General features: G+C 45.7%; 1 protein-coding gene across 1 annotated transcript; it reads left to right on the top strand.

Moving 5' to 3' along the window:
- Positions 1-30,757: 30,757 nt before the first annotated feature.
- On the top strand, positions 30,758-121,642 carry WNT3A (Wnt family member 3A). The gene is made up of 4 exons (XM_009684169.2): positions 30,758-31,210; positions 81,432-81,673; positions 114,678-114,943; positions 118,237-121,642. The coding sequence occupies exons 1-4, from the start codon at positions 31,140-31,142 to the stop codon at positions 118,714-118,716; spliced, it is 1,059 nt and encodes a 352-aa protein (XP_009682464.1). The 5' UTR covers positions 30,758-31,139; the 3' UTR covers positions 118,717-121,642.
- Positions 121,643-142,358: the final 20,716 nt, after the last annotated feature.

Genomic DNA, 142,358 nt, shown 5'->3' on the forward strand with positions numbered 1-142,358 from the left:
GGGCCCACTCAAAGATCACAGTCACTGGGCTGGTCAGCCACGATACTTCCAAATGGGTATTTGGCAAAACACAAAAGCCCTTAGCAGGATACAGCTCATGGACCCAGATTTAGAGGTTTCCCATGAAGGTGCCCCGTGTCAGCTGGGCACCTAAGCCCCTATTACGGTCTGAATGCAGGTGTCTGGTGCCACTGAGCTGGACCCAGGACATCCTCGTGGGACTGGTGGATACGACACGGGAGCTAAGGGAGACCTGTGTTTTCTGGAGCAGCAGCTGAAGGCCAGCAGGACACCCTAGGACATCCCAAATGTCACCTGAGGGCTATGCTTGGAAGAATGAATCCAACCCCATTAACTGCACAGCGTATCTCCATTGGCTGTAAAGGGAGCTCAGACACTGCAGTTACCTGTAAACACGTTCATGTTCCTGGGGTTAGGATTGACCAAGTGAAAGAGTACAGAATCATGCCTGCTATGCTACCTTTCAGCCGCCAGTCCTGGTTCCTGTCTGCTTGCTCAATGTTTAAGGCCTCCCTACACAGCCGGGATGATGAAATAATCGTTTTGCAATCTGCCAGCTACTACTGAGGCTCTCGCAAACCTTATTCCAGCCCACCACATCTCTGAAATTCTTTACCACTTCTTTCCATCTAAGCAACAGAGAGAATAAAAGTGCCAAATCTCAGAAGGAAACTCTCTCCTGAAGAAATTCCAAATCTCAGTTTTGAGCTAGCTGATGATGCAGCTGAGGTGGTCTCTAAGTGAGGCTGTTGCAATGACACAGAGCTGATCTGTGTGGCAACTTCATATTTAGGTATTCAGATACCATCATGATGACCAAGGATGACAATACCATGGACTGATTGATCCAGTGTAAGCCCTTACAAACGCACCATCGTTCTGAGCAATGCTATCTTATTGTTTCCTTCTCTTGCCTTCTCTCTCTGCAGCCCGTTGTCTTCTGTCTTAGATTGCAAGCTCTTTACCTGATGTAGCCAGCTCAAGGGACAGCCTGAAGCCCCGTTGTCTCTCAGTACCCAGTTCTGCGTGTCCACAGTGCTCTTGCAGCCAGGCCAGAACCTGGCCAGATCTCAAATCATAGGAAGAGCCCCAGGGTTGACTGGTTGATGCCTGTCATGTGACATTAGTGCATGGGCAGACTGGGTAGTTGGTAAGCAGAGCACTAAAGAGCTGGGGCTGCCCATACTGATAAGTTGTCATTTAAGTGCCACCTATAGGGCAGGGTACTCATCCTAGACATACCAAGTGGGTCACTCCAGAGCTGGACCTAAATCCAACAGCTAACATATAATATTTGATTAATCTATCTCCTATCCAACCCTTAAGTAGGATTCATTGGATTACCTGTAGAGGTCTACAGTGTAGATACCTCCATCTGAGCTAGACACTCTCTGCAGGCTCCCTGTATAGTTATTGGAGATCTAGCCAACATGTGCAGCAGGATCTACAGGGGAATTTTTCTCCCCTTAGGCATCTCAGCTTTTATCCTTGTCAGTGGAGACCTAATCAGTACAATCCATATGTGGGGATCAGCTGTTTTAACACGGGCATCTTGCACCATTTGAGAGGACCTAGCACATCCAAGGTACCAACATATGACTGGCAATATGACCCAGGTCCTACTGGATCGACAGCCATAGCCACACAGGACTGACTGAGATAACACCTCCAGAGCCAGAGTCCTGAAGGCCAGAGCGTGAGAGCCAAAAGACACTTAGTTTCTTACAGAGTAACTTTGGCAGAATATTTGCAAGGAGACGCAGGAACACGGTAGAGAACAAATAATTGCCTGACCTAAAGTATCTCACAAAATGCTCCTTTAGCATCTGAAGCTGCAATACTGTGTAAGTGCAGAGCATCCACTGCCTGAGCTCGAGCTGAGTGTGTGCTTAACTCTAGCTGTCCATGTCTTTGAAGGACAAGCACGTGTCAGGCTGACATGGAGCCAGGCCAAATTTCTCACCTAAAAGAAAGGGGGAGGGGGAAATTGCTGCAAACGCTTCAGCCAGTCTGCAGTTTGAGGGGAAAGTATAGGTGAAGTTCAGTACATAGAAATGTTTACCCTCATTTGTTTCAAATAGATGTTTTGTTAAGTTTCAATTCAAAAGTTGAACTTTCACGGTTTTGACACTCTTGTCCTTCCCAGGCTCAAAATAAATCTCTTGTCTTCCGTTTTCATCTTTAGAATACTAAATATGTTTGGCAATCTGGCTTTCGGGTACCTTTCAGCATCCCAGCCTCCATTCTGGCTTTAGGGAACTTCCCATATCAGTACTCCCTGAAACATTGTCATGTACTAAGGAGTATCCCACATACCCAACTATTTACCAGTCCGAAGAAAAAAGAAAAAAAGGTATCTTCCCACTCCAATATCTAGACTTTGTGTCACACTGTGTCATTGATGGCCTCCTGATGGAAGGGATTCCCCTCATATCATCACATTACAAGTTTTTTCTTATCTTTTGAAACTGGAGAGGCAGCAAATTCAGTTCTCCTGATTTCCAGCACTAGCTCCAAGGAGAATGACAAGTAAAAAGTACTGGACAACTGAACATGCATACAGCAAAAAAACAAGAGTGATGGTTTGGCTGGGAACGCATCTAACAGACAAGGCAATGATGGTATGCGATGCAGGGATTAGCTAGTAATGATAAGCCAGAAAAGAATAGTTGATCCTGCCCCTTGCAAGGACTGATGAGTGTTTAGCCAATGCCTCCTGATGAGCAAATCTGTGTACTTCAAAGACTACTGATTTCAGACATAGCATTCTGCATCCCCCACAAAGCAACGTTGGGGACATGTCACGTGCCAACAGACACCCCCTCTACACGTGGTCAGCTAATGTGGGGGTGAAAAATGAATGGCAGCTATTAAGCCTTCTGGAGCTTGATTCACCGTACAGATTCTGGCAAGATTTGTGTCCAAAGTCAACAGAGAGCACATGAAAATGTGGGGAGCACTGGTCTCGGGCAAGCGATTGGTGGAGCGAGAGCCCCAACTGAGTCATTACATAACAATAAGCACAGAGGTCTGTCGGCAGCGGCGCTGACAGGATGGACAAGTTGGGGTGATTTCTGTATGGGACCCATTGTTCAGCAAATGAGAGGTCCTTCCTATTTGGTTAATGGGTCAGCAAACTCTGTTGCTTTAATGGTTAATCATCTACTTACATTGTTCAACAAGTAAACCCACTCAGATAATGCTTCTTACCTACAGTTCATGTGACAGGCCGACTTCCCAGCTGGGAGCAGGGAAAGTATTTGACACTGGGAGAATAAGAGAGAAAAAAGATATCAGGCTCTGAGGCTCTGACTTTGAATTTGTGGAAACATATGGAGCAATAACATATACATGCGCACAGTCATAGATGCGTGCACATGCAAAAATGTTTGTGTGTATGAACAGGCACACACACAGAGAGATCTACAAAAAATAAGTGTTTCAACCCCAACCATTGTCCAACAATTAAACTGATCACAAACTATCAAATAACACACAAATGACTGCAAGTTGACGTGCAAAAGTCACTCCAGCCTCTTCTAAGCAGCAAGACAAGCAGAGGACTGTGATCATCCCAGAATTCAGAGTCTCCAGTAGTATCTCTTATTACGGTTGTTTAAACAACTCCAGAGTTTTGGATCCCAAACTGGTATTTCTCACCCTTGTACCCTGCGCTGTATGAACAGATCCTGCAGAGATGTTGTAGACCTCAGAGTCAGGTGGCAAAGACCCAATCCCAAGTGTCCTTGATTTGCTGGTGTCAGTTTGGAGGTGTCACTTGCTTGGACATTTTTAGTACAATGAATAGACAGGTGCTTTGAGTCTCGGAAGCTTCTGGAGTAGTCCAGATGAGATACCAGAGGTTGTCAGGGTCAAGGTAGGCATCACCAAATATAATTTTCTGATTTACTATGTTCAGGCTCTCAAACTGCATAAGCACTTCTTGACCTTTAAAATTTCTATCTCTATTTGACCTTTAAAATTTCTGTCTCTATTTTCTATCTCTATTTGATGGACCTTAGCTGGTTGCGGATAATCGTGATTCCTGCCCCTTTACCCTAATTTGTCAGGGGGTTAATTCTACATGCAATCTAAACAGGGCATCGAGCCCCACTCTCTCGACATGCTCACTTCCAGAGCACAGTCCAGAGCACTCCTTCCTGAAATAGGAGTCTAAGAGTCACCAACCTGCAGTATGCCTGGGAGACACCCTTTAGAACTGTCCTCAATGTATTTGCCCTCAGTGACTTTCCTATCTGCTAAAGCACGCAGCCTGTCAACCTACCACCAGGAAAACCTAGCCACTAGATGAAAAGAGACACATCTCAGACAAAAAAGGCTAGCAACCCAGACAAAGAACTCCAAAAGGTGGTCTTGAAATGCTTGTGACTCAGTACAGTCAATACACTTCAAGTCCACTTAGGAACAATAGCCTTGACTTCATGTCATCGTCTCTAGGATGGTAAGAGGTAATAGCAGAAGGATCTACAAACACTTGGAGTGTTTGTTCCTGCCCTGCGGATACTTGTCACTTGGGAAGTACTTCCAGCCTTTCAGGGCATGGATAGGTAACCTTTGAAGTAAAGGTCCCCTTCACATCTGGAGAGACGCGCCAACACCTCAGCATCGCCGCTTTCTTTGTCATCAAGCAGTGAACGTTGCACCGGATGACAGGGCGAGGTCACAGCGGCAGGGCTGGGGCAGGGGATCAGCGGTAGAAGTTAGTCCTCATCGCCAGGAGGAAAATGCATTTAACTTTCATCCTAATGATGGGAGGCATGGGACAGTCTGTCGTTTCCCAAGGGGGAAGTAGGTTGAGATAATCACCGAGGGAGCTGACGGCCCGAGCTAGCATGATATTTCCACCCTGGGTTCAGACATGAGTCCTTGCGCCAGGCCCCGACACGTGCTGCATGATGGGCTCAGAAAGGGGAACCCAGTTACTCCAGGTAACTAAGGGATTGGAGGGTAACCTTATGCCTTCCTCCTCCTAATTCATCCTCCCTCTTCCTCCCTAGCCATGAGGCAGAGCCATAACCCCCGCACTCCTGAATTTGGCCTGTTTGACCTCAGAACCTTCTCCTCGTCCCGAGGCAAGATCACCCATGTCCTTCCTGGTGAAAACAACCCTCAGGCTTTCAGCTGCTTCAAGGACGGAGGTGACCCCACTAGAGAGCACAGTACTGCAACCAAGATGAAAAGAGGTCTCAAAAAAGGACCCACGAGGGGCAACGGAGGAATAGGCTTGCTTGGTGCAGGGAAGGCTGAGAGGAGAGGGGGGTCAGCATATCCGCTGCTGGAAAAGAGAGGGAATAACCTACTGCTCTAGAGGAAAAGAAACAGCTGACTGAGAATGCACTAACACAGGCTGAAGTTAAACATTAGTGCGACCTGTCTACAGGGCCAGACTGGCAGCCGCATGGACCAGGCTCAAACGTGAAGGAGTCACTCATAAAACACCAGTCTGCGCCTCTGACCCCAGATACCTGAGGACATCCAGCTAAATGTTCTGGTGCCCCATGAGCTACAACTTCCCCGCTCACAAAGATGAATAAATTAGTTCAACAAACAATATTTTATTCAAGGGGAGAAAAGACAAAGCTGGAAAGATAGAAAAGCAGAGGAACACACAAAATGCCTCCAAAACACACAAAAAAAACCCCTGATGTAAAGCAAGCATGGCTCAGGCCTGCCTATTGCTCCCCCTCCCCATTTTAGCACTGCTCCTCTCCATCTGATATAAGCACAGCCTTTTAGACCTTCCCCCTCAGGAGGACACCTGCAATGAGTGAGTTTCTTTTAAGCTTTGGTGACCAGGCTTACATTAGGAAATGATTTTTAACTGGAAAGTCAGTGAAAGCCTGGAAACAATCTGCCTCTAGAGGTATTTAAGAGCAAGATGGGCACATTGCTGCCAAAGGTGTTTTAGGTAGATGTGGTCCTGTCTTGGGGCAGGGTGATAGGCTGGGTGAAATCCCCAGGGCCCTTTTCCAGCCTGGCCAGGTTACAGCTTTGTACGAGCCACCCTCGCCTTTTCGCAGAGACGCTAACTCACAAAGTTCAGTTCAAATTCAAATCTCACATCATTTCCCGGTGATGAGGTCTGAAAGGTAACACAAAAAATGTGAACTCGAGCCATGTGTCAGTCACTGGGTGAAGCTGCCTGGATATTTCCCTTCCGAAGGCCCGCTACTTGCCCGTAGCAAAAGGTCGTATTTGCTAGCTTCCTACGCACTTGCTTGGCAAATGCCACTTGCACTCTGGGACGGGGGCGACTCTGCTCACCTCCAGCCAGCTGAAGAAGCTGCACTGTTAAAACCCTACAACACCTCTGGGAGGGTCCAGCTCGCAGGGCATCCTAGTAATTTACTCCTACCCCTGCAGTCACACGTGCACCACATGGTAAAGGGCAAGACCAGGATGGCAGCAAACTTGCAAGTAGGGTGTTTTTCACACCAGTGGCTGGCTGTTACTTTGCCAGTGACTCAGGTGTGATATGTCTGCTTGATGTTTTGCAGCTTGGCTAGTTTGCAAATTGCTTGGCCACGCTTCCGCCTGAGCCATACAGGCAGGTCCCACAATGCTCACACTTGGCCTTTTACCATCTGTAGCATGGTAAAGCTCATACCCAAGAAAATGATGCAGAGGTGGAGATCCAGCTCCAGGCCCCAGTTATCAGATACCTGCCTGCTTGGCTGCTTTCTTCTCCTCTTAAGACCATCCTGTTGCTGTGCAAAGCCAAGCTTTGCTTTGACATGCCCTGAGAAATGCCACAGAAGAAAGTGAAAAACACAATATTCTGGAGATGAAAAGCGCTCGCACGGTTCAGGGCCTTAGTGAGGGCATAGAAAGTTTGGGTTCAAATTCTGTTTGTGCCACGGGCTTTCTGCATGACTTTGGGTGAGCTGGTAATTTCCTTGGCAGATGATTCATTTCACTTATTGTGAGGGAGCGAGAGTCAGCTTGCATATTACAGCACCTAGATTTAGGTGTCTACATGCAGAGGCACAACTCAGTCTCAACACCTAGTACCATCTGTAATACTCTACAAGATCCCCCACTGGCCTCCAGCTGCCGTCCCCTGTGAGTGCAGGTCTCCCCAGGCTCACACGGGTGTCTTGAATGGCCTAGGGGTGTCTCAGATAGCACTTGAGACCTACACTTAGGCAACTGAGTTGAGCCTCAGAGTCTCCATGTAAGTGGACATCTGGGCTCCCATTATAATCAGTGGAGATTTGGTCCGTGGTGACTGCAAAGCTGTTCAGCCAGACACGGGCAGGTGTCTATAAGTCAGCTGAACTGTAGATTTCTCCATGAGTTGTTGCACACCAGCCAAGCTGCGGGTATCATCCGTGACTGTCTCCTGCTCTCACCGGCTGTGCGGTAGAGCAAACCGAACTGAAGTTGTTAAATGAGGCTTGGCTACCATGGTGTTTGCAGCAGTTACGGAGCACATGGGCAGGTCCATAAGTGCCAGGCTAACTTACACGTCCTTGTCGGATGCCCTGAGTTTTGACCTAGAATGGAGAAGCCAGTTTTGACTTTGGAAGGAGCCACAAAACGGACTCGCTGTGTGTTCTGCCTTGGCATCCTTCCCTGCCTGCCAGGGAGGTTATGGGAGTCCTGATCACTAATTTCCAGTTTCCTTTCAGGCCTGTCCTTCGTCTTCTGGCTTGGGTGGCTCAGTGCCGGGTTTCTGAGGGCGAGCTGTCAGGAACACGTTCTGGCATGTGCACTGCAGACGCTGGACACTAGGGCCTGTTTCTTTGCGTTGCTCAGAAACAGTCATACCACAACAGCAGACCGTGTGCAGAGTCACAGGCCGGATAGTTTGCCTGGGAGCATTTGTCCAAGCTTCTTATTTTTGCATGGAACTAGCTCTGTGAGTGTGTGTGCGCGCGTGCGCCTGGAGAAAGGGATCAGTGTATATATATGTGTGTATATATGCCTACACATACGTTAAGTATGTAATTATTTGCCAGGGACTGTTCTCTTCCAAACCAGTTCTGAGGAAATCATAATTATTTTTGTCTTTGATTATCAGTAACACCTGACTTGCCATATGGGCACCTCTGAATGTTTCACAAAGGTCACAGTGCTTTTCCCCATTTTACAAACACGGAAAATGAGTCACACCTTACTGGACTGTATGTTGCCTCACTGCTTGATCCGTGCTCGTAGCATTAGGATGCATTGCTCTCAGCCGTGCAAAGCCATCAGTGCTTGGGAAGATCCTGCCATGGATGCAGTAGCTGCATCTGCGAGAGCAGCCCTGACAGCTGCCCTGGTTTTGCCCCTTGCAGCAGCCCTCAAGCAGACCTGGGCAGCAACAGGAGACAAAGAAGATCAAGAAATGCACCTGCAGCTATATAATCTCCTACTCGCACTCTCTGCTGTGCTCAGAAGCATATTCGGCTTCAGGAGATAGACATCAAACTGCAGACCTGCCCCAGATCCTCAACAGTGTTGGGGCTGGCCAGCAATGGCCAAGCCCCCTTTATCTTTCAGTTCTGGTAGCCATTGTGCTCTCAAAATGTGGACAATCCAGGACGTGCAGGTGTTGGCATGAATCAGGAATACCTTTCCTGAAGGCAAGATCTCTGGGGCAAGGAGAGATCTTCAGCTGCATGTGTACAGCTACAATACATGTAAACTCCACCTATGTTAGGAAATAAAATAGAGCTAGAGGTCGGGATCCAGTGCTACCTCACAACCATCCATATTTTCATCGTTAGTACCTTCCCCAGACAGTTTCAGCCTGTGCTGGAAGACCATGTCAACACACAGTCCAAGAGACTGCCTGGGCCAGGAGCCAGTTTGGGGCAGCCACCCTGTTTAGAATGGGGAGACCAGGTATATGGACGTGCTTTGTGCCGCACTGCTTATCTCAGATGAAGATAACATGCTCCAGTTTGTTTTATTTAGTAGCACAGATATTGCCACGAGGTCCCAGCTCAAACTCAGGTTGTTGGGCCTGTCGCAAATGGGGGCAGCATCGTGGCCAACCTGGCATACATAAATTCAAAATGAGGCATGACATTTTTCAGGCACTGCAGGAGTTTTCGTGTGACGTGGCGGCTCCGCGGTGGAGATGAATTTTCTCAGACCCTCTCAAACCTCCTGGGTGCAAGGTTCACCCCAGATTCCTCCTGCATTTCATTCTCCATCGCCCCACTCCTTTCTTCTGCTCTGTTTCAGTTGTTGCTCCAGCCAAATGCCGAGCGGACAGGAAGCGATCTGCTTCTTCACCCTTGCCTTGCAGAGCCTGCCTGCCTGGTGTCAGGGCACCCCGTTGGGACCCTGCATGGGTGCCTGGCGGGTGGAGGAGAAGGCATAGCTGCCAGCATTCAAGGGCATTTCGGCACCTGTAAGTGTGCGTGTGTGTGTGTGTGTGTGCGAGCATGCAAACCACTCCTGGCCTGTAAATTATTGTCAGCACTCACACATATTAGGCCATAGTTCAGGGTCTAACTAATGAAGCATCCACTCTCCAACATACCATTGCACCCCTGATTTACAAGCAGTCGCAGCACAATGCTCCCAGGACCATTCCTCCTGCAGGCTGAGAGCTGCATCAGGTTATGGGGGACCAGACATCTTCAGGCGTCCCTGTGGGAGTGAGGAAATGCAGCTTTGTCACATTTGGATGCCTCGCACAGGGAAGATGCTGGTGCTGCTGGTGCTGCAGCTCCACCAACAGCTGCGTATGTGGGGTTAAGAGCAGCTTCATGTCCCTTGGGAGTGGGGAAAAGTGTCCACTTCCCTCTGGGGACTTGGCCCTCAAGACCTTCATAGACAGTATGAGAGGAAGTATAAGGGAAATGACCATGGTTAGGTAACGGGCCGTTGTCGGAATAAGACCTATCTGCTGCGAGGCCTGTTGTCTCCATACCTTTTCCTCGTCAGGTTTTGTCATCTTAGCCATGTTCTGGTATCACTGTGGACCCATGGGGCAGAGGAGAGCCGGGTGTGACTTCCCCAGCTATCTGGAGTCACTGTGATGGCATGACCATCAAAGAAGTTATAGCGTGCACCTGCGGTGTCTGCCAAGACCGAGTCCAAAATATTTCTCAGCACCTGCTTGACCAAGACTACGTGACTGTGCTCACGTTGTTGTGATTAGTGTGTGTAAGCCATGGGCAAAACACAGTGCGCCATGGTCCATCAGCCGTATGCTGAGAGTCTTGTCTGTGTTATCTGCCGAGAGACTTTGCGTTTCTTAAGCACAGTGTTGATTCTTTAATGAGAGCTGGAGCAAGACAAACAGCAATGTGGGTGGAAAACACAAAGATCACCATGTTCACCTTGCATAAGCCTCTCTTAATCCCCTTCTTAACCTTTTTATCAGCCTAGGTCTTGCCTCTGCTCTATCCCTGCATTCTTTCTGCATCCCACTTCCAGGCCAAAAAGCATCTTCCATCCATCTCCCCGTATCTGTTCTCATCCTTGTACTCAACTATAGACCTCCTGAGATCCCTCCCAGCCTGAATTTTTCTGTGATTAGCAGACGGGTTTATGACAGTGTTTCCACAACACCATGGTGGTAGAAGAAAAGGACTAGACTGGATGTCTTGCTAGGTCTGTGCCTTCCCATGTTCCCAGGATCAGTGCAGCAGTTAGGCTTGCTGCAGAGGGGAGACTGTGCACCCTTCGTTCTCTTCGCTGTGGCATGACAACAAGCAAAAGGCATTTGCAGCCTCCAAGGGCATGTTTCTGCTGGCCTATGTTGTCAGGCAGGTAAAAGCAATTCTCATCTATCTTACCCACTTGCTTTAAATCCTTAGAAGTATGTATGGCTTGGCAAAGGTTTTCTGGCACTTTTAGTACAGGCTGGACCTAGTCCATCCTTCCTTCAGGTCTCAGCTTCAAGCAAAGCCATTCTGAAATTGGGGAGGGCTCATGCAATTGCAAGTTGCAGCAGAGTCTGGGACTGGCAGGCCAAGCTGAAAAGCACTGAAATAGGCCCGCAAGGGTAGATGCGGTTATAAGGAATGAAGGTTTAGCTGCTGAAGGGAGTCTTGATGCTGAAAGCGTCTGGCCTCACAGTCTTGGCCAGAAGCAACAGTAGGAACCTGTGAAGAGGCTGAGGGGGGAACTGGTAGGCCTTTAGTCAGGAAGCAGGAGATGGGGAGTGATGAAGAACTGAGATAATACAGTATTCACTGTGGTGCAAAGTTTGGTTGTTTTCTCCCTGAGAAGCCCTAGATTTGGACTTCCAGAGAAAGAGTGGGAATAGAGTTCTTCTTATTTTTGGCAGCCAGGAAGACTCTTTTCTGCAAATGGTGGATGAGATTCATTGAAACTTCAGCTTTCCCCATCTGAAGGAGCGAAAGCAGTTTGCTCCTGCAGGAAGGGAGGGTTTCCTCAGCTGAACGTCTAACTAAATCTCTGGTGTGCTGAAGTTCGCAGAGACTTATGGCGCTGATACAGTGCCTGGTCTAGTAGGGACCCATTCCTGCATGCATATAAAAATGGTACTTGTCTTTTCTCCTCTTGTCTATGTGTGTTTGGGTGCTCTTGGGTAGGACTTGTGTCTCTGAATGCGTCTGTGCAGGACCCCATAAAGGTCTGAGCGATGCCAGCCTGCCAATGCTACTAGTGAGAGTTAAATCGCATGAGCTGAGTAATTTAAAGTCATCCCTGCACTTAAGGATTGGCTTTCTGACAACACCTGGTGTTAGCCCTGAGGCAATACCATTCCTTCACTCTGTAGGCCATGGAGAGGTTTCCCAGATCATCTTGTCCATCTGAACTCTCTTTTCTGATGGACACTGTGTGTAAACGATCTTCCTTGGTGACACTGTACTCCTCTGTCTTCCTGTGATTTCCGAATAACACAGGTGAGCATGAGGTCTAGGCCATGAGCGGTTTCGAGGCTGGAAATAAAAACACTTTTGCAAGCGTGACTGGCAGTATCCTTGTAAAAATATAGGACTAATACTCACCTGTGCTGCCAGATTACGGAAGGGTGACTCAGACATACCCTAGACTAAAACTGAAACTGACTGGGCTATTCTTTGATGTTTTTTTACAAGACGTAAGCAACAAATTGAAGGTCCAGACAACAAAATCCACCCACCCATTGGCAGCTAGCAGGTCAGAGCAAGTCAGAGCACTACTCTATTCCACTCAGCCATCACATCATGTCTAAGGGCAATTCATCAGCAGGAAAATTCTGCTGTGGGTGTCTTTATTTCTGATTTTTACATGATTTATCTTGAGGTCTTTGTGCCCATGGGAGGGAAAAATGTCTGTTGAAGGTGGAATAAAAGGGAAGCTCATATCTTCCTCTCTAGGCAGTGCTTCTCCATTTTCCTCACTTCTCCAGATGTGAGAGAAGTGGATTTTTCTGCCATAGGGATGGATCACTACTGGTCCTAGATGCCAGCTGTGGAGTCCTGTGATTCCTTGTTGCATTGAGAAAGGGCATCTGACCACTTCAAAGTACCTTCAGTCACTAAATGATTAATAAGTTAAGTTTCCAAGGGCATAGATAACTACATCATCTCATAATTCGTTTCAGAACTGCATACTTTTCATAACTACATACTCTTCATAACTGCATACACAGGAAACCTTCATCCTAGGCACACAGGAACCACCTCCCTGTAGGCCCTGGGAAAACTTGCTCTGGTAGACTTGAAGATAAACAAGTAGATGTGGAAATGGCCCCATCTATTGGCCACAGAACTGATCCTGAGCACAGTGACTTTCGAATCATGCTGAAATGGAAAACTGCTCATCTACCACTGGATAACAGTCCTTAGTCTCCTGCTTCTCCCATGACCTCTGTGGGCTTCTGCAAGCATGGCATCCAGCATCTGCTGGAATAAGCACACCTGTACTGTACATCTCTAGTAGTTAACTGCAAGTGCAAAGATAAACAGCAATCAACCCTAGAATTGGCCTTATTATGCCTTGCTGAGTACGCTTATGTCAGACACGTTTCTCCTTAAGAAAGCAACCCTTTGTGATGAGGGAGTATGGGGAGAAAAAAAGAGGTGACTTTTTAATATAGCCACAAGCAAGGAATCCAGCCTGCAGCATCTGTGTGGACTCCACAAGCTGGAGGGAAGAGGACGGGGTTAAATACATCCCAGCCATAACAGCAGTGCTACTGATCCCTGTAGGGCCTGGAATTAGCACACTGCCGACAAGACGTAGCACCGGAAAGGCCTGGAGAGGATCTGTTTGGCAAGAGCTGAGGAAAGGGGAACGGAGCAGCAGGGAGTGTCTGAAACAGCTGAAAGCTTGCAAGCGCGTGGAAATCAGTAGGAATGCCTCGCGCCTGGGGGCCGGGGAGCCGAGTGCCGGCTGAAGGGCTGGTCCGTTCCCGTCCGCCGCTCTCGCCAGCCACCCTAGAAGTTGGCACGCAGGTTCTGTTTTGTCAGTGCAGCTTGGGAGGCTGCCAGAGATCAGCCAGGCCAGGAAAGCCCCCCATCTCCTCCCTCTCTGCCTAGCTGAAGCCTTTGGCATAACCCGGGCAACGCAGTCCCTCTCCCCAGCATTCAATGTCCTTTAGTCCATCTAGACCTGGATGCTGTCTGTAAGGAGGGTATCTGGGCTGCAAGGCATTCCTTACATAGGAAGAGATGTGGGTCTCCAGAACCTGGGCTCTGGCCAGCAGGGTATAAAGATACACCTGTGTTTTCAGTAAGTTAGCAACCCATAAGGCCCCTGGGAGCGTCTTCAGGAGCAGCTTTATCCCAGGCTTAGGAGTCTGGAAGCTCCACAGGACGTGTTGGGATGCACCTGTTCCCATAGAGCGCTCTCATGGAGAACCAGTGCCATCTTCTGGCAAAGAAGGACTTTCTCAAGCCTGAGCACAGGCTTAGATAAGGAACGCTCCTGCCTCATCCAGCAAAGCAGCAGCACAGGGCCTGCAGGTCTCCAACTGATCCATGTGTGATAGTACTTTTGAGGTTGCTTCCGGCAAAGAGGAGGCAAGAGCCTCCAGAAGATGCATCAACATTGTTTGCTACACCTAGCCCTGAACTGCGACTGCATTTTGCTAGGCTCTGTGCAAATATAGAACAAAAGACTGTCCCTACATGGAAGGGCTGGAAATCCACCCCTTTTCCAAGTCCTTGCCATATTATATGATATATGTGCCATATTGTTGTAGGTCAGTTTTTGGCTTCTCAGGGACAATGTGATGCAGAACAATGACACAGACTCACTTCAATTTTCATCCTTGCTGGATGAATTATCCAGATATGACAGGGTATAATAGTAACTTCAGTCCCGTTTTGCTAACCCACTTCCCCACAGGGTTTTGAGAGTGAGGCGGAAATATGGGGACTGAGAAGTGACTTGGGACCATCCTGAAGTAACTAATCAATCTCATGGGATCCTGAGGTTGAATACCTGGTCAACAGATCTCTTAAATCTCAGCCCCTCCTAGCAGTGGTCCCCTCTTCAACTCCAGAAGGCAGCACTTTGAATGCATTTAAGGACTTGAAAGGTCTGATAGATGAAACCTTTGGATGCACCTATGAGGCTCAGCTCTAACATGATCCAAAGGGATGACTGTAGGAGTGGAAAAAGTCCTTGGTACATACAGCCTTTAATTCACCCTCTCCGTGGGGTAGGACACCTCCAGTTGGGTGCAGATAGCTACTTTGTAAACATCTACAATTAAATCTGAGCATCAGTAGCAAGTAAGCCCATACTACGATTGCAGTCCAGGGCATGGTTCGCTCATCTTGTAGGCCTCATCATGTAGGCAGACAACTACAATCAGTGAGATGAATCTCACCTCAGAAATGCTCATTTCTCTCTACAGAAAGAAATGAGCATTTCTCTCTACAGAGGGAGTCGAGGGGGGCATTCAGATGTATGCACCTGCGCTGTCACGCCTGAAATTAGAGGAGATGAATCTCAGTCCAGCTTTCGTTGGGGTATGAGCAGCTAGTCCAAGCCCCCTTAGATGGTAGCTACTGAAGGATGTTCAGTGAAGCCCATGTTCCCTTCCCATCTGCCCAAGAAATGGCAAATCGGTGCACAATTGAGCATTTCTCCAGATGCAGCCTGAAATGAGCTTCACGTGAACCTACACACAGGCTTAGGGACCGTTCCCATGACCCCTTGCAATCTCCTCTGAGGAAAGTTTTCCCAGAGCTGCGAGCTGCTTCATGGTCACTAGATGGCAGTGACTGTTTACATTTGGCAGCTCTCAGCAGGGGAGTGGCATCCAGTGGCGAAAAGAAATCAGTGCAACTTGAAGCAAAGATCACCGAGTGAAGACATTTAGGTGGGCTTTGGGACAGACGCTGACTAGTGACACATCTGGATAAGATACCTAGTGAGAGGAAAACGCTCCTTCTTTGATGGTTAAGAGCAAGGCTGGATCAACGCATCAGTGCAAGTCAGAGCTGGAGGCTTTGTGCTCCTTCCCCACCTCTGACCACGGATACCACCAATGGAAGCAATAGCACTGGACTGCTGGCCCACTTAGTGCTTGTGTTAGGAGTCACTAGAGTCTAGATGGACTTCACTTTGCTTCGGCACAAGACGTTGTGATCCTGTCAGTAGTTTAGACCTTGAATGTGGACCTTTAGACCTCCCTGTCTGACCCAGAAGCTCTGACGGTGGATGAAATGGAGTGGCCCAAGCTCGTTCAGTCTTTCTGTGGCACAGGAGACACAAGCTTGGCAATACTGTTTCCTTGAGGGTCACAGGTTCAAATCCCCAACACGGAGGTCTAACCTCTGGGCTGCTCTCTGTCCACTGCAGGAATCATATCCAGAGCCACAGATGTGTAAAACCTATCCAGGAAATCACCCATCTGTTCTCTTGCATTAACAACAAGGGAGGTAGCAGCTCCCGGATTATTTTGCTGACGATCCTTTTTCCTCTATAAATCTCACATGTTTAGTCATTTTCTGGACAGGCTTCTGGCTAATAGTTTGGGAACCACTGACTAAACTATTGCAATACTGTTGTAGACCCTAAGGGTAAGATGCCCTCGAAGCCCAAGGGCAAGGTTTGCAATGCACCATTCGCCAGCGGAACTCACTGCTGCAAAATACTGAGGCAAGACAACTGGCAGTAATTTAATTCAATACCAAAATGAGTTACACATTCTCTTCATATCAAGAGCACAGGAAGTGTAACAGCAAATGCCAAAAAAAAAGGGAAAAAAAGCATTTTGACAAGGAGAAAAGCCCTCTCATTCCAGGGCAGAAAGCAACCTGTGAGGAATCCTGCAACAATCTCCCACAAAATCGTTCCCTAGGAGAGCCCTTAATTGAGCACAGTTTGCACTTGGCTATGAAATCAGATGATAGGCAACTAATCTGATCAGTTATGGTTAGCCCAATGGTTACATTCTCGCCACTTATGTTTATCTCTTGAGGTATAAAAGCCTCAGGTGACACAAGAAAACCTTTGAGAATCTGGGTCTTGGGACATGGAGGCACCTACCTCTCCTTGGTTAACCACCACTTTGACGTCTTTGAAGAGCTGGGTCTCAGACACTAAAGCAACATCAGATCACGGGGCTTTGCCTTTCTATTTGAATACGAAGCATCGGTGAAGACTGTGCATGTCACCTCCTGGGTTTGTCCTTGGCCCTGTGGCTATCATAGCTCCTTCCAGCTCTACAAGGAGTGGCTTTCCTCAGCAACCACAAATGGGCATCACAGCGCCTGTTAAAGTGCAAAGGGCTGGAAGAAGAGATGTTGTCCACAATGTTGTCCAAAGAGTCCTGAGGGGTGGAGGGGAGGTGGGGAAGGAAGGGGGCTGCTCTCAATGGGCAGCACTGCCCTCTCCTCTTCCGGGGGAGTGCTGTAAGCCCAGTGATCCCGTGGTAGTGGCCAATGCCATGTGGAGAACACTCAGGGAACGAAAAGAGTATCTTCAAAATATTCTTTTTTTGGACATTAACAAAACATTTATTCCATTGTCTATTTTGTTGTTGAAAACCCTAAGATAGCTGGAATTTTTGAAAAATCATCAAAATCCAAATTGTGGTTACAAAAACACTCTTATGTTGTTTCACAGAGCAAGGCCTTAATGGTGGCCTGAACCGGAGATACTCTGTCACTGGAGATATTCAAAGCCATCTGGACACAGTCCTGGGCAGGTGAGCTAGGTGACCCTGCTTGAGCAGAGGGGGTTGGACTAGACAATATCTAAAAGGCCCCTTCCAACCTCAACCATTCTGTGACTTTTAGGGCCTGCCCTAATGACAAAGAGAAAAATTGCTTTTTCACAAGATGTGTCTCAAGGTGATTTTTCAAGATAATGCTACATTTTCCTGTCCAAAACTGAGCAAATAATAAAATTCTTAAAAACAAAGTAGCTTCACAATTTCTGGAAACCAGGTGCAATGGAAGCCAAGGTTTAAAAACCTCAAGAGAGCTCTAGGGAGGCACCAAAACAGAGACTCCAAGCCACGTTGAAGGTATTGTGACAGCATTTCTCCAGCGCTTAATCTGGAATCATTGACTTATCAGTACATAAAACTGCTTCTTCATTTGTGCTGGGAATCCTGCTAGATGCCAATGAGTTCCTCAGCTTAATCATTAGCTATATGTATATAAGTGTCTGCTTTTACCATTTTTAATTTTGCTGCTTTTAATTCCATTGGGCTGGTATCATGAGTCAGAACAAATTATCGCTTCTTGACTGATTCCTGTCTTGTTCATTTTGTTGTGCATCTCTTACTCACCACCTCTTCACAATGAAACCCTGATATTTGTAATTTGCTCCTCCTCCTCCCTTTTTTTTTTCTTTTTTTTTTTTCTTGACAGAGGGTGACTAGAACTGAACACAGTTTTAATTTTCAGGTGATGGTACTCCCAGCGCTATTTTCCCTTTCTTCCTAAATATACTCTGACCCCCTTTCTCTTTTTTTTTAGATCATTCCTGCACAGGCAGCTCTGCAGTGAGGACAACAGCTTTTTTTGAGGTGGTTGCAGTCGATGGAGAGCCTCTGCATTTTGTGATGAGCAACCTCGGTTCTGCAGAAGCAATGTCACCTGCTACTTGCACGGGGAGGCATCAGCCAATCTGCTACCTAATTGCCTAATTTGCTCGATGCTAATCAAAGCCCTAATTAGCCTGAACTGTCACTAGATTTGTACTGTTTAGTTACCACCTTGTGTGAGTTATGTTTCAACTGATACATTCAATGTTTGACGTGGATGGTTCCTTCTTTCTCCATCTCCTTTACCAGGAACAGGCTTTTTTATTTGCTGCCTAGACATTTTGACCTTTCTTCTTCCACATTTTTCCAATCTCTTAATTTTTCTGTCTCCCTTAGCAGAGATCAGCATTTCCTTTTTGATTTTGCTAGCCTTTTCTCCTGGGCTGAGCTGCTCCTCTGCAACAGGGGTCCAACGCATTTTCTATGAACTGTGCTTCTTATGGGCCCCACATTCCTTGGTCCAAAGAGTTGCAGTAACTCTGAAACGAAGGGAGATGGCAGGCTGTTGCCTCACATCTCAGATGACACAGAAACTCTAGAAATGTTTGAGGAGCCTTTTCTAGTCTTTGTTGGCTGAAATTATACCGCGGTCTCAGGGAGGAGATGTGGTGTTGCATCTGTTCAAGCATCCCATCAGTGACTAACGGCAGGGGCTGAGCAATGCAGGCCCCACTCTACAGGCCCCTGACACATCCATGATGGACAAGAGCATTGTAAAGGGTTGGCAGGAGAACCCAAAAGGTCGTGTTTAAAGTAGGTTCGCATGAATTGCTGTGATGTTTGAATGACGTTGCAAAGCTCATGTGAGCATGTTTCCTCCAACCATCGAAGCTAACGCTACATTTCAGACCCCACACAGGTCCAAGACACCTCTCATTTCTTGCAAACCCCATAGTGGAATAGGAGAAATTATCATCTATCTCTCCCTTACTTAAATAATTACCTGCCCTTTCCTCAGCTGTAAACTTACACTGGAAAATGTCCGTTCTAGCTTTAAATAAGATCATTATGGCCATTGCTGGGCATTTTCCAACTGTTAGTACCTGAGAGGAGAGCTTCCTGGGGTCAAAAATCCCAAAATTCAGGCCCCTTTTATCTAAGGGAGCTTCAGAGTTTGTTATGCTTGAAGATTGTGCAGAAAGTATCAGGCAGATTTTGGCCACAGAGGTGTGGTGAAAAGGCAGGCTAGATAATGTGGTTGTTCATCCCATCTCACCAGCAGCTCTCTCCTCACTTTCACGTAACTGGCCGCACAGACCTACCGAGGCCTTATTCCAATTGCTACCCAGCTCTCATTCTGTACAAGAGCTTCAAGAAGATATTAGGATTGCAAAGAAATGATGGAAGCTGCAGCTAACAGTGGAACAGCATGAGGCTTCACCTGCACTCCAGAGCGTTTCATGTGAAAATAAATTTGTATTTAAAATAAAGATGTTAATACACAACATTTTGTTTTCTTTCTGACCAATCTTGCCTACTGTTTCTGAATATAGCTGCAGCTTTCTGCATTTCATGCACTACTTCTGAATGTTTCCCTGACTTAAGTTAGCAAATACCTCAATATTTGAGGGAGATTTGTTTTTTTTTTCTTCTTAACACACCACCTTCTGCAGTCATGCTATTTTGTGGAAACATATAGCAAATTCCATGGTGTACAAAATATTTTGAAACCATCTTCCCAGACTTTTTTAAGGTTCAGAAGCTAGAAAGCAACTCATGACTCCAAATATGTTTGCTTTCTTAAAACCTGAGAGTTCTGGGAGGAAGAAACAGAGGCAGAAAGATCCAGCTCCTGACGTCTAGAGTGCCGGTAGTTTATTGCTTGACGTCTTCTGAATTTACGGGTTCAGACTTGCATGGCTTTAGCCCCAAGGAGTCCACAGAGGGAAAGAGCAGAGTGAGGAGAGGATGAGGAGGCATCTCAAGAGAGCACTCAGCAGGCTGCTGGCCGTGAGCTGTCTGCAGGATTTTCGGGGCTGGCTACCTGAGGAGCTCACTCCTCCCCCTTGCCTCTCCAGGCAGGCAGGATTGCAGCCGTGTCCCAGGCTTGTAAGCACAGCACCCCCTTTTCTCTGGGAATTGCAGGTTTCGGGATGATGGGCCAGATCCTTCCTCCATGAGAGCCAGGACTTTTGAACATATCCAAATATCTCCCAAGCAGAGCCCTCTCCCACCACAGGGCCATGACCACGGGGTACCTCTCCCCTCTGGTCCACCGGTCCCTGGGAAGTCCTGCCTGAGGCCAATATGTTAGGGCCATGAGGAACTGCTGAAAGCTCAGTGTCTCCCATAAGCGAGAAATAATCTGTTTAGTGGGGACCACCACAGGTCCCAGATTTTGCCTTTGGAAGGTAGAGTCATTATTTTGAGACACTATGCCAGCTCATCTCTGGTGGGACACCAATAGGACAATAGCATATGAGTGACCCGTTGCTCTGTGGAGACTTCAGCGCTTTTTCTCCCTTATGTGGCTGCAGAGAGAGATTATAACCCCTTTTTCTTTCAAAGAAAAAAAAAGTCTCACAGCTGCCAGTGGGGCCAAGCCCTGCAGTTGCTACTCCCTTCTTACTCCACCGAAGCCAATGGGATTTCTGGGAGGATCGAAGCCAAGTAGGGCTGTTTGGATGCAAAACTCTTCAAGTCCTGTGATTTCCTTGCCATTCCCATGAACAAACCAACTCCAGCAGGGTCAGGCTCTGCGCTCTTGCTGCATCCAGCCAAATACAACCCACATTAAGGGAGTTGCTCTACATTCATATTGAAAAGCTGGTGCTTGCCAACGTTATGCGCCTTAAACTTCTTGTATTAAACTCCTGAGCACTGGCCTGGGGAAAGGATTGTGTTGAGGAATATGTTCATGCAGTGCCTGGCACTGGGGGGTTCTGGCTCATGCCTGGGGTTTGTAAGCCCTCCTACAAGACTTATAAAGGGCTGTAATGCATTTGAAGTCTGATTTTCTTGGGAAACTTGGTTTAGCTGATTATGGTGTGTGTCTCTATCCGCTCATTTCCTCCCCTCCAACTTCTGAACCCCTTGGCCAATCCCAGTCAAATTTGGCAGACAGATAAAAGTTTTGAAGAGATTAAGTTATATGAAAATAAACGTACAGGTAGGCAAGAAAGACGTCATTACTGCATTTCCCCTCCTTTCCCCCAGGAGAGAAGGGCTGCAACGTGAGCTCAGCGTTTATTAGACACTAGAGAACCCACATAGGACGGGAGAAGACACGGGGGGCACCAAGCACTGTTGACTCCAATTTCCCACTGAACTATTTGCCACTTAAGCCACTTTGCTTGACGCCCAGGTCTTGGGAACAACCTTTCAAATCAGTATGAAGAGTGGGAGGGATTTTGGTCCTGCGGATATGAGGATATCGGCAAGCCAAAGCGATGCAGCTGTCCAGTCTCTGGTGTCACCATGCTCCAAAGCCATTGGGAGAAAACCCTCCCAAGGATGTCTGCAGCGCACTTAACACAACGCAGCCCTGGCCTGCAGCACAGCCTTTCCTTGCCTGAAGCATCCCACGTGTTTTACAGGAGCATCTGCAGACCCGTGCTCTCATTTTCTGCCTCTGCGAGGACTTTGCCATTGCTTACACTGGAGCAAAATGGGTGCAGAGAACCCACCGCTGCTCAGCTGTGCAGCATTTTGCACGATTTTGACCTGCTTTGATGCAGGGCCAGAAACAATCTGCAGGTGTCACTCCTGCACACGGAGTAAATGCGCTCGAAGAAGGTCCGGGACAGGTGGCCACCCGGAAACTGCATTGAGACATCATAAGTTTGACTAATTTGTAAACAGTCTGAAAGAACATCCACCCTCCCTCGAAGGGGGAGAACTATCTCTGTAGACCCTGGGGATATGACCTCTTGTCCTCTCTGTTTATGAGAGGGAAAAGGGGAAGAAAAAAAAAAAAAAAGAACGGAGGGAGAAAGAGAGAGAAAGTCAGACTTGCAGCCTTGTTAAAATCTCCCCCCCACCACCAGCTTTTGTGATGAAAATGGCAAGGAACAGCCACTGCTGCTCCTCCAGTGTCCGGTTTTCTCTCTTTGTCATTCAGGCTTTGCAAGGGAGAGCTCCCTTCTGTTTATTCATCAGCTTGCATCCCTTGTCAACACCTTGCTTGGCTGAGGTTTTTGCACCTTAGTGGAGTTTTGTTTGGTTTCCCCCTTGCTATTATTTTTTTTAACTTTCTCGGCCAAATCCGCCTGTTCTTTTTTCCTTGCTTGAGAGTCAGCAGATCTTTTCTTCCCATCGCTTTTGGGAGAATACATTTTTCTCCCTTTGAAGGCATGCTTTTTCTCCTTTCGGTAAAAATGCATTTTCTCCGGTATCAGCGTCTCACACAGCAAAAATACCAAACAGTCGCCCAGCCCTCTCCACCCTTTCTCCAGTGAGAGTGATTTCTGGTGTGTGTGAGAGATAGCACTGCCTTATTTCATTATCATCCACTGCATGGCAAAGCTCTGAGCCAGCTCATCAAGCCCAAGCGCTGGTACCCAAAGCTAATAAAATGCATGGCGACTTTGCCACTGTGATATATAATATTAAACATATAAATAATTCACGTCAAATAAACAGCTAATCTAAAAATCTTGCTCTTCTGCACTTTTAAAGCAGCTAAAAAATGAATTTAGGGATCTCAACTAGGGCACTGTTGCAATACTAGGCAGTTACAGGAGTGCCAGTCTGGAAGATGCTCTTGTGTTTTCAAATTGTACCCTACGTTCCCAGTTACTGTTTTGAATGTATCTTAATTATCCTTGCTCTGTACTTGAAGAGAAGATACTCCAATATGGGTGGGTTTTCAGTCCAGAGCTTGTCAGCAGTGTAGAGAAATCCGTGTTTAAAATGCATATTGATTGCAAGCATAAGATTGAATCTCAACATTCCTCTAGAGCGAAAGCATCACTTGGTTTTCAAAGAGTGATATTATGACTGAATTCGCGAAGGGATACAACTCTCTATCGGTTTTCAATTTTAATTTTTTCTTTTATTTTCACCTGCAGCAGGAGTGTGACTAACCCGTTGAAACGGGGTGATTTGAATTGTATTTTAGAATGAGATTAGGAAATTCCAAAATTACTCTTGGGAGTCTTCCCAAACAGCTTGATTTTTGATACCTTGCTTGACTTTAACTTTCTGGATTTGGACACCTAGCTGAAGGTAGCTGTCTAGGCTCTCCCTGCAGTTAATGAAAAGGAGGTGGAAAACAAGGACCTCCAAAGGACATTTCATTTCTCCAGTCAAAGGCATATCACTTCCAAGGATATGATTTCTCTTTCACTGTGCAACATATACAATTTGCAGACATGTAGTCTCACTTTTAGATGCTGAAACTTAGGGAGATGTGGATGTCTCCAGAGAGGGATGCAGGATTTGGCCCTGCCTGCGGAAATACCAGACCCTGAAATGTTCCTCTCAAAGATAATGGCAGATATTTATTACTCACCTCGACAAGTATCAGCGTACTCAGTTATTAGCATCTAAGTCTGCAATGTCCTATAAATAGTTATTTATATAGATAATAGCAGGTTTGGGTCCTTAGAGATTATTGGCTTCCGCTGCTGATTAATAGGGTTTTATCTGAGCCTGGCCTAGGGAAATTCCACACAAGGAAACACGCATTACACACATAGGGCTCAGGTTATGTATACATTTATTGAATTGGAGTCAGAGTCCTTAGGGGCAAATTTACACTGATCAGGTCCTTCAGTTCTCATTTGGGGTTATTTCCTCTATGAACCTGTAGTACTCAGCCTGCCTGGAAAAGCAGAACTGGTCGTTATGTGCGCAAGATGTAAGTTTGCCTTGAAACAGTCAGGCCTAATTGCAAAATCTTTTTGATTGCCTTGTCAAGTACAACACCACAGAGCCCAATCGCTCTTGGACAGCCCCTTGCATCACCGTTCTCAGAGCTACCACGTATATCCTGGACCTACCTGACTGTCAAAAGAAGCAGAATTGAGTTGATGTCATTGATGTGCACACTTTCCGGAAAAACAATTTGGTTTTCCCCAAGCCTCTTCTAGTGAGGAAGAACCCAAATTGTCCTTTACAGTAGCCGTCTGTCAGAGGATGGTGTCCACCAAGTAACTTTGCAACGGGTAGGCAAATGCTAACGATGGCCATCTGAAAAAGTCTTCCTTGCTGTCAGTAAAAGGACCTACTAAATAAAGCGCTGATACCTCTTGCCGGAGGGGTTGTGAGAGGCTCTGGAGCAGGTGACAAACTCAGTGGGGCTGAGGACGAAGTGACATTAAAAAAATGAAACGTAATGTTTACCTGAAAGTAGACAGGTAATAGCTTCCTCCCCAGCACAGATGAATTTGGTGCTCACTTCTTGGCTGCTACTGCTATTCAACAAATAAAGTGGGTATTGATGGAAACCTGGATAGGCATGTACAGTTCCCTTCTGTCGCCATTTACAAAGAGGAGAGATCTGGGTGAAGCTCCTGTTATTTCTAAGTGCTACCTTCACTCTCAGAAGAGATTGTTTCTACCTAGGTACCTACCCTTCCGAGGGAGGGTTTAGCAGGACAAGAAGGCAGGGGACAAAAGGTGCTGGAGTCTCCACTTATCCATTCCCGTTGAGTGTGCAGATGACAAGAAAATAGCTGCACAGCTGCACAGCCCCAGAGCATTGACCCCTCCTGAGTGTCTTATGGAGAAGGCAGGAAAAGATGTAGTACCCACAGTTCATCCCCTCCACCTTCTCAGGCAAGACTGTGCTGTCCTTCTGTCCACCAGGCCTCCCTGATACCCAGTCTTGGATATAGAGACAAGCCTCGTCCCCACTTTGGGCTCTGCTGACTAACCTCAGGCAGGGAGAGGAGACCACAGCCCTGGCACTGCAGACCCTTGTGCAGTGGCTGAATTTCCGGGCCGTGGCTTATCACAGCGCTGACACTGCAGACCTCTGTGCACTGGCTGAACTACTGGTCCGTGGCTTTTTTCTCTCCAGATTTGTTCTCCTGCTGTACCACTAGGTGGGCCAAAGTTACACCGGTGAGAGTCCTACCTCAGTTGCAGGAGAGAGGCAAGGCAGGTGCCTGGCTGATCCCTGCCAGCCAGGGGACAGCCAGCTGAGGACCAGAAGATGGAGGGAGGAAGCAGAGAGAGATGTCAGAGAGAGACAATTTTCACCCCGAATCTTGCTGTCATTCAAGTCCTGGCAGGAGAAATCTCCTGTCCTAAAGTGACCACCTCAGGGAGACCAACTCGGCTGGGAAGTGACATATGCCAGTGAAGCGGCATACACAAAGTCACGTCACAGCTCTGTGGCAAAGCCAAGACCAGATCCCCAGTCACCAGTTGAAGGCCTGGCCTTACCACTTGCTGCCTTTCTAAACTAGCTTGTTGTTGGCCGGAGCACACTCCTCAAAACCTAGCGTGGAAGAAACCTGGTCAGCACAGAACCAGCAGGTATAGCTGGAGGCAAACGCAACGTGAGAGAGGAGCCCTCCTCGCAAGAACCCCGTATAAGAAGACAGAAGCTCCTCTGTGTAAAAATCCAGAGAAAAGGAGCATCACCCATGACTGTGACACTGGTCTATGTCTGCAGAAGGTCTGGCACACTGCATTACAGCTCTTTGGATGCTCGGCCTCTTTTTGCAGCACAGCTGTGCTCTGTACCCAATCCTTTTCATCCCCTTGGGGAGATACCAATTCTGGACCCTGTGCACTCACTACTTTTTGCAGAAACGCTTTGATGAGAAGCCAGGAGCAGTCAAAATCTCAGTCTGCCATTGGCATAGAGTAACCTGGCCAGATGTCAGCCATTTCCAAAGATGTTTTAGCCAGTGTCAAATATGTTCTGCCTCTTTGCAGGTGGAACATAGAGAACATTAGAGATATCTCCACCTACATGGTTGAGACTCCTGCCCTGAATGTGCTCTTGGTTTAATCATTGCTCTCAGTGCCTCCTTAGAGCCCAGAGAACAGGCAGTGGCCTGTAGGCATCCCACCTAACTTCAACCACCTGAAGATTAGCCTCCAAGTCTAAACTAGACACCTAATAGAGACAAATGCAACTCCAGGAGCAGTTCACCCCACCTACCATAGACAACCATCTTCAGGTGGGCTGAGTTGCTCACGTCTCCATTGCTCCATTGACCACAGAGGCAGCTGAGGTTTCATAACTAGGATTTAGGCAGCTGTAGTCAGGGCAGGTGAAACCCATGCTGTTAGTATATTAGGTACATTTCTAAAACCCTCTCCACCTCAAATATTACCTGGACCAGCCTCTACTTCACGATGGTAGTGACCTTGAATTTCTACAGTAAAAACAGTGGATCACAGAGAAGAGAAGACACCACTCCATCAGTATGATCCAGCCTTTCCCCAGTTCTGCTGCAGAATCACATCATGAGCCAGTTGTTACCCACCTTCTGCTTCGTTCTCCACATCTATAAATCACAGAGAGCAATATTTACCTATCTAGTCACTATTTATACTGCTGTAACACCCAGTCAGGATGCATGGATGACATGGATAATGGAAGAACTCAGTCCTCAGGGACCTTAAAAGCCAGAGAGGCAAAATGAAAGAGGGAGGCAGAATGACATGCTACAAGTCAACTGGCCCACAGCAAAGCCAGGGATGTGCATCCAGGCCTCCAGGATGCCACCAGTAATGTGAGCCTTTCTGACCATCAGTGAGGAGGGGAGGTTCAGTCCTCACAATGTGTTTTGGAATCAGAGCTGGGAAGTGCAAGGGAAGGAAGCGGTTTTAAGGGTTAGTTCCCTATCACAGTGAGCAATATTCATTTGAGACAAAGCAACTCCTAAATGCTATTGGGGTTCCTAGCAGGGATGGATTTAGGGTAGGTGGAATACACAGCTGCCTCGTGGGCATTTACTGGTCCTCCCATTAGCACAAAGTGCTGGACTGGGGGTTTCTTGTCGTGGAACGAAAAATAGGCCGTGGCTTCCTCATGCTGCAGTGCTGTCTGTATGCAACCATAGAGACCGCTATGTCCGGAGAAGCATGTTCAAGGCAGCTAGCGAGCAAATTTTCAAACAAGGAAGGTTCATCATCTTCTAGCAATAACTGTTCCCAGGGGCCATTGGCAAAAGCAGATAATGAAATACATTTCCCTAGGGGAATTTCAAATATTAAAGAGGGAAGAGGAAGAACTGCACTTTTACCCTCCCCGCAGAAATAAGCAAAGGCTTCTGCCCTGATGGGAGCTCTCCTTGGCTCTGTGTTTTATTGTCAGCGAGGACGGTCTTTCCCACCCTGCAGTCATGTCAAATGTCTTCCATGTAGGGAAGAAGGGGAAGATGAGCGAGAGAAGTGACACACAGAGTATTTGAGATGCATGATAGACTCTGCTGCACATGCCTGCCTGCCTTCCTGTCTGCCTGGATCCCTCTAAGCCTTCTCTCCTTACCCCTAATTTCTTTACATAGAGTTCTCTGGGGTGGAAGCGCTCTGGACATGTAATTTTTTGAATATGGAAGAGCACAGCTGTTCCCTCTTGTGACTAACTGCACAGTGAAGCAGTCCTGTTTCTAAATCCAGCTCTGTTCACGCACTCAAGTGGGTCCTGAAGATGCCAGCGGGGCTATCCCCACGAGTAAGCAAGACAGGGCCAGCGTGCAATGCCTTCATAAGATACTCTGACCCCATGACTATGAGGCCTGCTTCTTGTCCTCTCTGTCCCCTTTCCCCACGCCAGCTTGACAGCTGAAGCCACCCATGTCCTTCCGCAGCAGGCGCACAGGGCTGAGGAGTCCGCCCCCACGGCTGCCAGTGTGGGCAAGAGTTTACTTTCCCCTTTGACAGTCAGAAGACGGACCTTCAGCTCCGAATGAGGTGATGAACCAAAACCGGCAGTTGCTTTGCTAGCATAAAGCTGGGCACGGTGGAAGGCCTGCGCGAGACAGCCAGTGGGTCCCCCAGAACTGAAATTTGCTTTCTACCAGCCAAGGATCCACAGCTCTGGAAGCTAGACTTTTTGCAAAACTACTAGCTGGATGCTGTTTAAAAAAAAAAAAAAAAAAAAAAAAAAAAGGAAGCAGTGCCAAGAGCAAAGAAGCCAAGGAGATGTTGAGCTCAGCCCACGAAGGGCTGGATGCTGCCCATTGCAAAGGGTATATCTGAATGCATGCGTGCACGCATGAAAGTTTGGGCCCCCTGTGGAAACCAATGGACCGGCGTGGACGAACTTAGCCAGGTTTTGATATTAGGCCCTAAACCCAACTCTCAGGAGAAAACACTGCTGATTTGACTAGCTGAATACAAACCGTCCCACATCCGTAAATCCCATGGAAGCCTTTTTATTGACTCTAACAGACTGCAAAATCTGGCCCTTAAAAGGCTGTGGTTCAAAGGCAACGTTTCTAATAGACAAAGCAATGTGCAGTGGTGTCCCTAACTCTGCGAATGGCTATTATACGCCCAACTACCTTTTGGTCAGCGTAATTAAAAGCAGTCAGCATCAGAAGAAGCAGCAATGCTGCCTGCTGGAGAAATCAATACGATCCCGCCTGTGCGTGCCTGTGTGTGCGCCTCTGACAAAGTGGATTATCTCCGTCCTCCCCAAATAGCAGCTGCAGAGCTAAGAGGAAAAGGGAGAGTGGCTGCATTCGTACCTCCAGGTGAAGTTGCCTGGTGCTTCCTGCTGGGAGGGGCAGAGGCTCTGGGGGATGTTTAAACCTCTGCCCCGAGACAAAAGGATGGAAGATGAGCCGGACCCCGGGGAGGGATGTGTGTTCAGCCCCTTCCTCCCACTCCGCCTCCGGTCGGCGCGGCCCCGGGATCCCCGCGCTGGTGTGTCGGGGACAGCGTGCGCGCGCGCCTGTGTGTTCCCGTCTGCCGTGTGAGCAATTGCACTTGAAAAGACAGAAGAAATCCCCTCCTTTGAAAGTCTCGGCGTTTGGTTCTTTCCAGTAATGCTATAATTGGATGGGATTTTCTCTAATGCGGAGGGAAAGTCCTGCAGATGATTTTTCACACACCACCACCACCCTCCTCTTTACTCCCCTCGTCCTACCTTACGCGATCAAACTCTCCGGCCCCTTTGGCTCCCCTGGGGAAGGGAGCCGGTGGCGTTAACGCGCTCGATGCCACTGTAGCACCGACACCGGCGGGGATTCGCTTGGAGAGCCGGCGGGAGCATCGGTCCTTGCTCTGGAAGCAGCGAGCAGCCGCTGGGATCGACTCGAGTTTGGCTCCGCGGGGCGATTACATCTCGGAGCCCTTGCCAGCACTCACATTTGCAATCACTTGTCATCCAACCCTAAAGAAAATAATCAGGGCCCGACCCCTGCCAAATGCCCAATGATTTAAGTATCCCCGAATGAACCGTGCTGCTAGTATAATTTCACTAGAATGAGTATATCTCTCCATCTAGCCAAGCACAAACATCTCTTACATACGGATACGCATATAAAGCTCTGTGGGGATGTGTAAATAGAAATTTTCCCTGCTCAGGGAGAATAGACAGGCAATTCCTGATGAGAAAGAAAACGCATTTTGATTTGCGTTAACGCGAAGGTTACGAGCTTGCCTCCAACCAAGTCATTAAAAATTGTAGCTCTCTTTGTTCCACGGGAGCCACGGAAAATTTCCCATTCAAAGACAAAATCAAAGAAAGCAAAATAAATAAAACAAATTGCATCCAGTTCTCTCCTTCTACTTAAAAAAAAAAAAAAAAAAGGCGATCGAAAAGCAGCAAAAATCCACCGGGCAGCAGCCGCAACACCACCAACAAAAAAACACACGGCAAAGAGAGTCAGCGTTATTATTCCAGGGAGAAAATATCTCTTAGCTAGTCCGGTGCCTCCGACCCCTCGTTTTCTCCCCTCCAGACCCCTTGCAAGCTACCTAAGGCAAGGGGAAAAAGCCTGTCAAGCGGGTGACACTTGCCCACGGATATAGCAAGCTTTAAACAATATGTTGCAGAGGAGCACCAAATCCGACTGTTCCCCCAGTCCCAAGGAGCTACATCTTTATAATAATTCCAATTATGATTGCTTTTAGGACTTCCGCCCCACAGAAAAGCTGCAGTTTTTTGGAAACGCGCGATCCCACCCCGGCTCACCCCCCACCTCCGCCGCTGAAAGGAGAGAAATTGTTACAATATGTAGAGAGAGAAATTAAAAAAGAGATCAATTACTAGTGCCCTGTGGGGTGGATCTGGTGGATGAAGTCGTTTGCAGCGGTGCGGTCGCAAACGCCGGGCTGTGACTCCTGCAAATTGTGATGGGCTGGATGAGCCTTACTGAAATTTGCCTGGAAGAGGTTGATTTCTTCGCAGATGTCTTCACTGGAGCTCTTGGATATCTGGCTGGTTGGGCTGGTGGGGAAGGGCTGTGCGTGGCCGTGTGTGTGCGTTTGCGGGGCTGTGTTGTCTGCGTGTGTGTGTGTGTGTGTGTGTGTGTGTGTAAATCCTCTTTTTTTTTTTTTTTTTAAATGAAAAAGCGGTGGGGGGGGGGGGGGGAGAGCTAACAGAAAGTTTCTAGAAAGTTAGTTCAAACGCATCCCAGCCGTCACCGTGAGGAAAAGCGGATTTTCGAAGAAGACAGAATGGCGAAAAGGAGCAGATTGACAAAGTAATAATGAAAAAAAAAAAAAACCTTCACACTTTTTTTTTTTTTTTTGCATTTTAGTAGCTTCGACCCAGGGAGTGAAATCCGGGCAGGTTGTTATAGCTACCCAAATCCACAGGGGTCCCCCCTGTCTATTTAAACCCCCTAAATCTTCCTTCCCCTTTTTAAAACTACATTTTATCCCTTGGCTTGTGGGCCAACGTGCCCCCTAATGAGTATTAAAACACTATCTCCTTGCAATTAGCTCATTCCTGACTTCGCGCTCCTGATTGACAGAACAAGCCAAAGCATCAGAATTCTCCCTTTGGCAATAAGTGCTGATTGGGTCCTTTTTAAGAGAGCTACTTCAAACTTTTTTTTTTTTTTTTTTTTTTTTAATATTTGCCTTCAGTGTCTTGGCTGAGAGAAGAGTTTTTTACCTCTCTGAGATTTTTTTTTTCCTTGAGAGTAGTAGAGGAAGCAAGAGAGGATTTACCTGGTCGAGTTGAGTTCACTTCATCTGACTTTTTTTTTTTTTTAAATTATTGTTATTATTATTATTATTAAAATAATCATCCTGCCTCAGAAGAAAGGAAGGTTTTGGCAACTCTGGTTAAAAAAAAAAAAAAAAGAAAGACAACTTTTCATCAATGGCCTCTTTTGGATATTTCCTGTTTCTTTGTGGGTTGAGTCAGGCTCTGTCAAGTTACCCAATCTGGTGGTAAGTTTTATTCTTCTTCGTGTTTTTTTTTTTTTCCCTTCTCTCATTTTCATTTATTTTTCCCCTCCTCTGTTTTCTTTGCAACCCCTGCGCTTAAGATGACTTGAAATTCTCCTTTCGTTGCCACTCAGCTAAAGAGGTGGGATTGTTCCAGCGCCAGCAAGTTCTTAGAACCTGCATTTCACCTCTTTTATTTATGCATTCACTTTGTTTATTTTGACTGGGTTATACCTGAGCTCTCCTTCTCCTACTGTAAGGGAGAGAGCGCGAGCGAGAGCGATCGGAAAGTTATTTATTTATTTATTTATTTATTTTTAAGTGCTTTGATCCTCTCCTGTGAAGAACAAAAGGCACTGCCTGAATTAAAGAGATAATGATACAAGTTGACATGAGCATTTCAAGGTGATTTCGAGCTAGTCAGGTGGAAGGAAGCGGCGGGGCGGAGGAGGAGGTGGTGGTGGAGGGGGGAGTCGGAGAAGGATGAAAACATTTTTTTCTTCGCTTTAAGGGATATTATTAAAAAAAAAAAAAAAGGGGGGGAAAAAGGAGGTGAGACGAAACGGAGCAAGCCGGGCGGGTTATGTAAAGGCAGGCGGGAGCCGCGCAGGGCAGCGCGCAGCGCAGGGGCCGTGGGAGCGCGGCGCTGCGCGGAGCGGCCGCGCAGGGCGAGGGGACCCGCGCTCCCCCTTCTCCCTCCCACCCCCTCCAGGTTTGGGCCAGGGCACTTTTTGCCGGGGCCGAAGCTCCTTTCCGCGCTGCACCCTACGCCTTTAAGAGCCTTTTTCGCTCTCCCCCACACACACCAAAAAAAAAAAAAAAGAGGCAAACGGTGCTGGGGAAGGCATGTAACTGCAAGATCTGCTGTAATTACCGCGGGGCGGTAATTGGGCTGAGGGAAGCCCTCCGCCAGCAGCTCCTCGGCGCGGGCGAAGGGCGCAGGAACCGCGGGGCAGCGCAGCTTGGCCCCAGCCCGGCGGCTGCCCCCCGCGCACCCTCCGCGGCCAGGCAGGGGACAGCGGGGTGGCAGCCGGAGAGCGGCGGGGTTAGGTCCAGCCTGACCCCGCACGGGGTTTTGGGCGCAGCCGGGTTGCAGCGCTGTTAATCCCTGAGAAGCGCGGGAATAATCCCGAGTAATAAGCAAAAAGGCGCAGCGAGGATCGGCTTTCGCCCCGTCTATACGAGTAGAAATGAGGGCGGACGGCCGGCGGTGGGTTGCAGGTGATTTGACTTGCCGTGCGCAGCCGGGCCGGGTGGGTTAGGAGCGAGCGGACGCGGGAAGGGGCCCGCTGGCGTGCGCCCGCGCTGCCCCGGCGGTGCAGAGGTGAGGGTGTTGAAGGCAGGCTCTTCAGCTATGTCAGGTATGTCTGAAAGCAGGGAACTCGTCGGGATGGGAGAAAGGTAATAAAATGCAAATGTGTTCTTGGGAAGACAGGCAGAAAGAGCACCTGGACTGGGAGTCGTTAAAAAGCAATCTTTTATTCACAGCCCCGATCTAACTTATAATTAGAAACTCCGGTTGCATTCCTGATTGGAGAAGGAAACGCATTCCACCGATACCGACATAAATATTCCCTTGTCACCGGGCGGAGGGACGAGGAAAGCGAAGGCGAGCGGGGCTGCCGGCAGCTCCGCTGGCCGGCTGGAGGAGAAGCCCGGCCAAAAGCCGGCCGGTACCTTGAGACCCCTCGTCCCGCTTGGCCGGGTGCCGGGAGGTGGAGGAGAGGTGACATGCCGGGAGGAGAGGAGTTGGTGGAGGGGGACCCGAGCGGTGGCAGGAGCTCTCCTGCCGGTCTCGGGCATCAGGTGTGCGCAGGGGGACTGCAGAGCGACTCTTGCTTTTCTCCGTCTTTTCCCCCAGCTCTGTGCCAAGCAGTGGTTTAGACATTTCTCTTGCAAAGCCCCCTTAGGCCATGGAAATGCAAAGGAGGTTTTGACTGGGGTGGGGGAGACACCGGGTGTCGTTATACTGGCTGCTTGAATCCCCTCCCCCCCCCCGCACACACCCCTTTCCCTCTTTATTTATCCTTCAGCAAGATATAAACCCATTGCCGCCCCCCACGGCAGAAGACACCCGAGACTGGGGTGCTAGCCCAGCCCAGGGACCAGCAAGCCGGCCAGCCGCAATGACCGCGAGCCTGGGGCTAGCGCAGGGGTCCCGCGGCCCCGCCGTGTGCACGACACAAAATCCAAAAAGCCAGGAGCGTGTTTTCTTTTTTCCTTGGTGAAGACCGTGCTCTGGAAGGAGAGCCTGCTTGCAAACTAACTGATTTAGCAAATAGATTGCACTGCTTTATTTCATATTGGTTGCTTCTTGGGCCAGAAATTTATTTAGTCTGCTAGTGCAGGCAAGAAACAACATTTCAACCATCGCTGTTTAAACCCCCCTCACCACACACACACACATTGGCTGGTAGCTACTTGACCGCTTACAGCAGAAAATCTATAATTTACCTTCCCTAAACTGTGTCGTCTTCCCCCCCACCAATAATAGTTCCTAATTAAAATGTAAGCCCACCCTAATGCATGCAGAGCTACAGATGCTTGCATTGCTTTCAGTTTCGAGACAGTTTGATCAACCAGAAGAAGCAGGGACTGAGAGAAGTTAGAGCTTGGTTAATTTTTCTCCGGTAAGAATGAAATAGGGGGAAACATGCACTGTATATCTGGGGAAGGGGCAAGCAGGCATGCATCTGTTACTGTAATTTCTACCTGCCTCTAAATAGAGCACTTTTCTGGTCCGAGAGCGCGATTTCGGTTGTTATTCCCACCAGAGCGTAGGGGCACCTGCTTAAAACCGGGACGCGCGTTCACACTGCAGCAGTGCCGGCTGGCCTCGGCACAGACGCAGATGCGTGGCTGGTTAGTAAAAAGTTCAGGGAAGAAAAAGGGAAAAGATCCCATGGGGCAGCTACGCTGTCGCGCGGTGTCTGAATACTTTCCGCTGATCAGTGACGATGGGGAGGGGAGAAAAAAGTTCTTAAAAACGTCTTAAAAGAAAGGAAATCCCTAGGTAATGTATCTATAGAAAGGGAGAAAATGGGTTTTAAAAATAGCTGTTTAAAAATGATAAGTGGAGAGGGCACTGATAGCCATTGGGACTGAGGTGACAAGTTTCTAAGAACAAGCCGGTGTGATTTATTGTGGTTTAACAACCCCGCGGGACCTTCCCCAGCGCAGCGCAGCGCAGCGCAGCGTTGTGCTGTTTGACCTAAAGGAGCCGCTGGTAGCAGCAGTAGGCTGTTCTACACCCGGGGCTTCAGCTGCTAAAGGCTAACAGCAAAACATCTGATTTTGTTGTTTGGCTGGGTTTTTTTAGTATCAGTGACTTATTTATTTATTTATTTTTAAACGAAAGGAGGCTGTGTGAGGGAAGAGTTGAGAAACTTTGGAAGGAAGACTGACAATTTTGTGAGCGGAAAGGGTTAGGTTTAACCAGCCCCCGTCACGTTGGGGTTTTTGGCCCACGTGGCATCATAGTTGTAGTACGAGCAGAAATAAAACTTTCTAGTTTCCTCGTGCTGCCTTGGCTGGGGGAGTGCCTGGCTGCACACGCAACGGAAAACCCATTTTATTTTATTTTCTCATCAGTGGTTTGAGGCCTGACTTGGTCTGAGGATAGGTAGAGAGTTCAGAAATGACTCAGAAGGTTTGATTTAGGAGGAAAAATCAGCAGTGAGAGTGAACACAGAGCTCGAGTCCTGCAAGCCTGAATACGCAGAAGCCCAGTAGGCTGGTGCTAGGAGAGATGGCCCACGTGGGAGGAGGTCGCTGAGCCAAATCCCAAAATGTTGGATTGCAGAGGGGCTGTAGGAGACTCACAGCAGGGAAGGTCCTTGTACGACGGCATGTGCCCAGCTGGTCCCCTTTGGTACCAAGGGGATCCTTGCGATCAACCCCGGCTGCACGTGGCGTATGTAGAAGTACGCAGCATGGGCCACCTTGCGCCGAACCCACGTCGGGAGGCTTGGTTGGATGCAGAAAGCGTGGGCTGGTCTGGCTGTGGGCAGCTGAAGGTGTTGCTGGGTGCCCCGTGCAAGAAATGGGACCAAAACAACGTATATAGCGCGAGGGACTGGTGCGTGAGATGCTGCTCTTGTGCCACAAGGCACAGATCGTGGCATCTCCTCACAAGGGGCAATTCCTCCTGTCACATCTGCTGTAACAGATATGTCACATCCCGAGTGGGTTGGGGCAGGAACAGCCCCATAATGCACGGGGTAAAGAGATGGGCGATAACGGATAGCGGCAGAAAGGAAGGAGTGCAACTGGAGATGCCAGGCTGGCATTTGGGAAATGGACATGAAAGTTGTGTTTTAGGAATATTTTCCTAGCAGTGGCCTGTGTCAGGCTGCAAGAGATTTTAACTTTTTATTGTTTTTTTTTTCCCCGAGACTAGTCACAAAGGCTCTATGGATTGAATAATCCCTGTAGGACGAGGCCTTGATGTCCTGCAGTAGGCAGTGCAAAGGCCTTGCAAAGCCCTTGATGTCCTGCAGTAGGCAGTGACAGCCCCCACGGACTGGCCAGTTTGATCTAGTAGACCTTTCCATCCCTATTTCTTGTGATTCGGGAAATACAAGTACGTGGAGTGGGATGGGAGGGCAATCCTGCCAACAGAAAGCGAAGGGAGCCCATGGCATTGCTCCAGGTATCCACAGGTGCAATGCCTGCGCGTAGCCCGTATCACCGAGAGGAGCGGCATGCCGGTGAAGCGCTGGCTCGTGCCCTGATTGAGGTCTCCCCTGGATCCGACTCCTCAGGGCCGCTGGAATGGCTCCCAATTTGCACTGGCAGGGGTGAAAGCCAAGATGGGCTCTTGATCTCGTGAGAAACACGATGCTCCTCTGTTACGACTCCTAGAGAACAGAGTTGAGTCTTGGCAGGCTCCTCGCTTGAAAAACCTCCGTTTAGGTTTGGCAGAGAGTGAGCGTGTTAAGTGAGAGATGATCATCCCTTGTTAGCCAGGAGGGAGGCAGAGCTGTGTAAGGTCACCCAAGGGACAGCGTGAGCTGTGCCTGTTGGCATCAGAGCTCCCAAAGCAATCCCAAAGCTCTCTAGAGCTCTGAAATACGTATTGCATCTACCCACTCCTCTGCTCCGTTAGCCAGAGCCGAGGATTTTGACGTGTCAGAGACAGTGGTGTTCATCTACGTTTCCTCTACTGCTGCAGCGGGTTGTGGTGTGACGTTAAACAGCTGTGGTGCTCCTCTGTAGAGACGGCAGCATTTCAGCCTGACACGGTGCAATTCCTCTACATGCACCATTCTCCCACCCTTGCCCCAAAGGTTACAAATTGCTTTTATATACATTATATACATATATACATATATACAAGTGGTATCTTACATGGCCCTGTTTTGCCAGGCACTGCGTAAACACAGAATGGGATATCTGCCTGTGAGAGAAGCTGATGTTTTAGCCTATTTTCAGATACCACGTCCTCTACCAGACTAGATTTTGTGGAGCACAGCATGGATGATTTATACGCAAGCAGCAATGGGGATAGAGGGCAATGGGGTCAAGGCCATCTTGCTGCGTAGATGTAAACTGTAAGAAACAGCCATAGTCTTGTCCATGCTTAGGGTGCAACGTGCAGAGGGTAAAGGAAATATTTTCCCATCCCCGTTTCTCATGGTGAGATGGGAGAAGCAGGCCCTAATGGTATTTAAGTTGCTCCTAGCGTAGTCCAGGTATGGAGAAACTGTGCCAGTGAGATTATGTGACTGGACCAAAGTCACACAAGAAGCCTCTGTCATGGCAGGCCTTGACAATTTTCCAAGCCATTAGCAAGAGCACAACCCTTGTTTCAAGCGTGAGGAGGACTGGGACTTTCCCACAGAAAATAGCGTGTGCTAAACAAAAGTCATCTACCCCCTTAGTTTTTAGCCTGCTAACTATGTTGCATCACTGCTTATTCATGGATTTTTTCCTTTCAGTTTCATTAGATGAACTAATCTGAAAGCTAACAACGTGGTATTCAGAGCATTGAGCAAAGGCACAAAACAAGCATTTTCTAACCAAGGTTTTTAGAAGTGAACTATTTTGCTCCCCAAGGCAACCCTTTTTCAGATAGACCCAGAGGCAAAACATGTCCCTTACAGATGCTTGAACACCTCTTAAGTGTTCAGTTTTTCAGGTGGGATGTCTTACTAATATGGCTTAAGCTCTGATATGTGCCCAGGGAGGAAGAGGATGTTTTTTATTCCCATTTTACAGATAGGTAAGCAGAGAGAGAAGAATTCAAAGGCCCTGCCTAGGGCCTTGTGATGAGCCTGTGGCAGGTATGGATGTAGCATCAAGATGCTTGAACATCAGGTTCACAGAGGGGATGCAGTTTCTCCTGCTTTCTAAAGACCTCTCCACATCAGTCCCATGCCCCAGACTTGATTTCCTGAGTTCTAGTGCAATGTACAGTACCAGGGCAGGGTAAAGAGGCGACTGCTTCAGGGGCAGGAGATGTTAACGAAATAGGTGGGTCCTGTTCTCTTCTCTGAACTCTTGCATCTCCTTGATCAGCCATTTTGCTTCATCTTTTTCAGAGACTCGGTTCTACAGCTAGGCCTGCCCCAGGTAGTATCGCTCGCATAGGAAGGTAGCCACAGCCCTGCTTCCTATTTGCCACAAAAGCCATTGTAGCGGTACCCTCTAAAGGGTCAGGCTGGAGGAGCCTTGGCTTCTGCTGTGGGTCTGTGGCCTCTCCTATCTAAGCAAAGCCAAGGAGTTGCTATCTCCTCTTCCTGTTGGCACAGAAGGAACAAGCCCGACTTGCTGCTCTCTCAAACCCAGATCTAGGGCGTACCCTTTCCCCTTGCATTCCTGCTTTGAGTGGGCCAACTCCACTCCAGCGGAGGCCAGCACTGCTGGGACCAACACCGCTGCAACGCTTCTGCTCTTCTAGATAGAGACTGCCAGTCTCACCTCCGTATTGCATCTCCAGAGCTTAGCACCAATATAATGCAGGCCGTTCTGAGCTGTGCCCTGAGCTGCTCTTTGGTTTCTGCGTCCTGCCCAAGACCTTCTGAGGAGCAGATGTTTTTGCTTCGTGTTTACAGGAGTGCAAGAAAAGCCGAGCGGGACAAGCAGGTGTCAATATGCCTGCTTCCCCCTCGTTTAGCATCAGCGTTCATCCGTGAAAGGTGCCCACACTCGTATTCCTCGAGTATATGATTCAAATAACTCAGCCGCATTTCAAAGGACTTTACTGGGCATAATGACAGCACTTAACAAACATTGCACAAGTGTGTCACAGCGGGAATCCTCTGGGCTCTGAGTCACGGGCACTCCGTTTGAACAGCTGAGTTTTACACAGTGCATTTAATGTGCTGAGCCCACAGTCTCATCCCCAGGGCCTCCTGCAAGCACGGACAGACTGGTCCTAACCCCACCAAAGCTCATGCCAAAACGCTCTTGCTGGAGTAGGGCTGGGCTCATGTCCTTTCTCAGGTTCCCGAACGAAACTCCGCAGGGCCAAAGAGCACAGGCTGGAAGAGGGAGGTGAAGCTCCAAAAGGTCTGGAGATCATTGCTGCAGGAAAGGAGAAGGGCCTTTAGGCCTCAAATAGGCACTCAGTGAGGTCCATGAGAGCTAAGGTGGTTTAGTGGGTCTAAATACTGAAGGGAGATGACTACTCAGGAAAGTCTGTAAGAGTAGAAACCTTCTGTGATGTTCATAACTTCCAGGGCTTTGCTAGATCAGGCCCAGGGTTAGTCTTGCAGAAAAGTCACTAGTGACACTGTCTGTGGAAAAACTTTTTCATACGGCCTGGGTCATTTGTAATATTTTTTGTCCCTTCTATCCCTTTCAAAGTGGCAAGATTTGCTTCAAGTCCTGCTATAATCCTAGCACAACATGTAAAAATTCAGCTGATCATCAATTCACTCCAAATTCTACTAGTACTTGAAAAAAAAAAAAAAAAAGGAGAGGGGGAGGAAGAACATTAACTACCTTGTTTTGAACTCCTAACATAGGGCACTGCTTTTAAAAACAGCCTTTAAACCAAGGGAGAGCATTATGCATCACAAAGATGTCATTTGTCTCTTTTCCTTGTTTGTCACCTGCATATTCAAAGTCCCCTACCCGCTCGGATGTTGCTGATACCCAGAGAGCGTTTTGCATTTGTAGAGCCTGTGCCATCAAAGGGGTTCAAGGTGTCTTTAGTCTCCTCCTCACAGTTTCTGTCCTGGTGTAAATAATAGTCAGTGATGCTTTATACTGGTATAGTGGTAATTCTTAGCAGAGATGCTGCTGCTCTTCTCCAACATACTTATTCCCCTCCCCATACTGCACTGGTGTGAGGCGCTTTAACCGTATTGCATCTTTGACTACAGTCAACAAGGTCATGTCATAGCATGTGAACTGGTTCCCCTCGACATCCCAGGCCTATATTTTACAAGGGATAGCAAAGCCGTTTGACTTTCCACGGAGGAAGTCTCTGTAGTGTCCAGGTCTGGAGGAGGTGTGTTGGAGGAGGTTGCCTTGGATGCTCAGAAAGTGCCTGAAGGCTACCTCGAGCTCCAAGCATAGGAGACCCTCACATTTCTAGCTTGGCCTTGTGTCTGTCACAGGTTATGGGAGCTCTCCTCATCCCCATGCATCGATCCTAGTGTTCGGTTTAAGTGTGTCTTCCAGAAAGGCATGTAGTCCTGAAATGAAGACACCCAAGTTTCTAGTCAGATGTCCACACATAGGTGTCTACTCCCATTTAATATGCCCACTGGCATCCTAGTTATCCTCACAGGGCTGGCAGATATGACACAGGATCTGCTGATGACATGTTCCTTTCAGGAGAGGCTGCTGGAGGCCAAACAAGAAAACCCCACAGCGTCTCAGTGGCTCTAGATGCCTATCTGCAGGCAACTGGGTGAAGCCTCGCGGTGGAATTCATTTTACCCATTACATCTGCAGTTCAGATGTCTCCATCCAAGGCAGTTGCACTTGGCTCCTTTTGTAGTCAATGGAGAGAAATGGGCACTTTCACACAGTGTGATTCATGTGTACTATTTTAGATGTCTACGTTTAGATGAAGCAGGACCCTTCACTCCTTTGACTGAGCTTGGCTGGTTAAACCCTCTGCAAGTATGGAGGAGTTGAGGCAACTTGCTCAGACAGAGCTATCACCACTGTAGGCATCCAGGTTTAGGCAGAGTATTCCCAAGACAGAGATTCGCCTTTGAAAATTTGTTCTTTTGCTTAATAACTAATTGTTAAAATGTGAGCTTAATTTCTAATTCCCATTGCCCAGCATGATTTCACATGGTTAAAATCAAGACACGGACTTTTGCTCTGCCCTCTTCCTGCATTTTAAAGAGCTCTTTAGTGCTCCGTGCTCGTTTGCGTACTGGAGTGGGCGCAGCTGTGGTATGAATGATACTGTGGTATTGCAGGACACACGTGCCATCCAGCTTGGTACTAAAAAGTTAGCTGTAGCCTCCAGACCATCTCTCTACTCAGCAAATCCCTACCAGTTTATATTTTGTCACATCTCAGCATACTTGCAGAAAGCCTAAGGAACTTGAATATTTTGCATCTTTCTCTGTAAGGTATTTAGTCCTGCCTCTAAGCCAGCGCGCTCTGGAGCGCAAGCGCGTCTTCCTCATGCTTGCCACCCTCAGCTGCCAAGCACAGCCACAGTCTCCCACCATCCTCCAACCACATCCGCCTGTCATGACTCAAGTTTGTAATAAGGCTTCACCTCTAAACTTACACTTATAAAATGGCTTTCTTGCTTCCCTGTAGCCACAAAGATATCTCAGCGGAGGAGGATGCTGTCAACACTGTTGGTGCAAGAGCCGTCTCTCCATTTCAGAGAGTTTCTCTGACTTCGCTTTGCTTTCAGTTCTCTGAAAACAAACCCTTTCTCTTTTCCCAGTTTGTGTCTCTTAATTTCTCTTTTCCACGTTTGTATTTCCCCTACAGCTCTGCTGGGGGATGCAGTTTTTACAGCAGAGGTTACACACCATTTGGGTTTCCAAGGAAGTCACTGTTATTCAACAGAATTCATATTATAGGTTAGAAAAGTGCAAAAAAGCAGAGACCGTCTTTGCTATAGCTAGGGCCGTGAAATGAAACTACGCAGCACTGATCAGAGCAGGAGTTTCTCCAGCTTCTAAAAGGGTGCACCTTATCTAATAGAGATATTTACTAAGGGGTGGGAAGGCAGGAATAAAACTCCTTGAACAGTTGCCAAGCCTACCATTCAGTTTGTCCCTCTGCCCCCAGAATAACAACAATAGCGTCTGTTGCTAGACAGTGTTGTGTGGCGTGACCGAACGCAACTCTAAATCCTTGCAGCCTGAGGGACACGCTTAAGGGAACATTTCAATTTTTTCCCAAGATTGCAGTTAACTTGGATGAAACGGGGCAGTCTAAGCTCTTGCCGGACAGGTAAGGCCCCCTCCGAAGCTGACTGAAGGCTGGGAAGACACCACTGGGCATCAGATAAGGTTTGTAGAATTTACTGGGAGACCAATGTTTCATTAGAGGCAGAAAAATCTGGCTCATGCTGGGATTTGGGAGATCTAGGTGTAACTTCTGTCCCTTCTGGAGGGAGAATTATCTCTTAACTTTAGCAGTCTCTATCTAGTTTCCCTTTATAGTTATTGGACAGAAAAAGGATGCGACTCAACTGATCTGTCTTAGATATTTACTTTTGGATGAGGTGAATCAAGCACCAGCCGTTCCAGTTTTCTCACCATTGCCTGTAATAGTATCCTGTGTAACTAGATCACATAAAGATGTCTCCATTTAAATAGACGAACCCAGCTCCTTTTCTCACTTTGAATAAGGTCCCAAAGGCTAGGTGCATCTAGGCATTTAATGATCTACCTAGACGTGTAGAATACTAAAATAGGAGGCTTCCACTGGAAAACCCTTTTGAAATCCCAGTGGGCATTGCTCTACATCTTTAGGCACTGAATTGTGTTTAAAAATCTGTCACTCAGGTTCCTGGTGTTGTATTCCACATTTGTATAAAGGAGCTGAGCGAAAATCCCATATCTCAGAAGGGAGGTTGAAGGGATTCCTTACAGCTTTCTGCACACTCTTCCATGGGAAGAGCAGACCCCATGCATTTGCCGCAAAACAATTTGCCTTACCAGGAGAGCTGGATAACTCACCTGATTCTGCATACCATGGGGTTGCTCCCACTCCTTGCGGGTTTGCTTTCCGATGCTAGTGGAGAGCTGTTCTGGAGGCCCTGGGGAACAGTAGCTGAAGGGTGGCTCTTCTGAAAGTAGACAGATGCTGCGAATTTGGGCTAAGGATGTTACAAAGTGTATGTTGACATATTATATTTTTTTCCAGCAGTGAGGGATCCTACCTTCTGAGGGAGTGTTTGAGTGGAAGGTTCAGTCCAGCCTAGCCCATTCACAGAAATGGGCTTGTACAAAGAGTGCGCTGATTTTTTTGAAGGCCTTGATCCGCTCTCGTCCACAAATGATGTGAATCTACGGAGAAGGAAAGTGCCACCCTTATCTCCAGGGCTTGAGAGCAGTTTTGATGCAATGTTAGCAGAAGCGTGGTTTGGCTGCCATCTGGAGAGATTTGTTGGTGGAAGTGCTCAAACAAAAATATGATAAGAGGCTAAGTGGAAAAGGACAGAGAAGAAAAGTGCAAGGGTATTTAGACTTATAACTCTCACTTATATGCCTCAGACTCATTAATTGAGTGCATTGCTGCAATCTGATCAATTTACTGATTTCCAGTAACTGGTCCATGAATGCACTTAGCTCATTCTGAACAGGAGGGGAAGCAAATTCGCTTTGTTGCCTTTATTGAAGTGCTTGTTTCTCTTCACATGCTGTAAAGAGAGCATAAAGCGAGCAGCACAGATTTAGCTGTCTGACTATTAGGCATCTCAGGTTAGCTGAGGTGAATTCCACCGTGGGTTTGCAATAATAGGCATGGCAACTTCTACTATCATTAAATCATTCAATCCAGAGATCATCTCATCCATCCTCATGTACCTCAGGCTGGATTAAATATACCTAAATCCAAGTTATGAAGAAGTAATGGGTATGCAAGGTACTTAGCACAGGGTCATTGCTAACAGTAACAGCAACTGGCAATGGAAGGAGTTTATTGGATCCCCGTTCTTTTCTAACAGGATGCGTCAGGGATATTCGTGGGATGACTGCAAAACCTAAAAGCCACTAACAACAGAAGACCAAGGGCACAGTGGGAACAAGTTGTTGCCTAAAAGAGTATACAGCCCAGACAGATGTGGCAAACAACTGAGTTGAAAGAGAATAGATAAGAGACATTAGCAGAAGATTGGGAATCAGACAGGGAAATGTTAATTCAGTGGCCACTGAAGTCCTTGGTGCAACTTGCCCACAGGCATATGAGAAGTCTGTGATAGAAACAGACACACTGAGTCCTGCTGACGCAATGTGTGGTCTCGGTTCACTCCTGAAGGAAAGCTCAGTCGTAACATAAGGCAGTGTGTTGTCAGCACAGCTTTCTTACAGCTCTAATATAATTATAAGTTAGCTGTAATGTCTACCAGAAGAGTTTCCAAACTGTCGTATAGAAACTACTTCAGGGGTTATACAGTCTGGCATATATTTATAGCCACCAACGGTGGTATCTGCCACCAGCACTGTTGGTGGTGGTGGTACTTATTGCCTCTACTATTGATACTCAGCCAGAAAAATTTGAGAACTACTGGCCTACAAACAAGCTCTGGAAATAGGGTGATCTGGGCTCTCGTATGGATCCTTGCATGGAAGAGTCCAATCTTGCCCATTTTTAGTTTAAGAAGAGTAGGATAGCATGCAAGATCTTGACTATCCAATGAGTTCTAGATTCCTTGATAAACCAGGGAAAAAAAGATAACCCAGTGGCTAAAGCACACACTTAAGACATGGGACCTCCAGCTCATATCCCTTCTTTGCCCTCCACTATTTGCATGACCTTCAGCAGAGGTTCCTCTCTGTGCTTCTATTTCTGATCTGTAAAACTGAGCTAGAAGAATTGCCCTGCATCACATAAGGGCTGTAATTTCAAAAAGGCTATGAAGAATTTAAATACAGCTAGCCAGTAAGGCTAAAAAGCACCTTGGTCATCTGCACAAATGGGAATCAGACAGCTGGAAAACCAGGAAAGGCAGTCTGCTACAGTCCATGGCACAAGCAGGCTGCTCACATACTATTTCAATGTGCAGCACGGGGTCACTGAGCAGAGCCTGCGGTATAGTAGGAAAGGCTTACCTTTGACTCACTGTTTCTAAAAACACTGGGGATGAGCTTATCAGCCAGGGCAGCTGGACACTCGTGAGTCAGTATGACGGAGAGCGTGAACAACGAGTTTTGGTTCGTTCACTCTGTTGCAGAGATGTACATAATGCTTACACTGCAGTCGTGCTGAGTGCTGAGGATTCGTCATAGTCCATCTCAGAGTTGGACCTCTCATCCGAGCTAGTCATCTAAGTGCACTTTCTAGTCAATGAATGAAGACTGACACTTCCTCACCGTGATTCGTCAGACCTATCTTTGATGCCAATCTTAAGATGCAATGACTCTCTCTCTCTGTAGGAGCTGCTCTCCCTGTATTGGTGATCAGGAGAACCTAGATGATTATTTAGATGCCTGACTTCTAGATGAATCAGGTTAGGTGAAATGCTCAAACTCCATCAAGCCCAAAGCCCTAGGCTAATCCTGAACAGAGCTATGGGACTCCATGGGCAATGAATTTATATTTCTGGTGAAGTCTGGGCATTCCACTTTTCTATGGTGCTAGCCTACAACACAAAGGCTGATTCAAGAAAAGAGCTCCTGGAGAAACATTATCGGTTAACGTAACAGTCATTTGGACTGATATTTGGAACCAGTAAAGAACTGCCAAGTGGAGGTACAGTGACGAGAGTCCGCCTTGAAGGCCAATCACAGTTTTGAAATCGCCGTGTCAAGAGTCACTGTATTGTCTTCTCCTGAGCATGTTAGTCGCTGGTGATTAGAAAGTAGCTTTCATTTTTTTCATCTTTTTTCTTTTAACTAAATAAATGAGTGTCGTGTTTGTGAGTAAGAACTTAAATACATAATCCTCTTTTCTGAGAAGATGGAAAGCAAATAAGAAGGTTTTATTTTTCAGAAAAAAAGATACCATTTGCCTTTTAAGCCAGTCTTGGCATTTTTAGGGTTCTACTGACCTTGTTGTTACAAAAAAGATCTATAACAATTTCTTCACACACTTACGTTGTCTAGTTCTCAAATTCCTGGACTATAGCTGTTACTGTCAGTTATGCAGAGTTTGGCCTCTCTTAAATTTCCTTCATCCTAAAGAGGTCAGGAAAGATTTTCTAAACTGCCTACAATTCAGGTCTGTAAGCAGTTCTTTGCTATTAAAACTATCTGGGTACTGAGTTAGGCAGGAACTTAGCCTTAGGCACAACTATACTAACTTGGACATTATTATTAATATTAGCATGTTGATAGTTGAATGTTAGATGGAGACACTTTAGGTGTACTTTTCAGTCAGTGTTGGACCCTTTCCCTGTGAAATTCAGGCCTTTCCAAAGTGTGCTTAAAACGTAGATGTGTAGTTGTGCAGAGAGAGCTTATGCTAAGGGACTGATGTCCTTCAGGGCATGCGCTTGGTGGGGATTAGGCAGGAGAGCACCAAAGGGTTTGCTAGACTGGAGGCAGGGAGGGACGCATGGAAGGGCTCTCAGACACACTGCTCCTCTGCTCTAACTCTTACAGACGGGCGTTTGCAGGGACCAAGGCTTAAGCAATCCCGCCGGCTGTTTGTCCCTCTAGTGATGTTTGAACTCGTTGACCAAGTGAGCAAATGTTGGGCAGAGGTTCTCAGGGATATTTGATACCCACAAGCCTCACAAAAATTGGACAGCTAAGTAGAGGGGAGATGTTACTGGTGCCCTTGCAGAGGGAGAGGCTGCAGTGTGAGTATGCATGTATGTGCATGCATGTGTGTGTGTGTGTTTGTGCACATGTGTGTGTGTGTGATGTTCTATGGACATCAGAGAATCCGCGCAGGAGGATGATGGGGAAGCCAACGCTCGCTACTTTCACAGCCCACAGAACAATTCATTGTTCTGTATTTTTTTCCTCACTTCATCTTCTACTTCTTCCGTCTTCTTTTTCATTTGGATCTGCCCCTTTCCCGCTTCTCTCCCTGGATCTCCGTATCTCTCCAGCGTGGCAGTGTTATTGTCTCCATTGGGTTTCTTCTGTTATGAAATCGGTACTTACAGAAACAGAGATCGGGACAGGGTTTCGAGACAAAGGCTTTCGTGTGGGACTTTTGACTATTTCCTGACTCTGTGCGTTTCAGTGCATCAGGCTCCATGCACTGGGACATGCAATTTGTGAGAGGAAGGAGGACAAGAGTGGGACATACCACAGATCTCGTGATAGACATATTGCATCATTGGACTGAGGAGGAGATAAAGTGAATGAACCGTCTCATAAGACTTAAAGAGGGTGGAGAGTTCCACTTTCTGGAAGACTCTTGCCTTCCAGACACAGCTTTTCTCCCACACCAGGACAACACTTACCACATGTGTCCCTCGCGTGGGAGACACCCAACAGCACAGCTCTGCATTTCAGGCATTTCAGTAGAGGGTCGTGAGATAGACTGAGTAAGGTTCACCAAGACTGTGCTAGAGGCAACAAGCCATTCTGTGTTTTGTGAGTGCACGAGTAGGACGGTTATAGAAGTGTACCCGTCTCTCTGGTGGACCAGTATTAGCTCCCAGTGGCGCCTGCCAGAAAAGTCCAATTAACTACTTTGAGGGTTCTTTGGAGTGAAGAAATATTTATTATGCTGGAAAACAATTGTAAGCATATGTAATCCATACGTGTATATATATGTATATATGTGTATAGATAGCTACATGCATATATGTTTACATGCATATGCACCCCTCTCGTTAGCCTTGGCTTCTAATGCAAAGGCAGGTTGAAATCTTCCCTTGACTCTAACAGACTTTGGAGCAATCTCTTTGTCTCATGTCTTAGACTCTGAGCGACTTTAGGTCTTGATCCTGCAAGTTGCTTCATACTTTGGTTCTGGGACAGGGAGGTGCTGCTTAGCCTTGTGTTTATCCTTAAATATCTGTGCCATTCTGCTCGTTTTGCATGCATAGGCACCAAGTTGGGTCACACAGTGTGAGATCAAGCCCGAGAGCAGGGAGAGTCTTTCCTGTATTGGGCTGCTACATAACACATTATTATACATGCTGTCAGGGACATTCAGTAATAACGTATGTAAATTACAGACATATCTCTCAATCCCATCTCCTATCCCATTGCAGGAGAGAGAGAGAACCCAGTTAAGGCTTGTATATATCTGGCAACATGTAGCAAAACTTGGCAAGGAGTGGGATGGGGATTGGGGGCATGTAAAGGCAGCATTGCAGGACTTTTGCGTACATCCTAATGGGCTTCACAATTAGCAAAATCCATCTGTATCCTATGGATACCACCTATCCTGATCTGCATCCAGGTCTATGGGTGTTAAGTTGAGAGCTTCTGCTCTGAGCACCAGAGGTTTCTGGCTGAGTCCCCAGTGTTGGCGAAGACTCAATTAATGTGAAAAATCGATTTGGTAGTTCTGTGGAACAGAATAATCTGTTGGTTAGGGTGTGCTACTCAGATTTAAGAAACTTGGGTTCAAACCCCTGCTTCAAATCAAGCAGAGGAAACTTATGAAGCTCATTTTCCCATACAATGGGTGAGTGCCCTAAACCACTAAGCTGCTGACTATGAGTATAAAGGGGACATTGCATCCTCTAACTTCATTTTGGGAATGGTACCTGAAGGGATGGGCACATGAACAAATTACCACGAGGTAAGTTAGGGTGTGAACTAATAAGATGCCAGTTTTTCTGTGGTAACTGCCCGTGTGAATGCTCCTACCCTGCAATAAATACAGGATAGTTCATATATACCAGGGGGTAAGAACGTTCACATGGGTGTTCACATGGCTCACACCCTGGTTTAACTCCCAGCAACTTGGATCTGTGCCTCTAACCTCAGTACCCTGGAGAATCCATCCTGAGAAAAAAAAAAAAAAAAAAATCAAACTCTTCTATTTTAGAAAAGCCTCAAATCTGCCATTTCCACATTTCCAATTATAATTACTTTAATGCATTTTCAGCTTGCCAAAAATGATTTGCCAGCTTTGACTCAACTGCACTGGTTTTTTTGCAGGGAACAGCTCCATCTGAGAGCCTTGCGGCCAGCTTTAGCCAACATGGGCAGATAGTCTAACTGACACTTCATAAGCCTTGCCTGCCTCATAGTCAGAGACCTTCTGGGCATTGCCGTAATGTTAATATCCCCATTTCTCACAGCCAGCCTCTGAGCCTTGATGAGGTCTAAACGTGTGGAGGTGTGAAGTTAGGCACATGAAGCAATATTTAGCCATGGGGAGAAAAGGTGGTCTGGATGGGAGATGAGCAGTGCTTGAGCGTTGCCTTGAGGTCGGCCAGTGCCTGGCACTCTTTCACGCACATCCCACAGGTCTGGGAGATGGCTATAAAGGATGGCAGCAGCTCCGAAAGAGAAGACCTTGATTTTGCTACTTGGCACACTTGGTCTGGGAGACTTCCAGGGTTACAAAGGTAGACAACTGTGTCTGGAAGCAGACTGGGTGTAACTGTACATGGACCCGAGTGACTGAATGAGGAAAAAACGTCTTTAACACATTCCAGGAACTGGCTTCAACATTCCAATCAAAAAGCACTTGCTTTTGGGGTGGAGCCTTTTCTCATGATCCCAAAGGTTGGCTGACGCATGCTATCTGGTTTAGGCATCTCCTTGGAAGTTAAATTGGGAAGACTCAACTCATCCATGAGGTAGCATTCCACCAACTTGGGACACCCCTGTTTGAAAACAGGGCTTGCTCAGAAAGTATGAGGAAATCTTCTGTTTCCAAGCATACAAACGGTTGTATCCTTAATTTCTGTTGGGTGACAGCATACTCCCCTACAGACCTTTGCGGATGGAATTCATCTAACTTAATTTTAGCCATATAATGCTTCAATATCTAGGCTAATCATCTTACCTCCCCCTAGAAAGAGATGGGCATCTTCCGTAGGCGACTCATCCTTCCTGAGACAGGAATCTTTGGTTCATGTGATGAATCACTGTCTGGAGTTGCTTATCTTTCTCCATCCACTCTAGAAACAGCCTTAACACCCAGCCTTTAGACAGCTAAAGTTGAGAGTTATGACCGAGTGCTTAAACACCCAACAGATGTCATTGATGTGATGCCAGTTGGTGTCTGGAAAGTTGTTATCCCTATTTTAAGAGTGGCTGATCCATAACTTCTCCCAGAGTCCTTAGGTGTCTGTCAGGTTCTTGACCTTCCTTGGTGATATTGCTGGGAGACAAGAAGTAAAAGACCCAAATCCTCTCTGGTGCAAACAGCACAACTCTTCCAATTTGGGCATATGCAGAAGCTGAGGCTGATATTGCTTTGTGGAGTTATTTCACAAAAAGAAAAATTGAAAACTGAATGGGAAGGCAGGTCTACTCCAAATGCCAAATAGTTCTCAGAAAGACCTCTCCTCCCAAGGGACTTGAGCTTTATCTTCTGTCTTGAGGTAGAAAGAGAATTTGACAGGCTTTAGCTTGGGGTTGAACAACAGGATGTTAATCAGGCCAAGAACTTAACAAGATTCAAGATAATTTTTCAAGAGAGTTTTTCAAGAGAATATTTACAGAGATTACAAATATTCTGGGCTGTCTTAATTAATAGCAATAACTATTTCAGGAGCATACTAAAACCTTTTATTTCAGGGCTTAAGGCAATTTCTGGCTATCGGAGACCAAAATGAGATACATGCAAGGAAACAATATTTCACTTGTGTCTTGCGCAGGGCACTTGCATTGTCTTCCGGAGCAGCTAGTTCTGGTCACTCTAGGAAAGTGGTACTCACCTGAAGTCCAGTCATTGCCCTTTTTCTGTAGAGCTGGAAGACTGTTACCAGCCCAGTGTGTAAAGTGCTGTTCATTTATGGTTGCATGGGGGCAGTAAGTTTGTTGGAGTGGAAAGAGAAGTGATATTCATCATTGCACCCTTCAGAAGATCAATGATGGTCTGTGACTAGCAAATGGCCCAGCATAACTTTGACTTTGGGCTGAATTGCCACCAGTAAGTGCTACTCAAGCTGAAAGGTGATTTTTAATCCTCTCCCTGCCAACTTTCTGAGGTTTTTGTGGCTCACAAGAGCTGTAGGATTCATCTCGTCAAACTTTTACCATCTAAAAATTAGATATCTATCTTGTTTGTGACTATCATGTAGGCTCCCTTTGTAGGGACAACAAACTCCTCCAGATGGCAATTCAGCCCACCTATCTTAGACACCTATTTTACGGCAAAACAGCTAGCCCTCCTGAGATGCTGATATCTCTGTAATGATGACAGAGGGGGCCTAGACCGTAGCCTTAACTATATGAATAACTTTTTGATGACTAAAGAGAGATGAGATGAGCCCCACTGTAGGAGACCAGCTTTGGTTTAAGCATTGGCTTTTGCCGTGAGAATGCAGGAGACCTCAGTTCTGGTAAATCTAGAGGTTTTGGCAAATCCAATTAAGTCCTGCAGCCTTGAGAACGTGTTCAAAGCTGAAATGGTGTGAACTGGCATGGCTTTGTAGCCTAGAGGATGGGGACCACAGCTAACAATATACCACAGCAGTGGTATTACAGTGCAGAGATGAAACATGAGGTCATCGTGGCTGAGGAAGCTACGGAAGCTGCTTGCACAGTGTTATGGCTTGAGAAGTTTACTAGTATCTACACGTCTTTTCAAAGTCTAATTGTGCTAGCACTATAGCAACCCTGACTCCAGGGAAGTTTTTAACCAAGCCATGAATCTCTGGAAGTTTCCTTCTTGCTTTGCTTCAAACCTCCACAGTGAGAAACTCTCTGTCTCCAGACTGATTTCATAAGCATAAACCTTGGCATTTCATTAGGCTTTTGTGGCTGCACATTCAGATGAAGCAACCTGGAAACTGGGACATTTCCTCAGAACATCCTGAGTAAATGAGAGATGTCATTGCAACTCACATGGCTTTGCAGAGTATGGACCTTCACTGACCTTTACAGAACCACAGCGTTTTTTTTTATAACAACTGTCCTTTTCTTCCTGTTATCACAAAAGTGATATCACAAAAGATAATATTTGCATTTCTAAGCAAATTAAAAAATTCCACCTTACAAAACTTAAACAGAATGGACCTCATTTTTCCCTAGTTGAAATATTCGTCTACTTTTCAGTAACGCCATGATGTCCAAACACTTTTCCCTTCATTTATTTCCTGCCCTTTACATTGTGTTTCACCTAGCTTTCAAGAAACTCTCTCATTGGTTGGTACAGTACAATCCACATGAGTGCTTCTCTTAGAAAGTCCAAGGGACCAGTGATGGTAGGCAGCTCAGCCTTTTAGCATAACACGGGTCTAGCATTTCCAAGGTTTTCTTAAGAATGCTGGAGAGTTTGGTTGCAGAGGTGGCTGGGGACCCCTGCAGTCATGGATAGACAAGGTGTACTTGCAAAATACTTTGTGTGCAGTGGGTTTAGTAAAGCCAGAATTAGATTTATTAGACACGTCATTTGTGTTTGCTTGAAAAGCAGCCAGTTTGCTGAAAAAGTGACTTAATTGGTACAAAAATATGTATCATGCTCTTCAGAAGGGATATGGGCTCTATTGTATGTAATAATTCCCATATTGCAGTGAACACTGGGGAAGGCTTCAGCTCACAGACTGAGGCTGATAACGCTTGATTAAGTTTCCCCGTATGTATGCATACAGAGCTATTTGAGATGCCCTGAGATGTTCAAGACCTCACCACAAGTCTGGCAGACGTGATACGAGACCTACAAGAGACCCACGCCTAACCGACCGGGATTCCCTAAGGGATCTCAAATGGCACTAGACACGTATGTTTAGGCAGCAGAATTGCGTTATAGGATTTAGACACCTCCTTTATATGTAGACACCTACATCTCAGTCTGTGAATTGGGTCCCCTCCTGGGAAACTTTTACATTAGCTGACTGATATTTGAATGCATTTGAAAGCAATAGAAACTTGCTACAGAGCAAATCCCCTGGTGATATTTTCCTTACACCTGTTTTGACATCTTTGGTACTAAGAAAGTTAGTAACCTGTTAGGACTGTCTAGAAAATAAACATATGGGTCTTGAAGATCTTAACAGTTAGATGTGCAGCTATTTGACACAGGGTATCTGTTAATGTTTTAATTTGGAGAAGCATTCAGGAGTTTAGGTTTTTGATTGTTGTCACTGTCAGGTACTTAAGTTTGTGCAAAATAGAACTAGTCAGACAAATACAGACTGATGCCCACCACGTCGTAGTACCTCCCAGCACAGAGGGGTATCTATGTGACTGCTCCCTCTCCTTAATCCAACTTTTAGTCATTTCTGTACTGCCTGAGGCTTTAGTAGAAATTAGAATCCAGGTCTAAGTTTGCCTGTGCGTGGAAGTTATAGCAAATTAAACTTGTGATCAAGTTTCTGCTGTGTAACAAGTTACCACACATCAGCTGACCCTTGGTAACCGTTTGTGTGTTCACTCTTAGCCTGCAGCAAGTGAGGTAATTAGACTTTGCTTACCCACAATAAAAAAGGGTTAATTTAAATCACATTCACTAGCGTTTGCTGTAGGCTAGGAATCCATGTATGTAGGATTGCTGTGGGTCAGCTAGCACAGAGTAGTTTAAGCTTCACTAAGTTGACCATGACATTGAACCCTAGGTGGAGATTTGAATTTTTCGTGCAGTGATGTCTGTGTGCAAACTCCTTCAGCAGACACTCTAGGATGTCCACGTTTAGACATCTGTAAGAGACATCCACTTTGGACTCCTTCATAGTCAATGAAGAGGAGAAACGGATGTTTCTAGGGAGCCATTTGTCTCATCCTAAAGATATTTTTTTTAAAAAGGGACACATGAACTGTGCCCTAGAAGGGCCTATTTCCTTTCATTGCCTGGAAAGGAAATCTGGATGACTTGCTCGGATGTAGACCTCTACATTCCAGATGTGACCAGCTGGACAAATGAATCCCACCTCCCAGTGAGCACTGAGAGAGCGATTTTGTTATAGGCACGTAAGCATTTAGTGCCATCTGAGTGGCCTCCACCTGCCTCTCAAAAAGGTCTCGGGTCTCCCAAAATCCTGTATCATATCTGCTGATCTCAGAAGAGCATCTCAGAAACTGTATCATCTCAGATGAATTGAACCCTAAGTGTTAAGCGACTTATCCCCTTTCAGAGAAGAGTAAGTTACTTTTCACAAAGACAGTCTTAAGAGTAGTTGGCTATCTGTATTCAGAGTTAGTGAGGAATAGATAGCACTCAGTATATTTACAGTCCAGGTTGTTATGCAATGACATCTCATGTAGGTAAATCATTAGTGAACTATTACACGTTCCATAGTGTATAGGATGACTCAGAGAGACTGCATCATGCAGAGAATCCTATCTTCGCTCAAGCCAAAATCATAGGAGAATTGGTCAAATTCCAAGGTAGCTGAGTGCATGAGTCAACTAGAGATGGACAGAGAGCATGAGTGTAATGCAAATAATGAACTGACCAAGCGTTTTTTTTAAAATCGGTATCTTTCAAAGGCTTGTACAGTGCTGCAAGTTGCCTTCCCTTAACAGCCCTTTCCGTAATCTTATTTCTGGTACTATCTTGAGCAAAATAAAAAGGAGGACTTTAATCCTATGCTGAATGTAGGGAATTTTGGAACTGAACTGGATTAATAATCCTCACTAAGAGTTTGATACTGTTGACTAAACATGGGTGTCTAGTGCTATTTGAGATCTCCGTGGAGTGCAGGTGCTGCTTCAGAAGGGAACAGGTCTCCCATAAGTCCTAAATCATATCTGCAAGCCTTGTGTAGGTATCTCTGATACTCAAACGACTCTTGCAGGGAGATATTTACGCAATTCAATTGATTCCTGAGCTTCAGATTCAGACATTTGAACTGGGTTTTCTACAATATAGGCATCTATGCCTAGACTACATCTATTCCCATTACGGTTATGGAGATGTAAGGTTCAATATAGTTACCTCCTCATGGATGTGTAGTGCCTTTAGGGATGCTCCACGTTATTTGAGGTATCCACATGTTTTATATGCCCCAGGACCTATGAAAAAGTCATGCCTTTAGAGTGGTAACAGGAGAGCAACTAGGATATACTCTAGGGCATGTCAACATCTATGTAGACATTTAGTGCCCCTTACACACGCCATAGCATCCAAGACACCCAAAGGAGCCTGGCAGATATGATACAAGACCGGTGGGACATGTCTGAATGGCAGGCTGGAGCTAGGTGGATACTGTAAAGCATCTCAGATGGCATTCAACACACCTATGCTTAAGCAATTGAATCCTACCCTGAGGTTTCAATATGTGATAAACTAAGTGGGGGGAGGAGGAAGATAGTTTCACTCAGGCTAATACAAACTATGCAAAAAACCCAGTTGTTAGTAGGCTTGCTTCAGAACATATGTTTCCCAGCTAAAGGTGATATTATGTAAAATAATATTGTCTGAAGTAAGTGGAGTAATGCATACTTATCCTGATAATGGGGATGGTAGTTCAGAGGTAGGACATGGAACCCTTGACTGTCAAGAGAACATCCTGGCAATCTTATTGACATGGAGTCAGTGGGACCAAATATGGAAGAAAAAAAGAATAAACCATCTTCCTGTGTTTTGGTTCCATTCATTTGGATCAGGTTTCAGGGAAGGGGAGATTTACTTTGCCGGTGGATGTGTGGTGATGAAAGAAGACCACAGTTTCCAGGAACTAGTAATCTAGCACCGGTCACCAATTTTAAATCGACTTTTAAATTCTTTTCACTTTGAAGAGTCATCCAGTATTCATGTTTGAGAACTGTATCTAATTACTGTAGAAGAATAATATTAAGACCCTGTTAGTCTTGCCTAGAAGGAAAAGTTGCACTGTGTTTCGCAGAATAATCTTGATTTCACTGCCACAGCAGCTAAACTGAAGTTGAAGATAAGTGGGTTATCAAAGCACTTAATTTCACTTACAGTAAAAAATGCATCATCTTCAGAGGCCTGAATGCAGTCTAGTCACTGTAGCTTGACAAGCCACCAGCCATCAGCAGAAGTGCAGCACCTCCCGGTATATATGATCGCAACTTAATCTAATTTCGAGGTGAAAGGAAGAGATTTAAGCGTATGTCTCTCCTCCCAGCTGGCGCAGGCTAAGAGCACTCTCATGGACAGTTGGAGCAGCTCCACTGGCAGGCAGAAACTTGTCAATTACTTGATCTCATTCATTGTGTGCCAATGCCTCACTTCTCGTCACCTTGGTGAGTAAACAGAGGGAGGTAGAGCCCCTGCCTCCACATTTATGAAAAGTGTTGCTATGTCAACATGCACAACTTCTTGTAGATACGAGTGAATAGATCAACTATGCACAGGCATGCATCCGTAAGCCCAAATGTGAAATGCAAGGTGACGGGAAAGAAGAACCAGCATGATCCAATGCACTGAGCCTTTGAATTGACTTGATGTGATGTTATGGCTCCAAAGAAAGTGCACCTGGACTACTGTATTTCATCCCATGCTCATGCCAAGAAGATCTTGACAAACTGGAGGGTGTTCAAAGAGCCAGAGGGCTGGAAGGACTGATGCTGATGAGCAAAGATTAACAACTACTAATCCGGGCCAAATAATGATATGGTAACAGCTCTCAAATGTTTGTCAGGTGTATACAGTAAAGGAAAACAAGGAGGAATCCACATGGTACCGGTGGACATAACTAGGAGTAAGGAAAAAAGGGGAATATCAATTAAATAACAGGGGAAAGTGGGGTTCCCCTCAGCAGAGATTAATGTCAGAGAAAGCAACTTGTCTAGTTTCCCGAAAACGCTGAAATGTAGAGGAGTGTTTTGAAAATGGTGGAAGCACTATCATTTGACTTATTTAATGTGATCTCAGGCAAGACCATGGAGAATTGCACCAGAGATTCCACTCTAGGAAGAGGGTGTGTGGAACCAGGGTAAATCAGCAATTTTGTATGGAATTCAGTGCAGGCTTATCTTTAGCCAGTATAAATCCCTGTAGCTCCACTGACTTCAGTGGTGCAGTTCCAGATAGCCCAAAACATAGAAGAGGTTACTGAAGAGCTGGAACTGAGGATTTGCCTGTGCAGACATGAATCTGTTTGCTCAATCCGAGGACTTGGCCGTTCATCTACTTAAATATAAAACGATGAAATTGCCAATCTGTGACTTTGTGTACCAGATATAACTAAGTGTGTAAACTCATAATTTCCCATTGTCTCCAAACATTTGTTGTGACGAGGCCTATGTGTTTTCACAATGTTAATCATGAAATATATCTTCTACCTCAAAAAGTAATAGCATTCCTCAAATGGGATTTTTCTCACCTATGTTAAATCAACTCAGATGCAGTGGGTTGAATTTCTTCCTGGAAATGCCTTTCCTTCCATTGAATCTAGTAGAAATTAGATGATTAGGTAAGGCTAGATATCTGTGTTTCGGATGGCTAACGTTAGGTGAAGCGGCTCCAGCCTGAACTGCAAATGAGCATTTGAGAAGCACCGGAGTATGTGACAACAGGCTATAATTTGTCAGAGACCTTATGGTCAATGCTTTCTCTAGATTTTCATGAGTGAAAATGAAATGATCTACTTCCCCTTACCAGAGTAGGGCCTAGATATTCCCTTCTTTTGGACACACCCTCAGTGAGATGGTCATTTTCTCAACTTCTCAGTCTTGCAGAGCGTGTAAGTGCTGCACCTATGTCAGATGTGAAAATACAAAGACCTTTAGCATCAACACTATTTAAGCCGTGTGCTACTGGTCTCTTTAGTATCCTGCTGAAAAAGTTTGGCAACCAGCATTCCCATGCCACAGAAGAGCTGGCATTAAAGGACAGGATCCTCACAGAACGTATCAATTGGTCAAAGGAATGCATATATATGGGGCAAAGAGTCAGAGTTTAGCGACTGACTTGGCTAGAGATAGATGAGAAGAAGGGAATATGCAATGTGGAAATTCATCTTTGGGGTCCCCAAGACTGAGCCGAAGTTCCAATATCCTATTAGCTGTGGAGTTGCCATCAATGCTTAAATCGCTGTGTAAATGCACGGGTATGCAGCTGGTAGGAAGGAGAAACAGTTTTGTCAGCACAGTTAAAATGGTATCTTAAGAGACAGACTGGCTGCTAAGCGTCTTTAAGGACCTGAGTCCTAGTTTTCTGACAGTCCATGGAGTGCTGCTGTTTGACACCACCTGAGGATCTCTGTCTTCCCTCAGTGCTGATAGAGATCACTGGATTTCAGCGGCGTTGTCATGTTACGTTATGTACCGCTCCAAAATGCCTTGGGATGAGATTTATACGGAAAGTTGCAGAGCACAGTCTAGATGAATTATGTCTGCAGTGAGTTCCTTCCAGCTGAGACAAGCTCCAGAGCAGAATCTCACTCTTCCCATCCAGCTGGCGGCCAAAAACATGAAGAGAATCCTCCCCACCCCTTCTCCCAGCATTGGCTGGACTTCATGGCTCATATGCATGTTGCACGGAGACCCTCATGGTCCTTAGGCAGTAACTCTATTAGGTGAGTCAAAAATGGAGCCTCCACCCCTTTGGCCAAGCTATGCTGAACTTGTCTCAGCTGGAAGTCACTGTTTGCACATTTTACCATAGCTACTGAAATATGATTGATTCCAGGCTGAGGCGTGACATGCAGGTTCCTAGCTCATATAAGCAAATTTGCCTAGTGAATTTGGATTGTCTCCCAGCTGCTGAGTTATCCAACAGAGACATATTTTTTCTTTACCTTAGTGATGTTGTATTCCAGGATTTGGGGAGCACTAGGAGCCAAGACCTCAGATACCTAACATTTGGGTCTGAAGTAATCCTTTTACTCAGTATTGACCCATCAATCCAATTTAACTGACCTAATACCTCCTCTTGCAGCCTGAGGTAGAGGCTGTGTTAGGAGCATGGCAGGAATTTTGCCATGCACCAGCATTCCCCAGATTCTTGGGTCATTAAACAGCCCTGAGAAGTTCCAAGGTTATTATCAATTATGCTAGTATCTAGATTAGTCCTTGCTCTGTCACCGTATCAGTAACAGAGTCATAAAGTTGGACTTTGTGATTCTTATCTCCTCACTTTGATCAAACCTGTGAATCTCAACAGTGTGCTATGTTGATCTTGTCTGCACTGTATGGGTATCCAAGAGCGGTTAGCAAACAGAATCTATGCATGGGAGTCAGTGTGTAAAAAGATGGAAGGATCCATGACCAGGCTTCTCCTTTGTTTGCCAAAGCCCTGGTAAAGCTCTGAAGCCATCTCTTGCCAGGAGATAATGCTTTCACTGAAAGCAGATTGAAGTGATGGGAATGAAGTGATTAGAAATGAAGTGATTAGAATGAAGGGAACATCTTTTAAAGAATATGCAGAGTATTTTTTGATCTGCATTCTTCAGGCGTTAAGCTCCTGGTTTCCTGGGTCAGATGAGGACAGTCTGTTTTGGATTTTTTTCTCTTGGGATAGTGGGTGGGACAGCTGCAACCACCTCAAGCCAGGCTTTCTCTCAAGGGACAGCTGGACCACATTATTCCTCACCTGCCTCTGTGAAAAAGAGAAGGAATAACAGAAATGCAACATTAAGATTGGCTTTCCAAAAAATCAGGGTACTTGACTTAGCTACCTCAGTGGGTCCTTTTCATATATGCTTTAAAAAGAAGTAGAAACAGTACCACCCAACTGGTTTCAAACAAGAGCTGATAAGAGAAGACACTAAAAGTATGCAGGCCACAAGCAACAGTGAATGAAGAGAGGTTAAGCAACTATGAAGGCTGAGGACTCTTATCCTTGCCTCATTTGTGTGAGTATCTTGAAGGTCATTGTCTGCTCAGGACTCTTCCCTTCAGCTCTGCAAGTACCACATCTTAGGCAACTATGGGCCTCTTCTACTCTGAGTTCCCTGAGCTTGCTACTTACTTGTGCTTTGCAGACTGAATTTGGCCTATTGCCATCACCGGAGAAACCAGTGTATTAGAAAGAATAGGTGAAAACACGTCAGTTAAAATACACATTCCGCAAAGACATAAACATGTCACCTTGTACTCTCACTTTCTAAGCCAGGCTACTGTATAATGCTTCTGTTCGGGCTCCCCTTTGAGCCACCTTTAGCCAGCTGAGGAGGCAGAAGTTTCCTAGACGTCTCTACTCAGCGGTAGTCTTTGTACTAGCACGGATCAGGCTATGGGTCAAGCTCTATCTAATAGAAGTGCATGGTGTGCCCACCTTTCTTTATGGCTGCTAAAACATCCCCATGGGTCTTTGCTGATTCAGTAACTGATAAGAAGAAACAGTACAAAAATTATGAACGAAATCTTTAAGGAGATGACTACTGCTGGCAAAATAAAACTCAGTATAAATTTGTTGTAAGTTTTACCTGAACCAGTGATTTTTTAAAATTTATTTAAATCATTTTTAGCATTTGGAGGTTTTCATGCTTCTTCAGACTTGAGAGCCTTGATTCAAAACACAATGGCAATTTCTTCAGGTAGGCTCCAACATTACAACACCTAACACAGGAAAACCTAGGTCATGCCTAGCTACTCACTTTTATTGCACTAAATCTAATCCCTTCTCCATGAAAGCTTTGGTTCATCCAAGTGCTTAACCACGTGTTTAAGTACTTGGGCCTTCCTGTCCTTACATACTTGCTCACGTCTCATTGATCTATAGCCTGGTTAGGCCATTGGGTAAATCAGGACCAAAGGCAACTTGACCTAAGAGTCAGAGAAGGAAATTCCCAGCTTCCTACCGTATGCCATCTGCAGTAAAGTGGATTGAATGTGGAAAAAAAGGAAAAAGAAGGAAATAAAAATCCACCAGTGATCAGAGAAGGCTCTACGTGAGCAGCAGGAAACAGTCCCATTTGGAGTAGCTCTGAAGGCAGAAAGGACAACACGTTTTGAGTGAGGCAGGGAGGTTCTCATATAGAAATAAAAGCATCCCCCACCCAAAATGGTGTTCACAGGTGCCGTAGTGACATCACCAGAATTGGAAGTCAGGTTTGAATACTACATCATATTTACTGTTTATCAGCAGATTATAGCCTGAGAAATGATGTGCGTCTTCGTGGCCCACCTGGAAGAGCATGTGCTCAGGGATCCAACAGCTACCTTCTATTCCTGTGCTCCTGTGGTTGACATGAGCCTCAGTTTACCACTGTAATGTGGCTTATTCATTAATAACTCATGGTCTTTATGTTTAATTCCTTGAATACCTGGTTATTCTCATGAATGTGTATGGCAAATTATTCCCAATTTACGGATCAGTAATTGAGGCAAACCAAAATACATGATTTACCTCAAGTCCCACAGGGGATCGTCTCTTTAATGAGGTGTTGAATGCACAGTTCTTAAGTCCTACGCTTATGTCTTAATGAGTACACCATTTTCTCTACTAATTAAAGTTAGTCACTGATCTAATTGATCCATGCGCATGCTGGAAGGATTATTATCTTAATCTATTATCTAATGTCAGCTCCATTAAGGGCAGGTTCATAAATCACCAATCTTTTGGTGACGGAGGCTCTCCATCTAAAACAAGAGGGTTGTGAAGCTTCATTAGTCACTGCTTGCGAAGTTACTATCTGTGCCTAATCCAGAGGTAGGAACCCGAAATTATCACTCTTACGGTAAAACAGAAACTGAAGGAAATCTGCTGCAGTTCTGATTGTCAGTGTTTGATGATTAAAAACATGATTCATCCAAAAACAACCCACGCCTTTCAGTCTGTTCCCAGAGCTCTGGCGCCAACCAAATTCTGGGTACCGAAGAGACAATTCTGTCCTGTCACAGCAAGTAGCATATAAATTGCAGTAGCACAACTCCTTTCCTTCTGCTAACACATGATGTCTTTCATAATGAAGACCCAAAAAGAGTAGAGTATCACATGCAGGGAGAGTCTCGAGTGCAGAATCCTTTTTTGAGCAGGATGCCAAAGGACGATGGAACAGAGAAGTCACAGCTGAGATGTTTTCAAACAGCTTTTTAGTTTAGGGCCTCTGCTGATAAGTGATTAGATGCTCTAAACAAAAAGCCGGTGCTAAAAGGATCAACAAGCAAAGTCAGTGCTGAGTGGGAGCAATTTGCTGGTGAGAATCAACATCCTTATTCCTGTAAGGCTGAAGAAAGCTAGTAATTTCGAGACATAAATCCCTTTAAGGCTTGCCACATCCTGGTTCCAACCAACAGTGGGATGGGTTATGCTTAAAGCAGGAGGGGCAGCATTGTAAAGCCATGATCTTATCCAACTCTCATCTATCCAGCTATTTATATGGTTGCAGATATATTACGTCCCATTGTGTAAGGCAGATCTTGGTACTCAACCCTTCGAGAGCTTGTGGTGCATACTCCTCAGACGAGAGAATTTTATAGCACTTGGTGATAGGAGACTTTATGGCCTGAGGCCATAGACCATCTTGGGCCTGATCGTGTCAGATTCCTTACCCAAAACAATAATGGGATTGAGTCATTACTTGGGTGGGAAGCCTTCAAGGAAATCTAAGTATAGTTCTGTATCTTTAGGACCATTATGACCATGCTTTCTGAGAATTGCGCTCAGTCACTCCTTCATCAAGTCTAATAACTTGTGTTTGAGCTACGGCATTTAGAAAGAAGTTTGAGTTGGCATTTTCTGAAGGTCCTACTGTCCACATACAGATGACTATCCTTAGATCGTAAAGGACCTTGTAGGTGCCTGCTAGGGCATCAGAGATCAAGAAAGTAATGAATAGCTCAGGTGAACACTCTAGCTCTCTGTGAGTCACTAGAAAGAAGCTTTGGCAATATTCAAAGCATCTCCTGTATGTGATCAGCTTCAATCCTGTGTCCACTTCTCTTCATTGTCTGTAAGGGGAGGAATGATGTAGCAGCTCTGGACTGATGTGAGTCATTCATTGCTCTCCCAAACTTAGATGCCATAGCACATATCTCTGACTTTCTAAGGTGATGCAGTAAATCATCTAAATGCAACATATGTCACTTGGACAAACAAGTGCCACAATTTTCACTGTGGCTTGTGTGATATTTTAGGAGGTCCTGCTCTCTCTCTGTCTTGAGAAAGAAAGTCAAGCAAGGACGACTCTGCCACATCCATTAGCAGTTGGCCTTAGTAATTACAATGACCCTTGCCGGTACAAATATGCTCAGTAGCTCCAAGTATGGGTTTTTCAACTTTTTACTGCTGGTTGATGAATTTTGTTACTGCTTTGTCTAATACATTAAAGGCAACTCTGACATCAGAAATTCTCCTTTTTCGTGAGCGGATCTTTGTAATCATCTAAATAAGCTGACCTTTTAACAATTCTCTCCCTCATAAGGCAAAATGAGGATGGTCCCTCAATATACTCTTTGCACTTCTCTGAGCCTTCTGCAACTTTTCAAACATCTGGATATGGTATTTCAGTGATGTCCTCACCGGCACTGTGTGCAGAAGTCACATTCTCCTCTTTTGTGTTCGCTGGCTTAGCCAGACTGTTGTTGCTGGTTTCACTTCCAGGGAATCAGTCACCCAAATCCCTGCATCCCCTTGGAGCCAGGACACGGCTTATGTCACCGCTGCCTGACTTGGCATCTGGGGCACAAAGGTGGCTTTACACGGACACTTCTGATGCCTCACTTTGTATTGCTGCCATGTTTGTATCCATCGCTCCAACCTCCCCAGTGCTTGAGTATCCTACAGGCTTTCAGTAATGATGTTATGCTTATTTTGGGCCATTGGCAAGAAAGTTAAATAGCACTGGGATGATCTCAGAGAATCTCTGTTAGAAACAGCCCCACCTGATGACAATGCCTTAGTAGAACAATACTAGAGAGCTATCAGCTCTGCATCTGTTTATTATGTGCTATATTTATCCTAGATGTTACCACTTTGAATTCTTTATCCACTATTATTGTTTATATTCTGACAAGAACGTTGTATCAATAGAATCACTGTTGTCAGTACCATTTAAGAATAACATTTTAAAATTGTATGAAATTAATTTACCATATAAGTGTTTACTACCATTAATTATATTACAGATCTTTAATTCTCTGTGAATTCAGTCTTGTATTATCTACTTCACTTTTGGGGCAGATAACAGATTTGCAGTTATCCATTTGTTCCTTAGCAATGCCAGTAGTTTCCTAAGCAATTTTGCATTTTCTTGTATTCTGTCGTCACTTCAAGATGGATTGCAAATGTTAAAGCAGTGATTCAGAAATATCCTAGATTCTCTTCTTCCTCTATCTGTTTATTTATTCTTCTGGTTAATATATTGTTGGGGACTATATATGTATGTGTGTGCGTAAATATCTCTATATATTCCCCAGGACTATATAAAATAATTATCTATTGGTCATTCTCATGTTCTGAACACTAGTAGCCATGGGTTTTTCACTGGTGACTTTAGCTTCCCTTATCAGTTATCTGCCTTGCTTAGGTCTAACTTACATTCACAATTTTCCACTCCTCACATTGCTTACGAGTGCACAGAACAACTGAGTGAGTCTGAGATTCATGGGCACTTTGATACGAACTGATGGCTGACTTTAAAATCATCTCATGCAGTTTCATCTGCCATGCAATTTCATCTGCGTTGTCATTGTTATAAGAGCTGAGGTGTTCACTTTGGGGAATTACATTTATTTTACCTAAACTTCTCATGACATTCCACCTGGACAGACTTTTTTTTTTTTTTTTTTACCCTTCTGGTCCTAAACTGTATTTCAGTGCTCCTGTGTCACGTCTGAAGCAGGGAGATTAATTTCTTTTTCTTGCATACAGCTAGGACCACATTCAGCACAAACCTGGAGTCATTCCATAAAAACTTAATCGTTTATTCCACTTTCCTTAAGAAGAGAATTTAGCCTATTATATTTGGAAATCCTTGATCCAGACAAGATCCATGCATTTTTAACTCAAAGTGTTTCCCCAAAACACTTGCAAAATAAATTTAGACCCTTCTCAGTCCCTCTATTTAGACCCTTCTCAGTCCCTCTCAGTGATTTTTTTGTCATCTCACATTTCCCCTTTCAAGATCTTTCCAATTATTTATTAATTGCAATACATTAGCAGCTGACAGTTCCAAGGAAGACGAAAGGCTCGTTGTCCTGAGCACTGTATGCGCATGTAGTGAGAGACAGTCCCTGCCCTGAAGCACTTCAAGCCTAATCTAAAGAGACAGGAAAAAAGGTGGGTGAAATGAAGAATTATTAGTATGGCACTATGCTAGCAACTCCTTACCGCAGATCCCTGGCAATTTTCCAGTCCCAAAAGGGACATGACTGCAGATATCTCTTCTCAAGGTCACCAGTGTGGCAAGAATAATGACAGTTTTGTGGTGGAAAGCTGATTTTGCCACTTAGGAGGGATTTTCTGGGTATTTGGCATAGTTGGAGCAGAGCTCCATCGGTGAAGAGGAAATGCAAACATGCAATGGTAATGGCGGTGATCAAATCTGAATGCGGCTGTTAAAGGTTCTTGCAATGCTATTTCAAAAGATTCACATTTCTACAGCCGGGAAAGCCAAGGGAACGTTCCTCTTCCTCCTGCCGAGATTTGACATGTGTGGACACAGACAAGGAGAGAGGTTTGCTTAGGCAAGGCACCAGTGCTGACTCCTACTATTCTGCTAACTGCTCTTCATTTTCTGCTTCTCCTCCTACCTCATTCCTGGCCCCTCTTCTCTGCTTCATTCACCCCTTCATGTCCTGCCTGACACACATACAATGAGCTTTCTGCAGTAGCAACCAGCTTCTTGACATGCCTCCATAAAGCTCTTAATACAATGGAAGCCTAATCTCAGATTCAAGTTCCAGGTGTGATAGTAATAATTATTGTTCTTATCATTATAATAACAACGATGGAAAGATTTAGAGAAAGCAGGGGGAAAAATAATGTTGCTAACAGCAAGAAAAGATTAGCCTGATCCTGGAAAGAGGTGTATATCAGCAACTTTTATTCGTCAGATAGCCTTGCTCTTCTAGCATAGTACGCCATTAGAGACAAGGAGCTCCAGTTGTGCTCCAGGATGGAGCATGTGCTAGGGGCTGTGCAAACAATGAGGTGCAGCTGCAAAAAAAGGAGCAGGGAGCTGCTTTACCTAAATTCAGGTGCACAGAGAGTGGGGGAACCCACTGCAGCCATGCATCCAGGTTCATCAGCAGAGGGTGGCCTAGACCTCGTGCAGTGGGAGGTCCGCATTTGGCCACTTACCGGTATGTAGCACGGGGTTAACAGCCAACATGGGCATGTAGGGCTTTCTCGCTCTCCCTTGTTTCTTCTGAGCACACCAGATAAATAGCTGGAGGTAAAGGCCTGCACATTCTTTATGAAGTAAAACGTGCTGTCGGTGTAAGGAGGCGAATCTGTGGCCCGGGGCACCATGTGCAATGTAATGTGTCTCAAGTCCCTTGCACGGGCTTGTTTGAAATATGTGTCAATAACACAAGCAGCAGCAGCTCACTGCTCAGAAAGTAAAAGGAGGTTAGCGTTGTGGGGAGCTCAGGGGAAAGGTGAATTGCGGGGGGAGGAGGAGGTCCCCCGTCCTACATTGCGAGCTACCTTAAGCGGTGCAGACCTTCCCCTCCTCCCCACCACAAACTCCCTCTTCAGTTGGTGAGATCACCCTCGTTAAAGTGAACACCGGGCAGAAGCACTTCCAGGAGAGATTTTTTTTTACAAAGTCATTTTCAGCAGAAAGACTAAATAGTCTCTTGTGGGGGAGTAAGAGAAGCCTCTAATTATTATTTTTAAGGAATCAGACCAAACCCAGAATAAAACTGAGGAGGTTAGGAGGCTGATTGCCTTCACCTCCTTGCCTCTTATTCTACATGAGCTTCAGGTCTGCATGATTTCAGTGGAGTCACATTAGCGCATGCAGGGCCTGTGTCCAGCAGGCTACATCCCACTTCCACAAATCTCTGCACTGCAGCTCGGGATTACCACCACTGCCACAACCGTTTGGCTTCAGCACAAGTACCAGCTCTTACCGGTGACACTGGTTAGCCATTGGAGCACGTCCCCGGGGGACCTGATAAATTATCTCTGCCTATTTTCAGATCAAGACTGGGTACCTTTCTGGAGGAGGTGGCTCAGGCAAACAAAAGCTATGGGGTTTGCTACAGGTGAACCTAGTGTGCAAAATGCAGTGTCTAGTGATAGAGAAAATATGAGCTAATAGGTAGCCTAGCCTGGAAGTAGATGAGCTGGTGAATGAATAAGATTAAAATGCTGTTGAAGAGAAACTCATAAGAGAGTTTTGCTCATAGAGTTTTGCTTGTAAGAGCTATTTTGTTCCTTAAGAATTTCAGAAGAGTTCCTAGACTTTTGTGATTATCTTTCACCAGTTTCCGTGCCCCAGTTTAAAAAAGCTGTCTTGCAAGGAGGCAAGTGAAGGGAAAAGTCCTGAATCTTCAGTTCATAATTTTGTGTCACAGAGAGATTCCCCTGAATATCTGTCCTGGCCTGGGCTACAGTGGGAATCACTCTATTTGGGTCTTTGTTACTATATTTGCTGCATTTTCCCAGGAGAAGGCTCCTATCACACTGCAATCAATCCCTCTTCTCCTCCCAGCAAGTCTCTTTGGAGCTCCTCTATAACTGGATCTTTGCTTGGCTGAAGGGTTTGGTATGGGTGAATACAAACCTCCTGTTTATCACCTGGCACCACAATCCTCAGTTCAGGGTGGATTCGTGTCATTAAAGGCCTACGATGTCAGAAATTCGTATCCGAGCTATTACTCTTTTGTAGCTGATGGAGGCCAGCACATGAACTGACTTCATCTCGAAACACATATCTAAACTAGGCCAGATGACTCACGTCTTAATTGTGCCCTTTTCTCTGCATTGGCTATATAGGAAATGTAGGATGAATGTTTCAGGTCTACACCGTGAGCTTCTGTGGGAGGGTGAGATGCATGCCAGTTCAGTGGACCAAATTTAGGCACCCCGTTGTGCTGTCAGTTCCCTGCGGAGTCTGAGACATCCATATGGGGCTGGCAGCTGCGCCACAGGCCCTACAGAAGACCTGTGTCCTTTTGGTGCAGCAGCTGGAAGGCAGCTAGGATCCCCAAGGGTAGCTGGAAGGGTGTGAGATGCCTGTGTGTGGGCAACCACCCTGGCCCTCCCATGTCTTGAAATACTTCCCCAGGTTTTCGAAATTTGGCCCATCTAGTCCCAAACTTCTGATTTCCAAATATCCTTAGTCAATATTAGTAGCAAAAAAAGATGTAAGAAGAAGTTCCTTTAGGGCATTCAATGTTTTTGATCAATGCTTGGGTGCACTAGAATGGAGAAATTTTAAATCTTATCTCCATGGACAGAGATATGTCAATAGGTGTGTCTCTGCATGTGTACACATAGAAAGAAAGAGAAGGGAACAGAAGACAGAAAGCATCTGATGGCGGTATCAAGGATAAATGTGTGCTTGTCTTCATGGTTTTACTTGCATTGCCATGTTCAGTCTTGCAGTCCAGCAGGCCACAGCAGTTAAGACCTTAGTTTGTTCCTTTCAAAGAAAGATTTCTCTTTGCCCTCTTAGTTCGTTATAAGTAGGGTAACGTCCTGTAGCTGGAGTGCTTAGAAGCTTTTACAGGCCAGGAATCCTTGTGCTGTCAAATCTCCAGACGTTCTTGCTTTGTGTAAAATATCCGATCCTTTTTAATACCTGGTAAGCTCTGAACATTAATGATAATTTGTGAAAATGAATTCCATTAATTAATTAGTTGAGTATTATACAAAATAATTTTTCACAAATAGTAGAACCCAGAGCTGTGCAGGACCTTCTAAGCTGTAGCTGCAACCTCTGTTACAAGTTCTTCTTGTAAAAAGCCACGAAAATTGAACTTTGTCTTTTTCAGGCAATGATGTGGAGAGTTGGAAATTTCTTTGTTTCTAAATCAGCATTAGTTGCTAAAACTCTGAGTGACTTGTTCAATTAATTATTTCAGGCCAGTCAAAACAAATCCTTCAGACTTTAACTATTTAAGGTTCTATTGCACGCAAGAGCATAGTAAATAATGATAAATTATGTAGTAAATATATAGTCAATAATAGTCAGTAATGACAAAAGTTGTTTCAAAGTGGAAAATGCAGAAAATAGGCTATTTGCATTGAAACAAATCTTTTCATTTTTTTAAACTGAAAAATAAAACTTTAGCAAAGCAGATATCTTAGCCTCACCATGGAAATATTTTCACGTGGAAGATTGTTCCACTAGGAAAGAGCAATTAGGATCTACTCCCCGAGCATGGGAAAGTCAGGAACTGAGGAGAGCAAGCAGATCGGTGCATTGCTCCCGCGGTTCTCCAGTGAGACAGAGCACAGGAAGCTGTTTTGTGAATGGGAACGGCTTCTTGGCAAGCAGAGAGCTCCTGCTGCAGAGGGCTGAGTGGTCTCTGTGGCTACTCAGGCTCACTACATCTACTAAGGCTCTTTAGAGCCAAGCAATGTCCACAGGTTCCACGTGGGATCCATGGGGCGATTTGATTTTCTTCAGTGGACCTTCCTTCCCACAGGCTCCCATTGTCACTGTTCAGATCTCCTGAGAAACCTAATTTAATAATTAGGTTGCGTTGCATAATCCCCTAGATACATTAGTGCATCGGTTCTGCGGGTAACGAGGAGAAATCCAAGCTGGAAGGAATCCATCTGTTAAGCGGAGTGACCCTGCACCTTTATTATTACTATTATGAAGAGGAGGGCTCATCTCTGGTTTCTAAAGTAAACACAGGAGGTATCTTGGCAGGGCAACCTGCAGCAGAAAGCTGGGATTGCATTCCCAAATTCTTGGCCGCTTCTCTTACTGCATGTCAAAGCTGGTATCTTTGCCTAATAGTGATCACCCCTGTACTAGCTGATCACTATCTGGCAGGCTGTCTGCGTTTCCCCAGTCACTTTCAGAAAGAAATCATTAAGGCTCCAGTGCAATGCGGAGAGGTCTGCAAGTGTGGCTCTTGGCCACTGCCACCCTGTAGAAGTCATTCTGCAGGAGATTCTCGATCCCCAGCACTGAAGCCCAGCAGATGAGCCCACTGCTAAGGCTGTTGCTCTTTGCCCAACATCTCATTCCATCCTCTGCATCAGAGATTTGCATTAGTTTCTTCTGCTCAAAGCACAATTCCCTACCCTCTTGCTTTCCTCCAAATACAACCCCTCCTACACGCTTCCTCTCTCATCTGAGTTTCTTCCCTATGCATCAGCCTGACCACCGTCAGTCTTTATTCAGCCAGGCACTGAGTCACCCATCGCATTGAGAATTTACTAGGCTGGAGAACAGTTATGTTTTTCTGAGGAACATCAAGGCACCACATCTACCGAGTAACTTGGAGAAGAAGCTGTTTGAGCCACGGTTCCCCGTGCACAAACACCAAATCCCAGCAGATCTAGAGAGAGGAACCTCAGCCCTTCTCTGTGCGGTCTCACACCGTACATGCGGTGCTGTGATTCTCCATCTGCATTGCAGGAAATCAGGCTGGGACTGTTGCTTAGTCGTTCAACAGATTGGAGGAGTTTTACATCCAAATCACCCATTTTTGACAAGAGATCTGGAAACCCTTGGAGCAGGTGGCCTGTTGCTTAAGAGTCCGCAGAAGATGGCTAAGGAAAGCAAGCTGGTTATGAATGGATTCATATTACTTATACAAGGCTTCCCATCTCAGAACAGGATTAAAAAAAAAAATTGACCGAGGTTGACCTAGGAAGTTGTGGCATTTTGCTTGGCAGCCCAAGAAAATTAAGTTGACTTATCAGTGAAACATCCCTGCCTGTTCCATTCACATCAGAATAATTCTGGAGGCTACAGGAGCCCCAGTGCTTCCATTTCAGCAGGTAGGAGTTATTCAAAAGTGTAGTAAAAGTCAGCGCTGCAAAGTGAATGGAATTTTTCTCTTCTTTCTCTGCATCAGGTTTATTGTCATCATTATTCTCTTTGTTGTCAAAGATGAGCTCCCTAAAATTTTTTTTCTTTGTCAGAGAATATACAAATGCCAGGACATACACTGGCATTTTTCCTGTACCTTTGAGCAACTCATCATTCTGTGCCTTCTTAATTTTACCTAGCTCTAGCTGAAACATGTCAAAAAGCCATGAAGTTTTTTCCAATGTAAAATAGTTTCTTTGCAAAAATACCCAGTTTAGGAGAGGGAAGGGGGTGCTCCAAGAATTGCAGTTCCATTGAAAAAAAAAATTAGTTCCATGAGCAGCAAAAAAAAAAAAAACCTCAGTAAAACTCAGTATTTGTGTATCATAGCTAGATCTACTTGAGTTTTGCAAGGGTTGAGCTCTAACTAAGGCTTTTCCTTGGGTTGGTGGGTTCCCGGCAGCCTTCCCTGCTGTGGATTCTCTGCTGTCTAGCAGTGGGTGATCTTTGGAGGGAGAGGCTAAGGAGGTCTCTGCCCTCTGCTGCTGTCCTACTTTGATGAAGTTCTCATGGTCTCCAGTATGTATGAACTGTTCCAATGCATTCAAAAGAAAGACCCACAAGCAGATGTGTGAACAAGCACATAGGAACGAAACATGGTAGTCTATCTTAGTTCCACTGGAAACCTAGATATATTGTATGCAGAATACATTATTGGGTTTGCTTGCTTGCTTAAGGTAGTCCTTTAAGCTCATCATTTTGCTGCTGCATTTTTGTCTTAGAAGAAAAACGCAGTGCTAAAAAAGTTCAATTTTTTTTTTTTTGAGGAAAGACGTTTTTGTTCTCTGACCAACTCTTGTGTCCCTTTCCCCTGTTTGTTTGGACCAAGATCCAAATGAAGATTCTCCTTTGTCCTAAATCTATCCTGTGTACAGAAGTGGTCCTCAAAGAGGGAGAGTGAGGGGTAGTCACACCTATGGAATGATGCAGAGTTGATTTAGTATCAATCGGTCCTGGAGCCTTTCAGAGGGATTGAATGAAAGGAGTACTGTGACATTTCAGAGCAGAGGAGCAGCAGACTCTGTGATGAATCCATGATGAATGGATGATATGAAAGGAAGCACAACCATAATTTATTGCAAAGTACTTAAATGGTATTTTGATGGATAGTACAACTAGATTAAAAGCTCTTTGTGTGTCTTTTTTTTTCTTTTTTGTCAGTTCAGTAGTTCAAAATGAAAGCACCTTTTTTCGTGTTTGGAAAGTCAAGTATTTATGGGAATATCCTTCCAAGTAAATCATAACTTCTTTTTCCACAGGAATCAAAACATTTCGTTTCAGCTTTGAGCTTTTGAGGATTTTAAAAAAAATGTAAAGGTTTTATACACAAAGTAAAATTTTATGCAAAACAATCCCCCATAAAACTGTATTTTGGGAAAGTTTAGAAAAATGTACCTTTTTCTGAGCGTTTGGCAAACGTGGCCAACTCCGTACACATGTGTAACATGTTCAGGAGTTCTCAGAGTTATTTTTTCTTAGTATATCAAATGCTTTTTTTCATTGGGAAATGGATTCATGCAAAAAAAAAAAAATTGTGCCCAGTTCTAACTGGTAGTTTCAGCAGAGTAGATGAACCAGTCTAGGAGAGCCGGTCTTCTGCTCTTCCACAAATGATCAGAATTCAGACACAGTGACAATATATGGGGAAAATGGTAAAATTCCTGTTGCAACTGGAGCTGTTCTGTGAGTCTGAAAAGGAAATGATCCCTGAGATGGCTCAATCAAAACCCCTAATTCGTTATTGGTAATTGGAAAAACCACATGCAGCTGTAACAAAAAGTTCCTCACTGAATGCCTCGGTGCAGTGAAAGTACTGAAACACACACTCGGTTTTAAATATGTGCAGTGTTAACTTGAAGCATAGACTGAAACGCATTTCTAAATCAAGGCTTCTTGTATTTTCCTTAACCATCTTTTAGGACCAGAACGAAAAGCAACTATAGGATTCATTAAAGGGAGAAAGGGAAAGAAAAAAGAGAGAGAGAGAGTGCAAAAGGAAGGAAAAACAAAGAGGAGGAAACTTTATGGCTCCGTAAACAGCTGTAAGCAATGTCTCTGGTCGGGTCAGACCGGTCTGAGTTGACAAGGCAGTGTCTCCAATTATACAGCATGCTGTAGCCTGTAAAAATGAAATCAATTTGTTATTTTTCTGGGAGAACATTATAGCGTGAGTTCACACATTTGGTGAGCCTGATGACTCAGTTAAAGCCAAAGAAGGAACTCGCAGACGTGCGCGTGTGTTCAGCGTGACCAAATGCACATTCAAGAGACATCCTTGGAGGAAAGGGGCAAGAAATATGTGTGCCTCTGTGTATTAGAAGAGTGGATACGGCCCTGAAAATCATGCTGTTCATGCAGGGTTACCTAAACACGCTGTTAATAAGGAAAAATCACAGCCCTTCACATCCATGGTTCTCATTTCAAAATTAGCTTCAACATTAAGTAGTTTCAGGATAAAATTCCCCCAAGCACTTAAGTATTTAAGCAATTTAGAAGCCCAAATTCAATATTCACAAGCATCTGAGGTCTTTGAACCCAGTCCTCAAAGGTATTTAGTGCTGCCGCAGCTCAGAATGGACCTCAGTTCTGGGGGATGAGCATTAATGAGAGGTTTGAAACCACAATATATAATTTACACTGCTGATCATTTAAAAAAGGTTCAGGTAGGTATCCTTAAAAAGGATAAGACCAGCCACACTCCTAATTACTACTGAAATTCATAGTAGGAGTCTAAATATCTTTAAAGACGGCAGGCAAAGTCATTTTTGGAAATAGGACATAGGCTCCCGTCTCAGGCACTTTTAAAGTATTTGCCTAAAATGTTGCCTTCTCTCTTCCCTCCATTCCTCCAGTTTAGCACAAATGACACAGCAAATCTGACCTATTTTTATCTAAAATGCTTTCCCAATGCCCAAGACATATGAGCATTATTCTGGGTATAAACAGGCAGGTTCTCTCCCAGGCCAGCCAGTCTTTGCATTGCAAACACACATACATGCATACATACTTTCCATTTGTCATGAAACCCTGATGTTTTGTAGGCTGGGAGAAGTCACAAGTAAGGCAGCAAAGGTGTTTACATGAAACTTTAAATTACTCTTCTTTCATTTGCAAGTAACTGTTGTTCCTCATCCCAGGTAAATTTATCCATCAGCAATATCATTAGATGAGTTCATTATAACCACGAGATTTACAGCTCTCATAAACTGCAGTGTAGGTGGCAGATTAAAATGTTAAGGCTTATACATCTCTAATACCCTGTATGGAGATCCTGGCAAATTTTACAAGATAAATGGAGATGGATGGAGGCAGATCTCAGCAGGGAGACCTCCATGGAGAAGCTCCGGATGTCGGATGTGGTGTGGAAGCAATATCAGGGTCACCGTGTTCTTGAGCCAGGCTCGAAAACATGGTTTGAGGGGCTATTATTCTGCCGGATGGGTTGTTTTTTCTGACGATATGTATAACAGAAGAGTTAATTACCTAGGGTAATTAAAGAGTTCCTGAGACTTTTTGCAAGGAACTGGGTTGTTAATGCTCGTACTCAATTCTGTTCTATTCTATTCTGTAGATCCTAAGGGAAGACAAAGTCAAAGAAACTGGTCTTGCACTTGACGTGGAAGGTGCGAGTGTTGTGGTGCGCCCTAGTTCCTGTGGGAATTTACTCTCCTGGCCAAACCTCAACTCAGATTATACACAGCTGTCTTAGCATCCACTTGACGTTACCATTGAGTCTGCTGTTTTCCCATTCCAGACCCAAACTGTTGTTATGTGTTGTAAATAAGCTACTATATTCCACGTTAGAGGTAGCTGCCTTCTACCACTCAGCAAAGACTTCCCTTGGTGCCTTCTTGCCAGCCTTGCAAGGACTTCTGAGACTTAGCTAAAATGGGTGAGGTTGCTGGTCTCTAACTTTAGCCAGCTAAAAACAAGGTGTCTAGTTTATGCTCATCACCCAAGCTTTCCTACAGCCAGTACAGCCTCCTAGGCATCTCCAGTGATTCAACCCAACTATCTGAGGCACCTATCTTAGGATGGGCTGAATTGCCCTCTGGAAGTGCTGACCTCTCTCCACAGACTCTAGTAGACAGCTAACTCGGCCAAGATGCCTCCCTTTTAAATGGTCAAAGTCAGGTGAGAGGAGTCCCACGCTTTGAGATCCTCTGATGAAAGGTACTAGAGAAATATAATGCTGCATCATCATCAGCATCATTATTATTAATGCAGGGCAGGGGTGAAGGAATTATTCATGGGAGAAGAGTTACTTCCATGACTGTGTGTTTGCAGGATCCAACCCAGCTACAAAATTATGTGCGTACTTTATGGGTTAGAACAGAAGAAGAATTTAAATATTGCTCTTACGCTCTGCTTTAAGATGAAAGAGCAAATATCTAAGAACAGAAGTGAAAAGAACAGCAAATCCCATAGTTTTCAGTCCTTTTTTCAAGACTTAAAAAAAATAAAATGTGGAAGGACAGACACCTGCACACTGAGTTTGAGCTGACTGACACCAGGCTTAGATTTCTGGGTTCTTTTTGTGAACCTCTTATAAATGATCTATGGATACCCAAAAGCTCAGAGACCAAAAGTTGAAGACCCCACTAGAATTAATTATACGGATATTTATCATTTCTGAACTACAATATGCCATTTCTGGGATTACTGTTAGACAGCTAAGGCCTTTACTGTGCAACAGAGTACTAAAAAGCCCAAACTGAAAAATATTTTTTCCTGATAATCAATTACTTGATTCATGTCTTCTAGAGCTAATCCAATCACTTTATTGATCTATGTTAAGGTGGTTTTCAGTTTTTCAAGATCAGCTAGAATATTCTGAACTAAAACAGTAATTAAATTTTCATTATAGCTCACGTTTTGTGACTGTTTGGGTTTAGAGTACAGTTTTAATGCCATAGAAGAAAATAAAATCCACCTAGTAGGGGCTTAGTTAGCAGAATGATTCCATTTTCCATTTAAAAAAGATGAGATTGGGCATCTTCCCTTCCCTCTCTTTTCCATCCCTTCTCTTCCCTTCTAAAATTTCTCCAGGTTTTATTTTTGTTTTATTGTGAAGCTACAAAAATAATCACAGAATATTCTAAAATATTTATATTTTCCTGTAGAAAAAAATTGCCATTAAGTGAAAGCAAATCTATTAATTTTTCTAAGTCTGTCCACCAACGTGACCTCTGAGCTGGTGGTCTGAATCTCTGCAAGAGGGTTCAAGGCAATTGGGAACTGAAGTGTGTTACTGAAATGGGAAAGAAGACACAGTAGGCTCCATGACGTCTCCTAAGCATGGTCTCTACCTCTGGTTGAGACGCTCTGTGCTGTACCCAGGTTCCAGCTGTCACGTCGTACCACAGCCACCATGACCATAGCTGAACCATGTCACAGTCTACCATATTTCTTCTGTCATATGTGCCAGCCCTGTGCAGTGTCCTGGGTGTAACAGGACCAAATCAAGCCGGACAGATAGCTCCTATCCCATGAGTCTCTTGAACATTCAGGTGCCAGTGACCATTCACAGTAGTTTCCATTTTGGGAAATTTCACAGCCTTCTAGTAGCTCATTTCACCCCAAGTGTGTTCTTATGCATGTCCTCAGATGCATGAAGCTCACTCTGCTTGATCCTAGCAGCCCACAGGAGATTATGGTTAGGGCACGGCAAAGGGCCTAATTCTGGTGCTGTAGAAAGGAGTAAGGGTTGCCCGCTCATCACCGGCAAGCAACTTTCCTCCCTTCTGGCCTAGTACCAGGACACGTGAGACAACAGTTACTGGATTTCGCTTATAGTTTGGCAGGGCTTATGAAGTCTTCTGCAAGCCACATTCTTCAACCCCAGAGGCTCCTTCCCGTATTTAGTGTTATAATACCAAGGGCGTGTTGTGAATGTTCATCTTTCGGATCAATAGCTTTCTTTAAAACTTGCTCCCTTCTTCATAGCAAGGATGAGATTCAGCTTCAGAAGTTAGATGTGGCACCATGGGGAGGCAGCAAAAATGAGAGAGAAAGGAAAGGAGCGGGAGGGAGGTGAGCCTCTTGAAATCCGCATGGCTTGTGAGAAAGGATTTGCAGCTGGCATGACATCCTCTTGTAAGGGGTCCCCATGCAAAGAGAGCAGCAGGAGGACGTAAATGACTGCTACCATAAAGAGGTGGGCATCCTTTAACATAACTCAGCCTCTGCACCAGGGCTGACTGCATCTGTGCCTTGCATCTGTGTGAGAAAACAAAATGAGCAGTGCCACTGCTATTGCTCAGCTCTCAATATTCAGCAGAAAGTTAAGTGTTCGCTGGGACTTATGCTGGGGCATTGCACAGACAAGTTTCACTCTTGCTGTACAACATTAATAAATGCCTTTATTTTACTTGTGTCTGGGACCCTAGAAGGACCTCCACTGAGGAAGCTCTCAGCAGCACTTGGAGCCAGCAAAGAGCCTCTACAAGATGAATAGCAAAATAGACCTCCTAGAGAGTTCAAGAATAATGGAGTTCAGGAAGAAGCAAGTAGGTGTATGCCCCTCTACATGCTGCTACTGATGTGTCAAGGGCTTTTGACAACCCTACTGAGAAGGCAGAAACCTTGAAAAGTCAGTGCAGCGGTGCCAAGAAATTCTGCTGTACAGCAAAGTCATCCAAAAGTGAAGTCTTCTCTTTTCCTGAATAAACTATGAGCATATATTTCCCGCATATTTTTTCCTCATAAACGTGCTTTGGTGTCCATTCTAAGAGGGAGAGTACATGTAATTTATTAAGAAAGTGGCTGGGCACTTATTTACAGCTACTCTGCAGTAGGGGCAGGTAGATTGAGATAAAGGAAATGAAGAGCTCTCTAGATGTGTTGGCAAAGAAAAATGCTCACTGAAGGCTGAATTAAACACTTCAGGGCATGCAAGGCTTAAAGATAAGACAAGAACTTTGACTGTGGACATACAAAATAGTACTTTCATGGCTCCTCCTGAGCTAATGGTAAGAAAAAACTAATTGGTTTGAGAAAAACAGCTCTTTGACCCTTTGTCTTGCTTCAGACTTAAGCAGTACCTGTTGGGCATAAGTGTTTTTGAAAACGTGAATGCTTCAGGAATCCTCCAGTGAAAAAGAAGAGGATGGTGGCAATGCATCCAGGAAGTGCTGGTGCTTAGGAAGTTCGAAGACCATGTCTGGTTACATCACTATATGCACTTGGCCCATTTTTCCACAACACAATTTCAAAATTACCAACATGCAGAAGACAACTTAGGAGCGCATTGCAGGACAGTGGAAGATGCAAAAGACAGATTTGACCAATGGAAAAGTGAGACAAATGAATGATGGGAGCTACTAGAAAGTTGAGTAACAGTGAAATGAGATTCTGATCTTTGTAGGCTTTCCCAATCTTTTCCAAAGGTTTGGGTTTTGTTTTGGGGTGGGTTTTTCCATATCTCGTGATCAATAAAAATGACATAAGGCTGAAAGAATTTGGTTCTCCTAAAGATAAATTGATTTTAGAGAGAGAGAGAGAGAGAAAATGTTTTCATCTGGATGCTGGAAGCAAAGTAGAGACCAAAAGAAGGTGCTCTGGTTGGTATTATCACACTTTGGAGTTTGCAAGTGAATTAGGAAGAGGACTGCACTTAGCTGTGTTTAACAGCAGAGGCAGTGTTGATGGAGAGAGGTTTTGAGAGTCCACCCTGTATCTTCAACTGAAAGCCAAGTGACTACACACTCCTCCATGAAATGCCAAATTTACATTGCACTGTCTCAGTGCCTGATGACGCCTTGAGAACAAGACTCTTGCTAGAGATTGTCTTTTGCAGATTAAACTTTCCAGACTGTAACACAGATCAAAGCAAGGTGTGACTGTTTTCCTATTGTATTGAGAAGGGAGTTGTGTGAAAAGCAATTAGAAGTATTTCTACATTTTTTTTTAATCTTAGATGATCTTCCCAGCAACGGAAATGAATGGTTGAGGGCACCAACGTATAAACTCCTCTTCCTATGACTGGTCTTTTTACCATACCTTTGCTAGCCACTGAAAAACATAGATATGGGCATGAGTAAAACTGTTCACATAAATTAGAGCTTATGGGACCGGAAACCTAAAACTTCATCCATCGAGGTCCTACTGAAATAGATCAAGAAATTCCTCCTGACTTCACAAAGTGATGGATGGAGCCTACAGCGAGCTGGTTCTACCTCAGTGGAAACTTTGCCTTCAGAGGGAACTGGATGAGACTCTTTTGAATGTTTTGGAAAGGATGCTGCTGGCTTTCGTTGATGTAGGAATAGGCATTGGAAATAGCTGTCCTCGCCTCCCTCTAGTCCCTCCTTCTAGGGGAGGAACTATTCTCTGAAGGATGTCAGAGCACATAAGTTAATGCTTATCTATGGATGGTTCACCGAAGGTATCTATTTCTCCCCATTGTTTGTAGAAGGAGATTAGGACAATTTACTTCTCAAACCTAAACTTAGCTTCAGTGAATAGCTCCTTGCTCCCAGTCCTCAGGGGGTTTTATGGGCTGAGACTTAAGACTCCGCATACCCAACAAGGCCACAGAGGCAACAAACAGCAGGTCCTCCGAAGCCCAAAACAGAACTTTAGAAGGTGTCCTTGGTCTAGGAATGTTTTGTATATAACTTACCAGTGAAACAAAAACGTGCACAGTTAAGTCAAAGCCGAAACACCCTTTGGTCTGGACATGGGATGTATTTCACAGATGCTTTTCTGTCACCGGTGGTTCCTTTAATCCGAAGCTCAAGGAGACCAGCATCAAGCCACATGCGCAAGGAAAATAGGTTAGCTGAGTCCTCTCCTCTGTCCTCTCTTGTGGACTCCTGCAGGAACTTGCCTGTTTCCTACAGCAGAGCTTGGCTCTTTGCATGGGATCCAACACAGCACTTAGCTATCCTGCGTAGGACTTTTTTCATCTCACTTAGCCACTCCAGATATTAGGTATCGTGGCATGATTCATCTGGAGACTTTTGCAGTGCAGACATATCCCACTCAACCACTCACCCAGGCTGCCTTGATAGCCAGTGACGTCTAGTCAATATGGTTAATGGAGTCAAGAGCATGATTCGCCTCATCCTACAGCAGACGTCTAAAATAGGGCTGATGAACCGCACTCTAGAAGTGCCTGTTTCTCTCTACTGATTACAAAAGCAGCCTGGCTCCCCAGTTCAGCTGGAGATGTCCATGCTGCAGATATCTGAAGGTAGGTGAGATGAACGCAATTCATAGTCAATGTGAGCTGCCTGGCTCCTTTTTTAATGTAACGGAAAGAGAGAGGCACTTCTAGAGAGCAGTTCATGCTACTTGTCTCAAACTCCTTCCCTAGGGTGGGACAGATTGACCTCTAATGTTAGGTGAGATGAATTTTTTCCCAGAAGTGCAGCTGATGTGGAATGTAGGCGACTAAGTTTCGGAAAAGAGCTGAAAACTCCTTGCTTTCCCAGGCACCTTATATGTGTAAAGTTCATTTACCGGGCAATGTCTTGAAGGGCACCATCTTGGCACCATCTTGGCTGAGCTGATTATCTGGGTGTCAACCTCTTACTTAGGAGCATTTGGGATCCAGAACTGGATATTCCTGTGTCCCACTTGCCTGGAAAAGATCGATTTGTGAGGCCCAGTCTACGCACACCTAGAAAAGCCACTGAGCTCAGCCTAAAAACCTTTGCAGTGATGCTGGTTGCTGAACATCTGGATGTCAATCTCCTTTTCACACTGTAGCTTCAATGGCAGGGTACCTACCAGGAAGGCAGCTGACTGGCTACAAATACCTTTGTCCCCATACAGGGACAGACGCTTTCAAACAACTTTTATCTCTGTCAGGAGAAGTTCTAAAGTTAATTTTCTTATGTACTCTAGCACTGAGAATTCTTGTAATTTTCCTTAGTTTGTGCAAAACATAGTAAAGGACTATCCTTTGGTTGCCCTGTTGATAATTCTAACACACTAGGCAGTTCCCAAACGAAAACCACAGCAAAAAATGAATGTCAACAGAAATATATACTGCCCAAGCAGGTTTGTTTGCCATTAATTCTGAGCAGAAGAGTCAATCAAGAGATTTAATTAGAAGAAAAGGAAATTATATTTTAAAAATCCCTTCAATTTTAGTAATCAAGCTTATTATTAGAAGCACCAGGAAAAACACTTTAAAAATCTATCTAATTAGTTACATATCTGCTGATCTCTCGGCATAGCTGTCTCGTCTGTCTCTAAGGCTTCAACCAACATAATGGTTCACGGAGACTCCGTTCAAAGCACATGACTAAATTAAACATGTATGGAGATATGTTGATAAACAGCAGAAAATCTTTTCCAGACCTTACTTTCTGGGAGGTTACAAACATGCCAGTCACGGCCCCAACTTGCACGAACCCATGCATGAGCATTTCTAGTAACATCAATACCACTTCTCACACAGGGAAATAGCGTTGATATTGGACTCATACTGAACCACAGAAGAATGTTTCCTCAAATGATTTCCATTTCAGAGGGACTGTATTTCCATCCCCTTTCTTCTACAGAACGGGAAATTTAACTGCTTATGAAAGTGTCACAGGGTAGTGAAGTTGCGTAGCTCTCCTGGCTCAGAGTCAGTCTTTTTAAGCTCTCAAGGTTGAAAATGCTTGAATCTTTAGGGTCAATTTCAGTGCACAGAAGTTACTTGGTAAGGTTCAGACGTACGGGGTACGTTGGTGAATCATAACAGGGTTATTGTTTTTTGGTGTCCCCCTTTCCAAAGACTTGGAGCTTGGTCTCTTCTACTGTTGGTGTTATTACCTTGTGTAGCTCTGAAAGCACTTTTGACTTTCTAACCCCTGGACTTCCTCAGCTGTAAAAATTTTTTTTTGTAAAACCCACCTGCTTTTGTACAGATGGGCTTGCCTTTCAAAAAAAGAAATATGGTTTCTGCTGTGTGGTTGCAAGGGAAATTTGCTGTGGAGCTGAGCACCTTTGGAAAGAAGGGGCATAACGATGGATCAGGGCTTTGAGAGGATGAAGGAAAGGGAAGGAAGGTGTTAAAGGCAGAGTTTCTTGCAAGGCCCATAGGAGATTTCAGAAGATAGATGGTTCTGTTTTGGGGAGGGGTGATGGTGGGAGGGATGCTCTCTACAGAAAAGAGAGGCACAAAGGAACTGAAAATGAGGATTTTCTGTCCTCATAGTTGGGAACCAAATATGAAGATCAAAGCCAGCCTGACAGCCTCTCTTTTTCCTTGTGTTTTTTTTTTTTTTTTTCCAGGTCCTTGGCAATTGGTCACCAGTATTCATCCCTGGGGACTCAGCCCATCCTCTGCGGGAGCATCCCAGGACTGGTCCCCAAGCAGCTGCGCTTCTGTCGGAACTATGTGGAAATCATGCCCAGCGTGGCAGAAGGGGTGAAGATTGGGATCCAGGAGTGCCAGCACCAATTTCGAGGGAGGCGGTGGAACTGCACAACCGTCAATGACAGCTTAGCCATCTTTGGGCCCGTTCTAGATAAAGGTGAGTGAAGTGCTACAGGTCTGCTGGCAGCAATGGCCATGGAGGAGTAGCAGCAGAGATCTCTAGAAGCTGACTGCGAACTCGTGTTTGCTTTTCCTAGTGTGTGATAAAGGGCCATATAAAACGGACTAATGAGGGCAAGCCTTGAGCTTGATAAAGGAGAAATGTGACACAGGCAGGAAAAATTTTGTTCCCTCCAGGACCCCATCCAAACAATTCAGGCCTGATCTAGAGGGCCTTTTCTAGATGCAAGGTAACTGAACCTTCTCATAGAGATAGCTAGTAACTCTGTGCCTCCCCAGTGTAGGGAGGGTGGAAATCCATCCCCACTGTTATACGGTGAATATTCAGTCACAGGTAACAACTATTCCAACACCCAAACCTCTGCTGGGATCGTATAGAGGACGTGGAAAACTGGGTCATTGCTGACCCTGCTTGGAGCAAGAGATTGGACTAGAGACCTCCTAAGGTTCCTTTTAACATGAGTTATCTTGTGATCCTATGACCTGCCCACTGTGAGGAGCATAAAGGAACAGGGTGATTGTGTTTTCAGTGGTCAGGCTGGTCGTCCAGCTTCTTTTCTGACCCCATGGCATTTCGTGCTGCCTTTTTAGGCTCTCTCTATGATTATAGAGGTGAAATGATAGGTGGCGACACACTACATTGCAGGTCTAAACTCCGTTCCAGCTGGGGATGGTTCCTAGGGACTGGACTTAGTGCTGATCATCAGCACATCAGTGTTGATACCATAATGGAATACAAGGAAGATCGGAGGCCTGAGGAAATCCCCCTCAATTAACAGCTTTGCTTTCCCTGGTCTTGAAAGTGGCAAACTAAGACAGGGTGCTAATTCAGGCAACCATCTCTGATCCAGTTCCCACTGACATAAGTGGGAGATACTAGTGATGTTTTGTCCTAGGTTGTTAAACGCAATGGCATTTAAACACCTAGCTAACTCTGAGTTCATGATCTTTTCCCCCATACGTTAGTAGGAGCCTACTTCAGCCCCAAAATACTGTTTTATGCTGCTTTGCTTTTGGAGCTTGACCTTTAAAATCCTGCCTGGTCCTGCTGGCTTCAGCGTGTCTGGGGCAGGCTCTGCTTTTCTCACAAGCACAAGTGGGTTCATCTGAGAGACAGACTTGCTTTGCTTTTGAGTCTTGCCAAGAAGATAAGTCCAGATGCCCTGTGCAAAGCTATAGAGGAATATGGCTGCCTTCTTTTAAGAGATCACCAGCAAAGGAGGCTTGAAAATCCTCTTTTATTTCTTTTTTTTTTCCCCCTTTTGGCTCCAGTTACAGCTCCAGAAACAGCTACAGGTTTCTGATAGGGCTGACACTTGAAATCACTTTGTCTTGAATAGCAAAGTAACTCCATTTGTGTGTGCGCAGCTGATCTCCCACGTTCACCGCACTCTTCCAGCGCTCGCCGTCAGCAGACAGGGGCTGCTGCTGGGGTTTTGTTTGTTTTTCCCCTGCTGTGTTACTCAGAAGAGACTTGGACATTTCCTCCTGCGTGAATTTTAAAAAATACGCCAGAGAGCATCGTGGCAGCCAACGGAGAACAAAGCCTTGATTTGTATCATGGCAGGGCCTATTGTGGTGGGGCTCCACCAGCCCCAACAGGCATTTTACATGCACGCAGCAGGAGAACTGGTGATTTCAGCTGATGGGCTGATGCTGTTATCCTGTTATAGCCGGGGGGAGCTGAGACACTGCACTAACAGTAGTGGCACTATTTTGGTGCATGTGTGAGAGGTCACACCAAAATAAAATCTGTTGAAAGGTCTGCAGCGTGGGGCGGTTCAACCCATATCAAAGTGTCCTACCGAAATGCTTTGCTTGCAAGTAAAGCACCTGTCCTAGATACCTCACTCTCCAGTGACTACAGCACTTGAATTTGGCCAGTGCAGCAAAACTTAGGACTCCTCCCGTAGGCACAAGCCCAAGTGACTTGCCCAAAGAGCATTCACTGGGTCTCTGGCACACTGAGTGAATGAACCCAGGCAAACTGCTGCCTTCACCTTGTCTCAAGACTGGAGGCTTTCATAAATGACACGTGCAGCGTCTCGCGGTGCCGGATGCTCTCCGATCGGATGCTCCACATCTCCTGTAGCATGAAGGGATGCGTTTATACCTTCTGCAGGAGGAAAACAATCCTCACCTCCTCACTGACCACAGAGTCCCCAGTCCAACCAGCCGCCAAACGCTCTTATCTCGCAACTGCATCGACGTGAAGGGTCTGTCCCTTGCTTGAGGCCCGGAGATTGCAGGTTTTCAGTAGCCCAGCTCAGCAAGGGAAAGGAGGCTGGGACGATTTCATAACTGAAGAATGTTGTTCCTTGAGGGAGAATCAAACCACCCTTCAGTTTTGCTTCACCTACAGCGGGAGGGGGGAGAAAAAAACAGCTCAGTCGCATTCTTGTGCGGCAGATCCCCCAGGGTAGGAACATATTTGAGCTACTATCCAGAAAGAAAGAAAGAGAGGAAAAAGAAGTTAAGAAAGAAAGTACAACTCTACTTTTCAGCTTAAAATATAAGTCACCTAGGATTGGAGTTTCTCCTCCGAGTCAATGGAGACCCTCAGCACAAACCAGCTGCAGTCATTAAAGCAACTCCTCTTTGCCTCACACACATATCTGGACTTTTCTGATTGCAAGGGACGGATTTTAATGCCTTCAGGAAATACTTTGTAGGCCCAAACCTCCCTGAAGCTGCCTCAGTGCCTGTGCTGTGCTCACTGCTTTGCTGTCTCATTGCTAATTCAGGGCTGGGCTCTCTCTCGCTGCGATTCAGCAGTGCCAAATGCTCACCAGACTGGTCCTGTTAAGAGCCATATTTTGGTGTCTGGCCTGAAACAGGACTTATTTTCACTGTGAGCCTGCATGTGGGAATCCCTATGCAAGCAAGAAACCCCACTAGTTTTAGCTACAGCTCTACTTTTATATATACATCTATATGGTTTTTTTTTTTTTTTTTTTACAGACCTGTAGCTGGGACAAGTCAAATATGAAATAGCAACGGTATTCATAACAGAGACTGGCTACTAGGGAACGGTGATGTTCAAGGGGTCAAGGGGTGCTGCTATGTGGAGACAACCCTTGGATAGGCTTGGCTCCATGTCCCTCTAGCTGTCCTCAGGCCACGTGAAGAGCAGAAGTCCCCCATCCCATCTTGCTTGGTTATGTGGTGTTGTCTGTCCTTGGCAGGGGAATAAATGTTCCCTGTTCAAAGGGAGTCACGTTCCCCGCTGTGCTGTGCTACCTGGGTGGAGAGAGATTCAGGTGTTAGCTGGAGGTGAAGTCACTTAAGGGGCTGTTGGAGGAGGGTTTTTTTTTTTTTTTCCTTCTTTTTGGTCTTGGGAGAATACGAGCAGCTGTACAGAGCTGGGGAGAGAATGTCACATAGGTACCACTGTTGGGCAAAATGCTAGGAAATGAGTGGCTTAGCTATGCTAAACTATTGGGAATGCAAACAGGATGCCTGTACAGGCGAGGAAGTGAGCCTAATCTCCTTCCCTCCTGTCTAAACCTAATTATCTGTCTGTCTATCAGTCATATATAAGGGGCTACACTTCACATAATTTCTAATCCCTCAGAAATCCAAATCTCAGCTACTGTTGAGAAAAAAGAAACCTTCACTTAACCTTTTCTAAGTGATTTACAGGGAAAAATGCTGTTCCCGTTTGTTCCCTTGGGATTGCTAACGTTATTCCATCCAAACTGTGTTAAGGGATGGAGCAGAACGCGGCTGCAGCTAAGCGAGCACGTCAGCCGCCGTCCGTGCCCAGCTGCTTGACTAAGAGGTCTGGCCTTTTATAAGGGAATTTCCTTGAAACTGAAAGGAAATCAAGGAAAGATTTTTGAGTTATCTTTAAAAATGTACAGGTTAAAACTTTGGAGGACGCGGGAGAAGGACACACGTGCACTGCCAACAGAAAGTGAACTGTGCGACCCAATAGGCACTTTCTGTCTTGAATTTCAGTGACTGCATTGGGAATGGGGTTTTTCCCCCTGTCTTTGGCATTTATGGACTGCAGACACTGCCGTATTTAAGTCGTGGTGCATTTCCTCGTCTCGCAGCCCAGTGCGAGCTCCCTGTGAATCTCTGGGCAAAAATATGAACAAATCTTAAGAAAAGCAATGCAATAAAAGCTTATCACGGTGCTGCTGCTTTAAAAGGCCTAAGCACATATTTAAGCCAAAACAAGTTTCCTCCCTCTCCTCCCCCTTTCAATAAAAGTAAATTACCTCAAACTATTTAAGCCCCCAGTTCGTTTAAATTTAAAAAGGGAGCCCTTGTCCATCTATTTCTTTCACTCACTCCCACCTCCTTCTGCTAAAGACTGGCTGGGGCTTTAAACCTGCCAGCTGGACTGAGAAATGGTTAATAGTTATTGTGGAGGAGCAGCTTTTAATGAACTATTGAAGAATGATACATTGATGGAGTAATGGGAGTTTAAGTCGCTCTGTAATGAAACAGGTTCTCAGCGCGGACCCATTGTGGTGTAAATACAGCACGTCTCTCCCACTGTTTGGCCAGGGCTAAATAGCAGAGGCCGGAGGGGGGTCAGCTTATGGGGTCTCTGCTTCAGTTAATCAATCTGATTGGATTAGGGTCACCGCGATCCCTAATAATGTCAAAGGTTACGCCAGACTGGATTAAATGCTTTGTTGAGAAGGGCTCGGATTCTTTCAGCTTACCCCGACGGGGCTTGTTTATTAGAGTTTAACACTCGTGCAACCTTTGGAAGCTGCACTGGCCTTTTTTTTTTTTTTTCTTTTTTTTTTTTTGTACATCGCGGTGTTTGCCGGGGCGCGAGGGGGCTCCAACGAGATGGGGGCGTGTGCGCGGGCGTCTCGTGGCTTTGTCAAGCATCCGCGCCCATCGGATGTGCCCTCTAAGGACATATATCAAATTCCCCACTGGACAAATGAGAGTCTAATAGGTGATGCCGAGGCTTGGGGACATAAATTCATTCCAGAAATAACTGTTGGCCATTGCCGCTGCTGGAACGCAAATGACCACAGCCACAAAACCAGTGGCGTGACCCACTGGTCGTGCACCCCTGTGCTTAACCTCATGTCCGTCCAGCAAAGAGACGCCCTTTCTGATACCGTTTCTGTGCAGCTGCCAGGATGGGCATGATATGAAACACAGCAGATTCAGGACCACATGGTTACTTCCACATTAGTCTTCTCTTCCAGCAGTTCGGATAAAAGAAGGTGGGAGGGGGTATGAGTCCACTGTAATCTTTATCTAGGGAGACCTCGAAACCTAAAGAATGAGCTTCATTCATGATGTTTTTGCAGAGGACACTGTCTTGTAAGCGTGGCAGAATACCCTTCAGAAAATGATAGCAAATCATCTTCTTGAGGGCCACCAGGCAATGGATAGGGGCAGTAATAATAACATGTACTGACACAGCTATCAGATCACTGGATCTCAAGGGCCTCTGCTTTCCTCCTCGTTTCCTTCCTTCCTGCAGCAGTGTGCACACTGCACGTGTTCAGGCCCATCAGGACTGTCACATTATCCAAGCAGACTTCTTGCATGGTGCGGACTGGAGGATTTCACCTCAAGATTTCTGGAATGAAACCAAAGGACATTTGTTTTTGATATACCACCAAAAGACAGAGAATCTACCACTTCTCTTAGGAATCTCATCATTCCTAACTTAACACTGCCCTGTTGTTGATAACCAGCCACTGACTCTTCCTATTCTTTGCTAGATTCAGAATAACTCTTCTTGAACAGACTATTTTCTTTGTGTGCGGGTACTTGCACATCATAAACAAGTCAGTCTTCGATATCTTTCTGATAAACTAAACGTGTTGCTTGGGAGAAAGTCCAACATTGCTCTCAGCCAAAGGAAGTTAAAAAGTTAAAACTGAGGCCTATAGAAGAGCAAACTGTGATGCTGCCTGCAGCACTATACTTGCTCACCGTGGTTCCAGGGGGTCAGCAAAAGTTTGGGGCCATTATGTCAGATGGTGAGACAGGTTGAGGAAGTTTCATCTGATGCTGGGGTTCCCTGGGGCATAATTCAGTCAATGTACTTTAGACATTTAGGATTAAATTGATCACACTGTAAAGTTTCTACATCTCTTCATCGTCAATTATTGAGGGAATCCAGGGACACTGAGTCATTTAGTCAGAGGACTTCCGGAAGTACCTGAGGAGCAGAGCAGCCATTTGTCTAGCTCGTGAGAAATTCTAGGATTCAAGTCAAACCTAGTTTCATACGTGATGCCAGGCACTATTACCTTCAAAACTAGGTTTAATGTGGGCTCTGTCTTTCAGCAACCAGCTCTATGCCGCTTCCCTCTCTCACAGGAAGGCCAAGATGCAGCTGTGTTCATGAGTTCAGACTCTTTCATCCCTTTTACCACTGTGGACGAGAAAGCTCACCTTGTGCCTAATGAAATCCATGTGAGTTTTTCCCTGGGCTTAGCAGGAACAGAGCAAGGATTTTAAATTCAGTTATAATAACTGGGAGACATAAGTCTCCTCCATAACTTTTTCTTGCTGTGTTGTAACAATACTGATCCACAGGCTCTCAGATAGGACTGATCTCATCTGCCCGGAGTTAGATGTCAAAGTCTGAGCTAGTCACCCCAGGCTCCCTTTGTAGTCAGTGGAGAGCAATCGGCATCTCCACAGAGCAATTCATCTGACCTATCTTAGACACCTATCTCAGGATAACATGAATCATACCAAGATGTTTATTTCTCTCCATTGACTATAGAGGAAGCCTAGGGCTACAGGCTCAGACTTCAACATGTACCTCTTAGAGGCCCGATTTGGGGGCAAATATTTCCCACCCCGGTCTCTCTCCCGTCAGAAAGCAATTCTGACATCCATCCCCTGATGGAGAGGCCATTTTAGGAACGTAAGAACATGGCACTGGAAAGGATCCCCTGGACCGCTGAAAGTAGCCAGTCCCTTACTATTTCAGGCATAATCCCATCTCATAACGTCTTGCATGATTTAAAATTAAGGTCTTTAGCAGATCTCATCATATTTTCCTGATGGCATTCTGGCATCTCAGTTGTCTCTGTGCCAAATGTTTTTCCCCCCTTTCCCTGCTCTAGATCAGACTTCTCCACTTCTGCAATAAAGTAAGGCACGAACAGAAAGCCACAAGATACTGATCCATCCAGGAGGTTAGTTACATGTAGGAGGTACTCTCTGCTCTCTCATGAAACTCTTCCCAAGAGGATCTGATTTCCAACCCCACCCCGTCTACCTCTCCGCTAATGGCAATTTGGGCAGCTGCCCTGGTATCAACAACGGAGATCTACAAACTCTACCCTGTAACTATGGGGAAGGAAACTGGAAGGATCAGGATTGAAAATGTGACTATGCAAGCTCCACTCAGCCTTCGAGATGCATAAATACAGTAGGCCAGTTGCTTGCCAGTGCTGCTGAGAAAACGACTGGCAGCTCTTGGCTCAAGACAGAAGCATCAATTGCATTTAGTATCAGCGTAAATTGAGTTTGGAGCTGGGGATTACTCCAGGAGATGAGACAACAGTAGGTGCATTGCTGCGCTGCCTGAGTCCATGTTCAAGCAGGTTCAGGACAGCGCATATTCATGGTTGCAGCATTTCTGAAATGACCTTTCCCTAGCTAGCTCAGTACAGGCAGCAGCAGTGGAGAGGAAATGCAGTTTGCAGAGGGCTATATGAGCTGCAGCTGCATCCCTGGTTTGTAGCCCACAGCAGTACTAGGAGATTAACAGCTTTCTCCGAGCCTTTGCAAGAGCAAAGTTGCAACAGCAGAAAGTAGAAGATGCTGAGGAAACTTGCTGCTGTGTTAGTCCTTCAGCCTTTGGGAGAAGGATAGCAACAAGATGGTAGATGAGCTCCCATCTTTCACTGCAAGGGCTGCCAGGAGGGCTGAGTGACCCTCAGAAGAGATCAGTTTGGTCTCTTGTGATTTCAGTGGTGTTCAAGGACAAGTGTTAGGCAGCCTTCTGGGGTAGGATGATAGGACACGCTGCCCATCAGCTCTTAGAAGAATATGGTTAGCATTACATCTGGCTGCATTTGACTGTCCCACTCAAATGACCAGATGTGTTGACAGAAAGCTGCCTTTGGCCTGCGTTTGGTAGGCAAGCGCAAGGCTCTCTCTCCTAGCAAGTCTTGACCTTATCACCTATCCACCTGCAAAGTCATCTCAGGAAGAAGATCTGGCTCTTGTGCATCTGTGGAGTCCCCTGGAGATGAGACAGCCCGTGTAAACAGCTTTTTCTGTAGCCAACACCCAGACGCAGGCTGCAAATCTGGGAAAGCACTGATGACAAAAAGGAAAAACAGTAGCAAAGCCGGGAGTCGATCCTGTTTGCTCTCTGCGCTTCATCTACCTTCTGCTCCATCAGCTGCCAGCCCTGACGTGGAGATTTTTCTGGTGACTAAAACATCAGATGGGGGATCAGGGAGGGGAGAGGGAACAAGGCAGCCCGTGGCTAGAAAACCGGTGGCGTCTCTCCCGGCAGCAGGAGGCACTGGAAACTTCTGCCTCGGGCAGCCTGCACGATGCGATGGGCTGGCAGGCAGCGAGCTGCACAGGGTTATAGATTTATTTCCTTCCCCCTCCCACTCCTCCTTTCCCTGCTGGGTACATTACATTCCCCAACTGGGCTAAGGCTGGTTGCAACAAGGAGCTCCCTCTGCCGCATCCCAGAGTGCCAAGTCCAAGCGTGGGAGCTAGTCCTAGACAAAAGGGAACAGTAGAGGGAGCTGATTAGCATCCCTTTGTCCTGGGAGAATCCCAGCCCCAAATGGGCCCTCTGCACATAACAGGCTGCACAAACACACACACATGGACAGGAGCCAGGGAGGGAAGAGAGGACGGAGGAGGTCTGGTTGCGTCCCTCTGCACCAGCGACCGCAGCGGGCGCTGGGGGAAGGGGACGTGGCGGATCTCACTGCTAAGGACCGTTATAACTGCCAGTGTGACGGGCTGGATGCTGAGCCAGGGTAAAACGGGATGTTGTCCACAAGGGCGCTTTCCACTAGCAGAGCTAGCCCTTGCATTTGCCCACACTCATATGTACAAAACAGCCAGTGCCTTCCGACAAAGCGGCCCAGGGATCTGAATCCGTGTATCTGCCTTTTCCTGCCTGTGAGATGTGTTGTAAGCTGGCGGTGGTGAATACACACAGGGATTTTAAGGCTAGAAGGTGCTGCAAGAGAAAAAATAAAAATCAAAAAACAGAACAACTAAGACTTACCTGCATAGTTCTTTCTGCCCCACTGGCCTGCGTGGCAGGGGAATGGATGTGACACTTGCCCACTGGGGTTTCTTGGAGCACAGTGGTTACACCCATGGCCTGTCTCCCACATGCACGCCCCTCCTCGGCAAAAACCAGGACAGGGCAAGCAGCTTGTATGAGGGGGCTGCAGAGTGGAGGCAGCCAAGGCACTTTTTGCCGAGATAGTGGGTAGCTCCCTGCAAAGGTGTGCTGCACAGGAGCATTAACTTGTCTCATTCCCTGCTCCCTCAGCCCCCTCTTTATGGGAGCACATCCTTCAAAGGAAGGACTCCCTTGTCACCTAGGAAGAGCTATAGGATTAACCAAGGGAAGCCAACCATCAGGGGAAGGGAATGGTTAAAAAGGACTGTTACAGCTTTATGTTTGGATTTCTATTGTGCACATGAATGATGTGCTCGTGTGAGTGATTAGGGCCCTGTTACACCATATGCTGCACACACAGACCGCAGAAGATTGTGAACAGTGAAGAAAAGCAAGACTGGAAGAGGAAAGCAGACTTTGGGGGGCTCCAAAGTCTTGTGAGAGCTGAAGTCACAGACTCAGAGTGACTTCCAGGAGGGAGCACCCAGAAGAGATAGGCAGGGACTTCTACCAAGCCAGAGCAGGCAGAGATGCTGAACAGAAGAGGCGTTTGCTTGACATATAGCAAGAGATGGGTGAAGCTGAGGTAGCTGAGGACTGTGTGAAATGGGCCCCAAGACATGAAGCAGGGAGGTGTATGATTCGCCTTCTCCTGCTCAACTTCAGCACTCTCCCCCGAGTCACCGAGACATTTCTGGAGAGTGTAGCCAGCAGCAGATCACTGTAAGAGGGAACTTCTGCTCCCCTCTGACTTTTCAGTTCATGGGGAACTGCCTTGCCCAGATTTGCTGTTGCTGTTGTATTGCCAGGCACAGGAACGCACTGGCTCATGCAGCAGTGCCTTGCAGGATCCTATCAGGGTCAATGCTGGTTGTTGTACAAGCACATAGAAGGAAAAGACAGCCCTAGCACAAAGCACTCTTGCATTTATTGCCCTGCACTGTGGGTATTTTACTGAGGGTTTTAAATTCGGAGCCTACATGCTCTACTTCTATTCATAGATGGCGTCTATAAGAAGCACCTCTGGAGTGTGTTTCACCTCATCTGAGGTCTGAGCAACCTTCTGGAGATGCCTCTCTCACTTCACTGGCTACAGAGGGTGGCTAAAGCAACTGGCCTCAAATTGAAGTGCTGTAAGAGTTATAAACACATCGCAGCACGGATATGCTTTAGGGAAGGACTTGAAGGAGAATGTGATGGCTTTGTTTTGTTTTTCGGAGGGGCTTTCACAGTCATACTCTTTTAGGAAGTAGGATAAGGCATGGTGAACCTCAGTGAGGCTCTGGAGCTTTGGCTGTAGATAATGCTAAAGTCTGAAGACAAAGTGCAGACAGAAAGCCAGAGTGCCCACCAGCTCCTTGAGAAACACAGAGCCATCCACAGGGCTTGAGGTGAACAACTAGCTGTAGGTATAGGTTACGAGTGGAGGAATGGAGAGGGTCTTTCACTTTTTAGTCCATCTCAACTCATCTCACCTTTCCTAGAAAAGAAAAACAGAAAGCGTACTTGTTATCTGGCTGGCTTCTCAAGACCCAGCGTAGGCCAGTGACAGGGGACAAGGCAGAAGTTGTGCTTCTGGCTCTACTGTTGGCATTGGTGGAGACAGCAGACCAGGTCCTCTTTCTTCTCTATCTCCATTTCCCACAGAGTGCACGACAGAGAGGACCGGATACTTCAAAGACAGTGATACCAAAGTAGGTCATATGTAGGGCCCTGCAGGCCTCGCAACATGATTTAAGTAGTTTTATTGGCCTATTTATGACTGTTGCTCTCAAATTTGATCGACAAGGCAGTACTGCTTCATAGAACACTTCCTGGTAGGCTGCAGTTTGTTGACTAAGCATCTGGCACAGTTTCCTCTCCTTTAATTCTAGGTGCTAAATCACATTAAATGATAGCTAATAATTATGGTTTATCCTTTCCTAATCATGCTACTTTCCCAGTGAAACTGTTGCCACAGGGATGTTGTGGGAGTGTGAATGGGTGGGGAGGGCACACGAAGATATTTCTGCTCACCCGGAGCCATAAAAAAGTCAGAGACTCCTTAGGCTAAGCATGCAGGATCCAGCCTAGAAGATACTATATCTCCTAGTCAAAATGCATTTATTTATTTATTTTCCCGGCCAATTTTCCATCAGAAAAGGTAGCTGCATCAAACTGGGGATGTTTTGCAGGACCCCTCAGTTTCAAGACAAAAACGTGCAAGACATGGTTTGAAAAACGTTTTGACTTTCTTATCTTGTTTTGTATGTGTCAGAGAGTTTCATTTGAATTCCTGAAAAGAGATTCTCTTCAAACCCATTTTACTTCTTTTCATTTGGAATGTGATCTTATATCAAAATAGCAAGTCAATAAACTATTGAAGAAGCACATCGCTGCATCTTTAGTATTTTATAGAATACTGAAGTGTTTTGATATTATTGAAATAGAATGTTTTTATCCTGACAAAAATAAAATTCCAACATTAACAAGATAAAACACTTCAGATAGCTAAAATATATATATATATTCAATCTTTCCTCACACAGAGGAATTCAGAATCTCATATTTTCTGTCTGATTTTCAACTCTTAAAAAAATCCAACAGAATTTCCTATAATACAGAAATTTGATTTTCTGGCCCTCTTTACTAGCCCTAGGCATGGTGTACTCTCCAAATGACTCCTTCATCCTGGCAAGTCGGCTAAATCCAGATTCGATGAGAGTGAAGTATCAGAAATGTTCTCGTGAGGACCCCATAAATTAATAAAGCAGCCTTATAGCTCTGTAAAATGAGGGCTGTGACAGAAAAGCCCAAAATTCATGATTCATTCTCCCCTATGATAAAATAGTGAGTTCCATCAGGAAAAGGCTCCAACAGGAAACTGCACTTCTCTTTTCAGAGAAGAAACAAAAGGTGGCAAAGTATTCTAGTGGTGTTTTGGGGGGAGGAAAGGTGTTTGTGTTCATATAGCCTTTTCAACCTTGCAGGTAGGTTCTCCTACCTGCATTTTGAGGTAGCTTCTGAGACTGCTAAGGTGGAATACATAAGTATACTTAGCAACAGACAGGAGCTATGAGGAGCAGGGGCAGCCTCTGTTGGATGTTCAGTGAGTGCCCAGCACAGCAGGACTCTAGCAGGTTTTGTAATACAAGTAGCATTTGTGTCCAGCATCTGAAATGAAGCATATTGTCTATGTGTAGCTCTTTTGAGCACTCTGTCTTCTCAATCAGAAGTGACAGCACACTTTGTTTGTGTCTGAACACATCAGAGATTACTTGGCGAGCTCCTGAAGGGAAGACACTGGCAAATAACGGGTTTTGCAAAATTCTCCTTATGGCTTTATTAATAACATCTCTGGTCCAAACACATCTCCATATGATGCCATAGATCCAATAATACTTATGACATTGACCAGGAAAGAGTTGAAGAGGCTACAGATGTCTTATCGTAAAGTACCTCATACATCCATTGAGTAACATAATGCGATCCCGCCTTCTTGCTCTTGTTCAGAAGAGGACAAATGGATGCTGAAGCTATTGAACTTCCCAGTCAACAGAAAGGCACCATCTTGATTTTCAGCTCCATGTTTCCAAACTTTGTCCTAAGGTATCAGGAACTAATAATCAAATGAAAGAGTTAAAAACTCTTCCTAAAACTTCCTGCCTTCAACTGAAGACAATCGTTAACCTTCAGAAAATTCCTGTCCAATCAGTCATTAATACATTTCTTAATTATTCATGTTAAGGCTACCGTAACTTCCCTGAAATCTTTAAATCAACCTAACATAAGGCCAGCGTTTTTCAAAGTACAGAGATGGAATAGTCAAATAAGGAATCCAAACTTATCTCCATGTTTAACCTGACTTTCCAAGCAGGTATTTTAGAAATGGAATGACGGTCCATTTTAGAAATGGATGATGTTCTGCTCTAACAGTCACGGTCACGATTACAGGTCTGGCACAAGCCTCACGTACCAGTGCTGGCTACTAAAAAATACTGACTCCAGGTCTGCAAAGGAGTAAAGATGTTATTTGAAACTATGTGTATCAGCATTACAGTTCCACTGGAAAAGAGGCTGCAGTCATCAATGTTGCAACTCCATGAGGTCACTGCCTCAAGCGCTCAGAACTATTAACTATACATATTTGCCTATTTTATGGGGCTGACCACGAACTTGTCTGACCAATAGCTGAAACTGTACTAGGCTTGTCTTGCTAGCGTTGAGTCTTCCGATTTTTGAGATGCCGTGTGGCTAACTGCTAGTTTGTTAATTCTGCACTTTTTCTCATTATGGCTGCACCTGTTGATGTTTAGACTTTCATTTGGTTACATCTACACTGCCAAGAGAAAGGTATCCTTAATTCAGCTTAGGCAACTGAAAGAGGTGACCTGGCTTAAAACGGCAGAAGAGCTAAGTTTGACCGCGCCTGGGGTCAGACAGCTTGGTACAGCCCAGTGTAAAGATAGCTGGTCTTCTTGACTCTAAAAGCTGCTTATGACCCGTATCAGAGTCCAGAGGTACTGGTGTACCACAGCACCTCAGATGATGATGGTGGCTCTTCCAGGGCCACCCCACCCTCTTGCTGCACAGGACTAGCTAAGGCAAGCAAGCTATATGCCAGAGTAATAGCAATATGGGCTTTCTAGCCCCCATGAAACATAGCCCTGCTGCTAACCACGTGCCATAGCTGGGGAGAAGAACTATATGAAAACGCTGGAGAGCCAACATGACTCAGAAGCCGCTGGGGAGCCACTCCTGCCCTACTGACTTGAACTTAAGCTGCTCATCCAAGCTAATATTCAAACCTGCCCTGCCTTAAATGATGCTTTAACCTAACTTAGCTAACTGAGGTTAACTAGCCTGGGTGAAGAATGTGTCTTCTATGTGTAGGACTTACTGTCCAGGAGCTTTTCATTTCCGTGCTTGATCTCTAAGCAACTTTTCTGACAATGAGAATCTGTAGACGGTGGGCACTTTGCTTTTCTTATATCGAATGCTTTTATTAAACAGGACTTGGGCCTTCAGAAACCGACCTGCTGCGGTTTTCATTAAAACAGGGGCAGATGCCAGCCCTGCAATTTGAAGAATAGTCATTTCTCACCAAATTCTCTCCTCTCTGGAGGAGACCAAATCTCCACGGCAAAGTGGAATCCCAGTCTCCGCTCCACTTGGTTCCTAACCTCTCTGGTAAAACTTCCTCCAGTCCCCACGATTACGACCAATGTTGATGATGATGCTTGTAATGCCTAGGCCCATCCAGACTAGGAGGCTGAAAACACAGACCAGAAAAACAGCATGCCAACATCTTCACCGCAGCTGAGAAACATACCAGAAAAATAGCACATACTCAAGAAAGCCAAAAGGAAGGGGAGACCCAAGAGTGATTTCCAGGCAGGGAATAACAATTCTTCCTGGCACTGGCCTTGCTCCACTGCAGGACAGGATAGGGCAGGCTGTGCTGGGTGACAGCACCAACTGGCTGACTTCTCCCCATACCAGGAGGTCCAGCAGCCTCTGCAATAGCTAAGCCCTATTGCTGCTGGTCACTGGTGACAGACCCAGTGTGGAAGCCATGCCTGAGTTTCTGAATAGTAACACTTAGCTCAGGAGCTTCAGTGTGGTCAGTCATAATCCAGGAATCAAGCCTGATTTGATATAGCCCACTGACAGCTTGCCACCCTCCCCAGCTCATATCCATTGTGAGCAAATGCAAAGACACCATATCCCACTGCCCATTGCTTAATCCATTCCTTCCCACCCCACTATCAACACAATAATATCCCATTGAGGAGACCCACCCACCAGGAAATCCCCCTTTAACACTCTGCAAAGGAGCAGCCGGATTTATCTCTATTGCTGTTCTGGAAAAGTAAATGAGGACTCATCTTCTCTCTGCTGTAATCCCCCCTTAAGACTTCAAGATGAGGCCTGTGTTAGCGTAATAGCATATATAACAATTCCTACGTGTGAAGTGCCGAGCTGTTCCTCCATGGAGGTAAATCACGTACCAGCACATTCTTCAGGCACCTTACTATCTCTCCCTGAAGACATAAATGACTGACTCTTTGCAACGACTTGATAAAAAAGCCTAAAATGAAGACACGGGTTGAACAGGCTTGAGGATCTCCCCAAAGAACGAATCTCATGCGTCATCGAGAGCCTCCGGCTAGGGAGTTTGAGGCCCCTCCTTAAATGCAGTGACACACAATATTTCCTTTGGCCTTGTTTTCAGCATGGCAGCTGAGACTCCCTTGGTGTGGCTAGGAAATAGATTTCCAGTTTGAGAAAAATTATAAGATTTCTGCAACTGCTTGGGGCCTGCACTGGAATAATAAGGAGACCTTTCAGGACTTTCACGAGAAAACCCTGTGGACAGATGCCGTCCCCAGAGCAGGTGAAGGCTCCGGGTGAAGGTCTTTGCTTGGGATGTGGGAGACTGAACACTTTGGTCATTGCTGTTCTTGAGGCTTTGCTGCTCTACGCTGAAAGTCTTAAGTTTGTTAGGGAGCATTGGGAGGTGTTGTTGTGGCTTGCGGGGGCTGGAAAGGGGTAGGGAGGCCACTGTCAGCACTGACTGGTGTGGCACCCTCTTCTGAGTCACACAACACTTTTGTGTCCTCACTGTTATACCACCCACTACGCACAACACACCCTGCCTTGTTGCGGGGAGTTGCTCTGGGCAGACTTTTGAACTAAACCACTATTACACCGTTACTTGAAATTTCTGGAGACCAGACTTTCTAAACCAGGTTGTGAATCAGATCTGGATGATGCCAGACTAAAAACTGTGTGATTTGATCTCAGCCTTTTCCCAAGACCCAAACCAAGTTGGTCGTCTTAGCAGAAACAAAGGCCAGATAACATTTGCTGTGCTTTTTTGACCACTATTTCCATATGCTTTCTTTATTTTGGTACTCCCTACCCATCAGGGGAGCAGGAAATACCAATGCATCTGTTAAGCTCCTGAATCAGGCTGTCCACTAAAGAAACTTGTTGTGCCCTGCAATTTGCAAGCCCCAGACTTTTTACCCCTCCCAAATAACTTTGAACAAACATCCATTTAGGGGAATGCATTTTCAGGCCCATAACCATCAGAAACTTTGTTCTGCCAGCACAAATCCCACTGTTTCCATACTCAGTCCTGCAAGCCTTTTGCTGGCAAGTCTGGAACTGCACTGAAGAAGTGAGCCATTTGCATGATTAAAGGCTGCAGGACCAAGCTGATTAGAAAGATTCTGCAAATTCTCCAATCAGAGCATTAGCACAGATCCACTAGGTGAGGAGCTGGCTCTAGGTATGCTGTTGGCTTCTCCTCAGAGACGTGGAGTAACTTCCACTGGTTTCTACCGAGAGCTGGAAGTTCTCAGCTTCTCTCAGGATTGATCTCTGCACCTGCAGAGCAAATGCCTGCAAATGTTGTTGTGGTTTTGGTGGCTTTTTATTTATAATATCAAAACTTGCTGCTTTGATTAGAGATTGGGGGGGGGGGGGGCGGGGAGGAATCTGACATTTAGTCCCTAATTGGAATATTCCCTTTGGGTATTTAAAAAAAAATTAAATTGGCCCAGATATTTTTTTATGAATAACACTTTAATTAAATTTTTACATATTAAATGTACATCAATCGAAATACTTAGACAAATAGCACGAGTGTTAGTCATGTATAAGCAGAAGGATGAATCAGTCTAAGGCTGCGTGTGTTACAACACCCTCTCCCTCCGCGGGCACATGTGAGAGGCCGAAAGGCAAAGGAAATTAACATGGGAGATGGAAACGAGCAAGAAGAGGGAGCGTAGGAAAAGGTCAGGAGAAAGGAGGAGTACCCTCCAGTGGGATTAATAAAGGTAAGGGCTCCCTCGCTTGTGCAGTCTCAGGCACAAGACACAGACTCCATGGACCTGAGCTTGATTCCCAACTCTGCTGCTGATCTGCTGGGCGACTTCACATTACTTCATTTTCCTGTCTTTCTTTCTTTTCCATCTCCTTCTTTGCTTCACCCAGGTTAATTGAGCAAGTTCTTCTCTGTGTCCTCTGGGGACAGAGGAAGAATCCGTAGGCTTACATTGCAGTTGGGGGATTCTGGTCAGACCTTAGCAAGAACAGTCTAACGGTAAAGTTTAGTGAAGCATGACAATAGATTGCCTGGGGAAGGGGTGGAAGCACCAAACTGGGAGGTTTTTAAGAAGAGGTGAGACAAACATCTGTCAGGGTTAGTTTAGGCAGGGTGGATCCTGCCTCTGGGCAGAGGGGTGCAAGGTCCACATTTGATTTTCCTGATTTGAAGCTTTTCTGGAGCAGGGGCTGAGCCTGCGTGTGGGCTAGCGTGGTGTCTCTCTCAGAGCAAGGTGTTGACCTCAGTGGGGGAGTCTAGACATCAGTTTCATAGAACATAACAAGAAGCAAGTTGTCTCAGTAGAAAAAGTAAGCCTTTTTGTGAAAAAAATATGCCTATACCTAGATGCATCCCTAATAATAGGTGGTTTAATGCTTCTGCCATTTCCACTGAATCAGATAAAGGATTTTTCTGATTCACACCAGACCAAGAGGAGAGCCAGGCCCCATGTTCTTCTTCTGATGGCCAAAATACATTTTTTATTTTACCCGATTTATTCAGGAACTGATTTTCAAAGACATGTCCTAAGGGTTGTTGGTTGTTCTTTTTCTTTTTTCTTTCTTTCTTTTTTTTTTTTTTTGCACTTTGACTATCATCTACCCCCACTCATTACATAGGGCAGCAGCAGTGTTACCATCAAGGGAGTTTATATTTAATAGCAAGAGAGGAATCTTTAGCAGCTCCCATCCCAGGAGATCGCCAAATGCTTGGCTTTGATTTTCTTGCTGTAAGACAGGCAGGGATGAAAGCAACGTGCACTGTTAGTAAACCCTTAAGGAACTGGCTTCCTCCAGCAGTTTGGTGAATGCTTTCCACTCCCACTAAAGTCACTGGCGGCAGTGTATGCAGAACAGGTCATCACCCTTCCCCCCACCCTGAGTTAGTATGTTGGATAAGGAGTCATGTGCTGTTCCCACCAAAACTGGAGAGCACACACCCATAGCCGCGGGGTGTGGATGCTGTTTAACAACCTGAAGCAGAACTACATCAGCATTTAGGGTGCAAAGTCAAGCATAATATTGTGTCCAGCTGTCAGATACGAAGGCAGGGCTGACATAAGAGCAAGAAGACATTTAGTGAATTAAAAATAGCAAGAATGAGAAGTTCTGGCTGGCAAGTTTAAGGTTTCTTGCTATCGGAGGGGTGAAGTTCTGGAATAGCTTCACAAAACCAAGGAGAAGCAGCAAAAAAATATCCTAATGGCATATAGCCTGAGGAAAGGAAAGTTTCATCAAAGCAGATGTTATAATTTGCCTTATGATGGGTTAATATAGATCAACACAGAGTCAGAGGCAGAAGTGGGAACTCTACATTTCTCCTGTGAAACAAATCTTACAGCACTTGCTTCTTCTTCCCACTAGTTCGCTGCCCTTCACTACCCCCATGTCCCTTCAGAGAAGCTTTAATCACCACCTGGCAGTTATTCATATTCTAGGCGCCCATCATTTTCCTTGCCTTGGAGGATGAAACCCATGTGTAGTTCAGAGTGGAAGATATCGTCTCCATAGGACAGAGCCTCCATAGTGTGCACACATCCAACTCCTCTAGCCATGAGTGCTGACAAGTGCATGACACGGGGCTGAGCAAGAAAACTGCATCGCTATAATTAAGTAGGTGGGTGTTATGCAAACTTAAGAATCCTGGGCAAAACAAAGTAAGCATAAGTTTAATGAAACCGGCTCGTTTTATGAATACAAATGATGACTGGTTGAGAAAGAGTTGTCTGGAAGCGTTTGGGATCCTTAGCTTCTACAGCAATTCTGTTTTGAGGTCAAGCAGTTATCTCATGCTGCAACAACTGCACTCTGGCTCTGACTGCAGAAGGGATCATGTAGTGGGGGACCAAGGCCTGACAGTCCTGGCATCAATCCACAATTTTGAAGTTGTTTTGAGGGTCACTGATTCAGAAAGCCAAGTGGCTCAGGGAGGAACAGAAACTGTCATGTCTGAGAGCTTCTTGGTGGGCATCAAAAACTTGGACCACTCTCCTAATCCAGGTTGGAAGCTGATTTCTTGTCCTATCACTAAGAATATGTGGGACTTGTCTGCACCAAGGGATGAGACCTGTGTAGGTGCAGGCACGCAGGTGGACAGTCGTCCACAACAAGCAGCCTGTCCACAGTAGCGGGGGGAGGTAGACAAGCAGAAACCAGGTGAGTTTTTTGAATTGTGGAGTGATTGTAAGGGATCAGCAGAAAAGAGGAAGGTTTTGGTACTGTACTGTATAAAAACAATTATTTGGGTAAATACTGAGTGCAATTTTATTGCACATCTATGATCCAAAATAGGTGGCTTCAGTGTTTTAAATCCCAACTAGATACAAGTTAGGTGTTGTTGTTGTTGCTGTTGTTGCGGTTGCTGTTGTTGTTGTTGTTGCTGTTTAACTCCTCTCTATCACTTGAAGATGAAGATGAAGGAAATCTTTCCATTTATCTAACATCTGTAGTCTTACATTCACTAAGAGCTCAAACTCTTTGCCTTATCCTTAGTGCAACAAAAGCATCAGGTGAGCACCAGGTGCTCCCCAAGCATTAACCAGGCATGCTTTTACTCAGCCTCCAAAATCAAACAGAAGACACGTTTTCAGTCCAGCAGAGTGATAGGCTAAGTCTTTGTGGTTGCTAGTGTTGCTGCTCTGACTATGTCTTCCTAGGATTGAAAGATTTAAGGGAATGTCTCTCAGAACACGACTGTTGGTCATAAGAGTTTCTGCAAAGGCTTAGTTGTGAGATTTATGCACTGCAAAGCTTGGCACCTGCACCTGCTTGGCCCCTAGATGTGTTTATGGGGGGCCAAATATAGTTGGAGGGGCATAGCTATCTCCTCCAGAAAGGGTGGTGTGCTGCAGCTCTTGTGGTTACTGTTTCGATTGGTTCGGCTGATAGGGTTGATAGGTTGCCCGCACTTCGAAGATATGCTCCATACCGTAATGTCCTCAAATGCACTCATTTTATGATGGACAAGGACACAGCTGAGTACAGCATTAGACAAGCGCTCAATACATTTAGCTCCCTTTTCCGCTTGCAAATTATCCAAGAGCTTCAACCGTAACCAGAATATCTGTCATCCAAAGCTTATCTCTTGACATATAATTGCTTGTAAATCATCCAGTATGTGTCCGGTCCTTTTCAGATTTCTTATTCCTCTCTGTCTAAGTAGGACTGCAGTCCTCGTTGCTTCACCAGCTGGCTGCATCCTTGAGTACTTCGATCAGACAGCAGGAAAAGGATGATTGCTCTCTATTTCACAGGTGGGCAGCCGAGGCAGAGGCAGGGCAGATGAGCTGCTCCAAAGCCACGCTGTTTCATCCTGTCCAGGACTGAGCCCCTTATCCCTCAGGAACCACAGATACGGCCTCCAAACGATGCTTCCTCTTCAGGGCTATTTATAAAGTGGCTTTTGTGCTCTGGGAGTTGCATAAACTTTTCTGCCTCCCCAGCTGGGTGAAACTGAAACCCACAAAAAAAAAAAAAAAAAAAAAAAAAGCCAAAGCCTCCTCCAGGGAGGTGAACAGTTCCCCTGCAATTCCGCCAGCACCCAAAATCCACTCTCTTTTCCAAATCGAGCCTGTAAAGCAAAAACTTTTGCAAGCAGAAAAATTGCTTAATTGCCTCAAATTGATTCCATGGTTTTATTAAGATATTTGCCCAGCTCTATTATGGTTAATTATTTGTATTACAGTAGACTCTGAGGCCCCAAGCAGAGATCAGGGCCCCATTGCGCTAAATACTGAACGAGCACATAATAACAAAATCACTCCTTGCCCCAGATAGCCTACAATTACATGGAGAACTGCAGTGGAAACATATCACAGTTGTAACGCTCCTGTGAACACCCTTCCAGAGAGGCTAACGTGGATTTTGAAAGCCAAAAGGGACCCTCATGAGGGTCTGGGCTGCTTTCATTGTGCGTGTTCTTTGCAGCCCCTCTTTTCTTGTTGAGCTCCGGTGGGAAAAATCCAGGAAGAATATTGACATATCACCAAGGGAGGAAGGTTTTGTGGTGGGTAGGCAAGGAAAACCAGAGAAGAGGAAAGGAAAGAAATAGAAAAAAAGAAAGCGTTCCTGTGCTATTCTCCCCCTCCTGTCTCGTTTCCATGAGCCTCTGAGCTCTCAGCTTGGAAGCTGGGCTGTGGGAGGTTCTTGAAGGAGCTTGTTTCTCTGGGGATTTCCAGCCTCATTTTGCAGACTCAAAGCGTTCCTCTGTTTAGATAAATGTCCAGAAGAGCGCACAGCTTTTAACCAACCTCTGGAAGACCCCACATCTGCTGCCATCCTGCACTTCCAAGCGAAAGCACGAAAGAGGAGCAAAAATACAAAAGGGGAACCCTACCCTTCCACTTTTCCCCTACGCCTGCCTGTCTCCACAGTCACAGCTGTGCGGCTGAATCTTGCCTGTGCACAGGGAATCTTGCAATTTGAAGGGTCCAAGTTAGGGGAGCCTTCGCACACCTGCATGCTGCCAGGATGGGGCGAGTTTTGAGACACTTTTAGCTTTGCTGGAGATGGTCTCCACGCCTGGGAGCATGGTAGTTTTTGGATAAACTGCCATCTCCTGCTTTGACTCAGGGTCTTCCTTGCACCCAAGCCACTGCTGAGCACTGGGTGCCCTTCTGGGCTGCTCAGGTGGCACCTTGTAGAGAGACGCGTGTCCCTGTACCGCCAAACTGCTGTGCTTTTCGCTGTGTTGCAACCCAGTTCTGCTGGGAGTCTAGGGTTGAGAGGACGTGAAAGGCAGCAAATTGTACCGCAAAACAAGGGGAAAATCCAATTGTTTCCAACCACTAAACTCAGGCCTCAAGCAGAGCGGGAAACTCCGGAGATAACTCGGTGTGTGCATGTGTGTGTGTGTGTGTGTCTGCGTGTACGTGTGTGTGTAAAATGGCCTTGCAGAATACCCCAGCTTTAGCAGGGCTTTGAAAAAGATCTGGGTGGTGATTCAAAATCCAGGTTATGACCTGTGACCTTTGGATGAGAAATTGTTGCCATTTAGGATGTGTTAGGAGGTCCATCCTTTTCATCAAATGCGTGTTTCTTCTTGCTGCGGGAGGCAATCACACCGGTATATCATTAACTCGCAGAAAAGGAGGCTGTAAAAGAAGTTGATGGGGGACCTTAGCCCACACCCTGCTGGGGTCTGCTCAGAGCACAATATCCCAGCGACCATGAGATTAAGCTAAAGAGAAAAGTGAAAATGCTTTTCACGATTCACACGCCCTTTAGATTGTTTTATTAAACCATGTGAATAGGGATTTCCCTTTCGGCCGACAACGGGGCCCGGCCAATGCATAGTTCTAGGTTGCTATGACTTAGTTGGTGCTGGCTAATCACAAGTGAGGGCAAATTTCATATAAAATATCTCGGGCCATTGTCAACCTAATGCAGCGTGACAGTGCCAGCACAAAGGGGGATTCATTCACCCCAGCAGGTAATAAGGACGATTTGCCATACCAACCAGGCAGTCTCGAGGGGGGCTGTCAAATGCGATCAGAGCAGCGAAATGGAGCCTCACATTCCTTTCTCAGGTGGGCGAAGGCAATCCTTTTGTTCGACGATGTTGCTTCTGATAACAGAATACAATTATTTTTTTTCTTCCCCATATCCTATTGACCGGCGGGGCTGTTTTGCATAGTGGTTCTTTGGCGCTTGCCTTTTTCTTTCCTGTGCCTTTTTTTAAGGGCCAGAAGGGACCCTGATGATCCTTTAACCTGATCGGCTCTGGAACGCGCCCTGGAGAATTTCACCCCGGTCCTTCCCCGCTCCTTTTCCGCCTTCCCCTTTCATTAAGGAATCGGGCCGGCCACAATGAACGCGCTGTATCTCGGCTAATAACCTCCAATTGGCACACAGCTTCCTTTTGTCTAAAGCCTTCCAGGGACATCAGGCCATTGGGGAGACCAGGGGTCGGGATAATTCAGGGAAGTTTGACGGGCTAAGAGAGCTCGGCCGTTTTGGGACTCAGGGCAGAGATGCAATATTCAGAATAAGGCACTTAAGGGTGGGTGTTGGGGGGGGGGGGGTGTCAGGCGGAGAGTGTTGCACGCAAGACCAAACCAGCAGAAAGACAGATAAAACGTGCTTGCATTAAGTAGGGTAGGTAAGGAGACATACATGGTAACGATTAGATAGACAGAGAGATAGGGCGATAGAGAGTGAGATAGAGGGATGTTTGCTTTGCAGGTATCAGACTTGGGTTGCTGATACCAGACCGTCCCTCCCGATTCGCCTGTCTTGAGGGTCTGGTTACCCACGATCACCTGGGGTTATTTTGACAGTAGCTAATTAGCGAGAGCATTCCAGCCCTCGACCCACCCTGCCTCCACCAGGTCCTGCCGGCTCGCCGCGCGGCCGCACGCGCCGGCCCCGCTCCCAGTGCCGCGCGCGAGACTCCCCAGCTGCTCTGGCGTCGAACAATCTGGCTCTACCTGTTCTGGGGGCTGCGCCGGAGTTTGCAGCGTGGCTGCTCCGTGCAACAATAACAATAAGCAACCGGCAACAACAACACCCAAAAAACCCACCGTTCAGATGTTTTAGGGGAACTTGGCCTTCAGGATTTTAGAAGGCGTGTTAATCCGACCTCCTTCAATCCAGCATTGCCTCTTATCTGTATTGCCTTCATGTTCCCTGGCAGGAATTGCCCACTTAATAATTTCCCTCCGATGATCTGAATCACAGTTAATCTGATCAAATGTCTTTTCAGAGCCTTTCATCTTCCCAGGGATGTGTTGACACTAGCACGTTGGTGCAGAGGAAACAAGAACTCAATCAGAACTTCGTTCAAAACACAGATGGGACCCAAAGCTAACCTTTCCTTTAAGATATGCAAAAGTGTGGTTACCTTCTTGTTATTATGTTCTGCATTTGCATAAGTCTTTGCATTTTGGGGCCTGATTTTTAAAAGGATAAAAAAGTGAAACAAACCCTGGAGCTGGATTTTGATGAGAAAGAGCACAGAATCAGCTGGGCATGGAGCTGGCATGGCTCTTGGTGAAGAAGGGCAGAGACCGTGGCATCACACAGAGCCAGGCATAGGGTTTTGGGAGAGCTCCCAGCTGACATCACTCATTGCAGTGTGTGGGCCAAATCCTAGTGTGGGGGAGCTACGTTTCTCCCACCACTACCACCACTGCATCTGCCTTGGAGCCTCCCCACACCCCATTTTAGGATTAGACCTGAAAGTCTCAATTACCTGCAGACCCCAAGGCTTTGGGTTTTTATTCAAAGCAGGCTTCCCCAAACTTATAAACCCACTTGGGAAACGCTACTAATGATGAAGAGACAGACTTGGGGCAAGCGTACATGCCAGGCAAAGGCTGCAGGTATTTGGGTCTCACCAATGTATGGTGAGCCATTCAGATCATAGTCTGTAAGTCTGTGCTGATATTTTAGTCTTACAAAGGAGTCTTAGGGGAACAGGCTCGGTGCTCTTTCTGCATTCAAGGGATCCTGTGCAATCATTTAGGCCCTGCTAATACAGAGAAGATCGACGGGGGTTTACACAGCTCTGGGCACATCTTCCCTGTGCGACGCAGAGCTGCTCTGGAAACTCCTGCAGCTACTGCCGAGACCTGCAGCGTCTATCCTCCCAGAGGAGGTGCTGATAAGAAGGTGGCCCTATCCACGTAGCACAGCATGCAGGCAGATTTAGGTACTGATACTCTCCTGGAAGGCCCTACTCAGAAGGAGTGAACATCATTCCTAGGGCAATAAGGCACCATGCTGTACTGGGTGAAGAGAAATGTCCTCCCTTTTATCCCTCTCCTTTGTAATGTAGACTGAAAAGAGACTCAAAGCTCAGGCGATGGGTGGTAAATTGAGCTTTCTCCCTCTATCCTGGATAGGCAGTGTGCCAGATCTGGTCTGCGGTCTGTGAGCCAGTAGTGATGCAGATGGACTGTGAGCCTGAAAAGCCTACAGCAACTGACATTTGAATGAATCCATGATCATGCCATGTTATATGAGTTTAATGCATTTTTGCAAAGAGAGAAACTGAGGCAGAGTTGCAGAGTTGTCCACGTCTTTGCTTAGTGGCTGTTGCCACTTCCCAAAGCCTTCCTAAACCCTGTAGAGCCTTCTCACTAAGTAACAAGGACTTCACTAGCCACCTTCCTGAGTGACGTTGCTGTGACTGAGCAGAAAATCAGAGCCAGAGCACTCAGCTGCTTTGTGTTTAGACTCAGAGGAACACCAAGAAAAGAAAGCTTTCAACAAGCTCAGGTTCTCTTCCTACCACTCTCACTCTGGGAAGCACTTTATAGTCGGCATAAATATAGCACGTGCTGTTGAATTTGAGAATGTGCTCAGCACAATGATTTACCCTCCCACCAGGAAGTCCTTGTGTTAAATATGTTCAAGGCCAGAGCTCCCTCTCCTCCACCTTCCCTAAGGGGTGGAAGGTCATCTTTAAAAATAAACACCGGGCCCTGCTCAAAGATCCCCAAACTAGCTCCCCAAAGGTTTTGAAGATCCTTTAGTGCCAGGATAGGAGATACTGTTCCAGGAGGCCAACGCGTCCAGCTTGGCAAGCCTGGGTCAGGGGAAGTATGAACGCTGGAAACAGGAGCCTCTTTGGAGTGGAGCTAGAGCAAGGTTGAAGCTAAGCCTGCCGGCTTAGCTTATGTAAAATCCTTTCAGTTGGTTTATCTGAGATGGGATCCTCTATTGCTACAATCGAGAGGAATGTGGTTAAATTGAAGCTTGCCTGCCTCCAAGCCCAGAAGAGCCAATATTTTGTTTCCAACGTTCCCGGTATTTTCCCCATGAGCAATGTCAGGCTCACAGCAACCATGATCCTGTGATCTGTGATCCTCCTCCTCCTCCTCCTCCTCCCCCTTTACGATGGGAACGACTCTTGTTTCCCTCCAGTGCTTGGGCACTGTCTCTGAGGCATGGATGGATCTGTCAGCCAATGTGTGCCAAGAGTTTTCCTGTCTGCTACAGCGTTCTGGGCGGTTCTCCATCTTTGACTGGTACTGTGCCAATATATAATATTTCTGATTGGCAAATGATTTGCTTCTTTGTAATCATGAAAAATCCTTTAACATTTTTTTCTCCCAAGCCTCCTCCCTTCCCTGGGGAGAAGCATGTCCTACACTTTTGAGATATGATCCCTAATTTCATTCTTTGTCAGGTTTTCCTGAGGGAATTGGCCCAGTGAGGAGAGCATCATAAGTCAGGACATCATTCCTTTGTCCTGGTTCTTGCTTCTGAGGAGCCTGCTTGTTGGCAGGTTGTGCAGAGGGGCCAGCTGGGATGAGGGACCGGAGTATCCTCTTTCTGATATCCAGGACAAGCAAGGCTGCATTTCTGCAGGTGGAACTTAACGTATCCCGCACACAAATTTCAGGGTCATCAGGCAATGCCATTCATGTTCGTGTAAGCCAATATCCATCACTGTGTGTGTTTTTGCAACACCTGTGAGCTTTGACTCACTAGCCCTGCTGGATTTCACTTCTGCCATTCAGAAGGTATCTGCACCTCCACGGCTGTCAGTGTGGGCCTAAAGAAACCTCACTTCACCAGGGTGTCACAGTCGGCTTAACTCCCAATGAGGATCTGGCTCAAGATACCTCTGAAAGGTATCCTCCAGAGCTGAGATCTTCCTTCAGCCTTGGCTTCAATGCAGTCGCAGGCAAGAAAGTGGCACTGGCTTTTTTACACCCATCAGTACTTCAGCTCCCGCATCCATGGTGAGGAGCATTTGGTAGTTACCCCTCCTGCTATCCTCTTTTTCCATCCAAAGTAGTGCAACGCGGCCTTTTGTTCAAGCACTTCTGGTTTAGCCTTTATTATGGAGGTGTTTATGGGTGAGCCTCCCTAGGAGGGAAGGACTTAGCTTGAGTCACTGGGCTTCTCAGGCTCTTAAAGCTCACTTCAGTAATTCCTCAGCATTTTATTTGCTGGACAATACTCTCCTCCCACTGTAAACCCCCTGATCTCTAATCTGCACGAAGGACCCCTGACCACAGTAATCAGGAGGGAACTGAACCATTAGGATAGGTCTCCAATGTAAGAGGCCATGCTGTGTTCAGATACATTTATTCCAGAATCATAAGCAATAGCCTGCCCCCAGCTTTGTTTCCAGTGTCTTGCCTCTTAGGATTTGTTTAGTTTTTATGTGTTTGTCTGTCTGTTTCAATCTAGAGCTAATAGGATGGCTTGCAGCCACCTCACTGGTGCAATTCTTCCTACTGTAGGCCTAGGAATAGGATCCTTTATTCAGAGTAAAGATGCTAATGAAGGCTGGAAGGCGAGGCTAAGGTCTGGGGCTTGAATGATGTGTTGTTTTCTCACTCGTTCCTTCACTATCACACATCCCCAGGAACAATCTGGGGCAATTCTGTTCTTTTTCATGTTTTGTGGTGTTTACACATCATCCAGCCCAAAGAGGCCCCAACTCAGCGTGTCACTCCAAGGGCCACGTTTTAAAAAGGATGGTGATAAACTGAAGGGATCACCAAAAACCATGTGGGGAGAAGAAAACTGCTAGTAGAGCCGTGATTACCCACTGAAGGGGCATGGCAGGCTCTCCTGTGTGTGAAGTCCCTAAATTAAAACTGGAGGTCAAAATCTCCAGAGTGCATGTATCATACAGGAGTCTGAGTTCCACCGAAATCAAGAAAATTATGATTGCCCGTAAAGGCTCCAGCCGGTTTAGGAGTGTAGCTGGCATGGGAGGTTTGGCTCCACGGCCAGTGGGAAACCCTTAGAGCCAGGCCCATCTATGCTGCTTGGCTACGTGTTCTCCAGGCTGCTGAGATCTGCTTCCTTCCATGTAAGATTTAGAGCCCAGAACTAGCTTAATCAAGACACCCTTCTTTCTTTCTTTCTAAAACCGCACAGGCCTTGCTGCTTTCTTTTATAATGTGGCCAGTGGAAACAGAGGTGATTCCTTTCTAAAAATTGCCCACCATTTAGAGCTGTGGTCCAGGAAGCACGACATGCAACTTCAGTTCCCAACGCATCTGAGAGTGCATTGCATTGCCCTGTCCCAGGAGCCTGTTGTCACCACAGGTCACCGTGCAGAGAGACAAGATTTCAAGGGCCAAGGGTGGGGAGAACAGCACTCAGAACTATGGTACAAAGGTGGTAAGAAAAGGACTATAGTTTTTTAAGACCAAAATATACCATTATGTTTATTCTTCTGCTTCACCATTGTTCTTCCTCCTTCATATCTAGGACACCTACCTGACCTAGGGTTAATCATTCAAGGGAGGATTCAAGGAAAACAAGTCACTGTCTGAGCAGCAGAAGCCATGAGGCCAGGTTTCATGTATTAGAAAGTCCAGATATTGTAGCGTAGTTATTCATTTGCCTTCCTCATCCCACATCTTGACGACCCGTTGTTCTGCTTCAACACCTTCTGAAGACATCACTGAATTTAGCATTGAAGGCTCCCAGGGAGAGAAGCAGGATTGTCTTCAGGTATATGCATAAAGAAGTAGAGACATAGGCTACCTAAAGGATTTGCCCAAAGTTACATAAGAAATCTCTAAAAACAGGAAATTAAACCGCAGAACCTCATCTTCTGGCCTCTGAATTCTCATTCTGGTACTGCCCAGCCATGAACTTCCACATCCTGAGACGTCTCTGCTGCTGAGAGGGTGGATAGAGGCACTCTGCATGGGGTGTTCATGCTCCCAGCTTTGCAGACCAAGCACATAGGAAACTACACTACCGATTTCCAGAAGTGACTAGTGACTTGGAGTCATCTCCTTGTGGGGGCATCTATAAAGCATTGCAGAAGGCCCTCTTTAAATCTCGACACCCTTTTCACTGGTAGTCAGCGCCTCTAAAAGCGTCCAAAACCGGATACCTCGGAGTGCCAGCCATTCAGATCTCTAGGCCTTCAGGGAAACTTGGGAGCAGGCAGACATTAGACAAGTTGAAGCCAGAGCTTCGGTGACCTTGTGTTGCACTAACAACAAAGTGGTTAAAATGCTCTTAAGTCAACATCCCCATGAGGTATTAGTTCCCATTAACCTTCTCTTACCAAATGACTTTCCAGAAGGTCTCTTCAAGTCGTAACGAGCTGCTTGTCTCCTGCTACCAGAACCACCCAGAGAGGAATGAGGCGACCTGACAAATATACTGCACTTTCCTGTTATCTTTGCTAAGTCTCTTGCATTTTTATATGGCACCTTAATAACCCCTCATTTCCATTACAAGTGCATGCTTTCCTTCTGCTTATCTGTATCTCTATACACTCCTTCTCCATTCCTGCAGCCACACCGCCTCCGGCTACAACCTGGGGAGCACTCCAGAGCTCAACAGGGTCAGGTCTGCTTAGTAATCAGAGGACAGTCCTATAACTTAGTCGGTGGCAGGACGTGATTCACGCGATGGCGCTCTTCCATCTGCGTCAATATTGAACTCGGTGCCGTTAAGTTAGGGGTGGGAGATGTAAACCCAGTGCCCTAATTTCATGAAGTCATTAAGAGATCGGTGGCAACTTTCTCAAGAGACAAACTCCTAACCCTGGTGCCGCAGGCCAGATTTCAGCTTCATTCTGCCTGCCTACATTCCCCAGGTAGTTACAATCAGATACAGTGCTATTTGCTTCCTGTTGTGTGCTGTTAAGTGGTGGCTGCACTCCACCCCAGGGGTGGCTGCATTTCAAAAGCAGGGGAGTGATTACTGCGTATACAGGCTGTAAAAGCTCTGGGAAGAGGAGCACCAGGTATAATCTGTGCTTCTTAAGAAAAATCATATCAAAACCCTCCTGGAGCTGAAGGCTGTCACTAAGAGCTAGTGCGAGCAGAGAATTTAAGTAACGGACTTGGGATTTAGGGAAAAATTGGGTACATACGTCCCAAGCTGTGGCCCTGTAATCCGCTGTTCAGCTGTTACCAACTCCCGGGAACAGTGACATTCTGCAGACCTTCTGTATGAGTGCCCTAAAGCTCCACGGGGTTTGGTGCCAGAACACCTACACCATGAACTCGTGGATCCTGCTGAAGCCCAGCGGGGTCCTAACGCAGGGCCACCCCTCTCATGCGTGTGCGGGACGGGGCTTTCTACAAAACACCGTAGGTGCAGCTACATTCTTCTCATTCACAGCGTGGCAAGGCACTGGGGCTCTCCCTGGCCTTGGCAAACATCAGTTCAGTGGCTACAACACCTACCCAAGTAGACTGAGATCAGGTCTCTGCTCTTGATGGGAGGATTCCCTGGTGATGGGAGCTACCCTACCCAAGCAATGTGGGTTGGCTGCCACAGCTGTCAGGCGGAAGTGGGGAAGAAGGGGAAGAAGCGTCGTCTTCCCCTCCTGTTCATGTCCAATCAAGCACTTGCCGATTCCCTCGACAGGCACTATCACCTCCACCTCCCTGCAGAGGGCAAAGGGAGGCATCTCATAGTCTTATCTGGTTGGTTTCTATGAGAAGCTTTCACCTTTTACAGACCCCAGGGCTGATTACAGATGTTCCTGGAGAACACCATACCAAGTCCCCACCCCAGATCCTTAGTTTGTAGATCCCACCTAGGCAAGAGGAAGGTGCCAATCCGCAGTCCTGTTAGAATTGGGGCACATCTGGTCATGCACAAAAGCTGAGGTTTCAGGCAACTTAGGAACCGTATGGTCACCATTTGTGGGAAGCTGGGTTCCTCCAGGCTGGTCAGATGCTGAACAAGGGTTTTTCAAAATTACATTGTGGAACTGAGGGTTCCTGCATTTTCCTTTTTCGGTTCTGGCCCTCAGTGACTTACTAACCTCACGATGTGCATTGACATCGCGTTCCAGGACGTTGCTCATACCTTCGGCTTGTAAGTTCATGCACATTATTTGATTTGCATATTGTTGTATTTGGTAGTCTTCCCAAAGTGAAGCTGCGCTGCACAAGTTCTTACTTAAACCTTCAATCCGACTGGGACTGCTCTGCAAGCATGCAGTTCTGATTTCTCCCGGAGAGCAGTGTCGGCTTTTTGGCTTGGCATATTAAACTCTTCTCATGTTAGTAAAAAAGCTGGAAGCATCTAGAAGGTTAAGATTAAGCCAAAATGCCCAAGGGAAGCTAAGATCAGCAAAATATAGTGCAGACAAGGTTTAAGTGGATTTGTGGAGGCAACTCATGAGCTGATGCAAAGCTCAGCTGAAGTCAGTGAAGTTGCATCAACTGAAAAACTGACCTTCTGCCTTCACGGCTCCATTTGTATTTCAACACTGGTCTAGCCTGATCACCAGAAGGTTTCAGAGACAACATGCTTTCTTAGCTACACGACCTGTGGACAAGAGAGGAGCTTGTGAGGGGAAGGGAATAGGAGGTTCAGGGAGGCAGGTTATCAGAATCATTCTCTCTCCTTAGAGATGCCTCAAGGGTTTCAGAATAGCCCTTTTCATCATAAAAGTGCCGTTTGGCTGAGGCCAAAAAGCATTACAGTGGTATTTTCTGAAGTATGATATTGAACTCTGGGATCATTTCCAGTGAGTGAAGTAGAATGAGACTGAAATTCAAAACAAAAGGCCTGAAGGTTTCATAGATTTCCCATCTGCAAAGTGTTTGAAAGGTTTGGGTTTCATTTCAGCACTACGTGGAAAGAGCACAGGAAACCAGGAAAGCTGTGCTAGCATTTAGCTGTCCTTCCCCATCCAGGTCGAGCTAGGATGAAAGGATGTGAAGGAAGGTCTCCACAGAGATCAAGCCTTCTCACTCCCTAATCGTGAAATCTTTTGGCTGATCCTATGCAGCATCCTGAGGCAGGGGGCAGAAAAGGAAAACTTACTTCCAGTCCCCTTGGCAGGGCCCTTAATTGGGCAAGTGAGCAGAGCCTTGAATAGATGCAAGATGTCATATATTGAACACTGTCTCCACGTGAGTCAGACAGCCTAGGAAGAAGAAGGTGGCTTCAGGAGGGATGATGGGGGTCAAAGTTTATTCTATACAGTGAGGACCAGGGAGTATCTGGTCATCCTAACCTTTTCCCACCTTCTAGCCATCAGCAGCTCTCCTTTCAAGCAGGAGTGGGTGCTTTACCTGGTGCCAGTCCCAAGACCAGGGGTGGAGGGTGGCATTAACTGGAGATCTGCATTTTCCAAGTTATGCGAATGCAGCCCCGTTTCTGTTAACTGAAACAAAGGCTACAGCTCTGGGAATGGCTAGGTGGTGCATTTCAGGCAGAGGCAGCTGCTGCCTTCTGCAGAGCTGGCTGGACAGAAGGCAGCCCTACCTAGGGGCTTTGTGATCTTGGTTATCCGGATTTGACTACATTATTTCTGGATGGCTTGGAGTAAAACCAGGATAAGGTCCTGATTACCTACTAAGTACCATATACCATAGACCTGTAGACCCTCTGAAACGCAGTTCTCCACTGTTTTTTGTTTTGCCGTGGCCCCATCCCTTCGTCAAAACCTCTTGGCTGACCTCAGTGGGCTTGAATCAAGCCTTATTTCCTAGTGTAAGAAAATGTCCCTGGAGTAGGTGAAAGTCAGACCACAGGGAAAGGGAGTCTCTTGGCCCACCGCCATGTCCTTAAGAGAAGGTATACGCAGTGTGGATTGTGGCCACACAAGGTCCCTTCACTGACAGCTATTCATGGTTTCTCTCTTTCACAGCTACCAGGGAATCAGCCTTTGTCCATGCCATTGCCTCTGCTGGAGTGGCTTTCGCGGTGACCAGATCCTGTGCTGAGGGCTCAGCCACCATCTGCGGCTGCGACACCCGCCACAAGGGCTCTCCTGGAGAAGGCTGGAAATGGGGGGGCTGCAGCGAGGACGTGGAGTTTGGGAGCATGGTGTCTCGGGAGTTTGCTGACGCCCGGGAAAACAGACCAGACGCTCGATCAGCCATGAACAGGCACAACAACGAGGCTGGAAGGACCGTAAGGCCATTTAGTTTTACCTTGATCAATCTCCCCTTACTCATTTCCTACCTGCCACTTTAGAAACCTGTAATGATTAGTGGGAGGGACCTGAGGGGAATAACTAAACCTAAATCTGGACTGTTTGCCATCACAGAACAACGTTATTTGCCCTATGATAGTTCTTGACAGGGTGGTGATCGGTGGTTCTTTGTGCCTGATCTAACGAGCCTAAAAGTAAATTCACCCACCTAGATGCAGAGGAGTACCTCCGAGTCAGTTGCCTAGACCGCTTGCTAGTGAATATATCAAAACAGACAGTACTAGGGTGGGATTTTATCCCACCTTAAAGTAGACATTTAAAATAGCTCTGTTGAATGCAACCCCAACGGAGCCTGTTCACCTCCATTGGCTGTAAGAAGGAGGTGAGTTATACAGCCAGAGATGACTGTGCTGTAAACACCTGACGTTAAAACAGATGGACTGGAATTTACTGGCAGGATTCAGTGGCTTAAACACAGACATTTAGTGTAAAGTATCCAGCCTGCCCTCCAGCTGCTACTGTGAATAACAGTGGGTCTCCTGCAGGTCCTCTGCCAGCCCCGAGCTGATGCCTTGCACACCCCTGTGGAGCTCACAAATGTCACTCAATGCCTGTGCTTGGGCAACTGAGTACTACTTTGAGTTTTCTGCAACTTCCAGGCAGGATGACATGGGCCCAGACCTATAAAAGGATTTGGCTGCCTGAAGTGGGACTTAAGTACCCAAGGATACAGCTGCAGGCCCCTTACTTAATTCCACAGACCCATACGATCTGCATACATCTCAGCTTTCACCTCAGAAGACCCCAAGTGTCCATACCACTCTCTGAATACATGTTGTCCAGAGAGGCTGCTCAGGGTGGAGGAGGCTGAATCACCAGTGTCCAAGGGGTGTGATTCCATAAGTGCTCTTGCAGGGAGCTTGGTGGAGCGGGCTCCATCCCCCTGGAAGCGCCACCCTGCTCTGTAGGCTTGAAGGTGGTGAAGAGCAGGAGAACATTTCCCACCCCTCTTCTTGACATTGTTCCGAGGGTGTATTTAAAGAAAATGAGAAGGGATGTGGCTGCGGTGCCCTATGATTAAAACTGGACTCAAAGCCGTGCCCCAAAGCTGATTAATTTTTTTTCCACTTCAGTCATTTGACAAAATAGATAAAGAGCTCTTTAAGCAGGAACTGAAAATACAAAGTCTTTCCCAAATCATGATGATTGCCTCATAAGAGAATGTACCTTTTCTGTATGGTGTAGCAGTCCCTATAAGGAGGTGGAAATTGTCTTTTTTGTCACAAGAGTAGCCCATAAACGCCAGCGGAGCACAGTCTCTGGGAAACAATTTTTGAAATTCGGTCACAAAGCTCTTGCTAATGAAGACCACGCTGCAGCTTCCATGACGTAACGGCATTTTTTCTCCAGTGGTATACTGGAGGTAGTTTATCCCTCAGTGAAAGGAAGGTACCTCCCTGCAATCAAGAGAGATTAAAATGGTCTCACTCCCTCGGGAGCAGGCCTTGCACATGCCTAGGCAGACATATGACTGTGCAGTGTGCCATAGCAAAGCCACCACAGCTGCACTGTGCTGGGAGATCGCTGTCCACAGACATGCTGGGACTTCAGCGTGAGTTCCTCAGACGGACACGGTCAAAACCACGTGGAATTTTTCCACCTCACACCACTGGAGAGCTGGTCTGAAAGGGGGGGGATACCGTTCTTTGAAATAAAAAACTGCCAGAAACAAAAAGTGTCTACAATGAAGACAAATACAAGAAATAATGTAATTTCCTAAAACACTGGCCCATATTGTCTTAGGTCCCACAAGGTATTGTGCGTTTCTGGTGGCAGTTACTGGGCAAGACTGCTGAGATAAAGAGGACTGTGGGGAAGTTGGGTACAGTGAGAAGGAGGGGTTTACCACCTTAGAATGAGAATCCCTGGACAAATCAAGCTGCAAGTAAACAGCCCTGGGATGTCAGCCCTGCAGAGGTCTTTTTGCTGCAAGTCTTTTTCTTCACACTGAGTTATTTTGGGACATTTTGCAGATGTCAAAGATTAGATAGTAAATGTCACAGCATTATCTGAAATCCTACTGTTTTATAAGGTGCTGAGACTTTCCATTCTCCCATACGAGCACTCACGGGGTAGATGTTCCAAGCCTCCGTGCTCAAGTGTTTCCAGCTAAACCTGAGCCATAGGCAATGTTGAATATTAGTTCCCATATGAACTCAAACCCTCCCACCAAGCCAGAAGCTTTGATTAAGTTCAGCATGATTATATGAACCAAACATTTTGTGGTTCTCTCTCATCATTAATTACAACCTCCTTTGCGGCGTGCGATACTCCGTAAATAACACAGGAAAGCACCTGGTGAGCACCAAGGTGCTGATTCATGGCAAATCTTTTGGACTCAGGCTGGCACTAGTCTGTTCACGTACCCAGAAATTTGCTGATCAGTCTGAAAATGCAGATTATCAAGTTGCATAAGGCTGTCTCCCACCTGAGCGTACTGGAGGGCAACCCTCCTAGAAAACTTCAGACTAATTTAACGAGAGGTGAAAGCAAATGGCCGTCTTTTGGGATCAATAATCATGCTTCCGTTTATCCCAAGGCAGCATTTTATCTTGGAGCTTAAGCCTTTTAAATCAAAAGTTGGACTTCTAAATTTTTCTTTGAAATGGTTTTAGAAAAATTGTGAATTTAGCTTAAAAATATGAATTCTGAACAAGGCTACCGGCAAGGCTAGAACTTTGTTTGCTTAAATAAGCATGAAAACATGTGTCAAGAATGGAGTATTGGGCTAGATGGTTAGGACATTTCTTATTTCTTTCATTTGCAATGGAACGGCTGAATATTCCACTTATCCTAGTTTTTTCATTGTTTTAGCTGGTTTTTATGTTCTTTGCTTCTCTGCCTAGATGTGCCTGAATTACATTATTGGGTGAAAATGCTGCAATAGTCATACATTAGCATTGATAAGATAAAAATTAATGTGTACAGAAATAACTTCAGCCATTAGTGAAAGCGCTTTATACTTGGGATGGGAGTCAGAGATAGTTACTGAAAACAGCAACGCTACAGAAGTTTATATCTGCCTCAGATCCAGCATCTGTGCAGTGCATTGGCTGAGGGATAAGATGATTCTTGTTCACAGGTATGTGAATATAGCTATAAAAACACTGCAGATTTTTAGGAAATCCTCACTAAATGGCAGAATTCAGTATGTGTTTGGTTACAGGCTAATATCTTCCTTCTTCTTTGCCTTTCCTCTCCTTTTTTTCAGTCCATTATTGAACTCATGCACCTTAAGTGCAAATGTCATGGCCTCTCGGGCAGCTGTGAAGTGAAGACCTGCTGGTGGTCTCAGCCGGACTTCCGGGTCATCGGTGACTACCTCAAGGACAAGTACGATAGCGCTTCTGAAATGGTAGTGGAAAAACACCGGGAATCTCGTGGCTGGGTTGAGACCCTCAGGCCCAAATATAACTTCTTCAAGGCTCCAACTGAGAAAGACTTGGTTTACTACGAGAACTCGCCCAATTTTTGTGAGCCCAACCCTGAGACAGGTTCTTTCGGAACCCGTGACAGGATCTGTAACGTCACTTCCCATGGGATTGATGGTTGTGACCTTTTGTGCTGTGGCCGTGGACACAACACGAGGACTGAGAAACGGAAAGAGAAGTGCCACTGTATCTTCCACTGGTGCTGCTATGTCCGCTGCCAGGAATGCATACGAGTCTACGATGTCCACACGTGCAAATAAGGCAGGCAAAATCCTTCCCTGGGCTCCAAGTGGAGAAACAGATTTGAGCCTACTTCCTCTGAGGTTGCAGACACGAGAGAAGTCTACTGTTTTGATATTAAAAGAATAAAAAAAATTAAAAAGGCTAAAACTGGTTGGATAGAATAGGTCTAATGACTTCTGGGCTATCCCAAGGTACATCTGGCAGTCACAAAGGTATGCCCCCAATTATGCCTCCTATAGGAGACAGTGGTTTCTTTAGCTAGCCAATGATACAGAGCTGGAAAGAAGAGCATCAGCAAGAGCATGGATTTGCTCTGTTCTCACCCACCTGAAGTGACTCGCGCGATTAAGTGTCCTTTGCAAGACTTGCATCTTCCTAAAAATCTCCTTTTCCCTCAACTAGGGAGAGGTTATGTTGGACAACAGCACTAAGCTTTCTGAGATCTATCTACATACCCAAATGGCCAGATTCCGTGTATAATATGAGGAACAACAGCAGCAAAAGAAATAAAAGATAAATTAATGAATTTTTTAAAAATGCAAATCCTCCTTTGCTTTTTGCCCTGGAACCAACAAAGTCTACAGATATACTTTAGAGCTGTAGAGTGAGCAGGCTCTTCGCGTGAACTTTTTAGCATAGTAGCTTCTGCCAGATTTGACATAGGATGCAGTGACACCTGTAGAGAGGAAGGGAGGGAGAAGGAGAGGGAGAGAGAGAACTGCTGACGGTTTCCTACAAATGCCCTGTTGGCACACAGGTGATGTGCATGCTACAGAAAAGATCAGTGCCTAATAGGTGAAGTGAAGAGGACTCAGCATATGCATTGAGAAGGAGACAGTCCCATGACAAGAGACATTGCTCCAGCCGTGGCTCGGTAGGTGACTCAGCCAAAGAGCCTTCCTCTGAAACGTGCGGTGCAAAATGAGTCTCCTGGGGCTGAACTCTCCTTGCTGGGAGTAGGACGTCTGGCTTCTCAGCATCGCAGCTTATTCCAGCAAAGGAGGGAAGGGAAAGTGTTCACCCCTCCCATCTTGTTGGAGAACACCATAACTAACAGTGGAAAGTGCACTTAGTCCGCTCCATCTGCTCTCTGCACCTCCTGCAAACTTTCCCCCGGGCACTTAGCAAAACCCTTAGACCGCAAGTCTGTTCAGGAATATGACTCTGAAGGACTGTTTGTCACCCACTAACTTACGTTGGACCAGGAACCAACCCCCCCTGCAAGTTGGAACAGTTTCAGATTCTAGCCAAATCTGCATCCACATCTAATTTCTACAACCATTCCGGTCTATAAAAGTGGCACAGATTAAAATAGACAGAAATCCAGGCTCCGAACCAGTCCAGAGTTTAGGCAAGTTTGGATACAGAGCCAAACCCCAACTTTGCAGCGCTGTCCCGTCTCTGCTGTTCACCTCTGTCTCCCCTTCTTTGTGCGCAGCTCTACTTCTGATTTCAGATCAGGATTGCCAGGTTACAGAAACACATTTTAGCTCCTGTGTGGGAATCAGGGCTTCCTTCAGCTGCGCGGGTGTCCCGGCCTGAACCTCAGCCCATCACCTTTGGTATTTACAGCACTACAACTCTACTCTTTGCTTGAGTTACTCCTGAATGATACAGGCATAGATGAGTAATGTCTCAAGCAGAGAGTCTTAGCCTGTCCGGCCTCTGACACACTTGCCTCTTGTCCTCTTTGCCATAGCCATATCTTTGAGTTCCCATTTTAGGAAACCAACTATCCTATCTTAGGATAATGCATAGACATTTTTTTGTTTCCTTTCGGTACAGGAAGGGAAATGGGGCGTGATACAACTCCCAGTCACCCATAAGAGTCTTTTCATGGGTGGCAGGGCAACGTGATCAGGGCTGTTGGCCAGTTAACATCTGGACATCTATGCAGAGAAATGAGAGTGCTCTTCTCTCCCTACCAGCTTATCCTCTGGAACCAAAGGAAGGAGTATACAGAAGAGTCAGGGAACAAAAAGAGCTTAATCCCATCAGCGAGAAAACAGCAGGAAACGATGCCTCCAAGAGATGACTCTGAGTCACGGCGTCTCCCAGGACTACTCCTAGGCTGGTGCAGTTTATGTATCATTGTTTGTCTCAGGGCTGTGCCCAAGGGTGCAAGCAAGCTTTGCGTATTGATGGAGGCACTTCTATCAACACTCTGCAAAACAGCTTCAATGAAGTGAGAGAAGAGACACAGAAGGGAGGGGAAGAGAAAGGGAGAGACTAAAGCAGAAAAAGAAAGAAACAGGGAGAAAAACAGTAGTATCTGTACACGTTATCATTGCACCCAATAAATGGCCACACTCCAACTGGTAGAAAGCAGTGGATTACTAAAAACTGAGAGGAAGCTGCACTAACGGGTAGATTTACAGCTATTTTTACAATACAGTTAGGGGAAGGGGAAAACCTGGTCGTTTTGGCAAATAGAGAAGGATGCTGCTGCAGGGGAAAATTGCCTCAGTAACCAATATTCAATCACAAGAAGACACTGAAGAAAGCCGTGTATGAGGTGCAAGGCATTAATAAATTGCAGAAGGTGGGACAAGGGAAGATAAGTCCAGGTTATTTAATATGATTCTGTATCAGCAGTCACAGAGCCAGATGTTAGGTGCATCCCGGCATGGACTTCTGTCAGTGACTGGTACCCGGACAGTAAGGAAGCAAATCATTACAGGTCACGTTCTCTGTTAATCCATTGACTTCAGCAGGGTCACATCCACGAGTTTTACCCTAATACTTTTAAGCGAGGTTGCTTCAAACTACTTCTTTTATACCATACCAGGGAAGAAAAGGATTGAAGGGTTTGGCTTCCTTTCACGTGAGCTGGATTCTGGTCCCAGACCATTCCACAGCATGCTAACATCAACAGTTTCTTCTTTTGCACCAGCATCAGTGCCAACATCACTACCAGGTGAAGTTTTCTAGAAAGCACAGGGGAAAAAAAAAAAAAAAAAGGAAAAGGGAAAAAAAGAAAAACAAGGCATTTGCTGAGCAATGGTTTATTAAGATGAACAAACAGACTTTTTAAACTGTGGCAGTGGAACTTATTTCACCTGACTACATCAAAGTTAGGCATCTAGTCCGAGCTATTTATCTGTTTTTTTTTCTGCTAAGGTCAACAGCAAGAAACAAACAGCTCCAGAAGGTGATTCATCATAGCCTGGTATTGGTGTCTTATCTCCCCCTGGATGTAGTTTTGTGTTTCCTCTGACCTTAGCTGATGAGCTCATACTAGATGTTGAACTTTTAGATGGGTGCACTTTGATGATGTGAAGTCTACCACGAATCAAGGAGGTGAAGCTAGAATCTGATCATCAGCTGAGATGGGCTGGAAGTTGTATTCCTTCAGTGCTGGGGTCAGATTTGAAACAGCTCAGTGCTTGGGGACTTCCGCTCCATTCAAGGGATTTTTAATGAGGCCTATGCATATTTGTTGATGTTATTGTTTAATTAGTCATGCACCAGGATGGTGTAGTGTGAGGGGCTGAGCAACTACTATTGAAGGCAATGAAGAACACCCGTGTGAATTTTGTTAATCACCCCAAGTGCATCTGAGGGTCCTAGTCCTGGGTTTGATCTTCCTACCCATATGGAGGGGAGAAGGAGATCCTGCTAGAGATCCAGGAACTAAGGACTCCTGAGTGCACACGCGAGCCTTCAGTCTGACAGCATGGTTTTGGATGAGGGACTTGGGCCATCACTAGCTGAAAAACATGGAATCAGGAAGTGTGTGTGGAAAACTAGGGTCCCACTCCACTGCCTACTCTAGGTGTCTCACTTAAAAGTTGCAACTACAGTGTTATTAAAGATCAAGTCAGTGATGAGTGAGGTGCTGTCCCTCCCTATACATCATAATACCTACATAGGGTATCATTTAGGAGGTCCTCTAAATGCAACCCAAAGCCTTCTTCTGCCTCAGATTCTCCAAATCTGTGAAAAAAAGGTAGCACTTTCTCATGGAGAGAACACATTTATTGCTTAGGGTTTGGCTCAATCATGCAGGCATCTGGTGACATTTTAGGTGCCCTATAATATCCTTTTGGATCCGGCTGTTGTTTCAGGGACATAGGATTCCTAGAGGTTCTGTGTCATGCATACTAAACCTGGGCAGATATGTGAGAGGCTGTCGGATGTGCAAAATGGCTCAAGGTGCCTATATGTAGACAGCTGAATTGTCCACTTCCTATCTGGAAATGGTTTGCGGTAAAAAACTTCCGTTCCAGCTCAGTTTAGCTAGGTAATGCACCACTCTTTACTAAAAAGACACAAGATCACCCATTTCCCATAAGTCCTAGTCTATTGAGATCCTTCAGATGTGTGGCTGAGTGTGAGGCTAAATCTTGGCTCTTGTAGTAGAGATTTCTTAGTACTGGAGAACACCTCTTCTAGATTTCCCTTCTCTCACTGGGCAGCAGCAGTGGGATCTGGACTGCTTTTTGCTGAATTATTTTCTTTACAGCTTAGCCCTCCATGCTCATGTTTTTTGCCCTCTCTCATATGCTCCAGCTACTGATCTGTGCTTTGTCATTGCTAAGCAAGGGGACAAGTCTGCTGCCTGAGGCCTTTGTTAGCCACTGCAGGGTGTATACGTTTCCATTTCATTTGAAATGGAGACTCTGTGGCCTCTATTTTGGGAAAGAGATGTTTCGACCTAGTTCCTGACACTGCCGGTCGCTGCATGGACTTGGACAAGTCAGTCTACTCCCACTTTGCTATTGTTTCCAGAGGTGTCTTTGATGCATCTCCACCTTGGAGGGGGTGATTTTCTAAAGCACGAATGAGAAGCCAGGCAGTGGTACCTGAGGGTGGGATTCAGGACACAGAGTGAGACACTTACTTACATGTAGGTATCTACACGTGAGCTGTGTGCCTGAGCTCCCATGCCATCAGTGACAATGGGATGCATTTGCCTTAACATAGTGTCCAGGGCTGAACTGAATTACTGAAGATAAGAACCTAGAGCCATTCGGGAAGCTCCAGGGTACCGCACTGGTTTCTAGCAGCCGCTCTGGAAGAGCGTCGGTTTCCCTTAAGTCCCATGCCATATCTGCCAGCCCCACGCAGATGCCTTAGAAACCCCAGGGCATCTCAGATGGAACTAGACACCTGTGCATGAGCAAGTCAGTCGAGCTCCTAGTCAATAGGCAGTGGAGTCTAGAGGCCATTCAGTGCCATTCAGCCGGTCAAATGTAGGTGTCTGCTGTAGAGCAAGCTGAGCCAAACTCTGGGTTCCACTATGTTGACTAGATCTCCATCAGATATGGGTGTCTAGTTGTCTAACTCACGTGGACCAGCCTGCTTGTGGGCACCTACAAGTGGCTATCTTAATCTGGACCCCTCTCCGGGTGGTGAACTATCATGTCGTTGGAGACTTTAAGATGGAAAATTGTGTGTGGCCCACTTCGGCTCTCACTTAAACTGACATAAATCTGGAGGCATCATTTCCATAGGACCAGACTTACTAGCATAGCAAGGGGAGCACAAGGTGGATCTATTCTGTAAGAGCAATTATTTGAACCTACTTTAGCGATTGGTGTGTAAGGTGTTTGACTCCAAGGGAGCATCTCTGCTCTACCTGTTGCTAAGCACATAATGAAAACGGACTAGTCCCACCATGTTCATCCACAGACAAAATCCTGCTATTATGTGGATATCATCCAGAGAGAGAGATCTCCTGAGGCGTAACAGTCACAGGGTCTTTTTCACATGACTTTGTCTTCTCCTCTGTCTCGCTAGACCTTATTCTCCTTATTCATGTTCTGTGGATCAAGGGAGGTCTTGGACAGCCCTGAGTGGAAGTGGAGAGTGGGGAAGGTGTGAGGAGATGCTTTCCTCATTTTCCTTTCTTTTTCCAAGTTTCTTCTCCTTATTTATTAGTATTTATTTATTTCTTACCACTCACTCCTCTCCACCAAAAAGCCTGAAGGCATGTCTGCTACAGACATTGGCTAGTTAGCAGCCGAATATCACCCGTGTTTTTGAGGGAAGGCACCATTTTGCCAGGGCTCCTTCCCGACATGCACTTGTCACCTACTGCTACCACTTAGAAAGCACAAGAGGCCCAAGCCTTTCCAAGGCAGACACCCAAAAGCTCCCAAACCCGCCTGTATGTGATGAAAACCTTCCCACTGAAACCCTGCTTCTCACTGACATGCACTCCTCCAGACCTGGTTACCCCACTGCTAGACTGTCCCCGACTGTCACAGTTCAGCTTTACACCTCTTATTCTCGGTGGAGCCCCACTCGATCCGTCTGTCTTACAGCATCACTTTCTGTCGCTCCCAGACTGTGGCCTGCCCAAACAGGACCTCTCGTTGCTTTGGACTGTCTGACAAGCCCGCCAACAGCGTGGAAGGCATAAAACACAGCCCCTTAACACCCCAGGGAACCCCCCATGAAGCAAAACGTGCTTGTCCAGCCTTCAAGGACAAGCATCTTCTTGTGGGTGGGGTTTTTCTCCATTGTCTTCTCTTCCCACAAACTATCTGCCTGATGACTTCACCCTGTTCAAAGCTACGTCACTGTCTGTAACCCTTCCCCAGCCTGTCGCTGCCCCCACCCTGCCTGAATACCCCTTTGTACAGAATGCATGTATGATACAACCTGAAATTCCAAAGCTATTGTACAAAGTAGGATTGTGACCTTTTTTTCTCAGTATTTTGTTAAGTCTGATGATTTTTTATGATTATTTATTTTATGAATAAATGTATATATTAGTAAGAGTATATATTTGCGGAAATAACTCATCGGGACAGTGTTGCTCTGCTGTTGTGCTTGTGACCTCATTGGCTTTCACCCTATTTTCTACTGACAGCACACTAGCGATGTCTTGTAACTGTTTTTTGTTACCAGTTAAGTATGATAGATCTGTTAACTTTATAATGAAAATTAAAAAAAAAAAACCATTAATTTTAACCTGTGTCAGATATTTCTCCCACTATTCCACAGTTTCAATGAGATAATATTGCATATCATAGCCTGAAATACCACTGGGGAGAGACATTGAAGAAATACCTCTTCCCCTTGTAGGGGCAGAAGCTGTATGCCTAGTGGCAGAGAAACACAAGAGAGCCCACTTGAGTTCGTGCTATTTAATACATACCCAGCTGCTGCGGTAGGTGACAAACCAGTTGTGAGTAAAACACATTCACTTAAATCCCTGTGAACCCATTTCCTAGCTGAGGACCACTAGGACAGGGACAGCCAGTTTTCCTCCCACAATCCAGCCGCACTGTGGAGAAAGTGGCCAAAAGAAATGCATCTTGCTTCTGATGCAGCGTGGAAAAAGAGCCACCACGGGGGTAGGGACACTGAGAGCTGGTAACATGGTGAGACACTGCTAACTCGGCATATGACGGCCACAAAGAAATATGCCTTCCGCAGAGCAAAAAAAAGACCAATATGGGCAAAACACTCACCATTTTGCACACTGCCCCTGGAAGTGTGTTTTTTCTTCCCATTTTCTGCCATTTTCCTCCTCCATCAGTGCATCAGGTGCACTGAGAGCTTGCAGGCTACAGTGGTGCAACCACTGAGTCTGAAATCACACTGGAAACACAGCTGGATAGCAGGGACTGAGCAGCAGGACGCAATGAGGAGAAGGCATTGCTGGCAGACAAGACAGGGTCCCATATTGTTCCTTCCACTGGGGTCTGCACTGTGGCTGGCCATGAACTGAAAATAATCTGCCCCCATAAGAAATCCTGCAGCAGCCTTTCCCATTGCTCTGTCCTCAGAGAAGGAAGGCAGTCCCATGAAACGCGCTCATTTGACTCAAGGAGCTGCACAGACGCTCTTTGAGGCTTTCAGTTTAGCTCAGTTGGTTGCAGAGGTGATGACTGCTGGCAGAAGGGGTAACATCTCCAGCAGGTCTCCTCTGCACGTTCATACGGGCAGAAATCAGGCAGGCTCTGCTCTCAAGTGCCAGGCTACCGAGTGCAGCAGTGGAGGGCCAGCTCATCCTGCCCTCTGTGGTATTAGGGTCGTCATGCCCTGCACGCAGGCCAGCCAGGAACTGGGGGCAACAAGTGCTCAAATCAGTGCACCTCACCCCAACAGAGTGATGGATCAGACCCCGTAGGTGTTTTTGTGACCTTGTCTACTCACAAAGGAGAGGTTCAAACCAGCCACCTTCATCCATCACAGACTACATATCTCATCTAGGCTCGTCTTGGCTGATCCCTTTTTAGCCAACGGAGGGAACAGAGAACACCCCAAGATTCATCTCACTTATTTAAAACATAGAGCTTAGGTAGGATAAATAACTCTGGAGATGTCTGTTTTTCTACAGTGACTGTAAATGAGCACATCTATAAATAGAAAACGTACCTTTCCTGTGGGAATGGACAGAGAGGCAAACATCATACTGTGCTGCCCCAGACAAAATATTCCCCCCACATACATCCACACCTTGCTTCAAACAACATAGGTCAAACACCACAGAGAGCTTTCAGCATACCGGACCTAGCATATTTTCCAGAAATAAATGATAAACATTCTTATCAAAGAGCCCTTGAGATAAGCTTATTTGTCAAGCTGCGTTGCCTGGTTTACCAGGTTCAAGCAAGTATTCTTTTTTGGATTAAATAGAGAAAAATAAGAAATATGTGGACATCCCAGTCTCCCTTACCTTCTCCATGAAGCTATATGTATTCTTAACCCATACAGGACTAAAGAAGAAAATCTGGCATTGACAAGTCATTGCCTGCCCCACGACCTGGACTTTTCACCATCAGGAGAACAGTGTAGGTTCTCTCTTTTGCAAAGCAGTCCCTCTCCTCTTGACAGTTAGTCAACATAGCAGAAGGTCACATTTAAACATGGCAGTGGACTTTACTCGTGACAACCTAACTCACGGAAATCACCTAAAATCATTCCACTACCAAGCAGCAGGTATTTAACACTCAAAGCCAAGCGTCCGACCCTGCAAGATACTGCATACCCTAAGCATAATTTCAGGATTGATGTGCACAGGTAATTAGGCACTTAACTTCCTTGTAATCAGCAGAGTTGAGATATTAACATCTCTTTAAGAAATAGGACGCTGCACTTGGGAGAAGGATCTGTTCCCAGCACTGTACTGGGCTGACTGGAGTACTTCTCCTATGTGAAACCAGAGCCATGTGCACATGCCATGACAGTACTACACTGCCTCTCATGAATGTTTGCCGTGCGCCGGGAATCCTGTCACATATGCACAGTAGCTCAAACCGGTCTGGGATGTGTCAGACCTGTAGCATTCATGCAAATTGATCTGTACACGCACGGTGAGCCCAAGGCTTGTGAGAGTCCCCAGAGCCTTTGTGCCTGTGCAGATCGCATGCCAAGGACCAGTCTGGTGGGAACAAACCATCTATGATCAGACGAATCTGCATGTGAACAAAGCATCCGAAACCTCCAGACTTGCCACACAGGCTTCACTGATCACAAGGAGGGGGATTCAACTCACAGATTCAAAAACACAGGGTGCCCGCAGAGCCACAAATAAGCGTCTTGATCCACAGTAGGTGCTCTAGAGCGTCCTGCCTGTCCTCCAGGTGCTGTTCCAGAACTGCATGGGTCTCCTACAGGTCTGTGTTACGTCTGGCTGCTCCATCCAGATGTCTCAGATACTCCAAGACATCTCAAAAGTCACATTCGGACAAGTGAATTGAGCCCCATGTGCATGCATTTGAGCTCTGAGTTTCAAGTTCTCATTAGTGTCAGTAACATCTAGAGAGGGATTATTTTCACCGTAATGCAGGCACTCACATCAAGAGAATCGCTCTCTAGGCTCCACCAATTGGTAGACCAGAGGATCAGACAGTTGCCTCAGTCATCCACCTACAGTTGCCTGAGATCACTTAGGACATCTGCAATATCACATGGGCTTGGCACATATAATGCAGTAGACCCTTTTGGAGATCCTTGCCTTTCTGGATTGGCAGGTGGGTACGAGGAGGGTTTACCTTAAGATACCTTAGATGGTATTGGACACCTGTGTTTAGGCAAGTGCACGGAGACTTAGACTTACACTGGTTGTAATGGGATTATAGACTCTCCAAGCACATGTAGAGCTCACCTACGCATTGTTGCCTAAATTTAGGAGTCTTAATCAGCAAGTTGAATCCTGCTTGAGCAATCAAACCAATGCAGCATCCTTTGAAGCTACAAAAAACAGCAGAATGCAATTCCTGACCAGCAGCTAACCAGGCCATGAAGAAAGAAGCTGTGACCCAATGTAATTTGAAAGCTTTGCCATCTCATTTCTACCCAGCCTGGCTTTGGAATTTGCTTACTGATCTCTTTTATTTGCAGGTGTGGATTTTTTTCCCCATCATACAGTCATTTGGAGGCACATAGCCAGATTTGCATTCCACAGGGCTACAATCCGGTCTGGGATTTGCCTGCGAGTGTCAACAGGTGAAGTGTTAACTAATGAACTTGGTGGTAATGTTAAGGTGAGGTCAGCTCAGTTTTTTTGGAAGATCGTTTCATGGAAGGACAGCAGAGTTAAATAGATTTTAACAGTGATCTAAAATAGACCTGTGCTCTGGCCCTGACCCTTTGAAGCCCTGTTTCATGGTCTCTGGTTCATGCACATCCTGACACCCTAGATTGCCTGCTCTTCCCTCAAAGATGAGGTACTGGAAGGCTGTGGTGAATATCCCTTGTGCAGCACCTGAGCTCCAGGAAAGGAACTGGCTCTATAATATTTTTTTGCTGGGACATGTGAAACCACGGGCATTCTCAATCCTGCTGTGCTGGTGTCTGTGGGGAATGGTGGTGGTAGTGGTGGGGTGCCACCTTGTTATGCTGAGACTTTCTTTCATGCAGGCATCCAAAGAGACTCTTGAACCTGTTTTTCCTGTCCTAATCAATGCTGTTGGGTTACGCAGACAGTGTCTTTCATCCAAGGAATATCAAGGAATGGAATAGCTTCAGTGGGAAAACCATCCCAGAACAGCCGAGCACTGAGGACGATTGGCAGCATATGGAAATCCAAGTGCAAGCCTCACCTCCGCATTAGGCAGAGTACAGACTTGAACCTAAAGCCAATATCCTGGCTGAGTCACCAGCAGTTTCTGAGTGACTGATAGCTCTGGCCTAGTCTTGAGCAACCTTGCTGGAATTTTGGTTTCAACAAACTGGTGCTTTCCAGAGGAAAAACGTTTCCTCCAAAATTGCTGCTCCCTCTGTTTCTCACGCTGCTCCCTCCCAAATTGATACACCTGAATTCCAAGAGCTTTCAAAGATAAAGAATTAGCTTGGGTCCCACCCAAAACTCACAACAGAGATTGCAAATAAGAGTTTGGCTAGCTGATGTGAATGCAGACGGGTGGATTTTCTGACAAAGGCTTTCCCCTGTCCGCTTGAACTGAGATGACACACAGCCCATTCAAACACCTAGCAGATAGTTTTATCTTCCACATTGCTAAGCCAGGCCAGAATAGCAGACCAGGCTTTGCAGGAGATTTCTCTCAGGCATGGTTTCTGCAGTGTCAATTGGGACAGTAGAGTGTCTCAACTAAGTGGAGAGGGCAGGACAAGCAAATAGTGCTGAAGTGGCTAAGCAAAGGACTTTGGCTGTTATAAAGAGCTAAATCAATAAGTGCCCTTGTTACTGGTTCAACTGTGGAATGGGAACACCATCCCCCAAGCTTTCCATGCGTGGCAGTCACCGGGGAGGAGTTTGGCACATGGAGGGCTGGCAAGGAGCTAACTTGTTAATGAATGATAATTGAGTGGTCCTCGAGAGCTCTGAATAAGTTCCCCAGCTGGTCACTTGCTGTTAGAGACTGGCAGGGACTGCTCGACACACCTCGCCTCAGCAGCAGAGGCTGTTCTTGCTGGGGAGAGGAAGATTATACATTAAAAGGCAGCAGACATTCCAGATTGATATGGAACAAAATGCAACCCGAAGGCTGACTGTGTAATTTCACTGAGTTATTTCTTCCTCTCCTTTAATTATGATGTTTTGCTATCAGAAGAACACAATGAGATCTGGGTGTCATTGTTATTATGATAGTCTAGATCCTAATCATACTTGTGACCATTTTGTACTATACTTGTAACCATCTTGTGATGTTTTCTGCAGTGCTCAGTCGTGGCTGAAGACCGCTGTTAGTGCCAGGTGATGTACAAATACAGAACAAAGTGGTGGACTATGCCTTAAAGAAATTCCAGCCCGAGCGGTCTGTTTTTACCTAACACTGTTTACATCAGTCAGTGATGCTGACAAGCCAAAACAGCTTCTATCCGTCACTGTGGGCTGCCTTGGCCCGCTTGCATGTAGACCCAACAGCCATACCCAAGGAGGCCACAAAGCTGTACATATCGCAAGAAGATGTCTTGCAAGTCATCAAGTGCAAAAATAACATCAACTTAGTAACAGTATCTGACTTAGCTAGAAAAAAAAGAGGTCTATCCTTTAGCATCATTTGTCAAACACGTCATGTCAAGGAAATTATTTTTTTCACTTATGGCTTGGCATTAACACAAGCCAATGAAAAATAACAGTTCTGCTAGCTCACTAAGCATGTGGAAAGTTATACCTGGCTAGCATAAAGAAGATGGGAACTGCTCTATAAGCAGAGGACATAGGGTGAGAGCTGACATGAACTGCAAAAGAAATCTTAGGAGAAGTCAGGCCTGGGCAGATGATACGGCTGGAGGTAAACCGAGAACAACTACCCATCATTTCTCATAATATTAAAACTAGAAGTTAACAGGTCAGAAACACCAAAAAAGAGTGTTTCTTCACCTGAGTTATACGTAAACAGTGGAACTCACTGCAACAGGAAGCTGTGGGTATTATTTGTGGGCTTAAAAAACAATCAGACAAATTCACAGAAGAAAAATCCAGAAAGGTTTTTTAAATTCGAAGATACAGCTACTCACTCAGAAACCTACGAGCCAGATATGGCTGGGAGTTGGGCCTTCGCCAGTGAGAATATCACCCTATGTTTGTCCTGTTCTTCTACTCTTCCCCAGGCACCTACTCTTGGCCTGTCAGAGACAAGATGGTGGGCCAAAACAACTTGCTGATCTTATACATCACTGGGATGTAAATGACCATGAGACAAACTTGGGGACAGTCTAATAGTCTTTCTGCACCTCAGGGAGGATTGACTTCAGGAACAAGGTGGGTTATTCTTTCAGCTTGCGAAGAGAATGTGAGAATGGGTATCATTTCATCCAACTTAAAAAGTTTAGAAGTTCAATAAATCTGTCTGAACTAGTCCCCGAGGCTCCTTCACATCCAGGAAAGGGGACAGGACATGTCCAGGAGGTGATTTGCATGATCAGCCTTAGGTGCTTGTTTTAAGAAGAGATGAATCTCTCTCTAGGGGTGACTCTTCTCTCCCTTGACTACAAAGCAAGCCTGGGCTGAGGAATGCCAACCTAGGCATCTAACTTTTACAGGCCTAAGCTAAGGCAGACAAAGTCCTCCCAACAGTGCAAGCCCAGCCTCGAATTGCAGGATTCCCAGCTGTGGAGAGAAGATGGAAGGTATAAAAAGTGCAAACACAGTGCTAAGTATTATGGAAAACACTCCTATATTTCAATATCGATTTGGATGGCAAAATTAATTTTGATACTAAAACTTCTTCTGGGCTCCTTAAGTTTACATGCCAGCTCCCAGCCCAACAAGTTTCACCTGAGAATTTTAGACATCTACAATGTTTTCAAAGGAAGGAAAAGCTCTTGATAACCATAGGAGCTGAAGACTGAAGGCCACTTCTGACCAGGCAGAAACCTGTAGCTGAAGACACCAAAGCAAATTCCATTTCTGACCAAAAAATGGCCTTAATGCCTATCCAGACCATGAAACAAAATATCCCTAATGGGAGTAAACTGAACAGACTCTACTCAGCTGCTGAAGAAGCACAAAAGGTTTGAGTTGAGTCAGCTGGATTTTGACTCTGTGGTTGCAAGGAATCTAGGTAGTTCAAACCTAGCGCTCGTATTGCTAAGCCTTCCTGTCGTAAGGAGTCTTTCAGAGCATGCCAGCAGTGGTGAGTGGACTCCTTTTTAAAGTCCAAAGTCATAAGAGCTGTGTTGTCTTTTCACCTCCACAAGTGAAGGGCTCCTTGTCAGATTAAGGTGCTGGTATAAATCTAATGTTGGGGGAAATTCTAAAGAGTAAATTTAGAGGGCTGTAACTCTGCAAGCGCCACAATCTAAACTCAGACTAGAGTTTTTAAAGAAAAACATGAATGCAATGTACAAAAAGAGAGAAAGTGCTCTGGGACTTTCCATTCCTAACCTCCAGTACACTGACTAACAATTATAAAACAATCTATTCCCTTGGGAATCAAAGTCATTCGCAATTTGTGAGGACATAGGAAGTTGTGCTTATTTATTCCAGGTCCACAGTCTCTTACTGTCAGAAATGTACAGTTGCCCTCTCCTTTCAGAATGTTCTGAAATGTCATGCTGATATGATGAGCTTTTTAACTCTGAACTTGTCAAGGTAAATACAAGGGGCAAGTTACTTCAGACTCCAGACCATTTCAATATAGGGTATGTGAAGGATGCAAAGCTTGCATATCAGCAGTTTGGAAAAGTCGTGCATGTTGAAAATGAGTCCTATCTTGGCTTGTTTTCTATGCTCTGAATTCATGGTAGGATGTTCCTCTTTGACTGCTCCCCTTCATCGTAAACACTGTAGGTAACAGCAACGCTTTTTACAGTATCTTGACTTTCATATTTACTTAGAGGTTCTGGGCTATCAAAGGACTTGCACTCTCCATTCTTAAATCCCTTCGTTAAAAGCCATCTCCTCCGTAAAGCCCCTCCACTTCTGAACTCCCCTGTGACTTTCTTGTTGCTAATCTTTCGACACTGCTGTCAAGTATCGCCATGGGCAGAGAAGAATCTTTAATTTACAAAGCTCCAGAGATTATTTAGTCCAGTCTCATCAGCCTAGGGAGGTGCATCAGAACGAACTCCTGAAGCAAAGTGTCTCTTGAGATGGTGCACAGTCCACTCCCAGAAGAAGATGTTTAATAAAGACAACAGTTGCAAGTGATCAATGAGCATTTCTCCATATGACTTCAGTTCCAGTTTTGTCTTCCTTGTTCACCAGGGAAGCATGCAGAGACATCTGCTGGCTGAATAATTTTCTGCAAGCAAACACATCCCCTCCGGATGTGTCTTTGCTAGGTGGGTGCAATCAAGAGCAAGGCAGAACCCAAAACGCTTATCTTCAGAGACGCCACGCCACTCAGTTCACCTTGAAGAGCTGCCATGCCCTGTCACGTCTCTCACTTAATAACAAAGCTGCCATCGGGTTCAGTGGGGCAAAAATGTGCCAAAAATGTGTCCAGCAAGACAACAGCTCTCTTCTTGATGCCTCAAATAGTGAATTTCACTAGAATTTACTGATAGAACTGAAATGAGTTAGATGTCGTTCTCACCTCTCACTCCACCGAGAAAACAGCAGAATTACTGTAGATTTAGCAGGGACGGATATAAATCTTTAACGTCTGTATAAGCAGTTTGTCATAACCATTATATTCAATTCCTTTGGTTGTAAAAATACTATCTCTTACCATCTGGGCTAAATAGTAAGTACCCTGAGAAACACACATGAGCAGCTACACTCTGCCCAGCAGAGGACGATAACCAGCAGGTGCATATTGTCCCCTACAGTCAGTTAGTGTTAAGGAGTCTTCTTGCCACAATGATCTCAAGAAAATCCTCTTTTGTTTCTGTTATGGCAGAACCAAGGGCTGGGTGTTGTGCATGCACTTAACGATAGGCAGTCTGTGCCCAATAAATGTTAAAAAGAGATAGGAAGGATAAATTATGTGAAACTGATCTACAGAAGAACGAAATTATCTCAGAGGCAGTTTACAGCAAAGCAGGGAATACAAACAAAAACTTATGAATTCCAGTCCTGGCTTCAAGCCCATCTCTCTCATCCTAGCCCTGTCTCTGCCTTCCCTCGTTTCACCTCAGAGGAAATCCAGAAGGTGGTGATCGGTCAGGTCTTGATTTCTACTTTTCTCCTCATGAGAAGAAACAAAATATTAGCGGAAATAATTTTTCTCCCACCAGACTCCATAAGAAGCTCTTCTGCACTGGAGAACAGAAGATCAGTGATGCTGAGGGTTGACGAATGCTTGCAGACCTCCAAAACAAAAGCTGACTAAAGAGAAGAGCCGCAGTCACCAAACCAGCAGCTGGAGAGTAATCCAACAGACCTGCTGGCAATAATTCCCCCTAATCCTCCACTGCATGACTAGTGTGGAAACATTCTCAAGGTCTTTAGATGTTAGGCCCCGGGGCATAGCTGGAGAGGACACACCTTTGCGGGTTGCTAATCCCTGCAGACATTCAGCTTGAAGACTTACAGGCAGAGGAATTTGGTCAGAATCGTCTCCTCCTAAGAGGAAATAAAAAGTAAGAAAGAATTGCCTACAACAGTCTTCCTTCTGCACTACTCCCATACGTTACGTTGTCTTCCCATGGTTTCTGGCATCCCGAGGACTGAAGTACTGTACAGAGCTGGATGAGTATCGCTATCTCTATTTTGCTGTGGGATTCGCTAGCTGCTGGGAAATGTAATGGCTGTTGTAGGCTGTAAAGTACCCATCAGCACGAGTGGTTCAGTAGTGACATACTCTGTATGCCCATCTGTGCTGGCCAAGGCTTTTAGATCAATTATCACTTCAGTCTCATTCAGTAAGTCAAGCTGAAGGAGATACAAGGAAGGTGGTCAAATTCCATCTCCAACTCTCCAACAAAAAAAAAAAAAGTCTTTTATTAGGTCTTTTAATTTTTTTTCTTTCACCTTGGCAGCATTACATTGTTTCGCATAAGCAACAATTTCCCCTTTACAAGTCCTCCTCCATCACTGAGGACTGCTAGCAGAGGAGAATAAATAGCAGGACAACGTGAGAGAGATTCAGCCACTCCTTACACGAGCCTGAACATTAAGCCCTAACCCAGATATCTGCCATGGTTGCCACTCACCTTGACAACATGCTGCTGGTGTTGATGAAAAGGAATAACTCCTCATATCCATAAATCTAATATGATTTTAGGTCAATCAAAGACCAATACCCCACAGTGTCCGAGCTCTGCTGAAGTCCTTTAGCCAAGACCTTCCACTTCATTTGCTTGTTCCTTACAGCCAAGGGGGCTGAGTACAGAAAAGACTGACTGACAGTGACAGCACAGTGATGGACGGAGATACCTGTGATGTCACACTAGACATCAACAGTAAAAGTGTGGCAGCAGTTCTCCATAGTTTTCCAGCACTATCTCTTTTGATAAAGAATCTACATCTACAACAATTTCCCAGGTCGATGTTGCTTCAGACGAGTTGGAGTGCTTCCTCATCCAAAAGCTTCTTCACTAACCATAGCCCAACTCATGAGTGTAAATGAAGCTCTCTACTCCAGGGATGCCTCCCAGTGGTGACATTTGGTTTTGGCTACTTAGCATACCAAAATAGGGATGAGGTCTACTGCATAAGCTTTTTTCTCTGAACAGCACACCTTCCTTCACTGTTTGTCAAAGTGGATGCTGGGATAATTAACCTGTATGACCCTTAGAGCTTTGCGACCACGGTATACAAACCCCTCATGGTCTCCAACATACTTCTCTTCACTTCTTCTCTGTGATGCAGTGGAATGCAGTTGTCTTTATTTTGCAAATGAGGGGCAGAGGCACAAAGAAGCCAAGAGAAGAGTCATTTCACGTGAATGTGGTCCTTTCAAATTTAGGTGTCAAGTCTCCCACTGCACTCAGAAGAGTCAAATGAGCACTTCTCACTCTGCAAAGCCTGGTGAGATGTGATTTTTCTTGTGACAGCTTGAGCTCACAGTCTCATTCTGTCCCTGACATGGGTGGGATAAACCACTCTTTGGACAACCAGATCTCTCTATTAATTGTAGAAGGTGCCTGTCACATCAGCTTGGACTAGACATTAATTTTTGATAGCTAATGTTAAGTGAGATGAATCCCACACTGGATAACTTCCCCAATGTACACAAGGAGTTGCAGCATAGGCAACGAATCCCCCCATCCCAAGGGTCAGACTTTCAAATCAACCATTTTAAGGCCCTGTTTCTGTGATAGTGGGAAAAGTTCGAGCCACATATTGAATGGGGAATTCATCTTGCAACAGGCTGGACTTGCAATCCATACTCTCCAGAGCTGTCCACTGACATCATTAGGAACTTTCTCTCAAATGAGGCCAACCTGTACAACTGAGTATAGCTGGAAAAGGCCCCCAAGCTTCATTCTGTGCATAGCTTGATGAGATAAGGCTCTGCCTACATCACAGCTAGGAGACTGAAAGCCATTCACCACCACAGGGCACAATCTAATCTACCTACTTCATTTGTCTAATCTCTCCTAATTTTGACTAATCTAGACAAGGAGAAGATCATCTGTACCTGGAAGCATATCTGCTTATTCCATTTGTATCAGGTGGCCTAATAAAAGATATTTCCTCACAAACTGTGAGTGACTTATATCTATTATACCACTGATTTTCCCCTGCGTTTATAGACCATCTTTCATTGCAAGGTCGAGAGCCTGATGGATTTCCCTAACAATACTTTCCTAGAGGAGAATATCCCTCACTCTCCTCCCCCAAAAAGCTGCTAAGATCCCTCCTTTTTCAACAAAGCGGTAGAAAACATGTAGGCATGTCTCCTCTGGGGTAGCTGGCAGGGAGGCCCTGTGGCTCAGAGATGTTTTCTGACACTGTCCAAACATGACATGTCAAAGGTTGGAGGTTATAACGCAACAGTGTCATGCCTCCTTGTTGTTCCTCTGAAGAATCACTCACCAGACCGCCTGTGCTCTCTACCCATTCAGTGACCTCCAAAACCAAATATATCTTTCAGGTCTGTGTGATGAAAAAGCCACTATGCCATTTTGTTTCATCGTCTCCCATGGGTCTCACATGGTTAATGAAAGAGAAGCACCATCTCCACCACGGATAGGATGAATGAATGTTTATGCAGGCAGGTCGCTGGCCACCAGTAGAGGCCAGTTTCTCAGCTGGAACCAAGAGCCAATTGATCCTTTTAAATACGTATTAAATTCAACACAGAATATGCAGGCAGTGGGAGCTAAGCCACACAAAAGACACTAGCTGGCAAGAGTAATGGTGTGGGGAAACATGTGAAAAAGTGGTAACTTCTGAGAAGCCCAGCTATGCAACCAAACTCAGGTGCAAAGATTTTGGATACAGGGGACTTGCTGGCAGTTTAAACTGCTGCTACAGGGACCGTAACAACTTCTGTGTGTGATCTGATCTGATCTGAATTGGTAGGATGGCTCCCACCTCCTTCTTCAGCATATGTCACCTGAGGAAGGATTTGTTTCATCACCATTCTTGCAAATCTGTGTCTGGAATAAGCTCAATATTTTGATTTCCTTTCTGATCAGCAGAGGCAAATACATTGAGCAAGCAATTTGCCTGCCCCTCAGGTACCTGTCTAAGATAGGTGAGAATTTCTGAGGAGCCTCTCTCACCCCATTGTATATAGAGAGAGGCAAGGGGTCCAGCTCACATAGGATAACGTACTTTTAGGCAACTACATTTTAATGAGGAAAGCTCGATTTTCACTGGGTGCATGCAATTGCACAATGTTGCAGACAAGAGCAAGATCTGAGTACTGCATTAATGTGGCCACGTTGCTTCTGATCCTCATTAGAGCAGGTATCTCTGTGCATTACCATATGCTGTTCTACCCACGTGTATTTTTGTTGCAAAATAACAAGCGCTTCCCTAAACAGGATAATTCATCGGGAATAAAATCTGTTTCCCCTGCAATAGTGGCCCCATAGAAAGCTAATTCTAAAATAGCTATTCTGGTCACATTTGCCATGAAGACAAGTCCTAAGGACATGTAAAACTGGCACCACAGACCTTAGCTTCATATCCCCTGTAGTGAATTTCTCAAAGAATGTCTATTGTCTCGCTCGCCTCTGACTGAGAGATGATAAAACCATGGAGCTGAGGGGCGCGTAGAAAGGAAAAGCTCTGCTGTGCAGAAAGTATTGCACATTGCATGGGAAATCTGGGCTCTTTTCTGGCAAATGTATTTTAATTACCTCCTTTTGTTTGCTGGCCCATTTCATGTGCCATACCATGGCACTGCCCTGGCCAAGCTGGCTCTCCAGTCATTCCCCCATCCCCAAGTTATCAGGTCTATTTAAAAATCATGAGATTTTAGAAATAATTCATGCTAGATGCATGCTATTTGTCATCTGTTTTCTGAGTCTTTCTGTGGATTATTCTCAAGTCTGGTTCTGAGTACTAGAAATCCAGGGAAGATGTTTTGTTTCTTTTCAATAACTTTATCATGACCAAGAAAGGGAAGATGAGGAAATGTCTACATGTGTAATTATGAAATACAATAAGCAACAAAAAAAAGTTAAAAGATACTAATAATTCAGCATTGCACACAGAGATATATACAGAATGTGCCACAAGGGACATATTCATAAACGTATTTCTCTATCCTGATGCTGATATAGGTAAAAGGCACCTGTTGTAATTCACATCCAGTGAACATTGCAAACAAACCTAAGAGCGAGTATTTTTGGATAAAACTATTAAGCTTGATCTAAACTTACATACAGCATTTTTGTGTACGTTTCAAACAGTAATCTGCAAGCAAAATACGCTTCACATTAAAGTCCACGGAAGATCTACAAGCTCCCACATTAACGATTATTTTCTCCAAAAATGTTTGTTTGTCAAATTATCAACTGAAAATTGTCATCCTTAACCAGAATGAAAAAGCTCCAGTGTGTCCTTTAGGGAAAGGAGTCGCTCAGTGCAAAGAACACGCAATGAAAAGTAATTTATTCCAACAAATTCAGAAGCCATCCACAATGGAAAACATGTTTGTGTGAATGAACAGCTGAATATTTTCCAGTTCGGAATTGCTTTCTCTTTGCAGACAATTCACAAGTGAAAAAGAAAGAGCTAATTTGTTCGATTATTTTGAACCACAAGGTGCATTGGGGCTGCCAAAAACCTCTTGCAGTCCTTGCAATTTTCCCATCATCTTTGCCATTATAGTCTATGGTTAACCAGGACAATCCTTTTGCATGTGAGTAGCTCTGTCAATTTTAGTAGGAACCTTGTGTCAGCAAGGATTACTTGTGGACAAGGCAGCCAGCAAAAGGTCTGATCCTTCAGTCATCCCCAGGCGGGGACCTTTGATTTTTAAATTGTTCATAAAGGGACGTGCGCACCACCAGCAACCACCACCCATCTATTTAACAAACTTAACTGTGAAATTGGATCCTTCCCATTTAGCCTGGTTTCGCCTTTGATGCAGTTCCAGAGCTTAGGTTGCCTTATTTGCTTTTAATTTCTAATCCAGGCATATAGCCAAGTTTAGGACATGTTGTGTCCAGTATTGCAATATCCTCAGCATTGGCTGTAACAGCTATATGAGCATCCCACAGCTTGAGAACAGTCCCAATGGATCAGGCCAAAAGCCTCTCAAGTCCCAAATCCTGTCTCCAAGAGTGGCCAGCAGAGGATGGTTAGAAATGACCATAAGAAACAGGACACGGTAAGAAGGATCCCTTCCCCTGCTGACTCTTGTCATCCGAGCTGCACACTTGTGAACAGAAAGGTTGTCCCCGGGAGGAGACATGTCCTCGAGATGGTTTTGCTGCCCCAGCCACCACCATGTTGGATGTCTCTGCTCAGCCCTGGTCGGGTGTTCCCTCTTCCGCCTGATCCAGATGTCCCAAAAGGGGGTGCAGAGGATTGGTTGGGGGGCCAGTAGTGGGGACCTCAGGATGAGCAGTGGGGAAAGTCGTAAGCACTATGGGGTAAGCTGAGTGGGGTGCTCTCTCCTGCATATGCAGAGGAGCTGGCAGTTCAGCAAGGTCTCAGGTGATATTTCTGTAGGATGCCTCAAAGTGAGCAGAGAAGGATCCAGGATGCCAGTCATCCATTCGTAGTAATGGAGGTTTTTTCTAAATAGAAAAATACATATTAGGCCATAAGCAGATGCTTATGAGACCTCAAGGACTGCGTAATGATATTCGTTACAGGGGAATATTCATGCCACCTAACCTGAAAGGTCCAAGGGTATTCTCACACTGGAAAAGGGCCAGAATTACACAAAGGTGGTGCAAGTAGTTTTCCAGGACACTGCGCCATGATCTCGGATAGGGAACATCATGCTTTTGCTCTGTCCTTCCCCTCAGTAAAGACAGCTGAAGAGGAAGCATCCTCAGGCTGGATGGGGAATAAACGTCTTCCCCAGGTGAAAATAATCAACAGCTTCTCCGCGTCTGGATCATCACGAGGCATTTTAGTGTCTTGGCCTGTACTGTAACATCCACCTACACTGGCAGCGACTCACCTGTGAGATCCCTCACCACGAGTGATCTCAACACGCATCCTCCGTTCTTCTCCCAGTGCTGTAGGTCTTTCAAGAAAGCAGGGGTGGACTTGTCCTCTTGAAGGATGCCAAGAGAAAAAAAATCCTTGTGCACCTCCCTCCCAAGCCAGCCTTATGCCACGGTTACAGAGAGACAACTCTATCCCTGGGACTGCGTAAAAAAAAAAAAAAAAAAAAAGGATCCAATTTAAGAAAACAACAAAATAATCCAACATCTCCCTTCTCCCAGCTGGCAAGGGAGCCCTGGATCCCCCCCGCCTTCCCCTACCCCCAGTTTAAAACATCTCGGGCTTCCTGACTGAACTTGGCCGAGGTCTAAAAACATGAATAAGCTTCCCCTGTCCGAAAGCCAACTGGCAAGGCCAGCTTGGATGGGACCCTCCATTTGTTACGAGGAGAATGGCTGGTCCAATTCTCCTTGTTAAGCGGCGCGTTGCTGGTCGGGAAATAAAGACAGAAGGTCTGTTTGTAACACTGAACACACAATCCCTTCCAGCCTCAAAGACACTGAGGCGGCAGAAAATCTACCCTATTCACCAGGATGACCTAGTTCTGTTGTCAATAGGTTAGAGCGGAGCAAAGTTGAGGGAGAATATCCTGATTAGAAGGATCTCCTACAAAAGGACAGTGAGTACCCTTTTGTCCTTGAATTTTCCCCCCCTGATCTTAATACCGGACTTGCTATCGATGCGTAACTCGGTGAGTTTACGGACACGTCCGGTTCACCTCCGCCTGGCTCTGCTGGCGTCGAAGCAGTGGCAGCAGGTTACTCCAAGGGGCAGATCCAGCCTCACGCTTCGAGCCGTGCCATCCCTGGTGCCAGCCGGTTGGTATGGAGAGGGTTAGTTTGGACAAAATTCTTTTCCCCCTTCTCCTCCTTTTTCTTCTCCGTCCCTGAGAAAGCCTGGAGAAGGTGGCAGCAGCTTTGTCATTCGTGCCTAAAAGGAGCTGTGGGCTTTCGTCCTCCCGCCAAAGCCAGGATGCAGGCAGCATCCCGTGTCTTGTTGCTTTGCAACCTGGAGAGCCCCACGGATGAGCCCCTCGAGACCGGGTTCAGCATCCACACCGCGGCCACGGCGCCTTGGCCGCGGAGCGCTGAGCCCGTGACAGCTCGGCAACGTATTTCACATCGGTGCATGCGGCAGGGAAAACACTGAGGAAAAGCTACAGCTCACGATTTGAATGCGGCTTAATGCCTAAATTAAAAAGGAGGAGAGAGATTAAGTTGCTTGCCTGGATCTGCTCCAATGGATGGAGGATGGACAGAT

Source organism: Struthio camelus, chromosome 2 (genome assembly GCF_040807025.1).
Source record: "Struthio camelus isolate bStrCam1 chromosome 2, bStrCam1.hap1, whole genome shotgun sequence".
Lineage (NCBI taxonomy): Eukaryota > Metazoa > Chordata > Aves > Struthioniformes > Struthionidae > Struthio > Struthio camelus.

Excerpts from the sequence above, each read along its gene's own strand:
- WNT3A (XM_009684169.2), top strand. The coding sequence starts at position 31,140 with ATGGCCTCTTTTGGATATTTCCTGTTTCTTTGTGGGTTGAGTCAGGCT. Across the intron at positions 81,674-114,677 it reads TGGGCCCGTTCTAGATAAAG|CTACCAGGGAATCAGCCTTT; the intron begins GTGAGTGAAGTG and ends TCTCTTTCACAG. Across the intron at positions 114,944-118,236 it reads ACAACGAGGCTGGAAGGACC|TCCATTATTGAACTCATGCA; the intron begins GTAAGGCCATTT and ends CCTTTTTTTCAG.